This window comes from Cloeon dipterum, chromosome 4 (genome assembly GCF_949628265.1).
Source record: "Cloeon dipterum chromosome 4, ieCloDipt1.1, whole genome shotgun sequence".
In the NCBI taxonomy this organism is placed as follows: Eukaryota; Metazoa; Arthropoda; class Insecta; order Ephemeroptera; family Baetidae; genus Cloeon; species Cloeon dipterum.
Window position 1 is genome coordinate 5831761 of NC_088789.1, and position 128922 is coordinate 5960682.

At 40.4% G+C, this 128922-nt stretch overlaps 15 protein-coding genes across 25 annotated transcripts; 6 read left to right on the top strand and 9 right to left on the bottom strand.

Annotated features, from left to right (window-relative positions):
- The first annotated feature begins 12120 nt into the window (after positions 1–12120).
- On the top strand, positions 12121–16156 carry Hsc70-5 (Heat shock protein 70 cognate 5). The gene is made up of 9 exons (XM_065491588.1): positions 12121–12273; positions 12552–12670; positions 12733–12878; positions 13037–13469; positions 13532–13694; positions 13941–14471; positions 14951–15173; positions 15234–15562; positions 15749–16156. Exons 2-9 carry the CDS (start codon positions 12591–12593, stop codon positions 15833–15835), a joined length of 1992 nt encoding a protein of 663 aa, XP_065347660.1. The 5' UTR covers positions 12121–12273; positions 12552–12590; the 3' UTR covers positions 15836–16156.
- Positions 16157–16191: 35 nt separating this feature from the next.
- MED21 (mediator complex subunit 21) lies at positions 16192–17095 on the bottom strand. Its single transcript, XM_065491589.1, has 4 exons — positions 16955–17095; positions 16670–16769; positions 16496–16596; positions 16192–16440 (listed from the first exon to the last, which is right to left on the bottom strand). Exons 1-4 carry the CDS (start codon positions 16994–16996, stop codon positions 16273–16275), a joined length of 411 nt encoding a protein of 136 aa, XP_065347661.1. The 5' UTR covers positions 16997–17095; the 3' UTR covers positions 16192–16272.
- Positions 17096–17324: 229 nt separating this feature from the next.
- On the top strand, positions 17325–28152 carry LOC135944555 (DENN domain-containing protein 2B-like). Of its 5 annotated transcripts, XM_065491582.1 has the most exons (14): positions 17325–17555; positions 17860–18343; positions 19122–19646; positions 20194–20238; positions 21087–21248; positions 24771–24893; positions 25250–25324; positions 25747–25956; positions 26328–26555; positions 26845–27285; positions 27402–27644; positions 27699–27819; positions 27874–27978; positions 28038–28152. In XM_065491582.1, the coding sequence occupies exons 2-14, from the start codon at positions 17891–17893 to the stop codon at positions 28064–28066; spliced, it is 2760 nt and encodes a 919-aa protein (XP_065347654.1). In that variant the 5' UTR covers positions 17325–17555; positions 17860–17890; the 3' UTR covers positions 28067–28152. The 5 variants fall into 5 exon arrangements, with proteins under 5 accessions (XP_065347654.1, XP_065347656.1, XP_065347655.1 ...); XM_065491584.1 differs by lacking the exon at positions 25250–25324 and having other exon boundaries at positions 17326–17555; XM_065491583.1 differs by lacking the exon at positions 20194–20238 and having other exon boundaries at positions 17326–17555.
- On the bottom strand, positions 28013–33770 carry Cap-G (Chromosome associated protein G). Its single transcript, XM_065491581.1, has 14 exons — positions 33617–33770; positions 33382–33532; positions 33099–33302; positions 32892–33038; positions 32754–32841; positions 31875–32247; positions 31435–31629; positions 31247–31384; positions 30965–31196; positions 30461–30637; positions 30150–30401; positions 29006–29551; positions 28485–28652; positions 28013–28423 (listed from the first exon to the last, which is right to left on the bottom strand). The coding sequence occupies exons 2-14, from the start codon at positions 33523–33525 to the stop codon at positions 28175–28177; spliced, it is 2913 nt and encodes a 970-aa protein (XP_065347653.1). The 5' UTR covers positions 33526–33532; positions 33617–33770; the 3' UTR covers positions 28013–28174.
- Positions 33771–43029: 9259 nt separating this feature from the next.
- Positions 43030–80359, bottom strand: al (aristaless). 3 transcript variants are annotated; one of them, XM_065489209.1, is made up of 6 exons: positions 80230–80359; positions 50829–51036; positions 48170–48215; positions 45820–45976; positions 45037–45149; positions 43030–43569 (listed from the first exon to the last, which is right to left on the bottom strand). In XM_065489209.1, the coding sequence occupies exons 1-6, from the start codon at positions 80321–80323 to the stop codon at positions 43276–43278; spliced, it is 912 nt and encodes a 303-aa protein (XP_065345281.1). In that variant the 5' UTR covers positions 80324–80359; the 3' UTR covers positions 43030–43275. The 3 variants fall into 3 exon arrangements, with proteins under 3 accessions (XP_065345281.1, XP_065345282.1, XP_065345283.1); XM_065489210.1 differs by having other exon boundaries at positions 43031–43559; positions 45039–45149; XM_065489211.1 differs by lacking the exon at positions 80230–80359 and adding an exon at positions 59226–59381 and having other exon boundaries at positions 43032–43569.
- A 4411-nt stretch (positions 80360–84770) lies between these two features.
- On the top strand, positions 84771–87581 carry LOC135942918 (endoplasmic reticulum-Golgi intermediate compartment protein 3). Its single transcript, XM_065489266.1, has 10 exons — positions 84771–84985; positions 85060–85221; positions 85360–85479; positions 85534–85565; positions 85619–85725; positions 85782–85947; positions 86030–86087; positions 86143–86271; positions 87041–87245; positions 87306–87581. Exons 1-10 carry the CDS (start codon positions 84895–84897, stop codon positions 87427–87429), a joined length of 1194 nt encoding a protein of 397 aa, XP_065345338.1. The 5' UTR covers positions 84771–84894; the 3' UTR covers positions 87430–87581.
- On the bottom strand, positions 86362–86892 carry LOC135942921 (reactive oxygen species modulator 1). The gene is made up of 2 exons (XM_065489269.1): positions 86701–86892; positions 86362–86634 (listed from the first exon to the last, which is right to left on the bottom strand). The coding sequence occupies exons 1-2, from the start codon at positions 86826–86828 to the stop codon at positions 86526–86528; spliced, it is 237 nt and encodes a 78-aa protein (XP_065345341.1). The 5' UTR covers positions 86829–86892; the 3' UTR covers positions 86362–86525.
- A 602-nt stretch (positions 87582–88183) lies between the features above and the next one.
- On the top strand, positions 88184–91743 carry LOC135942916 (TBC1 domain family member 25-like). The gene is made up of 8 exons (XM_065489264.1): positions 88184–88384; positions 88443–88552; positions 88606–88729; positions 89068–89520; positions 90053–90183; positions 90238–90475; positions 90677–91177; positions 91357–91743. The coding sequence occupies exons 1-8, from the start codon at positions 88334–88336 to the stop codon at positions 91597–91599; spliced, it is 1851 nt and encodes a 616-aa protein (XP_065345336.1). The 5' UTR covers positions 88184–88333; the 3' UTR covers positions 91600–91743.
- A 40-nt stretch (positions 91744–91783) lies between these two features.
- LOC135942920 (transmembrane protein 14C) lies at positions 91784–92919 on the bottom strand. The gene is made up of 2 exons (XM_065489268.1): positions 92567–92919; positions 91784–91997 (listed from the first exon to the last, which is right to left on the bottom strand). The coding sequence occupies exons 1-2, from the start codon at positions 92833–92835 to the stop codon at positions 91943–91945; spliced, it is 324 nt and encodes a 107-aa protein (XP_065345340.1). The 5' UTR covers positions 92836–92919; the 3' UTR covers positions 91784–91942.
- Positions 92920–92930: 11 nt separating this feature from the next.
- okr (DNA repair and recombination protein RAD54-like okr) lies at positions 92931–96294 on the bottom strand. Its single transcript, XM_065489261.1, has 11 exons — positions 96071–96294; positions 95860–96000; positions 95609–95805; positions 95474–95543; positions 95221–95415; positions 94499–94995; positions 94063–94386; positions 93812–94010; positions 93546–93752; positions 93326–93489; positions 92931–93272 (listed from the first exon to the last, which is right to left on the bottom strand). Exons 1-11 carry the CDS (start codon positions 96071–96073, stop codon positions 93074–93076), a joined length of 2196 nt encoding a protein of 731 aa, XP_065345333.1. The 5' UTR covers positions 96074–96294; the 3' UTR covers positions 92931–93073.
- Positions 96295–96642: 348 nt separating this feature from the next.
- On the top strand, positions 96643–104308 carry LOC135942912 (uncharacterized). Of its 4 annotated transcripts, none has more exons than XM_065489259.1 (10): positions 96643–96824; positions 96888–97544; positions 97606–97932; positions 100193–101171; positions 101883–102211; positions 102339–102524; positions 102609–102655; positions 102923–103457; positions 103788–103882; positions 103947–104308. In XM_065489259.1, the coding sequence occupies exons 2-10, from the start codon at positions 96897–96899 to the stop codon at positions 104083–104085; spliced, it is 3285 nt and encodes a 1094-aa protein (XP_065345331.1). In that variant the 5' UTR covers positions 96643–96824; positions 96888–96896; the 3' UTR covers positions 104086–104308. The 4 variants fall into 4 exon arrangements, with proteins under 4 accessions (XP_065345331.1, XP_065345332.1, XP_065345328.1 ...); XM_065489260.1 differs by having other exon boundaries at positions 102612–102655; XM_065489256.1 differs by having other exon boundaries at positions 96645–96824; positions 102339–102655.
- Positions 104217–110483, bottom strand: LOC135942911 (transient-receptor-potential-like protein). 2 transcript variants are annotated; one of them, XM_065489255.1, is made up of 14 exons: positions 110406–110483; positions 109551–109621; positions 108824–109183; positions 108521–108663; positions 108260–108461; positions 108028–108201; positions 107738–107972; positions 106599–107265; positions 106350–106545; positions 105868–106261; positions 105596–105812; positions 105365–105542; positions 105119–105310; positions 104217–105058 (listed from the first exon to the last, which is right to left on the bottom strand). In XM_065489255.1, exons 2-14 carry the CDS (start codon positions 109587–109589, stop codon positions 104492–104494), a joined length of 3564 nt encoding a protein of 1187 aa, XP_065345327.1. In that variant the 5' UTR covers positions 109590–109621; positions 110406–110483; the 3' UTR covers positions 104217–104491. The 2 variants fall into 2 exon arrangements, with proteins under 2 accessions (XP_065345327.1, XP_065345326.1); XM_065489254.1 differs by having other exon boundaries at positions 110272–110412.
- Positions 109957–114242, bottom strand: LOC135942917 (N-acetylgalactosaminyltransferase 6-like). The gene is made up of 10 exons (XM_065489265.1): positions 114060–114242; positions 113602–113984; positions 113422–113548; positions 113052–113363; positions 112803–112991; positions 112200–112377; positions 111913–112144; positions 111335–111661; positions 111080–111226; positions 109957–110817 (listed from the first exon to the last, which is right to left on the bottom strand). Exons 2-10 carry the CDS (start codon positions 113740–113742, stop codon positions 110647–110649), a joined length of 1824 nt encoding a protein of 607 aa, XP_065345337.1. The 5' UTR covers positions 113743–113984; positions 114060–114242; the 3' UTR covers positions 109957–110646.
- A 602-nt stretch (positions 114243–114844) lies between these two features.
- Positions 114845–118289, bottom strand: LOC135942915 (sulfhydryl oxidase 2-like). The gene is made up of 5 exons (XM_065489263.1): positions 118143–118289; positions 117629–118059; positions 117317–117572; positions 116111–116789; positions 114845–115638 (listed from the first exon to the last, which is right to left on the bottom strand). Exons 2-5 carry the CDS (start codon positions 117933–117935, stop codon positions 114958–114960), a joined length of 1923 nt encoding a protein of 640 aa, XP_065345335.1. The 5' UTR covers positions 117936–118059; positions 118143–118289; the 3' UTR covers positions 114845–114957.
- A 67-nt stretch (positions 118290–118356) lies between these two features.
- Positions 118357–120451, top strand: Nelf-E (negative elongation factor E). Its single transcript, XM_065489267.1, has 6 exons — positions 118357–118571; positions 118689–118982; positions 119405–119616; positions 119671–119725; positions 120117–120228; positions 120287–120451. Exons 1-6 carry the CDS (start codon positions 118491–118493, stop codon positions 120361–120363), a joined length of 831 nt encoding a protein of 276 aa, XP_065345339.1. The 5' UTR covers positions 118357–118490; the 3' UTR covers positions 120364–120451.
- The last annotated feature ends 8471 nt before the right edge of the window (positions 120452–128922 follow it).

Below are 128922 nucleotides of genomic sequence, written 5' to 3' on the forward strand. Positions count from 1 at the left end.
TGCAAAGAAATACGCAAAATTGGCACCAAGATGACGCACTGCTGGGATTTCGTGAGCAAAAAAAAAGGAAAAAAGCTGGTTGAATGAACTACAAAAAGCAGAAAAACGTAGCTGAGAATGATTGGCATTGGCACGCAATTTAAGACTGACATCGGGATTAATATATTTGTTAGGATCATCTTTCTCAAACAAAACAATTTGCACACACTTTGTTCGAGTTGTTTGCTTTAAGGAGAGGCCACCATTTTTTGTTTTCATTCACAGGGCGCACACAAAAGAGTCGCAAGTCACCGCTCGGCTGTTAGAATAATGCTCTCCAGCCTAATTCCACTCGAGTGCGGTGTGTTGATTAAATAGAGAATAATAGCTGAAAGGCGGGTTATTATGGATTGGGACGGTCCGCGGGCCAATCTGCGCCGATTATTTCCTCACTGCTGGCTCTAATTGGCGCTGAAAACGCATGCGATCGTTACAAAACTGGCGCACACACGTCAACTGCCCTCGCGGCCACAGACGTGTCGAGTGAAAAGAATTATTTTCATAACATTTTTGACCCGGCCGGCACTGCCGCCGCCGCCGGTTTCGTTTCATTACTGCTTTGTTGACACCAGACGCAAAAATTGATCTCGACCCAATAGGAAATTTAGTCAGCCAATATGCGATTCCTAGAAGACGCGGAAAATAAAAGAGCCTAGCGCGGAAGCTATTTTTCAATCGCGCAAACAACACGTATGCCTTCGTCTGCCTTAACAAGCAAATCTCTTTTAAATGCGATTATCCGCCAGCTAATAAGTGAGCTTCCTCAGTGACAAGTTGATCTTTATTTATTCCGTGTATTTCTACAGAGGATGCACAATCGTTGCAAACCCATCTTTAAATGGAATCTTATTCTAATAGTTATTGCGCTTTCTGTTTATTCTCTGCAATTTTTAGAATAGCTTATTAAACCTTCGATGTAAACACGTGTGTATATAGTGTAAAACGAGATGTAAGGCACACACAGTGAAAGTGGGACCTTGAAATACGCGAAGAAAGTTTGCGGCAGACGAGACGCGAGATGCAGCAGCGTGGTCCAGAGCCAAAAGCAGTTTCCTGCAGCTTTAATGCCTTTTTAATTGGAGATTCGCACGCGCCGTACTGCGATTGTCTGTCTGCGTGCGCTAGAGAAATGTTTTGGAGAAATGCTGCCTACCTGGCTATGTAGACAAGAACCGTTTTGCGGTCGGACGGCAAAAAATTAGAAAATTCAAATTCGCGATTAGCATAATTGTTTGGGAAATTATAGATTGTTAGATGTCGTGTAGAAAGTTGATGCTTCTCTTCAAATAACTGCCCCTTCCTTCACTCTTAAAAGTGCGTGTCACTAATATTCCGCATTTTCCATCTTAAAAATGCATCGAACGGCCAAAATGCCTCTATCTGCAATAGGAGGGGGTTCACCGCTAGAGCCACCACTTGCAGAAGTTTTGGTAGATGGCAGAAGATTGTAATTTAAGCGCATAGCTCCGGATTTTGAGCGTGTTCCAAAACGCATCTCGGAATTACGTCGTGACCAAACGGAAAGTAAAAGCATCTATATAATTTTGCCGTTAGAAGATTAATCATAAAATCGAGTTTATTATCCTTTTCAAGACCGAAACGCGATCCTCGCGGCGCGCGAGGTGAGAAGTTCAGTGTCGATTAGAAATATTCAGGGATTTTTCCCTCTAACAAATCTGGATTAGAAAAAGACGCATCCACGACTCTCAAGGTATGCTGCTTGAGTGGTCTTTTCTAATTGATTGCTTTTAAAAACCGCAAAAAATGCCGAAATCACGGCTCTATATTTGCTGTAGCACATTGCGGAAACCCACCGCATATTACATCCGAACGGCCTTTCCTATAGGACAATAAATTGCGCAAAGCAATATAATCTCTATTTACAGGAGAGGTGGGACATAAAAAGGCGATTTCGCGGGCGTTTACATAATTAAGGTGCTTGTCCTTCTTGCACTCTCGGCGCGACGGCATTAATTATTATTATTCACGAGCGGCTAGTGATCGAGCAGCGGGGGAAGCAGGCGAATAGGCAGGGGCGATCTAGGGAAAAAAACACTCGTAAAACAAAAATAAAATTCAGGGTCTTAGATATCAATTAATTATTATGTAATTCATTGAGAAGGAGAAGACAAAAAAGCCTTGGAACGGCTTTTATTTAGAGGTTGCTCACTTTTTGGCAGTTCCTTTTTCATTGGCTGCCATCATCAACACTGCTGAGCTCATTTGCATGCTGGCTCTGGCGGGAGTCAGGAGACGAAATAATAATAATATAAAGATAAAATATATTCTATATCAAAAATACTTGGTGATTTCGGCAGACTTTTTTGAATTGGCATCTCACTTCATATTTCACTAATAAGATCTTGTTCTAATAACCCTCTCTATATACAAATAAAACCATGCTTCATATATATCATATACACACTTCATTGTTAATTTGTCATTAAACCTCTGAATGAACCAGAAACCAGAACTCTAGAGCACTTCTCTTAACTAGAAAGATTTGAATTGTTTTGTTTTTGTCAATACGAGTAGAATTATGCTCTGCTAAACCTATATAATAACAAAATATTATGGAAAAAATGATTTTCCTTATTATTGATGGGGTTTCAAAAGTATTTTACTCGTTTATCGCACAAATAATGTTTTGAACTGGAGCGTCCCGGCTACGAACATTGATGTACCTATTTTTGTAATAAATTAATTATAAAACTGAGAGCATTAAGTTCAATAGAAAACACGGGAGACTTAAGTTTTGAATCTAATTAATAATTAACCTCGATCTAATTAAATAATCGACGAGTCATCAAGAGTTGAAGCTTTTAAGCAATATAATATAAAAGAAAAAAGTTCAATTTGTCCGCTATTTTCTCCTGTAAATAACCGCTTTTTTAATGACTTAATATGAAAATTTCAATTCTATTGTAGATATTCCAATAAAGTCTTAAGTACTTGAGGAGATCATGTTTTCCTTCGAAATGTAATATGTGCAGCCTCCTTTTGCTGTATAGTGAGCTATTAATTATCCATAACAGAGATATAAATTTTCTCTTTCCTCATTTTTATCAATTATGTCAAAGGGAAAAGAGGAAAGAATTAGAATTAGTTAATTATCGAGAACACCTAGAAAATATGCTCAATGAACTAGAAAATCAGGTGATTTGTTTGACTCGCGAGTCCGTTTGCCGCACACAAATAAAAGCTCACTATTATTTGCTAATCGCTTTTTTATGGCGTCTCTTTGCGGTAAAAGGGAAACTTGACGTGCAGCTATCAGTCATTTCTAATAGCGCGTAGTGCTTACGGAATTTGGTTTAACTAGCCGCTGGAAAAAGGAGCTAGCGCTCTTGGACGAAGGCCGTCGCAGCTGTTTTGCTATGGCCAGATTGAAAAGGTCATGGCAAAATAGCACTGCAGTGTACCACGCACCTGCCAAAATCGATCTTTACCTCCAGGCCGACCACTCTAATAAATTTTCGATTTCCCCCTCTGATCACAGATTCATCCACATAAAAAACTGCTGGGAATTTCTCACCGATCTCAGCTGCTAAATTCAAGCTTTTTCACAACAAATACAGTTTTTCTTTAGAGTTTTAGAATTTAAAAATATTACATTTAATAGATCGAGTGAGCAGAAGTTATAAAAATGTGTTTAAATTGAAGCAAACTTTAAGAAAGATTAAGAAAAAAAATTATGTGGATAAGCGTGATTAAAATTATTTTAAATGTATATAGTTGGACATAAACATTAAATTTAACCATGCATTGCCAAAAAAGAGTGGATACAGTGTGACGCCGCCCATCATTTTATTATTTAGCTTTCTCGACTATTATTATAATCATTTCACCGCACTATCGAAACTATTCATCTCCGTGTATTTTATGATCGGGCCACGGTTGAGCGTCGTGCCTGTTCGACCTTTGCCTTGCCGCGTGTGCGTGTTTGTAATGTAGCATAAAACTCGAATGAATGAAGTGCTGAAACTGATTGCTCCTCACGCACCCTTGAGCTGCCTGTATTTGCAAACACACACTTTTTCGTCGCACACAAACTCATACGTGTCAACCACATCTTTCTATAAATTATGCAAAGATAGCGAACCGCTTTTCAAGGTGCATTATTCGCACTTTTGAATTTACAGGCGCACTCGAACGTAAAGTGGGGCAGTGCAAGCGAAAACCGCAAAAAGACAACGCAGCTTTTGAACGAGACCATTTTTAATCTGCTTAACAACTGAGCTGGCAAATCGAAAATTGGATCAGAAGCATGGCCATAATCGGCACAATTATTGGAAACATGTATGTCATTCTAATATAGATTGCCAAATTGAAATGTGCAAATATATGCATCTCTGATTTCGCGCATAAAGTCCAATTGGTAAAAAATCTTATTCAGGCGTTTCCAAATTTAATTTAAAATTGATGTTGAAGGTTTTACATCTAGGTCGTCAAACACTTAAATATTTAAGGTATAAATGCAATGGGGTTTTGTGAAACCTCTTTTTAACCATTAATTATTCAATAGAAAGTGATAAAATGCTGTAATAGTTAACAGTTTAACGACAAGGATTCTTGACTTGCAATGAGTGTGCATTGAATTTAAAATACTTCCAGATGATACGTTAAGTTGCTCTTGTTAAAGTAGGGGATATTTAATGTTAAAGTTAAAAGGCCACTTCTCCAACAGCAAGAAACCAAGCCGTATGGCTCGCATTTTGTTGATCATATATGCTTTACGTGCACTTTGAAATGCTTTCCGACTCGCTATTTGCTGTTTTGCACATTTCCAACAAACGTGAATTAATTTCATGGGACGAATGAAAGACCCTGATGCGGGGGCAGTAACATTAGGTGGTCATATTCTGGACTGGGTTCCAAATTCAAAATAATTTTTATTCCATTAATCCGAAATATGTACAGGTGTGATTTTGGAATACGTCGAAATATACAATTTATAAGTCACAAATAAAAACACTTCAATATCCCTCAATGAGGTACGTGCGCCCATGTTATTCATTCGCAATGTTATTGGGACGAGGAGTTTTCGCGAGTAATTCGTTACCCATCTAAAAAGAGGCGAACAAATAAAAAAATAAACAAAAAAGAGAAATAAAACCCCATATTTCAAGATTGCATGGTTATAAGTATTAATTTTGCTAAGCATTATTTATAATTTGAAAGCTAAAATTAATATTAAAATTGGGAAAGTAAATTATTGGCATTCAAAGCATTAAATTGAAAGAATTTTACTTTTGAAAGATTCAAACCCACAAATTCACGGTAGCGCTTTATTTCGTGGATATTTTCAATATTATTCGACAAACACTTATGATCTCTTTGCGAAGAATGCCTTGATGAGATGCTTTTCATCACTGCTTGGTGTTGATGTTCAAAAAGGAAAAGGTTAAAGGCACACTTGGAGTTGAATGCACGTGCCACCCAAACTGATAGTGCGGACATTTTGATAGATATTGCAACACCACAAGTGCATTAGTCATTTATCAGCGATCGGCGAACAAGGTGCTAATACGAGCCAAGTCAAGCGTGAAGGCGTCAAGAATCGCAAATTGAACGCACGAGTTAGAGCTACTCATCATCGTTACTTTGGACCTTTTCACGAGGAGATATGGAGTACAAAGTGAACAGAGCAAACGAACGTGTTAATGGGTGTTCTTCATATTCATAACTGACAAGGAAAAGGTTCCCAAGGTAAATCTGTTGCTATTTGTAACTCTGTTTCTACCTTCAAAGGTAGATAATCGTGGCTTGCCTGCGATTATACAATTGTATACAGCAGTTTCTAATTAGATAGCCTCCTGTGCGAATTTGATTAAATGGTTCGGCTTCGCAGCCGTTGAAATCGACAGCGAAATATTAACGCGAGAAATCGATGGGAACGGCCTTGGATCGGATTCTCTAATTGTAGCTGAAAAATAGGAAATAATTCGAAAAATCATAAAAGTATGAAATCGGAAATTTCAACGCTCGAAAAACCATTGCGGCCACGTGCAATAAATCCGAAGCATAAAATTGGTCAATTCTGCAGAGCCGAGAGAATTTCGTAGAGCTGGCAAAAAAGATTGATTGCGAAGGAAAAGGGTGGGCAGAAGGTCAAACGCAGTCGAGGATGCTTCCCGGTCCAGCAGCTTCTCCCCCGAACGGTTTCAATGTTGACCGCACAAAGGCCACACGCATTTTCCTCCGCTATAGAAAGGCATTAGGTAACTCGTGCGCGCCGCGCACACGTCACACGGGCGGGCGTTTGCATAATTAGTCAAAATATTGGAACGCTCGAGTGCAGCAGGGCCCATTAGGCAAATAGTGGAAGAGTTTGACATGATTTCCAGCTAATCTGGTGGTTTCTCGTCCCGCCAAGTGAGTGTTGTGTGTGCCAACTGAACACACTTGACACAAGGTCAGTGCAGGCCGTTTATCCGCCACCTGCGGAGAGGAAAGAAAGAAAAAATGAATTGGTGCGGGAACCGCACGCAGACCGAGTGCGGCACTGACTCACTCGCTCGCACTTTCCACCTCACGCTCATAGGTATTTTCCGGTGACAGCTTTCTTTCCCCTGAAAGGTGCCTCTCCCCTGCATATTATTTCGTCAAGGAAAGCGCAATTTTATTGTGCGATCTCAAGGTCGGTTAAATGGAGTATACCTGCCGGACGACATTCGCTCTGTTCGAACTTGAACCTTCAATTTTGTGTGTGAGTGTTATTTGCACTTCCCGAAACGAAAGCCGCTGCGCAAACCGCTGGGATGAGAAATTTATTTTAGCAGCGTCACCTTGGAGCTTACAGCTTACTGTGACATAATAGCCGTAGCCGCACGCACGTTGAATAATTCGCCAGAATCCGTTTTTCATTAACCTCATCGTCAATATACTTAATGAACACCGTCTGTCAATTTAAGGTCAGGCTCCTCATAAATATTGGAGGCTCATTTCGGCGCTTTATTTTAATGACTGAGCCTATAGCTATATACTGTGATATACTGTGTGGCTGCAGATATTTGTCAAATTATTGTTTATTGCTCAGCAGTCCATCGATTTCTAATTTTAATTTCAAGGAAAATTTCCGTTACTCTTTTGTTATTTAAATTGTGAGAAATCTTCAAGCCGCTGTGAGAGATAATGCTGTAGGTTTGGTGTGGGTGTTGGTGTGGGTGATGGTCTTGGCACCTCTGTAGCCTCACACGACAACGTGGCGAGCTAGTTTTTGCTACTGGTGCGGTTTTGGGACGATGTTGTCCATTTAATCTCTATTCTTTTACTTTTGATAAACTTTACTTTAACTGCGCTTTTTATTTCATTAAAAGTCAATTGCTAGTGTGAAGTTTTTGCATAAATAAAATCATCATTGGGGGTCGGAGTGCCTAACTATAAAATCACTGTACTTTTAACAACTTCTTCTTAAAATTCTTGTTGACTACCAGAGCGGGGTGAACAGACTGACAGATCCAGACACACATTGCAGCCCGAGGGCTCGTTCTAAAATGCCTTATAATATTTGCCTTCGCAGTACTTCTCTTCCTCTATTTCGTAATTCAATTATTTCTTATGAAATCGGTATGCCGAGCACATTAAATTTAGTATTTTAGTAGTGCAATGCGGTGTTGAAATGCATATTGGTCGATTTGATAAAAATATCCAGGCTGAATGATACGACAAAGCTTAGTCTATCCACAAATTTGGTTCATCTTATCTGACTCCACTTTTTATTGATTTATTTTTTCTGATCGTCAAGTCCAAGAATTTACGCATGATCAGTACAAGACAAAACCTTAATCTTCAGCATTATACTGTTTGTTTTCGTAACGAGCCACAAAAGTACTAAATTTCGACAGCCCATAAAAAGCGAGATGTCTTCAACAAGCGCAGTAAAGCAGTAAAGTTATTTCACAGCGAGAAGCAGTGATAATTGCATAATAGCCCTCGTTATTGCAGGGCAGAGAAAACGCGTGCAGGAGAAGTCAATGCGCAAACTGCAAATTAATTGCAATTAATTTTCAATATCACGATAACAAGGACCGCGTTTTCCGCACACGCGAGCTCCAAATTTTCGCAGAGAAAGAAGCACACGCCGAGGTCTCGTCGCTTTTGTTGTTTTCGCTTGAATCACGGCCATGCGTACACGTTTCATCTCTGTGTAAAAAGAAAAGTAAGCACACCTCAAATTGCATAATGATAATAAAGCAACTCGGCCTCTTCGCGCTGGGACGACGAGAGCAACGTGCCGTTTGCCCGTCCCAACTATGAGGGGAAAACCAAATCGATGTTAAATACAGCTATGTGTACAATTACTTTACCCGAGGAAACTGTATTTAATCGGGGCATCGGGGAATCTCACACGTAATTTATTTCTTAACTTTACACGTAACTTGCCCAGTGATGCATAACTGTAGTCTTAATTGCTGTCAATGCAGAGTGCAAAGTGCAACGGACTTATAAATCCGGATCCTGTGCTTAATTCACTAAACTGCATGTTTACTCAAATAAAAATGTTGTTTGACTTCTTTCAAAGGAGGTTGATGCACTCGAGGATTTCATGATATATTTCAGATGATATTATTAAATGCAGCTAACTCTGTGTGTGTAGTGAACTATATACAGATATGTTAATAGCTTACCGAGGTAGCACCAAATCAAAATTTGATCTGCAAACGAAAAAATGTCTGAAATATTTATTTTCCTATGGGAGTAGCCATTGTAAAACTAATTTGTACAATTTAAGGTTTGTTCAATTTTCCTCATTTTTTTAATCAATTTTGGTTATGAATCGTTAAGTTTCAAAATAAAGAATTCTGTCAACGCTGAATTTTGTTTTCTGAAAATTTACTTATTTTCCATCTCATTTTAAGAAACAGTTAATTAAGAAAAACCACAAACATAATATCAAATCAAAAACAAATAACAAATGAAGCGTATTCACGTGTTAAAAATAAACTGCAATTACCAAATACCACGGTGCTAGGTGATTTGTATACATTTTAATTGACAGACTGGGAAAGCGTCGTACATTTAAGTGATGCAAGCTCATGCGAATGCGAGCTTACTTTTAATTTTATCTCTCAAAACAAATGTAAATATGTTCTGCCGAGGGTAAATTAAAAAAAGGCAAATGAAAAATACCAATTAAACTTTAAATGTTGTAGATATTTTGTGCCTACATAAAATAAAACTGCAGCAAGAATAAACAAATTGTATCAATTTTGCGTCCTGCTTCAAAACCAGTAACATGAAAATGCCAAGATGTCGAACTAATGACGGATACACACGCCAGCGTTTCCCCTGATAATGGTACAATTTTTGCAGGATGATAAAACCCTCAAGTGACTTCATTAATATAACGACGGCTGATAGTTTGTCAATAGAATGGCGTTGGATGCGGAAAGGTTGCGGGTATTCAAGTATTTGTAATGAAGTCAAAAGGGTAGGTAAGAAATGCATTCGGGAAAGCGTCTAAGAATATATCAAGAGAGCCTTATCTGAATGAAATATTAAAAGATCATCGCTTTAGGGTTTCAGTTACGCTAACTTACTGCAAAAATTTCATTGCGAAAAGACAAATTGCAAAAGTACAAATTATTACATAACGAACAAAAAATTAGAGGAATAAAAATTATGTCTGTCAGTAGCAATCCTTTTGAATCACTTTTTGTTACAAAACGATTTAGGCCTTGCTAGGATCTAATTAAGGCCAATAAAAGTTTTAACACTCACTTTTTACAATGCACACAATAAAATTTTGCAGACGCTAATTTTTCTCTATTTCTCTATTTATAAAAAAATCAATTTCCCTCAGGATAATTTCCATTTGCTGAGATAGCCTTAGTTTTTTCATTAAAATGTGCCAAAATGAGTTATTTCTATTCACCGCTCTAAATGCGGTGATTTATGGGCTCATCTATTCTGCTATTTTAAATGCAAATCCCCGCATTTTGCCTTCGATTGAAAAATAGCAGGAGGATCCGACCTCCGACCCGATGCCATGGATTTTATTTTCTCGTCAATGCAAACATGAGCATGCGATGCGCCGGAGGCAAACCGGAATAAACTTGGAGCCAGCCTTGCATGTAGGCAGACCCGCACGACCACTGGCTCATGCAGGTTGCCGAAATTTAATTTTCACGCTTGATGCGAGCGGTAAATGTGCACATCGGACTAATGAATGCACTAATGCAGGGTTTTCCGCACGTCGAGGATGCAATTCGCTCAGCTGATTTATGTGGGTCACGGCTGCATGATTAGTGTGTGTGTGTGTGTGTGTGTGCTGCTCGTGACTCAGTTGCCGGCGAGATGAAGCGACTTGCAGCAGCACTACTTGCACACTCGCGATGCAAATTTGTATCGGAGCTAGCTAGGGGTGTGAAAAACAGCTGCTCGGTTGGTTTTTAGCACAAAGCCTTTACTCTCACGCGCTGTAAATGGATTTTGAATTTCATCCCACAGGCAAACTTTAATGGCTCTAATACAACTCGCGTAAAAATGGGATTCCCTTATTCCTTTCAAGACAGTTTATCGTAGCGGTGGATAGAAAAAAGGCATTAAAGAATTATTGAAAGTGGTTTTTAGTTGAAAGAGTACAAAACTCAGTTCTTTCCTGCACGCACCCAAATATTAGCTCGTTAAGCTCGTTTATTTTGGAATTTACTGGTGTGATTTAAGGAAAATGAATAAATATGCGATATAAAGAGAAAATAATATATTTAAAAAATAATAAACTCTAAATTCCAAAACGCGTAGATTATTGTTGAGCCTAATTAATTAACAAACGTACTAGTTATTATTTTTTGCCGGACAATTTATTTGTGTATAACTAAAAATTTACGGACGAAGTTTTCATTAAAATGCAATTTTTGCCCTTCGAAACACCTGCTGTGGTCTAGAAAATCGACTAAAAAACAATCTAAATAAGGCGCTCAAAAATTAAAGTTATAATAATCACAAGTGATTAATATAAGGAAAAACCGCGAAAAAAGTAAGTGAAGTCACTCTTCTTGCTGTTTCTCACGTCCCTGGAGCAGTCATAGAAATTATTATTGCCTGCGAGTAGATGAGCTCGAGATGAGATTTTCATTGCCATTTCACCTAAGAACAAGCGGCTTCGATTGTTTGCAGAGCGTGCGGTATGCGCCGTGCGTATTTTGCGAATCTCTCTCACGTTCGACCCGATTAACCGCAAAGAACGCGCGGCCTTAACCCTAGAAACGACTACGAGACATGCACAAAAAGTCTTAAAAATATTGCGCTCGGCTTTTTACGCCTCCCTCTTATTTCTAAACCGGCCCATATTGCGTACATGCAAATGATCGAGATGATAAATTTTATAGCTTAACCAGTGGCCTTGCAATTTCACTGTAATGATGCGCTTGATGTTGAGCCACAACGAGCAATTTTGGCTGAATCCACGCAAATTATCGATTTGAGGCGTGCATATACATAAATCAAAACCTCAGAACTTTCTAAGAGTTTTTATTGTGACAACTAGTGGAGTGAAATTGATTGTAATACTAAAGCGTGGGCATTAAAACGTCTCCTTTTCACAATCGCAGTGATGCTAAAAACGTAAGAAACTAATTTGGATTGCACTTAAATGAAGATGATTATTATTGTTGTTATTTAAATCACAAATTTCAATATGGATTTTTTGGTCAAAGACTGTGGGCTGTACGGAAATGCGAATAATTGTAAATAATATTTTGAAGAAAAAATATTTTTAAACTGATTTATAAATTTTAAACTTTTATTTCATTGCACATATAAAAATATTAGGAGGTTTTTATTGAAAATGCTCAAAGGAAATTTAATTAAAATAAAATTACCATGATTTTAAATCAGCTGAGAATAATAATTTTTTTTATTAAAACGACTTTGTTTTTGTTCCAAGTTTGTTCAAATGAAGGATGAAGGCGCCAGGCTTTTGGAACAGTCGCCCAGATATTATTCAAGTATGACTGACATTCAGAATTATTCACAATAGGTTTTTAGGTCCATTTCTATCTGATTTCAATTGGCTGCTCTTCTTCTCACGCACGTTCTCTTCAAGCTCCTTTAAATTTTCCCTCCAACATTGATTAAAGGGTTGAGTAGTTCTCGGCACGACTGCTTGAGTCTCAGCGCCACGATCTCGATTATTCCGAAGCACCGCCGTGCGTTTTCACGAGAAAAGGCAAAGATTGTGTGAATTACTCGTCGCAAAGTCACATTGTCGCTTCCACTACGTAAATTAAAGTAAGTACGATCCACATTCATTTAATTTTATCACTTTTTCTCATAACTGATTGAAGCAAAAAGCATTGAAATTTGCGGCGGCTTAGTACACGTGATAATTTAGGGTCCTCGATTCCACACACAAACTTCTCTTGTTGAAAGGGAAACTGATCAATAATTTTGATGCCTATTTCGTTTATTTTGTCCTGAAGATTTTCCAGTATAGCTGAAGTCTACGTACATATGACTGCAATCATTTTTTCCAATTCTCCGTATTAAATATAATTTCTAACTTGCAGACTTTTCGAGAAATTTGTTGGCTCTTGCATCATCTCACAATGAACAAGCTCCTGAGTGCAAATCTTATGTCCGGCGCCTCCCGGTCCTTCAGGCCCTCCTATGTACCATCCAGATTAAGGTGAGGCCATTGATTCACATTACAGCGATTTAAATCTTGTGTTATCGCGGCTCCTCTTTTAGCTCGGATAAGGTCAAAGGTGCGGTGATTGGCATTGACTTGGGCACCACCAACTCCTGCGTGTCAGTCATGGAGGGCAACGTCGCTAAGGTCATCGAAAATGCTGAGGGCAACAGGACGACACCTTCCACAGTGGCTTTCACAAAGGGTAAATTTCAGGACTGTTACGTAATGATTCATGAATTATTTTCATCGCTTAATTTTTAAATTTAACTCCCTGACTGTCCACGTCCAAGCAAATGGACACTTTTCTCTTCCACCTAGGAAAGTTTTCTTCAATTATTCATTTAAATACATTATTTTCAGACGGCGAGCGACTCGTTGGTGCTCCTGCTAAGCGTCAAGCAGTTACAAACCCTGGAAACACATTTTACGCTACCAAACGCCTGATTGGCCGCCGGTTTGAAGATGCTGAGGTCAAGAAGGATATGAACACGGTCTCTTATAAAATTGTGAAGGCGTCTAACGGCGACGCCTGGGTTGAGGGCACCGACGGCAAGAGGTACTCTCCCAGCCAGATCGGAGCCTTCACTCTGATGAAAATGAAGGAGACCGCTGAGAACTACCTGGGCCAGCCTGTTAAAAACGCCGTGGTCACCGTACCTGCCTACTTTAACGACTCGCAGCGCCAGGCCACCAAGGACGCTGGTCAGATTTCCGGTCTGAACGTGTTGAGGGTCATCAACGAGCCCACGGCGGCCGCACTTGCTTACGGAATGGACAAGACTGAGGATAAAATGTAATAACCAGAGTCAATAATATAAAATAGGGCTGGTTTGACGCATCTCTTTCTTTTTTCAGAATTGCAGTTTATGATTTAGGCGGTGGCACTTTTGATATTTCCATTTTGGAGATTCAGAAGGGTGTTTTTGAGGTGAAGTCGACCAATGGCGATACATTCCTTGGAGGAGAAGATTTTGACAATACTTTGGTTAAATTCTTAGCTGCAGAATTCAAGAAAGAGGTAATTACTTTTTTAATTTACTCTTTGATTAGTTGATTTGTTTGTATGGAAATACTTGAAAAATTATATAATATCCCAACTGACTCTTTCAGAGGTGCAAAAAATAAGTTGATTACTCTTGATTCATTTTTTTGGGGTTTTAAATATATTTCTTAATGAACTGAAGTAAAATTGACTTCATCTTTAAAGTTCAATTTCGCTGCCACACATAGGCAAAATAAAATGACACTTCAAAATTATTTGCAGCAAGGGTTAGACATCAGCAAAGACATAATGGCGATGCAGCGCGTTAGGGAAGCGGCAGAGAAGGCAAAGATTGAGCTGTCAAGCTCCCTGCAGACGGACATTAACCTTCCATACCTGACCATGGACCAGTCTGGGCCTAAGCATTTGAGCTTGAAGCTGACCAGGTCCAAGTTTGAGAACTTGGTCGAGGGGCTGGTGAAACGGACAGTTGCGCCTTGCAACAAGGCTCTGTCCGATGGCGAGGTCACCAAGAAGGACATTGGAGAGGTGCTGCTTGTTGGTGGCATGACTCGCATGCCCAAGGTGCAGAGCACCGTGCAGGAGATCTTCGGCCGCGTGCCCAGCCATGCTGTCAACCCTGACGAGGCCGTTGCCATGGGCGCTGCCATCCAGGGTGGAGTTCTCGCTGGAAACGTCACTGACGTCCTCCTCCTCGACGTGACCCCTCTCTCACTTGGCATTGAAACTCTTGGTGGTGTCTTCACCAAGCTCATCACAAGAAACACCACAATCCCCACCAAGAAAAGCCAGGTTTGCTTATAACAAATATCATTAAAATGAGAAATTTTATGGCTGATTTTGGATTTACTTTGTTTGCTCTGGGAGTTCTACAAATTTTAAATTTTATTAAACCTCTTCCATATTTTGTCATAGTACATGTGTGTGATATTGGTGATTCAAAGCTTGCGTGTTTCGCAGATCTATTTTGCAAGTTTTTTTATCCTATTATTAAAATCGTTCTCTTGTTCATTATTTTAAAGGTGTTGCATACTTTGAATGAGCAGTATGTACTTTACAGACAATAATATTTATGTAATGTAAAATAAATAATATTTTTTGTAAACCAATGAAGGTATTCAAAGCATAGAAAAAGTTATTTTTCATAGGGTTGCTGGGTTCTCTTGCTGACTTAATAATCACTTTAAGCTAGGGATTATCCTTGACCATGAGCCATCAATAACCCCAACTTAGTTCAACTGTCATTATAATATTGATTTTTCATTGGCTAGGTGTTCTCGACCGCAGCTGATGGACAGACTCAGGTGGAAATCAAGGTGATGCAGGGCGAGCGTGAGATGGCTACTGACAACAAACTGCTGGGTCAGTTCACGTTGGTTGGCCTCCCCCCGGCGCCCCGTGGCGTGCCCCAGATTGAAGTGACCTTTGACATTGATGCCAACGGCATTGTCCACGTCTCCGCCAGGGACAAGGGCACTGGCAAGGAGCAGCAGAGTAAGCAGGCTCTTCCTACTCTTATTTCCTGGTTATTGGTAACTTGAGTTGTGTCTGCAGTCGTGATCCAGTCATCTGGAGGCCTGAGCAAGGATGAGATTGAGAACATGGTGAAGCGCGCAGAGCAATTCGCCGAGGAGGACAAGAAACGCAAGGAGCGCGTGGAACAGGTGAACCAGGCCGAAGCCATCCTGCATGACACTGAGTCCAAGATGGAGGAGTACAAGGACCAGCTGCCCTCAGAGGAGGTTGCCAAACTTAAAGAGGAAATTGCCAAGGTGCGCGAAACACTCTCCAAGAAGGACGAGGTCGACCCTGAGGAGATAAGGAAACAAACCAGCGCCCTGCAGCAGGCGTCGCTCAAGCTTTTCGAAATGGCATACAAAAAGGTAAATCACTTGAAATAATTTTGTAGGAACATTTTTGTCTTTGGGTTAAGTTTTTATACAGTTGCACCGGTATGTAAATATTTTACTACTTGAGCGATATCATTGCAAATTTGTCTTTTTTTCTAATGCTTCATTTTTACATTGTTGAATTATTCTTGTTTAAATCTTATTATTTAATAATTTCAGATGGCTGCTGAGAGGGAAGGTAGCAGCGGAAGTAGCAGCAGCAGTTCAGAAGAACCTCAGGACAGCAAAAAGGAAGAGAAGAATTAATTTGGCTACATTAGTGTAGTGTTCCGAACAATGGGCGAGCAGATGATGAGGGCCACCGTTTTGTTTTTGCGTAGCTGGTGTCCCTGGAATCGAGATGCTTGAGTTTAGGCTAGTCCACATCACGGACTCAAGGAATCGATCATCATTATGGACTCAAATGCATTTCCTGTTACAATTATTTAACTCTTGTGAATGTTACTATTGCCATTTTTGTCCCATTGGTTGCAATATTTACGATCAATAGGAAGAGAAACAATTATTTTTATTTCCCTTCAAGTTTGTCCCTTCCTAGAAATAAACATCAAGAATATGAAAACCAAATACTGGGGCTTTTACTGAATGAAAACTGCGTAATATATATTATCCTCTTATAAATTAGATCATTTCATTTGCTCATTTATTCATAGATCATTGTTCATAAAGTCTTAAAACACAAGTCACTGTCCACTTGCTGGATCTAATGAAGCCATGTCCAGCTGGCACTGCACTATGTCAGCAAGGGCCGCCTGAATTTGTTCCAACAATCCTTCCCCTCTTCTGACCACTTCCTGCAGTCTCTCAGCGGCTTCTTGGTTCTCCTGTTCTAGTCTCCTCAAGCTTGCCACCTATCAAAAATATAGTATAAGATTTTCTTCACTCCATTGATAGCACAATTTGTACCTGCACTTCCACGGAGTTGTCGTCACTTGGCAAGGAATCAATAAGAACGTCTATATCTTTGGCACAACGAGCCACGAGGGTGGCAAAGAGACTGGCATAATCTAAACCAATGAAAGTAATAAATTGCGATTATTAAAGCAGTCCATAATTTTACTGTCAAACGCAAATCTATACCTTCGCCCTCTTGCTGCTGTGGCGTCTGCGAGCCACTGAATTTGCTTGGCGTTGCAGACTGTTGCAAAACGCCTATACTGTTGCAGAAATTTTCTGCTTGCTGAAAATTAATTTGGAAATCAACTTCAGGCTGTTCAAGCATCCATTTTTATTAATTTGTTGTAAATTATAAGAACACCGCACGTTTCAACTGCAGTGATATAATATTATATGCATTCTCCTTTATTAAGAAACGAATACTTAGAAAATATTGTGCAGATAATGAGGCCATAATATTAATTTTACCTGATTAACCATGTCCTGAAGCTGTGTTAACCGGTCTGCCATTTTTGTAGGGTTGATTCTAAATGTTTTTATTTACATACGTGGTGTGTTGGCGCACGCGTATTTCTATTTATGATTCTTTACATTGAATAAATATGAAAAGAATTTAGAGCTAGCAAGAAATTAGAGCATGTAAGGCGATTCCAAGTGCTTCATATAAAATATATGTCAATCAACTACTCAGTTTTTACTCATTCCGACTCCAAAATGCAAAGTTTGATCCAATAAATTGAATTCTTTCAAGTAGGAGCTTAATATTTCTTGTACTTCTTTCCGTAAACCCCATTCATTCCTGCTGCTATGTTATCCATTCGTCCTTCGTGTTGAAGATGTTCGTTTTCTGCTCAGGCAAATGCGCCACCTGTCGCTTCCTCTCGCAAACGGTCTCGTGTAATTATTTTGTTTAGTTTTTGTAGCAGTTAGTGTGAGAGAGAGAATCCGTAAACAATGGAGGCAGGAAACTGAAGCGACTGCAGACAGTGTTACGCGAGTTTCCCAGTGTGGTGTTAGTCTGAAAACTCATTTGCACGTGCCGAAGAAGCTGAGCCATGGAATATGAATGGTGCGTGACAAATCGTGTTGATATTTCCATCTCATTTCCAAGTGTTTCCCTTCTCATTGGGGGCACCACGGCGAGTGTCACGCACTTCTAGGCCGCTTAATTGGTGCGCCTTCAAGCCATCGTAATAGATATCTGAGCATAACGTGATGGAGGTTAAACTGTTATAAAATGTGAAATCACTCCATTGATATTTTATTGTCTCGTGTTGAAAGCTACTAGTTTTTTGTTAGTAAAATTTTTCCCGGTCAAGATCACTAACTTGTCATTATAGTTATTGTGAATTGAAATCTGAATCTCGCTTCAGATGCCGTTCTCAGCTGACGTTCCCGGCCAAAATGTCAGCTCCAGGCCGCGTGCAGAACATCAAAAAGCATTTTGAAAATGCGCCCGAGTCGCCGTACTACCAGGGCGGGCAGCTGTTGTCCAAGGCTGGCAACGGTCACCTGCCAGCCTCGGCGCAGACGGCCATCAAACGCAGTCCGGCGTTCCGCAACGACAAAGTCGTGCCCAAGAAGCAGCCGCTGCCAACGCCGAGGGCCGGCTTTCTCGGGTCCACCGCCGCTGCCAACAAGGCCAGACCGATCTACGGGACTGCCGAGCCATTTCGGCTGCCCGCAGTTAATGCTCCCCAGCTGCAGAAGAAGACTCCTCCGGGGCCGCAAAGGGTTGTCAAGGCGGGCTCCGAGAGCCCAACAAAGCTGAGTCCGACTCAAAGAGTCCATGTGCTTGGCATGACACCGGTGACGACAAAAAATCCCAGACCTAACGACCCTTCCAAACTCGTCAAGGTGAGTTCGTTTCTGTAAAATTTAATTCGTTTTGTCGTCATATATAAAAACTGCTTGCATTGCGAGTATCTGAACAATGTAGGGGGTTGAGATGCCAATGTCAATGTATCTAAGGAATTTGTATGCATTCTGTGCTGGTTTGCATAATTACCATCTTGCCTTTTATTGAACAGGTAATGTCTAGCGTTTCAACCAAAGACTCGGATTTTTTCACAGGATGGGCTTGTCCTCTGCGGGTAGTACTTTCCCATATTATTCATTCACGATCATAGCAGGGTATGTTTTCAATTCACGGAGAAGCGGAAGAAAGATTGAAACATGATTTGTTCCTAAAATAACTAATTAATAAAGATCATAATAACGCAAATTTAATACAAATCTAACAAAGAAACAATTGGATGACAGAATATCCATTTTAGATTATAAATAAATGTTTAAAGCGAACCATCCTGAAGCAATTATATGATTCTTTAATGTTATTTTTAAATTTTTTGGGTTAACAGCAATTAGAAATCCTTAATTTAACTTATTGGACTAAGAGTTCATCCGTTTGATAAATTTATAGAGGTAAATCCATAAGAATCTAATCGAGCCAGAAACCTACATTATTAAATAACACGTCAAGCAAACAACACTTGCACGCTAATTTATATTGAAAACGTTGATAGCTTTTCAATCTTCATTTCCTAGTCCATTTAAACTGGTTAGACATAAAATTAATTCAGATAATCAATGAATAATGCATCAGATAATTAAGAGTTGCTTTTCTGGCGTTCAGGTTTTCCCTGTGAAAGTTCCAAAGCCGACAACCACCCCAGCGCCGAAAATGACGACCTTCTCGGCGGCGCCGAAGGAAGACACAAAAGTGGCCGAAATCCTGAAGAGCCCTCTGCCGCAGGGTCCGCCGCCGCAGAAGCCACCGCGGACGTTCGCGCACAAGCTGCAATTCTTCCAACAGGCGCCTGAGCCAAAGGTTACAAAGCGGCCCCCTTCGCGTTCTGCGAGTGGCCCCCTGCGGCCGGCCACGGTGCGGCGGCCATCGGTGCCGCCGCCCTCGATGCCGGCCCGCTCAAAGACTGAGTCGCAGATCGTGCGCAGGAAGGACAGGCCCGGCAGGTCGCCGGTGCAGCAGTGTCCTGTGCCGCAGTATGCGCAGGCCGACAGGTCCGTGGAGCTGGCCAGGTCGCACTCGATGGAACATGTTTATGCCGTTCCCTTTGTCCCCAAGCCCGAGGACGGCGTTCCTGTCACAGACAAGGTCAGAAGGTCGCCCGGGAAAGATATGGATGGCCTCTATTACATGGTGAGTAGAGTAACGAGTTATAAATTACATAAGGTTGGTTTTAATCTCGTTTTATTACATTTTAGAAAAATAAGTACGCAAACAATTCTTATCAAACATTTCCTTTCCCGTTCCCCGGTCTAGATATTATTTCAGCTACTGACAATTTTAAATGAAAACAATTTTTCAAATTCTCAGCAAACTGTTTTCATTTATTTCCTTTCAACACAACAAAATCATTATGTCAAAGCATCCCTAATCCCTATAGACACCATTATTTTTATCGTTTGATAAAATGAGACTAAACTGCATCGATTCATCCGTTGATTATGTGTCTGGAAATTGAAGCCCACGCCGTGTTAATTTTGCTGAAAATTCATCATCGAATTTTTTTAAAAAAAAGTCGAACAATTCCTTATTATTGCTATTTTGTTCCCAGGGAGATAAATTTGAAAATCATTAAATATGATCTTATATATTTTTTGTTCATTCTCATCTCACTAATGTCTTCACACTTTTGAGATGATAATGACGGACATGACAATACTAACAACGATTATCGGCTTAGGCGCGGAAACGTCTTCGGGCAACAGCGATTTTTAAAATATTGGAGGTACTGTAAACAAATGAAAAATCTCTTCAACGCTTTTCGTTCTGTTTTTAGTTGTTGTCTTTATCTTTCTTTTTGCAGAGCTGCGTTCTGTATTTTTCTAATTTGTGCTTGATTCCAAACACGTAAAATGTTGAACGATGTGCTTAGTGCAAGCGGTAAAACGCTACATGAACGAATTTTTTGAAGCAAAAATATGTTTTCCAGCCACGTCCTTATCCAAGTCAGTTAGTCGCTGCTTTTTATTCGAAGCCGCGTGCTCTCGAATTCGATCCCGCGAACCTGATCACCCTTGTCAGTGCGTCACCTTCAACAAGATCTTTTCCCCCGGCTCGCTGTGTCAGCTATATCAGTTCAAAATGGGCAGACATAGAGGGAACTAGAAACACTATCTGCTTCACAAGCTGCGCTTTGAATCGGCTCTTGACGCAACTCAGATAACACTTGAAAAGTCTTGCTAACTCCTGTATTGACTTTGCCGTGAATACTTGAGATTCTTATCGGATTTTTTAATAACATTTATTAGTCTTATCACCATGAAATCTCTTACATTAAGTATTTTTGCCTCTTTTTGAGTGAGTAAAAATTAAAGTTAATATTCTTGGAAATCGTAAGAAACATTTTGGAGCGGATGGACTTCGCAAAAAGGAAATCTAAGGCTGGCAGAGTAATTAGATTCTGCATTCCACTCGTGCGGTTGTTAAAAATTCTGAGCAAGTGCGCAAGGTCACGGGGCAATGCTCCAGAGCCGATTCCCATGCTACTGACAATGCTGTGAATCAGAGCCTAGAAGAATATCAAAAAAGCTCGTTATCCGCGTGAAAGAAGGAAAATGATTTATTAATTTGCAGTCGACGCCGATCCAGTGGCCATCCAGGCCGACAAACTTGCCCGTGCAGAGCTTCAAACCTCAGCAGCGGGGCGCGAAGACGTCGCCGCCCTGCGCTAAAGTGATGCCCACCCTTAGGGAGAGCCCCAAAATGATAATCGAGCCACCATTTGACCAAGACAGGGTGAGTAACAATAATTATTATTCCTTCATTTTTTCAGTGAATAAAAATATACCCGATAAATCAACTGACGAGGTGAGTTATCCGCAGTGGATGTTGTCTTTCCACTGAAATAGATTTTCATAATTTAGTGACTAAAACCTATTCATCAATTGCTAAAGTTCAAAGTGTTCAAAGTCGCCAACCATATTCATATTGTAAACAAAATTTTAACAAAAATCGCTCCAGCCAATCGCCTTAAAATCATCAGATATGATATTTATTTTAAAAATCGTTTTTCGCTTTTTTCCCCATTTTGGTATTCAGCACATCAAAAGAAACCATTTTTAGGCTGAATGTACAGCAGCAAGATTGAGTCTTACGTATATCGAAAGTAAGCAATGGTGCCATCAAACGCCAAGGGGCTTGTGCAAAATATAGGTGAATTATTAGCAAAATAAAATTCCCGAGTTAATTTTTTAACATTAACAAATATCAAGCGGATGTTTGTTAATTTCATTTGTACGTTTATTCTATAAAGGTGTGCTGTGTGGTATTAACATAATTAATTGGGTTGTAATCCTGAATAAATAAATAATAATAAATCGCTTGTAAATTGTTAAGGTATTTGAAACGTTGAAGTCGTTTATATATTTTGAAATTTTATATTCACATGGTTGTCAAATTAAATTATAAGCTATAATTTATACCTTTTTATTCAGAGTCCTGACGATTAAATATTAGAAAAGTCCATGGCACCTGATCTTAATTCAAAACACCGCGAAATGCGAATGTTATGAAAGCCGTCACTGTTGGTTTCACACTTTAGGCCCGCAGCTATTGCAGTGAAACAAACCGAAAACGAGTTTTGCAGGTTTGTTCTTAGCTTGTAGCATTTCTCGTCAAGTCAGTGCGATTTCGATTGCTGTGGCTTCTCGTTCTCGATTCAGGTCTGATGTTGTCAGAAACAGTCATTTCTTACCGCATTGTTGTAGTAGTTCAAGTAAAAGCTTCCTTTCAGAACAATCTTATTAACAACTTACAATCAGTACATGAAGGATTACTTAGGAAAGAAAAACATATTCCTAATTGACTGGGTACCTCTATCAGCTTATCTATTTAAATAGCAAACTATTCTCCTCTGCTAGTAAACTGCTTTGAAAAAAATCGTCTGCTTTTGGTTTTAATTTAAAAGGGAAATTTTTATATACTTTTCAAGTTAATTGATTTAAAAAAATCCGTAGATTGGAGGAATAATTTTCATAAAAATGTATCCCAACCCGGGAAAGGAATAGGTTTTTAGGATTGTGTCTTCTCACCTAGCTGTTGCAACATTGAGTGATATAAAGCCTTTCCTTGGATATGATGATTTTTTTAAATAAATCAACCTGCAAAGTATACAAAATTTCCATTTTAAGCTGCTTTTCCTAGCGAAATAACGGCAGAGGGGGGAAATTCTTTTCCCCTCTTTGTATTTCATGATTCACTTTTGATCAATTCCTGTCAAACATTTTGTGAAATCTATTAATATCGGCTCAACTTCCTTGGAACCACATTTTCAATTCATGATTAGATAGAAATATAATCTGGGTATAAGTAATCGACCTTTTTAAGCTTACTTCAGTCTACAACAGAGGTTTTCACAGTTCTTTTTCCCCCGTAGATAAATGTGACTTCTTGCACGAGAAATCCAAATATTTTGCCTGCTTATCTGCTTTTTTGCCGCCCCGCGGACAAGAACAAGCGGCTTCCATTATTCGGATTCCCCACTTTCTCTGCCTGTCGGTCGGCAGGTCCAAAAGTGGCTTGTTAGTTGGCTGCGAGGCGCCGAGCAGTGAATTAATCAGTGTCCAGTCGGATCAGGATCAGCCCCACCGGCGGGGCCCTTGTGTGAAACCTTCGTGTGCAGCGGACGCAAGGGAGGCCGCCTTCATTGGTACTAATCACTTTACAATCGCAGTTTCACGCGCCGCCGAGAACGAGATTGCCAATTGTTTTGATTGTTTTATTGCGGTAACTCTGCTCTCACTGCAATCATTGACTAATTCGTTGATAAACGATAATTTATATTAATTGAGTGGCTTTGTTTAATGTGTAAGTAGTCCTTCATTGGCGTGATTTTTCGATATGAATTTAATTTTGCTGTCATTGCGATCATCCAAAAAAAGTGTTTGATAAATTCTGGGCAGTCAAAAATAAATCACACGGATAGATAGTTTGACAGCCGTGCAATTACTTGTTGCGTAATTAAATCCAAAAATGATTGGTTTGAAATTTCAAACCGACCATTTTAGTCCAAGCAGTTTCTTTTAAAATTTATTTAATCAGCCGTCACATCAAACGAAATGTGCTAAATGACATGATTTCCAAATCCTTCTCTCAAGAGTTGTCTGAATCGGGGCCTAGACTTTCGAAACTCCCTCCGTGTACTTACTGGCCCATTTGCATGCAGATTTAGCCTCTGAAATTTCGTTTCATTCTCACTGGTGACTGGGAGGCTTATCTGGGTTGCAAATATCTTACGTTAAGACGCTGTGTATTTTGTTAAATTTATGTCTCAAGCTTTGAATTTTATTTCAAACTTGCAGTTTGTGCTTTAAATTATATATTTTACTATGTGGGTTAGTGTTTTGAAGTAGCATTTGCGTGTGTCATATTTGGCATGGTTTCACTTCTCGCACGTTTTAATCGCACCTTGTCACTTTCCCATTTTTATCAGCGTTCCTTTACACTTATTGTTGGTCAGTCCAGATAAAAGTTCGAAAGAAAGTGCCTCCTCTAGCTGTTTCTCTTTCAGGGCTGGGCATGGGAATAAATCGGTTTTTCGCTGATCCGTGTTTGTTGCTAGTTTCTCCCGGGCTTTTGCAGCTATTGAATTTTGCTTTTTTAGCTCTCTTGCCAACTTTTATTAGGCGAAATTTTATTAAAATTTGTTTTAGACAATTTTTTTAGTTACGAAAAATCATTTAAAAATACGAAACGCTTTGAGCCCCAGATTTTCAGATACCGTTTAACCGTTTTAATGGTAAAACTGGTCAGTTTCGAGTACTTTATATTAAGTTTAATGAATCGCACGAAACTGGCGAAACCCCCCCCCCAAAAAAAAAAAAAAAAAAACTGCAAGTTTGGGAAACTCCCCGGGAGATTTCCAGCCTTGTGCTCTTTACATGTTGCCATTACCTACCGATCTTCCACCAAAACCGGAAATGTGTGGTGTAAATTCTTTCCGCGATTACAATCGGCTGCTGTATTAATCCATTTCACCGTTCTCTATTTTAAATCGAGTGACTTTGTCACTGAATAAACGACCCAGAAATAAACGCACGGAATGACGCCTGCGTTTTCATGTGTTTTTTGCCACGCGTGAAGGTTAACAATAGAACGCGTAATTATATACATACATTTACAAGAAAAGGCCTCTACTGCCTTTTTATTCTGTTCACTCGCGCGCAGGATGTGGCGCGACCGCAGTGTCTAAGAGATCCTCTCTCTCCTTTCCGCACGCACATTCACTCTCTCACGAAATAAATTTTGCGTGCTGTGCAGATCCAGATGCTGGTAAACGAAGCGTTCAATTCAGTCCAGCTGGTCACTCCGGACCCCTCGACGGACAGCGAGGACCCCTTGGACAGCGACTTCTCCTACATGGACAGGAGCAGCCCCTCCGAGGTAAATCCCCATCTTAAACATTTCATTTTATAGTATTTAATAAAAAGAGGCTAAGGCTAAACGTTCGTATCCTTAAGAATGGGAAAATTACATCACGTCACGTTTTTTGCCTTGCACCGCAATGAACATGGTTGGAATTGGATTCCAAAATTCAAAATTAGATCACAGTATGTGACGTTTATTTCAATATTTATCTAGAGACATAGCTGAGTATATGAATTTTTTTCATTGAATCCATTTTAGTCATTAAAACATAACATTAAAGTTTATCGTTTCTGCACTTTTTCAGAGAAAACATTTTCATGTTAAATCACCATCACTGTAAAAAGCGACCTGACACTCATGATTTTAAACAGGTTTCCTTGATAACTCAGAAATTAGGGCCTAAACCGACTGCAGGATCATTTAGAGGAGTCCTAAAAAGTTTTAAGGTATCTTTACGACGGAGAAGCTAATTTTGGATGGCGTATGGTGTTCAAACGTTATTTTTTGTCAATAAGATATGATTTTATATTTTAGCTCTTGAAATAAATTTAGACAGTGTGAAAGCGAAACATTTTATTTTATTTTTTCATTCATTGGTGATGGGTGAAATTTGGCCTCAGATATATATTTTTTTCAATTCACTACAGTCTACAAATTGACGCTCGCTATAAAATAACAAAAGCGCATTCCATTGAAATAAAGTAAGGACAATAATTGCGCATTTGAGTTGAGAATGACGCCCTTAGGCCTCGAATTACACACTCAAGCTAATTGAAGCGCGGCGACGGAGAAACACTGGTCGGCGATTGCATCGGTGACTCGATGTGTGTGAAACCTTTCTCAAGGGTCTGGGCACGTGCCATTTCAGGATGACACGGACGAGGAGGCTAAGCGGCTGGTGGAGAAACGCAAGGGCTACGTGAAACGGGCGAGCAGCTTCGCCTTCCCGCAGACCCGCCGCTTCTCGGCCGACCCCACCGCCAACCACCTGTTCGAGTGCGTCCTTCTCGTCGGACTCAACCTCGACCAAAACACCAAAGGCTACCAGCCTTATATCAAATCAAAATTCCCTGCAAACGTAAGTCTTCTTAGATAGTACTTTTATCTTTTGAAATAGTAAACTATTAGTCTGCCTCGTGAGTGTGATTAACTAAAGTACTTGTTATTTAGTGAGTCAAAGAATTTTTTATGATGATTTTGGTGAATCTGAGATATCAGTTTTACTGTTAAAAGCTTGTGCAATTAATCCTCGGGCGAGTCGTAAATGAATAATACAAATTTCTGGCGGTCAGGCATCTACTTTTGAAATCATTAATAATATCTATCACATTCAAACTTGCACAATATTTCTTATTTCAGCGTTAAACTCCAAATTTATTGCTGTAGAAGCTTGTAACAAATTTATTAGACAAGTGGAAATCTAAATTTCAATCTCATTCCTTTTGGCAGGCCCAAGTACCTGATGAAATAAAGCTGTTTGTGTTCCCTGACGCAAGCGACTGGCCACCGCATGAGGGCAGCGAGCACAAGAAACAATACTCAATAGTGCTGACTTCCGACAGCGGAGCCCGGAGCTACGGCTACTGCCAACGAATCGTCCCTGAAGGAATGGATCTGTGTCTTCCCTTAGCCTACTGTATTGTAACCAAACACAGAGCCAGCGGATTTTTTTACAAGGTAATTATTTCAATTCTCTCTTAGAATACCCAGACATAAACATAGTTGTTGTATTTAATTCTCATCAAATTGCATTTCATTAAATGTACTAGATCGATTTTTTTTTAAATAATAACATTCTGGTACAGCTCAAATTTTTTTTATTCATTTTATATTTTAAGAAAATAAATATTCTTTTATCTTACCTAAATTCCTCATTTTAAAATATTTTAATAATTTCCTTGGTAAAATTTTTCTTATTTTTTCTCATTTTAACCATACAGACACTATAAAATTTCATTGTAAACAGATCCTGGCTGAACTTGAATCTCGTCACGGACAAACGGAGGCCAGTCGAATCTCGCTACTCTCAGCGTTGCAGTACGAGCAGCTGCCACCACTAGGCAGTAGTCTCAGGATTCCCGGCCTGAGCGTGAGCAGACCCATGGACCAACGGCTGGAAGACACGGATCTGTCCACTCTCTATTCAAGTCTGCCAGACCGAATGATCCTGCGGGTGGTGGCGTCGGTGCTGCACGAGCGGCAGGTGGTGCTGCTTAGCGCCTCTCTCAGCAAGCTGACGGCGTGCGTGATGGGCCTGCAGGCAGCTCTCGAGCCCTTCCAGTGGCAGCACACCCTGGTCGCCGCCCTACCTGCCAACATGACTGAAATATGCAACGCGCCCACGCCGTACGTCATTGGACTGCTAAAAAGCAAATCAGGCCAAATCCCCGCATTCTCCATTGAAGAGGTACGCTTCAAAAATTGGTCGGGCTTTGTTAAAAATTGGGAAATCAGTTTAACATATTATCGCAGAAACATTATTAAGTGATTGCCAATGAGTTAAAACTTTGTAAATATTTTCAGGGGATGGCTATTGATTTGGACACCGGAAAAGCCATTAAGTGCTTGGGAGACGAGTGCAAAATCTTGCCAGTCAGACTGCAGAAGGCGCTCTTCAAGGTCCTGCAGCTGGCCTCGTCTACAGGAGAAAACGAGCCTACGAGGAACGTTCTTGTATCGGAGGCATTCATTCGCCTCTTTGTCGAAGCTTGCGGCCACTACCGCAACCATATTGTCATGCAGCAAGATGGCAAAACTGTGTTTGAGGTTAGATTATTCTGCTTAATGATTTATTTGGAATTAAATTTTCGTTGGTTGCAGAGAGAATCGTTTTCAAAAGCTGTGGAATCCAGAAGTCTTCAATTATTTTTAGAATGGTTTGCCGAGACGTCTTTATTTTGTACATTCATAGATGACAGAACTCGGAAATCTAGTTTCAATAGTATGGACCATTGTATGACTTCTATAGTAGAAGGTTTAATTATATAATTTTCAGGTATATTCGACGCACGGGTATTACAGAATTTCAAAGAGTCTGATGAAAACCTGGTTCAAATCATCAAAAATCGTAAGGCCATCAATAAGAAAGTTAAAACTTTGGGTAAGTTTAGCTAAATTAGAAAAGAAAGAAATAATTCTTAATAAACCTTTTATTTTCAGGTAACCGAATAAGAGATTTAGTGCATTGAATGAAGATAAAAGATAGTGATTTTAATTTTCTAAAGAAAATGTCCCATATTTAAGAAAATATATTAAGACATTTTGTAAAGTTCTATACATAAATATTTTATTGACATTTAGATCCTGAGGTGTCTATTCAAAAGAGGGGTAGAAATACTTTCATTGTCACTGTCCTCATCGTCAGATATATCCTTGGACCTGATTGGAGTGATCATGTTCTCTCTGTCTGGGATCAGGGTCCTCCTTTCCACCGCAGTCATTGGCGTGGAAGAGATATTTTCCGAGTCCTTAGCATCCTTGTTTCCACCGCTGAGGTTTAGCATGAACTTGAGCAGGTCCTTGTTCTTGCTGTTGGCCAGGTTGTTCTGCAAAATTGAAGCAGGTGTCAGCATGAATGCAAACAAAACACAATAGCTATCAACTCACCCTCTTGATCCTGCGAGCTGTCTCCAGCAGCGTTTCTCGAAGAGCGTTGTTCTCATATGAAATGGCCAGGTTAACGAGCAGCCGCAAGTACACTCCTTGCGACACCTCGCTGTCCTCAAACTCCAGCAGTTCCAACAGTCTCATGGCGATTTTGTCATGTAAGTTTTCCTACAGAAACATACCATAATTTAAAATGGACAGAAGAGTAGAAATTGTTGGGAGTAGGAAATCCAGGCAATGCCCAGAGATGGCTGGTACAGATAAATATAAATGGCTTGGAAAAAATTATTAGTAAATAAATGAAAGCGTTATTGAAAGAAAATAATATTCAAATGTAAAAACGATAAAAAAATTTGAGATGTGACTACAGAATTAACCAACTAAGAGACAAGAACAAAGAACATTCCACGAATAGAGCTTTTAAATTTAAAAAAACCCTCATAACTCATTATCATTTGGGGAAAATTGACTTTCTTAACAGGAAGCAACATTTTAAAATTTAGTTTAATTCAATTCCTTACGTCAGAGTATTTGTTGGTACCCTTCTTAGTTAGTTCAAGGATGAAGAAGCCAATATCTTTGACAGGGTCAAGCTCCTGCAGCTCACTAGAGTGGCTGCAGGTGAGTATCTCTTTGAGTCCAATAAAGAGCGCCTCAGCCAGCAATTGCGGCGCGTCGATCTTGTCAGCAGCATACAGGGTGAAGAACTGGCCCATCATCTTAATGAGGCGGCCATCGGACTGCGTCGCTGGCAAGAACCAGAGCAGGATGGTCTTGGCTAGCAGCTGGGCCGACTTAACGCGTTCTGCTAGCAGCAGCTGGCACGCGCCCACCACTGCCTGTCGCTTCACTTGGTCGTTCTGGTTGTCCATGTTGCTGATCACGCTCATCAGGTAACCATGCTGGTTCTGGCTGCTGCCACCACCGATGTTGCTCACCGTCTCCTCAACCTTCCAGTCCTCTTCAGTGATGCTCAGCTTCTCGCGACCGTGGCACACCAGAAGACTCACTATGCACTGCAGACACTTGACGCGCACGCTCTCATACGGCCGTATGTCGTTAATCAGCTGTGTGAAAATTTTGATTATTAACAAATTATCTTTGCAGATCAAAGCAAAATCATAGATTGGCTCACATTGTTAGCGCTTGCTTACAATTAGCGTGAACTTGCAATTTAAGATTCCGAGCGAGGTGGTCGAGTGCGGACTGATATGCGCCTACATTAATTGTAACTCTAGCATTGCAATGACGAATCCATTCTGCTTTTGACAGTCCAACTCGCTACTTGCTTGTTTACACCTTCCTAGCATGCGTAGATTAAATTCACGGGACGATAATTTCCAGCGTTTAAAGCCCATCTGGTTCTTTTCTGGGATTGGCTTCCTCCAATGAGGCCCTTACTCCCATGTTATTTGGTCGCGATTTTAATGAAACACAATGTTTTCGCGAGTTTTTTGCTACCTATCTCAAAAGAGATGAACCCTTAAAAAAATAGTAACGATTCCCGCTTAGTTTGAATTAATTTTGTGATTTTCATTGGTTCCTCGATTTAAATTTATATAAAGCGATTCATAATTGTTGCAGGGTCACGTTTTTCACTGGATGATTTGCATGCTAGTTTCTATTATCTCCTAAACCAAGGAAACACATTTTTCTTTTACTTACCAGTACATAGAACATTGGCAAATGCTTCTGGGCGATGGAATGTGACTGCATGCAGTAGAGGCCGAGGGCTTCCAGCGCGTTGACCATGATGTGCTCCTGGTCGATGGCGATGCATTTGCGCACAAAGCGCTCCATGATGTCTGCGAAGCTGAGCGACATTTGGAACACCTCCTTATTCTTTAGCAGCTCGCACAAAATGACCAGACACTTGTACTGCACATGTGGATCCTTTGTTTCCTCTCTTTCCGCGTCCTAAAATGATTATTCGTGAAATAAACCAACCATAAATTTGATTCAACAAAAAAGTTAACCTGGTCTTGTGTGTCCATCACGACTGGTCCGTTCAGTTCCTCCTCTTTTTCCTTGATCTGCGCTTTAATGGCGTCAATTTCAGTCTTGATTTGCTGCGCCTCGGCAAATTTCTCTTCGTCAATTGCCTTTTCCTTGGCAATGTGCAGAGTACAAGACTTCATCTTCAGGCGGGCAATCTGGAACACACATAATTATAATAAAAAATACAGGCTAGCAAATACATACAATTAGCCACAATTAGTAATACACAAAAACTTAAAAACTTTTCAATTTCTTGCTGAGGAAATAGTTACAAAGCTCATGCAATTTTTCCATTGATTTGTTAGTAGTTTAATTTTGGAGAACTATTGTATGTCACCAAGAGGATGAAAATAATCCAAAAATTAACAAATAAAAAATCTGCAGTTTTTCGAATTTCATTTTAAGAAAACCAACAAAATTGAAAACAAATACAGTGAAAACGGGTTGTAAGAAAGAGCAGTAAAACTTTAGATTGCACTGACCGCCACAGTGATGGTGCGCCTCTCTTCGTCAGACATAGTCTTGACCACCTCAACCACCGGCTGCAAGTAAGGGTTGTACAAGTCCTCAAGTAGTGAGAGCACTGTGTCCACACGGGAATATGGATCTGGGATGCCCACAGACAGCTGGCTTGTTATCTTGGATAACAGACGCCGGTCAGGCTGGTGGTCTTCGCTCCTCAGTATGTCTAGCATTATGTCTGCCATGGAGGCCCTGAAGAAATTTTTGTTTTAACAGATCTCTTAGGTTAAATATTAACCTACCTTCCAACTTCATCAGACATGTCATAAAAGGAGAAGAGGTCAAACAGAAAGACGAGGGTGCTAATACGGATCACTTTGTCTTCCTTCTGCTCATTGCCCACCAGGTCCTTGTCTTTAGGTATTTCTTGCTTGTAAAAACTAAACGCATTGATTAGCATTAAAATTTCATCATTCAGGGGGAATATTACCAATTAATGTAGTGCACATATTCAGAAAGGGAGCCAAGGATTTTTTCCAGAGCTTCTGTCTCTTCCTTTTCTTGGAAGTACTTGGCCAAGCAGGACCAGTACAAGGCAAGGTGCGGAGTCAGCTGATCTGGAGGCACATATTTTTCACCTTCTGGGATTTCCATGAATGCAATGAGCTCATCTGCGGACTTGTCCCTAGAATGGGGTGGAAGGTTTTAAATTTTCCTCATTAATGAGAATGAATTATGCCAAAATTAGAACATCAGTCATTCATTTACGAGCTGCGATCTTTTGTGAATTGATAAAAAAACTGTCAACAGCCCCTATAATTTTTTATTTTTTGCACATCTAAAAATATCAAACATAAATAAAAATTAAAAGACTGATGGAAATAGAATTCCACATGAACTAGTAATAATTGGTAATGGAGCACACTTTACTTCATTAGGAATGGCAAGGCCCCCCTGGGCACAGATGGTTTGAAATTGACGTCCAAATTCTTGACAAACTCAACAAGGTTGCCCTGCATCTGACCAAGCCACTTTGGCAGCAGGTACGTCTCTGCGACAGTGCGGACAGTCGCGCTTGAGTCCTTCAAGCCGCTCATGATGATTTTCTCGCGCATCGAGTAGGACAGAGCGTTCATCCTGCGCTTGTCGGCGATCAGCTTGAAGGCCAGGGCCCGCACAGCTTCGTTCACGTCCCTTGTGCGCTTGTAGATGGCTGGCAGCGTCACTGGCGTCACTCGAATCACCGAAATTATTGCTTTCCGCACCTCCACTGACGGGTCTTTTTCCAAGTGGTACATCAGCGCTGCAGCACATTAGTTTAAAATTAAAAATTGAATACATAATGATAGAAAAAGATTTGATCCTTGTTGCTTGAAAACTTTCTTAATTCTTTTGACGAGTTTCGGCGTCACATTGGTTTTTTCACTAGTCTGGGCTCACTTAAGCTTTGTCAAGGTCTTAGTCACTTGTTTTCCTGAAGTCTCGCCATTTCTCACATGCTTTCCATTGTAATTTACTGTGATACATTATTGTATTTATGACAAAGTGTGAGAATAAACATCAAATTAGCGCCCTATTTCATAATATATATTAATTAATATGAATGAAATTTATTAACTTAATTAATATAACAGCATGCATCCGTATTATATCATGAAATAGGGCACTACTGTGATGCCGACACTTGTCAGAAAAATAAGAAGGAAGTTTTAAGCAACAAGGATGAACTTCGTTTCTATTGTAATAACAGAAATCAACCTCGAGTGTTGACATCTTAACGAAAATAAATGCAGTTTATCTAATTCTCACTTTTGATTGCTTTACAGCCGGGGTTCGTGGGGTCTTGGAGCCACTGCAGAATGCTTGCGGCCAACACTCTGATATCCACGACTTTGTCCTGAGGATTTTTTTCTCAAATTATTCCTCAGACATAATAATTTAACTTACAATGATCCTCTCGGAGATCATAACGTACGAGATCTTGTCGCAGATGTCCTCATCCATACTGATATCTTTCTTTGCCATGGCATCCATCAGTTCTGCGAGGATTTTGCACGCGTTGTAGCGGAAGTTTTTGTCTGGCAGTCCTTGCACCTGATTTAACACATTTCAAATTTAAATAAATCGAGGAAAATGAATTTGAAGAACCCTTACTTTCCACATAAACGCGAAGAAGTCGGCAAGGAAGGGAGTTGTACAGTCTCGATCAGTGTTGGCATCTTCCTCTTCAAGCCTCTTCTCGAGGAAAGAGACAACCAGAGCAATGGTCTTCTTCACGAAAGGGCTGGCGTAAGCGCCCTTCAGTAGGCACAGAAACGGGCCTTGAAAGTAATTAGCAAATAGAGACTCTTCACTTTCCTAAAAATGGAATGTTAAAAGTAAGACACACTTCTCCAGGAAAAAATTGAAAATATGTAGTACAAAAGGTCTTCCTTACATGTTCTCGAAAAAATTCCTCCAATTCACTGTGCAATTTGTCATGCAAATAACTGCCAGACTCCTGATAATCTGTGAAAATTTCTGCAGGCTTGCGGGCATCGCTTCTCGCCTCAGCAATCGACCGCTTCTTGGCTCTTGGCATTCTGCTTCTGCAACGTCAATATGTATGTATGTATGCTAAATTTTTTCAGTATTACAATAATATACAATTTACAAATTAATTGATAACATACTGATTTGTTAGACGGTGACTTGATTTCTCTAGGTTTTACACTGTGGTTCTTAATAACAGCATCAACTGACAGGACTCCCACCAGACACTCGTTTCAAATTAATTCAAAATCTGTTAAATCATAACAACAAAAGCACAAACACTCTTGCAACAGCTGCGCATACGAGTGGTAGCAGACTTCCCAGTGTACCGCGAATTTTTAAATGGTGCCAACCAATGCCATAATAACGGTTTCAATTTGAAATTCGCGGGAGTAAGTAGACATTTCAATTTTTGTTCGTACCCCCTCTTATTTAATTTCCCCCACTATCTTACTATATTTCGCGCCAACTGATTTTTTTGTTGCTTGATAGAGTTTAGAGTGGGTTGGTTGAGTTGGTTCCGTTGGTTGCAATTTTCACGCGGTGACTCCCTTATTTATTTTTGCGTTTTAGTTTGCTCTTATTTTGTGCTCTTATGATTATTGTGAGAGATGGGTCAATGTTTGATGGGAAACTATATAATAATATATTGGAAATAAAGTATGAGACTCTGGTATCTGGAATTTTTTCTCGTAGATAATTTAATTTAATTTTAATTTTTTGCTTCATTATCGTTCAGTTAAATGATTTGGCAACTGCATAATACTTACATGTAAAATAAACCGAGAGAAAGATATTTTTTACGATATTTACATTATTTCTTGGCCTCTTGGCCTGACCTATTAGGCTTTAGCTGACCTGCGCGGCGGCTGCTTATTGTTCCTGGGGCCCAGCCCTAATCAAAATGCGTATGAAAAAATGAACGTGATGCAATCTTAAACTAATTTAGCACTATTTCGTCTGGTTTTCATCACATTTAGCCGTTTATACTATATTATATATATCTTAAAATAAAAACGATGAATACACATTGTGCAGAGAAGCGGTCGATCGCTTATTCTTAACTGAATTTTCACACAATATAAATGAGGCTAACATTTTAATTAAATATAGACAGGAACTATGTACCATCTTATAATACAAGCTTTAAATTTGTTATTTAATTAGATATTCTCAACACAGCGTTCTGCGCGTTTTGCTCTTTTCTGACGAGCACTGCGGTGCGCTTTTTGCTCTAGAAAGAATTTCTCATCAGAGGCATCCATCAAGATCTGATTTTGTGAATGAATTAAAGATCTCTATCTTGGAATGAGCAATTAATTATGCCACGCACGCCTCGCGTCGTTAATTAAAAGACACTTCTCTTAACGTGATTGGAAAATTGTGAAAGCAGTGAGAGGTCGCATTTTATAAGAGATAATTATGTGTGTATTATAATGCAAGATCGAGCGGCTCTCTTGAATGGCGAGACTTAATTGTCCGATCGCAAAAGGAAATACGGCAGCAATCTCAATCCTGTGCGTAGACTGTAGCGTTTCAAGGCATGTTCAGGGCAAATCGAGCAGAAAATGCGATGGAAAAATCTTCTGCTTTCATTCGACTTTGCAACAAGCAAATTTAAAGCGCTCTGCCGTTTTAAAAATTCGGCCGGCTGCGAAAGGTGGCGTTGCCTGCAACTTTGATCCATATCAGAAAAGGCGCTTCCTCTCAGGTTGCAGCTCGCAAAGGTCGGTCTCATTACCGCACAAACGGCCTTTGACGAGCGAGCGAGAGAGAAGCAGCAGGTGGCTAATGATTGAAATTACCCGAAACGATAACTCTCTCGCGGAAACCTCGACTCCCGATTTTTCCCGCTCAGCAAACAGTCCGCGCAAATCCAATTAAAATTAAAAATAAACTCTGTAATTTATTTTAAACTGCTTTCCGAGGAGTGGACTGCGGGCGATTTTCGGACATGTCAATGCCACCTGGCAGCTGCTGCTGCTGCTGCTTTGACGAGATAATTTACATAAAGTAATTGTGCCGCCCGCGAGCTGCGCGAATGGGAAATTAATTAGACGACTCTCAAAGGCCTTTTGCCGCGCCGATAATCAAATATTGACCAATGTATTATTTTATTTTTTGATTGATGCGCGCGGGGTAATTGATCTTATGCTAATGCAGCCCCCTGCAGCGCCCGGCTAATGAGCGGCAAACACAAACACACACACAGCACACGAATTATTAATTACCGAAAGAGAGGCGTCTTTAATGTGGCCGGTGCCAATTATCGCAGATTTATGAACCCCGCCCAGCGCAGATGATATGAAAAACGCAGAATGCAGCATCCAGCACGCGGATCTCCGTTCCCCATAATATAATAACGACGCCTCCTCCGCGCCGCGGCCGCGACCGGCCGAGAGAGCAGGGAAATAATATGAGATAAGCGGCCGCACTTAGGACCAATTTTCGTGACGACCGACACACACACTCACACACACACACACACACAGAAAGAAGCGTTGCTCCGGTAATTTTTCTAATTTTTCGTACGCACCGCCAACAATATACATAGCGGCATGTTGCAGCCCTGAAGCGGAATCGAAAATTGACCCAACACATTTTGTTGAAACGTTGAATGTCTTTGACATCCAGAAAGCATTTGGAGAGAACGAGATGCCTGGATTTTGAGAGGAAATAAAATTAAAACTGTTAAGTTTTCATACAATTTCCTGCATGTATGTTTCCTACATTTTATCAATGTAAATAATGCTGATGGTCACAAAATAAGTTTTGCTGATCATGTTTCAGAGAGGCATGAGTGGCGGGGTGTCACGAGATCTCGTTACTATTTTCACAATGTGCTATGTTCCTTAGATTGTGCTCAGAAATAAGTTCGGACTAGTCGATTGCTCTGAAACGTGTGAGATATTTTTTGTCACGTGTTGTGTATTTAATTTAATTCTAGCCGATCGTCCTTCTAATCTTCGGGTCCAACAAGAGTAAAATTTGTAAAAATCAGTTTTTAGTATAAATTCTAGAAATCCAGATGGGCCACCTGTATTCCTGTGTGGTGTGAACGGATTATTGAATGAGTTTGTGCGACGCTGCAATAATTATAGTTAAAGTGATGAATTTGCCGATCTTGAGGGTTTATTAAAATTTCAGAGAAGACAATATCAACACATAAACACACAACAGTCACATCACATTGTTTGACGAGCAAATATAAACGGACAAGACCCAATTACGAATTCACAAATAATCTGAATTCCTGTAATCACCGTGATGACTGGATCAGCCCGCTGGAGGAGGACATCATGCGACGACGGACCTGAAAGACGTTCGTCGCCATCGAGAGAGACGAATATAGACGTTACCATCCCTGATGCAGGCAACACGCGATGAAGAGGTGCCACACTTCGGCTGAAGTGGCCCGCGCCAACGAATTAAGTCAGCAATTTATGTTCGTGCCTGCTCGCACGTTCCGACATGGAACGTTGCTGATTCGTCCGGAACAGCTGCACTCAGCTTTTCCGTCCACGAGACTTGATGGACACAGCTCACTTTTTTACGTGCCGAGTTTTTATCCCGTCCGTACGGATGAGCCTTACCTAAAGAATGATTAAGGGATGATCTCAGCCGCGCGCAGTTTTGGACCTGCTATACTGAAGCCCAAAGGCCGGCGCGGCTGACAAACTTAAAAAGGGAAGTTTGACAGTGCTCAACGGCCTGAAGGACTGGAAGCCAATTTTTTCTACGCCACTTTCCGATTATTTTTTTGAAAATTTGACCAGTGGCTGGCGTTGCTTGCACATCTTAGCTAAGTTCCCGGCGGCTGGTGGCTGACCACGTGGCACAAAATTAGCCGGCACTAGGAATGATAGAATGCTTGATGCAGCCGCAGCGGAAAATGCAGTTGATGCCTCTCTGCGAACACATTTTCTCGCCTCTAATGGCTCCGATTTCGCAACTCCCAACGTATGCGGGAATTGTGGGAAACATTTTCTGTGGTTTCGGTGACTTTGGCACATTTGTCCCCCTGCTTGTTGAGATTGTCCAATCTTATTACTCTTCTTTAAAACCCTTTTCTCAGTCTTGCGCTTACCTTTAAACAAATGATTAGTTATAAAATTCGGTGCAACACCTTAAAAGAAGCGCATATCTCCGCTTCAGGACGACAACACGAGGTTGTGTGTGTCTCTGCTCTGCTGGCTGCAGCGACACACACACACTCGGGGCCGGCAATTCAATTTGATTGTTGAGCTAGGGCCTATAATTTAATATTTTTCTCCACCATTAGCGAGCGGCTCGCGGGGTATGTGAAGGAATGCACGCGAGAAGGAATAAATGAGAAGATCAGAGCGCTAACTGCTGGTTGTATGTATAGGCGCATAAGAGGAGCCGCGCGCACCGCACGATGGAGATGTAGCCATAAATCTATTGGTTATTGAGCGCCCGCGGCGGCGGCGGCGGCCCGGCTTAATTAAAAAAATCGAGATTGCCGCTCTCGTCTCATTATCATATTCCTCATAAGCGGGCCGAAAATGATTTGCAATAAAAAGCTGCTCCCCGCGCGTCCATCCCGTCCGCTCCCATATAGCTGCCGGTGCAGGGACACAGGGAGGAAGAGGAGAAACTAGAATAACGCGCACGCACGCACCTGATGCGCGCGCGGCTGGAAAATGAGACCATTCTCAGAGCCGCCGTTTTTGTGATAAAAACTGGAAACGTGTTGCACGCCGGATAGTCGCGAGCTTGATGCTTTATGCCGATGTGTGATGCTTTTATGCCTTTTATTAGTCCAATATCAGCGCGACTCCAATTTTTTTTCGATGAACCGCCGCCCGGGTACGTCATCACCAAACTCGATCCAATTTATACCGGACGCAAAACAAACTGTATATCAGCACACACAACAGCTCCGCAGAAAATTTTCTAGAGCTTTATTAATATACAATATTTTTTCATTTAATATCTAGTTGTTTACAAGTCTCTTAAGTGAGCATTAAAAAGAAAAAAATAGAGGTACAATTTTTTATTTTTCTTAATAATATTTGCTCGATATCAAACTGCATGCAAAGATAATTTAAAAATTTGAGGTCAAAATTAACATGAAAACGCTCAGATAGGAAATAAGAAAATTAAGTGCCTTATGATCTAGCTAGATTTTTACGTAATATATTATCACTCTATTGACCTGCTAACAAATTCTCATAATCAGAGTATTGCCACCATCGCAAATAAATTAAACTCTTTTATTCCCCGTCATAGAAAAATCATGCAGAAAATATTTCTGCTTGAAATCGAATTATCAAAATTATTGTATGTTTAGATATTTCAACAAGTATCTGATTATATTTTGAGCGAATTAATTTCCCTTTCATGAGCTTTAATTACAATCCAGTACACGTGCAGAGCATCATCGCGCAGAAAAACACGCTGCCTGCGCTAATTAATCGCCGCGGCAAATTCCGTTTCATCTTTAATGATAATAATTCTCGCGAAAAACACACACATGGAGGCAAGCAAACACGCTCGCACAGACATTTATCAATACCAATTTTCGCCGCGGTTCCAGCAGACTCTGTGCTTTTCCCACGGACGTAAATTAAATTAATGGAGAGAGCCAGGCGAACGCATGAATAACAGAGTCGTCAGCAGCGGCAGAATGAACCCTCGTCGGCCGGCCGCACGGTCGCGGGGAGCACCGGAGTTAATTTAATATTATATTTACCAATAACTGCTGGCGAGGAAGACTCAGGGTGAAAGATTTTAGTCTCTTCTACAAGAAGACTTTAAAACGGCTATGGAATCGTAAAAAATACATCAAAGAAAATAAGCTTAAAAAGCCATAATTAAATATTTCAGGAATAGGACAAAATAGATTTTTTTCTCAATTTTAAAACATAAGGTTACTCTGTTTTTGTTTAATTTGTTTAAGGGATGAAATAATCCTAAAATTTCCCGATTGGAAACAATCCTCATTAAAATCGAACATCATTCAACAAATTAAAATTTTTGTGTAATTGGTCACTTTTTTAGCGTATAATACAGAAAATGGCAAGTGAGCTAATTTTTCTTTTAAAGAAATTTCAAGCAAGAAAAAATATCAATATTTATCAATTGCAAAATGCAAAGACAAGGAGCTATAGGGAAGCAGCAGCATTACGATGGAAACCTTTATTGTATCACATCGTATTTTAGTGTTTGGCGTAAAATTAAATTCATTATTATTACTATTTAGCCGCAATTCGCTTATTAAGAAAGAAGTGAAAAGCTAAAAGAGTAAAAATATTTTGGCCTCGGCTATAGTATCCGATCCGCTTGGGCCTAATGACGACAGTCTAATTGTTTGCGGCTTGATTGCGTTTGCTCGGTGACTGCCTTTTCGACTCGTTTGCTTAATTTATTGTCCTTTTTCATTAGTCGGCCGGCCGCACGCTGCGCCGACAATTAAAAGTGGCGAGGGGCCCTCGTCTGTTGGCGCCGCTGTGACACACACACAACATACCTACATATAGGGGCCCGTCCGAGCCCAACGGAGCCGGCGGGGGGCCTGAGCGCTCTTTTTTTAATTATGCGCGCGCAAATGGCTGCTGCTGCTGTTTTTCATTAGGCCGTGACTCAGCAGCATCGAAAAGCGATTAAAGGGTCGAGAGCAGCTAATGTTTTTCAGGCTGAGCGCGGTAATTACAGCGCCGAAATCTAATTAGCTACCGGCGGCGAAGGCCCGACCCTGCGCGCCAGCCAGCGAAAGGGAAATGTCCATTTTTGGTCCGTTCTAATCTCGGCCGATAACGGGGTGTAATCCGCGAGCGGTGCGGTTATTAATTTTTAATCGACGCCACTCGAAATTAACCATCTTAATTGAGTCGGTGCTGGAAAAAAGTTCCCAGTCATAAACGGCCGCAGAGCGCAAATCCAATTAGTTTACAAAAGATGTTTCGATTTTTATCTACACTTCGATTAATAATTGGAAGGGGAGGAGAAATCGTTTTTTCTCAGAACAAGTTGCTGCGTAATTCAGGATCAAGGATCACACTCTTTAAAGTCGTTACATCCTACTGTAAAATTAAGGTTCAAAATATGTTGAAAATATCTTATTTTCAGCACATTTTGAACTCTTATAAGAGATATACGCTTCTTTTTATTGCAAAACGTTCTTCAGGAAATCAAACGGTGATTCAATTTTCAGGCATCAGCCAACTGAGTCGCTTTAACCACTCGACTTTGACGACTTAAATAAATTAAAATCAGAAGAAAGGAAAGTTCAGAATTTGTTTCTTTGCAAAAAAAAGACAAGACAGGAACGAAAACCCTTTCTGAACACTATCTCCATATTGCATGATTTTTTGCTAAAAATGAATGAATGAATGTGAAAAACAGTAGTTCCCAGCTTGGTTTTTTTCTGAAAATTTGTTCGATTTGAGCGGAACACTTGCAATGTAATAGCAATTTTTTTAAACGAGTTGCATCATGCTTTAAATTGTATTTTTAATTTGATTTTTTTTTAAAGTTTGTGCTGTGTTGCAGAACGCAGGCAAACATTAAAATTTTAAGCACTTGGTTTTTCAAACAGTGGGTTCGTAAAATATGGAAAAGACTTTAAGCTGCAAAAACTAAACCCTAAACATCTCGCATAAATCAACAGATTAGCCATTAGTTAAAATAATTAAAATAAACATTAAAAATGATATCTGTGGGAGAGTTCCTCTTCCTTCTCTCACGTGAATTACTAGTTCCTGAAATTTGACAATAATATGTCTTTTCTACACATCCGAAAGTGAAAAATCCCAAAGAAAGCCTAATACATTTTTTTACCATGCTGCAAGCAGTCAAGTTGTCAACGCTGTTGTCAACGAAATTTTTACTCTAAAATGATATTTTATCATTCTGCTACGACCTCTTAAGAGCTCTTCGACTACATGTGCCGCAGCAATGAAGCATACATAAGCATAATAATTGCTATTTGTTTTATGATGCAAAAGCTAACTTTCCCATATTCATCATCCAAAGCATTCTACGAATGACGAAAAAGAGGGAGACAAAGGGACGAGAATTCCTCAAGGTTAATTCTTTAATTTAGCGAGGCAAAATTTTACAACTCTATTCCGCGAGAAAGGCAATTGCGAAACGTGCGTTGCGAGTGTTGACGAGTTTCAAGCGGATTTGGAGGCGGCTAATTGAATTAAGAAAAGCCAAAAGCGGGCGGCCGCGAGTGAGTGCCGAGTGAGTGACGGATCCCATTAGCGCGTGGGGCGGGCCCAGGGTCAGGGGGTCCGTCCGTCCGTCCGTCGGTCCGTCCGTGGAAACGACGACGATAATTAAAACGAGTCAATTCGCGAGAAGCTGCTCAATATGCGAGCCCCATATTGCTCTGCTCGGTGGTGCGCGCAAAAACTGGCAGACTCGTCATCGGAATGCGGCGGCGGCGGCGGGTTTTAATTTTCGTGGAAACTCCAAAGTGGGCCGCGTTCCGAGGAAAGCGCGACGGCAAAAACGCACGCAGAAAAGTGCGCGCGGCTTATTATTTAATTACTCAGTCAGTCAGAGTCAGAAACGGACGGAGAAATATCAAAGCAGGGAGCAAACAAACACAAATCCTCTCTGTGTCGTAATTATACCATTTATTTAATATCGGAAACTGCGCCAACCTTGTCCTTTTAAAAAACGGCCTGTTTCGCATTATTGGCCACCGTAAATTTTGACGTAATAACACGGTTTTTATTATTTGAAACAAAATTAGTCAGAATTAATTTACTTTTAACTGTCATAATCAGTAATACTAACGTCATTTTGATCGCAGTATATTTATTAAAAGCAACTCAAAATATATGTCGCCAAATTATGTAACACCTTTGGGCGCATGTTAAGATCTATTCAGTTGGTAGAATAGGAAAACCAATTTACTGATCGTAAAAATTTATGTTAGCTTTAACCAAGAAATCATGAAATAATTTTTTTAAACGCGTTGAATCAATAACGAAAGAGAGAGCAGACAATAATTGACACAACTTTTAAACAAATTGATGATTTAATTTGAAGAAGTTGAATAGTTGTTCCTAGATTATTTTTAGATTAAAACTCTATCAAAACAGAATTATCTTGACTTTTAAAACTGTTAAGTTGTTGTCTAAAAGTTTTTTGCACAGTAATTACATCCGAATATTTGGTTAACTTCTCTATCACGATTACTGATTGTTTTTTAATTTGAAGATTTTTGAACAGGACTCTCTTTTAGAAATGACATTGTCATTTTGCAAGTTGTAAAGAATTGTAGCATGGCAAAGAAAATGTCAATTAACGTGTATTTTGCGCTAGGCCGCACGTAAACTATAGTGAAAAGCACTTTTGAAACTAATAGAAATGATAGACTTTCAGTTGTTCAAAAAATTTGTGACCTATACAAGCTAAAGTTGATTCCTACATATTTTCTAACAAGCTGCACTTATTATTCCGTGTCAAAGTTAGAAAAATAATTTAAAAGACTTGTGCCTGGCACTTTTATAATATTGCAATAAAAATTTGTAGATCTGACTGATTTTTTAGCCATTTATTTTTTATCTTGAATCAATCAAAGACTTCGTTTTTTGTTCATATCATCATTTTGCAAATTTATTTGGGCACAGCTGCATGCAAATAAAATGCAAGTAGTGGTATTAAAAATATACAACATATCATATGCATTGAGGCAAATGTCGCTGGGCTGCAGCGTAGGCTTGTTAAAATTTTCGGCAAAGCAGGTTGCGCGCACTCGAAATTTAACACTCTGGGCAAAGGAAGCACACTCTGGCGGACGGAAGGGCCGAGTCTTTGGTTAACTGCTGAGGTCCAGGTCGCGCAGTTTGAGCTCGTGTTCGCGCGCTTTGAGGCGCAGCGCCGCGATGCTGGATGAGCGCCGGTCCAGCTCCTCCTCGGGCGGCGGCGTCTCGCGGCTGCCGGCGCCGCTGCCGACGCCGCCACCGGCTCCGCTGCCGCCCGGAGGTCCCACCATCGGCGGCAGCATCGGCGGACCCCGGGAGAAGTGGTGGTGCGGCAGGTAAACGGGCAGCAGGGCAGCGGCCAGCGCCGACGACAGGAACCGGTGGTGGTGGTGCCCGCCTGCGAACAAACCAACACGCGCACAAGCACACAAAATTATGCAATTCATCGATTTGGATTTTGCATGCATAATCACTAATCAGCCACATATTTAAATATCGATAATTTTAAAAAGTAAAAAAGCATTATTGGATTTTGACTAAAATATTTCGAGACTGGAATGGATTTTTAAACCTTTAGAGGGAATCTAAAAAACATATTTTTTTAATCTATTATTAGCTACCACGTTTTTACTGCTTTTATAAATATTTAGCTTTTCTTCCTCCTCAAAAATGATAAGAAAAGGGCTTTGTGCCTGGAAATTTTTCATTGGTTGGAATATAAACAAACGCTAAACTTAAAATAAAAATTTTAATTTTAAATAGCATGTGGTTTCGTCGGAATTTTATTCACAGTGTCCCTAAAAAGTTAATTCATTTTGTTGGGCAAATAAAAGTTGTCCACTATTCACCAAATTCCTCATTCCTCAAACAAAGTAAAATTAATCAGAGATTTCAATGCTGGAAAAAACGCACGCATCCACACCGTACGCGCAGACTTAAAAATTGTCTTTAATGTTTAGCAAAACTGCAAAAGGACGACCTCCTTCGACCCCTTGGCTTTTGATAAAAAGGTGAAATAGCGGGGAAAACTCCAGCTCACTGTTTTTAATGTGTTTAATGAGCTCCCGATAAAAAATTACGACTTTCCTCACAGAAATGATAAACGCTTATTTTCTCATTTCCATACGCGTATAATTTGATGAAATTACAGCCGACTTCGATAAGAAAATGCAAAAGGGAGAGCCACGATATCAATGTTTTGTTCCAATTAGGTTCCAATCAAGCGCGGACAAAAGCATCTCCAGATACAATTTCTTTCCATGACGGCATGTGCACATTAGTCAAATTAGTCTCTCTCGAGAAATGAAAGATAATTTTCGGAGAGGTTGGGCCGCGCGCGCGTTCAGAACCCATTTCCGTAATCAAATTATAGTTCGTCTCAATTATATTTTAGATTACGCAACTGTCGAGGGCGCTTTTGTTTTGTAGTAATTTTGTCGGCGGCATCAGGCACACACTCTGCTCAGGTATACAAATGTGAAACGAATAGGATTTTTGTTGCACTCCGAACGCGGAAACAAACCAAAGGTGTGCATCTCAATTCAACAAGAAACTAGCCACATGATATTTTATTTGAGACACGCAAGACGCGAGAATCTTTGAAGTACCAAAGTGGTATAGAATGCTGCGAAATTTCACTGCTAACTAATTAAATTTTCAGAAATTATCAGAGATGGTCACAATGTCTTCAACCGTTTCAAAGGGAAAGGAGCAGAAAAGGCATACTCAATATAAATGGTCCACAAATATATAAAATTTGGATGACGTTCAATCGCATAGGGCAATTATCGCTTGTAGGGTGCAACAAGGACGCGCACACAATGCGCTCTGCGGTTCAAGTCACGAAATGCGATCGTTATTACATTAGGAAACTCACCTGTAGGAAGAAAAGGCGGCGACGCATCCTGCACAAAGGGTTTCCTCAGCAAGGGCGGCAGGAGGAGGCCCGGAGGGGGGAACGGCGCCGCCGGCATCGACGGTCCGGCCACTGCAACAATCAACGCACGTATTTTACTCCTCGTGTGTGTGTGTGTGCCTTTCCTAATTGGATTTGTGTTTTCGCCAAACAAGCAAACAACCACTCGCTGGCTGCGGCAGGGGATCGAAAGCTAATTAGAAGTGAAGAGGGTGCGCTTCGTTTTCCTCACAAAATATAAAACAATGTGCAAGTCACCGGCTGCTCATTAATTGCATCATTGTCTGAGGGTAGCTCAACGAATAGTTTGATTAATTAAGCTGGTAAATCGAATGTGGTTGATCTTTTTAGTCGTTAAAATATTCTTTCATCTCAACGTGCGGAAACAATGACCCGTTAAACGCACAAAATTTTGAATTTTTGCCTATCTCCCCACTTTTGATTCTTGAGGTGGAATAAAAGCGATGTCACAATTAGCACAATAGTTCTAAGAATTAACTGAAAAAATGATTCAGAGGCTTAGAATAATTTTGACACCGATCGCTCTCGCGATAAAAGTAGTAATTTGCTCGGAATAGGCATGAAATCGGCAAGAAAGCAACGAGCCGCTTGCGAGTATCACAACCGCAGATCGCTCGAGCGCCGCGGCAGACGTCATAATTGCAAAAAAAAATCGAGATAGTGCAGTTGTCACGGTGCCTTGGTGCGAAACTGTAAATAAAGAATGATAGCGACGACTCACCTTGCGTGGCGGCGGCCGATGAGGCGGCCGATGGGGTCGGCATTGAGGCCGGCAGAAGACCTGGGGAGCCGGACGGCGGGTAGGGGTTGTAAGGGTGCGCCTGGGGGCCCACCTTCTCCTGCTTGCGCCACTTAGCCCGCCGATTCTGGAACCACACCTGCCAACACACATACAAACAAACAATCAGCGATTTAATTTTATATCTTATAAAGAATTGTTTTACTCCAATCATACTGAATAAATAAAAATATCATTTCATAAAATGCTTTCATCAATATTTCATTTCGGCGAAAGCTATCCTCAGCCCCCAGACGGGACAGGGATTACATGAATTAGGGCGCTGCAACCAGTAGCCGAAACTAGAGCAGGACCTTTCTGTAGAATTATGGAAAATATACAGCTCAACACTACACACCAAGGAAGCCGCATTCAATGTCATCTGACAACAAATGATAATAATATAAAAATTGGTCCATTTTAAATTGCTACTCATTTTTCCTGATAATTTAATTTAAAATAAAATGCGTCTATTAATTAATACATAAGCTATTTTTTTTAATTTTACTGCATCTTAGTTGGTAAAATAATCCCTATGAAGGCAGATGCACTCGAGGCTTTTATGATTTTCAGGTGAAATTAGGAGCAGCTTCCTTGGTGTGCAGTACGCTGTTTATTTTTCCACAATTCTACAGTAATGTCTTTCTCTGCTAGTTTCGGCTACAGGTCGCATCCCTAATTCCTCTTATCAGAGTTATCCACAACCCTATACTAATAAGGGTAAGGAAGCTCAGGAATTAGGGCTGCAACCTGTAGCCGAAACTAGTTGAGCGCAGGACCCTTCCGTGGAAATATGGGGAAATGCACTGGATCTGTGTTCTTCAATACTTTCAGAATTTTATTATTATGCTTTTGTGTAATTTTGTGATAGTTGATCTTCAAAATATTAAATAATTAAGCAAGAATTTGGCAAACAGAACGAACGAAATAGGGAAAAATAATTATTTTTAAAATTTTTACTTGTAGAGCGTCTGACAAAATTGAGAGAATGTGCCAAACGTGAAAAATCGTTTCTTGCTACTATCATTACTTTAGTTGCGTGCAACAACGATTTGATCCCGCGGGAGGCCCCGGTCCAAATAGGCGCGAGAATGAAATTGCGCGGCGTGTTGGTTTCGTCGGCGGTATAAAATAATTGCGAGAGCTGCAGGCCGTGTGTGTCTCGGTGCTGCCGTATAATTACCGAGGCGTGTGTTAATTCAATTATGGCCGTGTTCGCGGAAAGGAGGGAAAAAGGAACTCTATGGGAGCCCCGCGAGAGAGTGGTGCGCCGGCTGCAGCTTTTAGCCTTTTGCTTTCGCGCGACGGCCGCCGCCAGAGAGAGGACGAACGGGGCGCGCGTAGAAGCGGCTTAAAAGCGTCAAAAAGCTATTAGCCTTATCACCGGTGACTGACTGCGCGCTGAGTGAGTGCTGAGCGAGCGAGCAAGCGAGCCAGCCGCACCAACGAATGCATGAGTGAGTGGTACCCACCTCGGCAAAAATGCCGACACAACTAGGATTTAGGCACCGCCGATGGGGTGTCTCGCCGTAACCAACTTTCGATTTTCAGGACCATAAATAAAAGGGGCAAATAGATATAAAAAAATAGTTTTGCCTCTTATGTGTCTGTCTCACTAAAACCTGATAAAGGGCATTGCACTCCAAAGTCTGGATTAGTAGAGGGATGTGCAAGCCAATCACGGATTATTTTTTCGGTGAAGAATTTTCATAGAATTTGACTTAATCAAAAATATTTTTTTTCTGTTAGCAGAAAAATCAAACTTTTTAATTTTCCTGGGTTGTGGCAAGTGCAATGCTTTTATGGCAACCCTCCTTACAGGCCCCAAGTTTAAAAATTTCCCTGACTTCCACCCTCTTACGGTGGACAAATGTTTGAACAATGTATTCGGTCTCACAATAAACGTGCTCACTGGTGTATACCAACCTTGAAGGCCTAGAAAATAAGCATTCGAAATTCATTTTTATATTGTTTCTTGTAAAAAAATGAGCTATTGTTACTCAAATATAAATCTGATTATGGCCAGTATTTTTCCAGTTTTAAGCCCATCATATAGATCAAATAAGATTTTATTGATCTTTTATAAAGACATTTAGCCAGCTAAATAAAACGTTTATCGAAAAAGCTTTTTAATAAACATTATTGAAATTTATTGCATGATAGCTCAATCACAGTCCGTTCATTTGGAGGGAGTAAGGATAAAAGAGGGATTCAATTCTTCATTTCGCACGCGTGCTCGGTGTTTCGACCTTTGAGCTGCGTGAGGGTGCAGTTTGAGAGGAAAGACACTCACCTGGATGCGGGCCTCGGTAAGGCCGATCTTCATCGCCAGCTCCTCTCTGCAACACACATAATGAAATTGTTAATTGGATCAGCGGCGATCAATCAAAAGATACGCGCGGGGAGGCTAATTCGAGTGACCTTGCGCGCGCGTCATCAGCGTTTTTCGGACGTGTATCAACACGCGGAGAGAAAGAGAGAGAGAGAGAAAACGAGCGCGGCGGTAATTTAAAAATTAATTAACCGCCGCGCTGCCTCATTACAATGCAAATTGAATTACGACCCCGCTGCAAGCATGTTGATTTTTTCCATCTCCGCGCTCACTCAACACGGCAATATATATGAATTTTCGTAGGCAGGCCCTGCTCTCCGCGTGCGTATCTTATCTGCTCTTTTCCTCCGTGCAGCAGGCTCAGACAAATTATTCCGCCGGTTAATTTGATTTTTATCGCCCATGTTAATGTGATACGCCGGTAATTAAAGGCAATCAGTGACAAAATAATAAAGCCGAACCGGTTATCCAATTAATATTTCCATAATATGCGAGCCCGGGCGTCTTTTTAATGAAATCCGCGCCGCCGAAAAGTGGACTGCTCTGCTGCTGCTGCTGCGTCTTTTTCCGCTATAAACACACGCACTGGAAATACAGGTCCGTGATTTTGCGGCTAATTGCACGCCGCCACGATGACAGGAAACTTCTCAAAGAAGCTCTCGTCTATACGCGCTCTCTGCTGCTGCAGTTGTAAAATTTATAAACACACGCAGGCGAGCGCGGCGCGGTAATTAGATTTTGTGTTAATTATTGCGCGGTTCGGCGTGAAAACGCCAACGGAGGCACCAGATTTACGTGTTTCCGCGCAGCACCGATTTGCATTTTTGCTTTGAAGATTTCATTGTTTCGTGGAAGTGTTGTTAGCGTCACATGTGGAAGATTTGTCTGGCGTGATAATAGGCTAGTATGTCAGCAGTGGAAAAATGTTCAAATATTTTTTTTCCAGAAAAATGGGTTGTAAAATAATATATATATATACATATATAAATAGACTTGCAGTCATTCATTACTTCAGTTATCTCTGCTGAGTGCTTGTGAGAGTCAATTAAATTTAAATTACTACAAGTATGATGCTTAAAGACAAGAAGATAATCTTTGTTATCAATTAATTGCGACCTCCAAGAACATATATACTTTAAATTATTAATCAGCCCGTGCTTTTCCTGTCCGCGCGTCGATGGTTTCCTATTAGTAAGGATTTATAGTCACAAAAAGCAGTTTATTGCACATCATGGCTGCGAACCTAGAAAAAATATCCGCACGAGCAGCCGTATAAAGTCTCCGAAAATTAAAAAAAACCTGATCCCTTTTTGCAGTAAAATACCGCCAAATATTGCGTGCTGATGAAATTATATTATACATGATTCACTTTTACTCGTTTCGAAATAAAATAACATCTTTCCCATAGATTCGGTGCTGAGACAAAGGTAGGCTGCTGCTGTGGTTTTCGCTTCTAGGAACCACAAAAGAGAAAAAGCATTTGGCCGCGGCTCTACTGGTCGCGCCAGTGGCGGATCTCGAGTCACTAGCTCGCCGATCGCGGAATTTCCTGCTTTTGGAGCATTTTGACTTCCTCCCGCGAGAGAGTGAGTCACGGCAACGGTCAGCAGAGGGAAATAAAAATCAGTCTGCTCCACGGGTTGACAGATTAACTGCGGCGCAAATTTGATAATGAAGTCATGAAATGTAGCAAATTACCGGCGGCCGAGAGCGGCCGAGTTAATAAAACGAGCACTTAAAAATGCGCGAGAGGCGACGAAAAGATCAAACGTTCCGCCACTGCACGGGACCTTCACTGCTGCTTCTTTGTATGAGACTTTTGGCAAAGCCACGCGAGAACAAAGAACTGCGGACAACACGCGCGCACACAAGCATTCGAGCGTCGCAGCCGCATGGATAATTATTGCAAATTAATTGAGAAATTACACAACAAAGTTGCACTTTTCTAAGTAAGACAGAAATTACTGCCGCGTTTTCTTTGAAATTTTATCTGGGCCGGTAATCGAATTAAAAGGGAAAATGAGCTGCAAATCGAGATAAAAAGCGTGACTTGTTGAGAGCCGGAGTGCTTAATTAATTTTAACACGATAAGCGAATTAATGGACACAAACAACTCCACGCGGCGCTCGAAAATATAAAACCTGCACTCTCAAGTAATTATTATTTTTCTTATCATCTCTGACGACAGCTTCAATTAAATTATTCTAAATCAACGACATCCACATCACGAACTTGTGTTCTAATCTATGTTTGTTTTCCATTAATAAGAAAAAAAAACATTTTACGCAAACAGAACACGAATTACAACCAAACGACAACAATCTAATTTGTTACCGAGTTTGCCTTAAAACATTTGGGTTGCTTCGGATCAACAGTATTAGGCGACGGACTTCAAATCATAATTATGTTTGTAACAACGAGCACGAAGCTTTACAAAGCATGTTTCAAAACTTTGTTTCGGTTTAAATTTACTAGAAAAATGTTAACGAGTTTATAAAGATTGTATAATTGTCGTCTTGAAACTTTTCATTTAAATTAGAAAATCAGTTACATTAATTTTGGCTTAAACCAATTTAAAATAAAAAATAGCCCTATTTGGAGTGCAGAAAGTGGTATTTACCTGGTGAAGACATCAGGGTAGTGGGTGCGTGCGAATGCTTTCTCGAGCTCCTCGAGCTGGAAGCTAGTGAAGGTGGTCCTGTAGCGGCGCTGCTTGCGCTTGGTGCTTGGAAAGTCGGCGCCGTGGTCGGCGCCGGCCTTGTCATCCGTGTCGTCCGTGTCGGAGCCGCCGCCGGCCGAGGCAGAGGGCCGCTCCACTCCCATCGAGCCTGCAGGTGACACACGGCCAGAGTGTGAGTTTTGATTAATCACGCGGCTAATGGAGGAGGCTGGCGTCGGCCACATTAGCTTATCGGCCAGCGCGCATATTATGAACCGCACCGGTCGGGGCCCTCTCTCAAACGGGCCACCTTCGAAATATATTACTTCATTTTTATGAGAATCAATCACGGTTCTTTGAAATTCAAAGTAGGGCTATTTGAGAAAGAATTAACGACGAATAAGAATTGAAGGCTAATGATCAAAATTATTTATTGTATCTACAGAGTGGCGTCGCCACTAATAATCAGGTTGTGATTTCAGCTCTTTCGGATTCTACTCCGAATGCAGGAAGCGTTTTGGCGACCAGGCCCGTGATGGAGGGGGACCCGAATCCATATAATAATATAAACTGGTCGCCGCCGCCGCCACCTTATCGGCCGCGCGGCCTTTCAATTCGCTTGTCTACAACCAGGGACAGCACTTTAACTCGATTAAATTGAAATTCCTAATACACATGTCACCCGGCGTGTACGCCGCGCTCTTTTTCGGAGCGATCCTTTTCCCGCCTCTCCAGTCTTCCTTGATCCTCCGGCCGAGCGAGCAGAAATATGCTAAAATTTTCTATATTTTATCTAGAGTGTTTTCGCGAAAGAAGACTTTTCTCTCCTCAAGATGAATAAAGGCGCAGCGTTCTGTATGTGTATCAATGTTTTTAAAATTTGATGGTCTAGAAAATTTTACTTTGCACAAATTTGATTACAACGAGCAAGCTGCCTTTAATTCTTCTAACAGTAATTTTTTTTAATTGACTATAAAAATCTACCATGACACTTCATTATATCAATATTCTTTTGCAAGAACGAGTTTCATACATTCTTGATTTTAATAATTATTTATTTAGTACAAAAACAGGTGGTTGGAACAGGGACAAAATAATGAAACCCACTTCAAAAGCGTTCAAAAAGTAATTTAGATGGAGATATGAAGAGGAAGAGCGAAAAATCACTCTGTGTACATTTTATTACTGGAAAATTGATAAAAAAAAGCGTCCTGGAAGCAATAAATCAATTTTATATTTCCCGGCTAACGTAATTAAAAATCAATTACGGCTCGCACCAACGCAGCAGTGTCATTATTCAAAATCAGGGCGCCAGCAGCACCTTCCTTAATATTCCCAGGCGGTCTAGGCCTGCTTTTACGTGACCAACCCGCAGCGGACGGACGAATTTCCGAGCGGGCCGAAAATCTGTTAGCTATTATTTCGCAATTAAGGGTAATTAAAACGCGAGGCAATGTCGACGGCGGCGGCGACGAGTGTGATAAGCGTGCACCTGCGCGCCGCGTGGAGCCGCTGAAATGTAATGTACAAAGGAGAGTCGGAGGAGTCGAGCGAACTATGCAGGCTGCCGCCAGATAAAATTTAATTTACAGGCAAGCAGACTCGCTATTAGCTAAACACACATTACGAGCGGGAAGACGCGCGCACTTCCGCCGCCTGCAAAAAGCGCCTCTTCCTCTCCTAATTGCTGTGACTGTTAATTAAATATTTTGATCGCCCTCAATTAGCGTTTCATCGGTGATGGCACAGGCAGATTAGAAAGCGATTAAAAGCACTTTAATTGAATGTGTCCCAGTGGATAGAAATAATGCTTTTCAAACTTGTTTAGTTTATTTCATGCAGTAATATTTTGACGACACTATATTTTGTATCAATTTGGAAAATTTTAATATAGACTGTGGATGTTGATAATGACACTTCAGGATTCGAATACAAAATTCAGACGAAACGCGAGAAAAATCTAAATATCTAATTTGGCTTGGGTACCTTAACATTTTAATTAGCAAGATCTATCGGTTAAAAGTACTGACAATGCAGTGGCGTTCTCAATGCACATTCATTGCTAACTTTTAAAAAAAGATTACCCATATTTGTGGTGTTTATGTTTTAAATTTGTATTATGTATTAAATTAAAAATAAAAATAAAAATATATTAAAATAGTGTACATAATATTGGTGCTATTTTTTATAAAGACTTTCCTTGTTTATATTTTTGTGTCCAGAAACCACCCTGACGCCTGGGCTATAATACTAAAATCTGTTTTGATGGTCTTGTCCCTGCGTCAAAACAATCTGGTCGTGCGATTTCTAATTTCTCACTATTCACCGAAAACAGAAAATGCCGATATTTCAAAGTTTGACCCTCAAAGTACCTCAAAAACTGGTTCATCTAAACATTTTCTAGACACGAAACACGCTTGGGGCGAAATTTTTTCCTATGCAAGAAAAACAAATTTAAGATGAAAACTATTTTGGGCATTGGAAATAAATTGGGAATAAATTCAATTATTCCTCAAATTTGAAAAATTCGAATATTAAAAAAATGAGAAAGTACAATAAATGGGCGACGGCCATTTAATATGACATCTTTTGATACCAAATTTAAGGTTCCTTTATTAGATACAATTTTTTAACTCAGGCGAGCCCGTTTCTAAAAATTTTGCATTGGTTTTCTGGGAGAGATACTTCGATTTTTCTCGCGAAATTTGGATAATATGACACCACTATATGACCCAAACAACACATAAAAAGTCAGAAAACCCGATTTGAAAATTGCAGACGATATCAAATCTCTCATGAAAACACCCAATTTGCATCCTTATCAACCAGTTGTTTCGATTGTACTTCAAATTTCCTTTATTGACGAGTGACAATGTTCTCAGTTCAGCTCTAGATTGGCTTATGCCATCAAGCTGATAATTGCTATCGGCTGGATTGATGTGTATACTCACGCCAGATCACGGGGATTAAACAACAAGTCGCACCGGGTCAGGGGTTCCTCCTTAATTCATTAAAAAAAATATGAATCAAAAATTACAGTGTGCGGAGCAGCTTTTGACGAGGTATGGACGGTTAGAAATAACAATCTATCGTGCTGGACCGCCTCCTTTAATTAAAGCTGCCACAGCAAAAGGCCAGAGAGAGGGAAAAGACCAATTCCGGCAGCAGCAATCTCATTATTACACGCGGCGGCGGCGGCAGCAGCAGCTTTATTTATTCTATTATTATTTTTTTAATTTCCCATTTTGAACACGGTGTTTTCCTAATAAGTAGTTAGCCGCTCCGTCACTAATTAGTGCGCGCGGTGCACCGCGTGTGTGCGCTCTAATGAGCTCAAATTAGGAGAATAAAATGTTCGAGAGCAGAGAGACTTGAATGAACGGTTCAATCGGACACCCGAGGAAAAAACTGTGGTCGAAAGACCAAAATTTTCTGACTCAAAGTGAATGTGAAGGGCCCCTGATGAAATAATTATGAATGAATCGAGTCTCGCACGCGGATGAATGAACATCGAGATGTTATTTTTCTCATCGAGCTACCTGATGGAAATTTCATTTCATATTTTATAGGTCCGTAAGTGGTGTGCGTGGTGGATTGTGTAATTTGTTGTGACAGCGGCGGCTATACAGTCCCGCCGCGACATTTCACTCTCCCTATTGACTCCTCACTGTGTCGCAATGCCATTCATAACTGATGATTTTGGTATCGAACAGACGAAGGAAAGAAACCAATACACGAAGGGTAAATCACACATTTTTTTTTTAAATTTGACTATAGTTGAAAAATTGAAAATTTATAGAATAGCTCTGTCTCCTCATGATTCAAGTAGAGCTTTACAGGCCAAAAATGAAGAAAGTTTTGCATTGTTGACTATAGCAAGTAGTTCATTGAGTTAATTTATTGCTATTTATATACATAGCAACAATTTATCTCTATTATGTGCGAAAATGTCAAGGACCAAGGAACAGTTAAATTTCAATTTCATTTAAACTTTGTCAAATTTCTAGAAAAATTAAACGGATTTTCCATTGATATTTTTGCTTTGCTTCAATTACTCTCGTTGTGGTCTATCCAATGGATTGCAAATTTGGAGGAAAAATTCGCTTTATTGTAAAAAATCATGATTTCCAATAAAGAGGCAAGTGTGCTCGCCGCTTGATTAGCATGCAAACTTTTGAACTGATTTTCTCAAAAATTTAAGCGGCAACCTGGGAAATTTTGAGCTTTTTCCTCATTTTTAGAATAGTATTTCAAGCAAAGGGGAAAAGGATTTTTCACAAAAATAAAGCTTTTACATTATTTTGTGTAATCCTTTTATATAGTTCATTATCAGAAGGGGCTTGTCTTTCTTCTTAGCCACATAAGTAAGTGAGACGTTCTAAAATAATGACAAAAGATTTTTAAAAAGCTATGAAAATTATGTAACTTTATTTTGAATTGTAACATACTTATTTAAAAAGTTTAAATATATCTTCTGTTGAGTGCATATTTGCTCGATCTTTTAATTGGCTGGCTCTGCGAGACGCCATTTTTAATGCAGACCGCAGAGGAGTACGAAATCAATGCCATCCAAGATAAAAAATTCATCTAGTTTTTGCTATTTATTTTAACTACTATAACGCATGAAATGGTTTTGAATGTGGTGTTCGTAAATATAGCAAAACTGGAAGGGTATATTTATTGAAAGGCGATAAGTAACGTTTAACTAGAAAAATCCGCCTATTACTGGCCGCCTAAATGAAATTTGCACGCGGATGGTAAGTGCGAAGGTGGAACTCACGTCACAGCGCCACATGCAGCGTAGGCGAAGGCCCCGCGTGCGTCGTCAGAATTAATACGGGCGTCGCGAAAATTGTTTTGGCCAGACTTATTTTCCGCTTGATTTGCTTGCTCGCCGGGGAAAATTCAGCATCTCATGTAAATGTGGTGTGAGCGCACACGCAGACGCGCGCGGCGGCAGAAGAAAAATTATAACTGCACCTTTTGCGGTATGGGAGTAATTGCATTTCGTTTTTGCTCTACCTGGAAACGATTATAATTGCTTTGCCAGAGAAAAATTGTACTAAAACTCTCCTAAAATTACAGATGAGCCAGCATTCAGGAATTCGTACATTACAAAGTTGTTTGGTTGTTTTTGAAATATTTTGCAAAAATCTGAATTTCTAGGAAGTTTTAGTAAGGGTGCCACTCTAAAAGGATAAAAAATGAAGTTAAATTAAAATTTTAATCACTCTCATCCTTCCATTAAATTCAAGAGGCTAAGATGGCTCTTGATGTTCGAAATTATGAAAAAAATCGTTTCTGTGACTATTCTCTACCTAACAACGAGTTAGTTAACCAAAATACCACTGAAATAGAAAATTTTAAAACAAAACAAAGAATCACTCTTTGTGTCTCAGGTGTTGACTAAATAAGTTTGGTTCTGTAAAACAACCAAAAAATATTTACTTAGCGCGTGAAAGGGACAAGCATGCACTCTAAAAGCAGTATTTTATGCTTTACGAGCGCGTCTCAGCGTATTTTGTAACCTTTTTATCAGTTTGCCTATTAATGGTAGACGACCTTCGTCAAGGAAAAGTAGTGTTCAAAAGTCTCCCGGAGACCACGAGATGGTACATGATCTTTATTTGAAAGGCCTCTCCACTGCTGGAAAGCCATTTCGAAAAAAATTCCTGCTCAAGCGAAACTGTGCGACAAAACGAGCAGTGCGGCGGGCGCTGTGGCTGCACGTCCGGTTGTGTACATTTTCGAGCGCGCGAGAGGAGCAAACGAGATTTTTCGCCTCGTAAATTTGACCAATTAATTACACACACGGTCAGAGAAACCTATTATTACGCTGCCAATCATAATTATATTGGCCGAATATCCAGCAGCCACCACCAGAGAAAAGGTTGCTCGCTCAGCAGATTTATGCTTGTCCAGTGAGCCTCGAGTGGTGAAAAGTTTATTTGGTATTTAATGAAATTTTTCATTAGCAACTACAGAACACAACACTCATATAAATAATGGGAAAACGACAGATATGGTGGTTCCTTTTTCCTGTCCGCAACATGTGAAACTACGTGACGACGGAAGAGGCACACGAGCAATGCATTTGTTCTCGTTTTGCGCTTTTCATGCTGGTGAGCGCGGCTTTTCCACAAAATTGAAATGACGTGCGTTCAATTAAAAATGCTCTCTAAAGAAATATCTTTTGCACTATTAATTAGAAAGATATGTTTCAACCAATGATGAACATCACTCGGTTAATTGTTAATGTATTCAATAATTTCCCATTTTTTAATATAGAAAGACATAAACAAGTAGAAATATTATTTTAATTTTTTCGGGATTTTTTCTGCCTCTCAAATGCGAAATATATTAGAATTATTTTATATAAAATTAAAAAAGTCACTCTCTTGACAATAATGTACCTATATTGAGTCTGGTTTGTAATACACAATTTTATTTCCTCAAAATTACAGACTCCACGTGCATTCCGAATGAAGATTATTTTACTAAAAGGTTAAGCAAAGAAAACTTTAACATTTTAAGACAAAGTAAGATACACACACAGGTTTAATTTTTAAATTTAAGAAAAACTGAATGGCTATCTACTCTGTTTGAAAAATTAATTCTGATTCAGAACTCTCAGCAGCTATTAATACTCATATGTGGTTATGAATTGAAAGAACATGTTATATGATTTTTCCTCCACTATTAGCTAACCGTCTAGAATTAATTTTCCACACTGTCTCAAGCCATCCAGTTTTCTTTAAATTTAAATTAACCAGCATACTATTGAAATTGAGGTCACCCGTAAATGAAACTTTCAAATACTCAATTCTGCTTTTAAAATATTAGGTATATCATTTAAAAAAATATAAATATTTCTGAAAAATATTATTGCTCACTTGCTAGTCCCCTTGACATGATAATTATGTGGATCACGATTTATTTTGTCAAGCGAGATTAACATCACATTTATAACTTTCCCTCGATCAACTTCCTTGTGCGCGTCCGCCGCGCGTTTTGGAGACGCGAATTAGGGGCACCTGTTGATTTACGACCGGCGAGCGGTGGAATTTACGGCCCATATAACAATTACGCGCGCCCATGCATTATTAATAGTGGAATACACACAACACCCAAACACTCATCGGCACAGCAGCGTTTTACAAGAATTTCGGCGTGAGGCTCGTATGTGCGAATGGGCCTTTCAATTATTTGCTCCCGCGGCTCGCGTGCTTTTTCGCTCAGACAGGCAATAAATAAGAGACAATAATTAAATGAGCAAACTATTCTGCTCTAGAACCAAAAAGTCAAACATGAAACTATCAACGAACATCGTGATAGTTAATCTATGGTGCTATTTTGAAATTGCCAAAATTATGATAGTTATTGTGTTCTAATTGGATCTTTATGTAAATTTTCGAAATGATTTTGACGAATTGTGAATTTAGCACTCGAATCAGACAAATAACATAATTAAAAACAAATCTAAAATCGTTCAATTCAATTATTATACATAGTGGGAATCATTTAAATAATTTATATTTGTTTATAATTGTTAAGCTTTGAATAAAATTAAATTACTCTAAGAGCTATGATTTATTTATTTTTCTAATTTCAATCGCAATCAGGCGAATAAGAGGGATTATGTAAAATATTATTTTACCAGCTTTTCCGCCACTTGTGGCTTTTTCCTTTAAAGCTTTTTTGGTCTCCAGCTTCAGAGCTTGGTGAATCACAGGTTTTTAAATTAACTGTAGAAAGAGAGAGGAAATTGAGGTCCCATTTTTGCTGATTTGGAAACAAGGAATTAGAAACACAATTTTTCTTTGTTTAAGACATGACCGTATCCGAAGAAAAATTAGACAAGTCATATTTCTCTTCAGGATTTTGATTCAAGGAAAATTTCTAAACAAAATAAAGTGAATCTCACTTCCTGGCACCTTAAAATCGACCGAGAATATCTAACAAACCGCCAAACTGTATCAACAAACAAAATACGTTATTATTAACTAAGAGCACAATTTCTAATTTATGTAATAATGGGGCGTGACGTTTTTTTCGCGGAAACCCCGCCTCAAACGACGTTTCCAGGATTTGGCAAGAGAAACGAAACTTCTCCGCAGCAAATTTCGAGCTGATCTATACCACGAAAAGCAGCAAATGCGGCAAAAGCGAAAATATAGTTTGATTCTTCCGAGTACGTAAGCGCGCGAGTCGAATTTCCTCACACCTGAACGCGCCGCGGCTAATTACACTTAATCACCTTCCGCGTACTCATTAGGTCGTAGAGACGGCCTTGGCCGCTCTTGAACTGGGGCCCGGACGGGGCCCGGGTCCGCGTGGGACCGTGGGACTGTCACTCACCTTCTTGCGGGTGCAAAAAGCAGCTGTCCGTCGTCGTTTTTTTGAAGCCGAGAGGAAGCGGGCGCAGCGAGAGGCAGAAACGGCGGCGGCGGCTGCTCTTGCACTCACGTCAGGTCGGCTGCACGACTCGCGCTGCGTCAGGGTCGGCGAGTACCTGCGCCGGACCCCAGAGGGCGTGGGCCCGCCCCTGAGCGCGGGGCGGGCGTTCTCCGGACCAATCGCCGCCGCCGCGCACCGATCGCAATTAAAGCCGGCCGCGGCGTGTTTGCTTAATTAATTACAACGCGCGGTTAATTGCACGCGGCGACGGCCTGCCGACGAGCCATAAATTGCAATCAGATGAAGTTGTGTCTTAATTGGACTTTATTATCCAAATAACCATTTTTATTATTGGTCCCGCTGACCGGGGGGTGCCAGCGCTTCTTTTTGGGCATAACTCCTGCTTATTATGCGCTGCCACCACAAATCTGACTTCTTCGTGCCTCCGCTCGTCAAGATTTTAGTGTCACTAAAATTTTAAAAATTGATTCTTTTAAATTAGAGTTTTAAAATATTTAATTTTACCACGTAGAATTTTCACTGTTAATTATTTGATTAACCGTCTAGAATTTATTTTCCACACAGGTGAGAGCCATCCAAATTTTTTAAATAATTAAACCTGTGTGCACATTTCTTTTTTTTGTGATAATATAGTCCATTTTTTTAAAATTTTTTGTTTTAATTTTGACAGTTGCAAAATATTTAAGTAATAAGATTATTGAAAGTAAGATGCGCTTATTTGCTTTTAGTCTGTTCTCCATGGGCCAACCCCTAATAGCGAACCACTCGTGAAAGACCTCATTGAAGAAGCCCGCAGTAAAGGACGAGCAGATAATTTTACTGCTCATTTCGTCGCGTAAAATTTACTCACGCAAGCTGGAGAAGGTATAAACCAGCAAGTAGCGAATCGGACTGCCAAAAGCAATCCTCCCAAATCCAAATGAACTCTTTACTTGCTATGCAAGACATTAAAAAATGTATAGGCGCATATATTATATCAGCCCGCACTCGACCTTTATATATATAAACATTCTCTCATAATAGCAAAAGTGCACGAAATATAAGGTTGGTATACCTACCTTGAGGTTTACTAGCCAAGAATTAAAAATATTTAGCATTACTGACTGTAGAAAGCAGTTCATTGAGTTTATTGTGTGTAAAATTTTGCAACAGACTATCTCTATACAATGTGCAATAATGAAATCAGGATTTAAAACAGTTAATTTTCACATTTTGCCGAATTTCTCGAAAAATTAATAGTGGTTTATATGATTTTTTTGCTTGATTTCGATCTCTCTCGTCGCTTAATCTAATAGTTTGCGAGCTGTGAGGCAAATTTACCTACTGGCGAAACAAATCATGATATTCAATAAGGAGACAGTATATATATAGCATTGCTTGCCTCTTGATTAGTCTTTAAAGCCAATTTTTTTTTATCAAAAATTGAAATGGCAACCTGGGAAATAATTAGCCTTTTCCTAATTTTGGCAATTAACCATTAATTAATTTTCCTAATTTTTAAATACTACACATTGCAACATTAGGTAGAAAAGGATTTTTCACAAATTTTCCGTGAAGCTTTATATTATTATGTACTTAAACGCCAAGCATGCACTTAACAATGCAAGCCAACAGGTTATTTTTGCGTGGTCAATATTATAACACATATATACTCATACAAATTATTAAAGGAAATATGTAAACTTTTCAATGTACTATTTTTGTGCGCAGGTAAAATGACAAAAATAGCGTCACAAAGAGAAACGATTTTGTTTTGCTTTATATAGATTATCCATGACCCTGTGTTTTACGTTATCGTGGCTTACAAAAGCCAAAAGCGTATAAGTTATACCCCAAAACTCACAGCGAGGTGCTTTGCAAGTACAAGTACAGTCGGATTGGCGGCTAAAAATGATAATAAGTGGCAACCGAAACACTTTTGATTCAATAGCCTAAAATAATTTCAATTCATGGGGAATCACAGTAAAATAAAACCAGCATGCTCTTTGTAAAGCAATTTTTGTCATTTTCTTGTGCTCAAAATTGACAAGCTAAAATTACCCGTGAGAAACGTTTACCAAAGCTATATATATACTTTATAACTTAGCACATATGTAATAGATTTTATATAATCTTTCAAGCTTTAGTTAACTATGATTATATATTTTATAAATGGAAATACATTTATTGAATTGAACCCTTCATCCTCTTTCCCTCTTAAAAAGGTAAAAAAGAAATGTAAAACAGAAACACAAATTTTAAATTACAAAAAAAAAAGTTTGGTGAGACAAGGAGAAAATTAAGGCATTCTAATCTCGCGCCAAACATCTTCAGATTCTGCGAATGTTTAAAGAAAGAATTTTGCCCAGCGTCGTCAATTATCCTGCTTTTTTATTTACAATTTCCCAAAGTGTTTTTGACCATGATCAAACACACGTACACGCATGCACAGCAGCAGCATTAGGCTGACGAGACGGAGGAATTTTTAATTGCATTTCGCGGCCATTAACGAGCCTCATTAAAATAATTAAGTTATTTAGACGCACCACGAGTTCTTCACAGAATTTGCAATTGAAGTTGGGCATTTAAGACGCGAATTCCGCGCGCGATGAAGACGGCAACAACGCCACTGCCACTCCGCGCCGCGGCGAATTAGTATTTTATTATTGTTCTCGCGTAAGCATTTTATTGCCTGGCTGCTCTCGCGCACTCGGTCACAATTATGTGTGTGTCTCTTTTTCGCGCACAAGCCCCAAGAGATCGTTATGCTCCTCTCGCGAGAGCTTATTAACCAGCCGCGCGAGTCTCTTTTCATTTTCTGCACTTTGCCACACATCTTTTGGTTTCCACACCGTTTGGTTTCCATCTGATGCATGCGCGGCGTAAAGTTCAACTCCTGGAATTCGGCTGCTATTTCTCAATTGCCTCTCGTTACACTTAATTATTATAAGGTTTCATTTTGCGCGTGCTGGAAATGATGACAATTAATCGACTTGAGCAGAGAGCTAACTACGTGTTAAGCCGTGATAAGCTCTGCGTGTCTCAGCTGCGGTAATGAGAGTGTAATTTTTGCCTATTGTTTATGTAATTTGCAGTCATGCAATATTAGTATCATTATGCTAAACTCACACAGTTTTCTCAAGTGCCAAAATTAAAGTCTTAATTACGGAGGATTGCCACAAGATAAAATTATTCGTCATGTTCGTTATCTTTTAACTGTTGCATTTGACAATTATTTAATGAAAAAAGATCTAAATATTTTGACAATAGAACATTTTCGCTTCGCAAAGATTTTATTGATACATTTTTAAAGTTTATGGGAGATAGAGCAAAAAATTTAAAGCATTCTTAGATTAATAAATCTCGAAATCACACAAATCAATAGATTGAACTGCATTGAATTGAAGTAAGATTTGACAGATTTTTGTAATGTTCCTACTGAATGTGAGAGTGTAAACAACGATATATATAAAACATGATATTGTTGAGATGTCTGAACGAAAAATTGCAAAATGTCCTAACGAACATGTCCTGAAAACAACGTCCCTACAGGTCCCCCCCCCAAAAAAAATGTCCTAAAATGAATAAGATCCTAAATAAAAAAAAATCGGAAAATGTCCTAAACATCACAAATAAAGCCCTTTGATATTTAAACATGAACTAAATTGGATATTGGAATGCATAAAATTAAAGTAAGGTTTACAGAATTTTTGCTGAAATCCGACACAAGCATCAGTTTTAAATTATGTATAGTTGTAGTTGTTGTTGACCTTATTGCCTAGGTTTCTTTGAATTTTAGGAATTTTCTCGCATTAAAGTGTGTAACAATAAAAAGATCTCGAGGAAAAATTTAAAATATAAATCACAAAAATAGCAATATATGGAGTGTAAAAAAGTGTTCAAAATAAAGGCATTATAGGACATTTTCCGTTACACTGTAACTAAATAATCTCAATTTGACATGGATAAAGCATGTCAACGACATTTGACAAGGTTTATCCTTGTCACGACAAGGATTAAACTAGTCAACGACCTGATGACAAGTTTTACCCTTGTCATGACAAGGATAAAACTAGTCAAAGTTCTGTGACATGTTTAAAACGTGTTGCGATGAGAGGTTTTAACCATGTCAAAGTTTCCTGATCAAATTGACATGGTTAAAACGTGTCAAAAACGTGATGATAAGTTTAAAACGTGTTGCAATGAGAGGTTTTATCCATGTCAAGATTTCTTGCTCAAAATGACATGCATAAAACTTGTCAAAGGTCGTTGACATGTTTAAACAGTGTTGCGATGAGAGGTTTTAACCATGTCAAAATTTCCTGGTCAAATTGACAAGGTTAAAACTTGTCAAAAACACGATGACATGTTTGAAACGTGTTGCAACGAGAGGTTTTATCCATGTCAAATTATCCTACTCAAAATGACAAGTTTAAAACTTGTCAAAACGCGATGACATGGTTAAGACTTGTTTCAACGACACGTTTTATCCATGTCAAAATTTCCTGCTCAAAATGACATGTATAAAACTTGTCAATGATATGACGCGGTTTAAACTTGTCAAAATGACATGTTCTATCCTGCTTCTAAAGCTTTTCTTTAATTAAAAATGATTAATTTAATTGATTGGATTGCTCAGAACTAATGAAGAAATTGGGGAAAGGAAATCAACTCTGTAACTACACATGACTCAACTTGTGGCACTATAGGGTTAGCGGGCTAGCAATCCAATTTAGAAAAGCATAGGATGAAAAGGAGGCAAAAGCATCAGTGGCGCTAGTATCGATATAGTAGGCGTAACATTGGAAGGGACAAAGTGAGGAAAACGGCAACCTCGCGTGAACTTCAAATCTCAGATGAAAGAGAAGCCCAACGGTCGACAGCGGAAAACCATGAAGAATTTGGCTGCGCGAGAATGTGCGGTGCTCGTTGTGAAAGCCGCGCGATGCTTGATTAAGATATAAGAGGTAGGACGTCAATGTTTCATAAATATGATTTATTTTGTAATTCGATATAATGCAAATAAATGTAATATTGTAATGTGGCGGCCAGCATGCACCATGGGCGATGGGTGGCGGGGCGGCCGCAGCGGTGTCGGCCACTAGCGGGGGCGGTGGGCCAGCGTTGGCGGCCAGCACTGGGTCGGGGGCTGCGAGCATTGGGGTGGCCGCAGCAGTGGCGGCCAGCGTGCGGCGGCCAGTACCGGGAGCGGTGGGGCAGCAGGCCGGCAAATGACGCTTCTCAATTTGACAAGTTTGTTCCTTGTCAAATTGACAAGTTTGTTCCTTGTCAAATTGACAATTTAAGTACAGGGAAGGCGGCCGCATTGGCAGCGGCCAGCGTGCAGCGGCGGCGGGTTGGCAGGCCAGTATGTATGTCGCGGCGGCCAGCGGCCAGCGTGCGGCGGCGGCGGGGCGGCTAGCAAGCATGCAGTGACTAGGATAAAGCTTGTCAATTTGACAAGCTTTTTCCTAGAGTCTAATTTACCCATTTTAAATAGGGTTAATGCGGGCGCTATGGAAGCGTAGGTCACAGCGGCCAGCGTGCGGCGGCCAGCGTGCGGCGGCCAGCGTGCGGCGGCCAGCGTGCGGCGGCCAGCGTACGGCGGCCAGCGTGCGGCGGCCAGCGTAGCAGTGACAAGGATAAAGCGTGTCAAATTGACAAGCCTAAGGCTGGTCAGCGACCATCTTTGACAAGGATAAAGCATGTCAAATTGACATTTACCGCTTGACATGCTTAAAGCATGTCAGCGACCGTCTTTGACAAGCCTAAGGCTGGTCAGCGACCATTTTTGACAAGGATAAAGCATGTCAAATTGACATTTACCGCTTGACATGCTTAAGGCATGTCAGCGACATGATGCTTTGACAAGCCTTAAGCTAGTCAAGAACTGTCGTTGACAAGTCTTAAGCTAGTCTAAAGCACAATGTCGCTGACAAGCTTTAAGCATGTCAAGCGGTAAATGTCAATTTGACATGCTTTATCCTTGTCAAATTGAGATTATTTAGTTACAGTGTAGGATTTTTTGGGTCAGAGCAAGATTGAGTACTGTCGGTCTGTGCCCTTATGGCACTGCCCATTTTTTTCAGTATATTATTATTATTTTGCCATGGCTTAGAACATATTTGTTAGGATATTATTTCAAATTTTCTTATAGGACAGTATATTTTAGGACATTTTCCGTTATAAGACAATGTGTGTTAGGACAAATTATACTGGCACCCGAGAGGAGAATAGGATAATTTTTGCCATGTCATATTTTCTTATGAGAAAATCGGACAAAGTAAGGAATAGTAATTCTTGCAAATAGTATTTCATAATCATAAATTTGCTTTATACATGGAATACAAATACTCTTAAGCTCTCATTTTTTTCGATTTGTGGACTCGATTAGTTTAACAGGATTTATAAAGATTAACAAAATTAAACGAGATCATGCAATGGTAAAAATGACGAACAGTCATTTAATGGAACTGTTTGTTTAAAACAGCAAAGTATATGGCCGAAGATAAAAAAACGTCGGTTATGGAAAAATAAGGTTGGTTTTAGGTTCATGGTTAACCATCGTGGGGGACATTCACTTCCTTATCAAATTTAAAAAAGAAAACGGTGGAGCATTTATCAAATTAATTGTTCAATAGATAAGAACGCAGCACTAATGGAAATTAATTTCTCGAGCTTTAAATTGTGATAGGAAAGTACAAAATTCAAACAGCAAACTATTGAAACAGAGGAAATGAAAAATTTGATTTTGTCATTAAATTTGGAGAGAAACTATCGTGCCCAAACTTAGATTTTTCAATTAATTGTACTGCTGTGCTTGGAAATGTTATCAGCGTAATGTGTTGTTGCAAAATGTGTTTGTGACGCTCGTGCAAAATTTATGGAAACTGCTCGTCGACAAATGTGAGTATTTGCACGGCCATCGACACGCCAATGAGACATATGCCTATATAGTCATAATAAAATCAAGCGACAGCGCTGCGCAGCAACATGGTATAGTTCCCACGTATACGCGGCGGCAAAATTTTCCCACAAGCCATTTCCGCTTTTCCAATTAGTGGAGCTTACTTTTCCCTGAATTGGCTCAGTAATTGGGTCGTGATTTGCATGAAACCAGAGGTATTTTGTCGTCACAGAAAATGTACACAGCGTTTCTCGCTTCTAATGAGCACGTTCGCATGTCCATAAGGCCGAGTTTGAAAACCAATTAAAATAAAATTAGTACAAAATTTATAAAGCATTTTAAACTCTCTTGATGTATACAAAACAAAATATCCACCCCAATTTTTACAGCACACCAGCAATGACAACTGAGAACTGGTGGCTTCCTCATTGTAGAGATCGTTATGTTTTTACTTGACACTCCTTCCATTGGTTATCATTTCCTTATGTGTAAAGACAAACAAACGTTCCATCTAGATATATTTTGCTTTTTATTCCTGTCCGAGGACCGGGAAGGGCGTGTAATAGCACGAATGCTGAAACCCGAGTCCCAAATAACACCGCGAACGGCGGATAACATGGGCGCACCAGGCCGCACAGGGACCCAGCCCACTGAAGGGCCACTTGCATCCGCACCGACGACTTTTTTAAACGCTAAGACATTCGTCCCGTGATGCCAAATCACGCATGTTGGAAAGGTGCAAACCAGCAAGTAGCGAGAATCGATTGAAAATGCCAATTTTGTGATGAAGAATATATTGATTTACTCAATTGTAAAAATAGTATTATTTCATTATTCCATGATATATTTGTTCACGCACTTTCTCGCGGTATTTGAATAGAATAGGGTAGGTAATTGATAGGGGCAGATTTGCAAGCTGCTAAATATAAAAAGATTTGCCGATCTCTATAAATTTTGTAAAAGGACAAATTTCACGTGTTGTACTCAGTATTGGTGTCTAATAAAATATTCACATGAAAATCATTTTTATCTGGGGCGTATATACAGGATGCTAAATATGCATGGAATTATCAAATTTAATTGATAAAATGGCTTGGAATGTTTTAGAATATGAAAGAGAAAAATACCTTCGTCCAAATTACAAACTCTTTTTAATATAATGTCATCTCTGGCCCTGTTCTAACTTAGCATTTTCCGGAGCATCTCTTCAGTAAAATTAACCTGGTGGAAGGATATTTGCGTGACAAATGAAACTGATTGATTTATATGAATGTTGAAATTGAATTGCCAGGAAATTGATCTTGTCGAGAGTGAAAATAAAAAGTCAGTCTGTGGGCGAGTGCGGTCTGCTAATCTCATTTGCCGAGCGGCTGCTTGTGAGAATGGTTTATCAGGTGGAAAAATCGAGCCGTGTCAGCAGCTTCCACAAGCGAGTGTCTGTTGTTGTACAAAGAAAAATTAAGAAACACGTCGGTTGCTGCAGCAGCGAAAACAACAACAGCAGGAAAATCATTGTAATCAGCTGACGATAATTATTAAAAATAATTCTCCGAGGCGGTTGTTTGAAATTGCTTTTGCCGCCGCCGCCGCTGCCGTTGAGAGCTGCCGTTGTGATATTACAATTTAATTTCTGTATTGTGCGCCGATAATGGCGTATCAAGTGGAGTATAAAAGACCTTTTTACGTTCCATTTGGCTGCCGATCATGCCGAGTCACCGCGTCAACAATAGCGCGTGAAATGAGTGCTTTCAGCGGCAACAATGGCCGTCGTATTGTCGAGAAACACGCCTGAAATCGAATTATCCGGTGTGGCGAGAAACCCTTTGCCTCCGCCGTGGCTAATTGCTGCTCAAATTCCACCAGCTCCTTTTTCCCGCAATCGATAGTTTACACGCAAATTCGCTGCCTAAGGGCAAAAAACGCACAATGGACGAGAACAACAAATCTAATTTCGACCAGACTGCTGAATTATGAGAAAAGCGGCGAATCATCTCTCTGCTCCAAGGGTTTAATCGCTTTTCGTCGCTTTTTGCTCTGTGCTGCTGCCGCATGAAAAACAATTACGGCCCATTGTGCGACTCCTAATTGGAAATCCTCGCTCCACTGTTTGAAATTACTTGCCCGTGCGGCACTCGTTTGCGTCTAATGTCTCTAAACAGGACACCCATTATCGCTTTCATTGTGTTTCGGGCTCAAAATGGAAACGGCTAGTCACTTCTAACACTTTGCTCACCTCCAGTAAATGGTATTCATCTGGAGTGAGAAAATCTGTTATCGAGGCTTCTCATCGACTGCTTCCAAACAATTTATGACTTGCTACAAGCAGATTTTGGGTCACGCAAAAATCAGTAAATTGATGGATTTTTTAAGTAAAGCTGCCTTTTTCTAAAATTTCTTGATAATAACGAAGACAGCAGCAATAACGCGCAGAGAAGTAAACGTTTTTAATGGCGAAACACTCTTTGGACTAAAATAAATAACAGAAATTGTCCAAGATGCTCCTGTCTAATTTTTTTAAAGACTCGAAGGAAAAAGACATGAAATAATTAAGGTATATGATGTGTACTAGTGGAATGAAGTGTATTTGGGTGACAAATTTTAGATATGATGTTTTGATACTCTGAAAATCACTCCTGAATTTTCAAAACTGTACAGTAAAAAGCTTGGCACAACTCCACCAGCTTTGTTAAATTTTAATAATAGTATATATACCAGCTATAATATTGGGATGACAGTCAAAATGTTACAAAATCGAAATAATAAAATTAAGGCACTATTATAGCAAATACCCAAACAAGTGACACGCATATATATATATATATATATATATATATATATATATGATGCATTTAAATAATAATAATAATATGACATTTTCCATCCCAGTGGTTTTTCTCCTGCAACAAGAATGTATTTTACTTTAAAGAGAAAATTCAATAGCTCGTAAATTACTGCTTGAAGAGCAGATTAAGTGCTTAAGAGCTGAAAATGTGCTCGCGGGCAGCCTGTGTATAATTATAATCAGGGGCCGCGCTCGCTGATTGAGAATCTATTTATGCGTGCAGGTCTCGAGAAACCCAAGAAAGAGCAGCAGCAGCAGAAGAGAATTTGAGCTCTAATTGAACTGTGATAAATGTTGCAGCTCTCGCGTGTGATTAATGATTCCATTTCGACGGCGGCAGCTTGTTTTTGTCTTTTTGTGCTCTGGCATGACTGCCCACATTTCATCGCACGCAATTTACATTAGCTTGTGTGCCTTAATGTATGGCTTTCTTATGCAAAACACCAGGTAAAATGGTTTCCTCAAATGTAAATATGCTAATCTGCGGAATTTTAATTAACTTTTTCTGATTAGCTCAATGAAAAAATTTATTTATTTGTTTATTTTTTTCGTACTCCATAGTCTCAAAAATCATTGAGCTTGTGTGGTTCAAATTTCGGTTTAAGTAAATATTTTGTGTCGATGGCAAATTCCGCTCTGCAATAATAATGATGGCGGAATTTTATGAAACCCTTTCTAACCATTTCAAACACATGAACACAGGTAACAGGATGTTTCTGGTTTATGATATTTTCCAAAAATCAACACATCGTATCATGATTACAAAATTTGAAATCGTTTTTGACATATTTTGTGAAAAAACGTGAAAACAAGGGACCCTGTTCATCTCCTATAACGTGTTTTGACATGATTTTTCCTATTCATTTTAAAATTCATATTCGATACGCTTCATCAAAACATATATGCATATAGCTCGTGTAAGATTTAAACTTTCCTGACATTTTAGGGAAAAAATCCACAAAAAAAGCATCTCACATCTGTTATCAAGCCAATTTTCAATTTATTGTAACGTTATAATAATTTGATGATTATAGAGCACGCACGGTGACATCTTTAATTGCACTTTTCATCAAGCTTATCTGCGTGGAAAAAGTAAATGGCAACGCGCGGACGTTTGTTGGAGCAGCCAACGAGACTCGAAAAGGCGTATACAACGCCAGTTTTTTAATTGATGCCAACGAGTCGTGGTAATTGGGCTGATGTATAGAGTCTTCCAATTTCGTGGAACGGCGGAAAACAATAAAACGACGCGCGGCTTGTGTGCATGCGTGTAAACATTGCAGTCGAAACCAGAGACAAACGGAAGCAAAAGAGAGTTTCTCATCGTTTTCCAGCTTGGAGCATTTCCAATAAATATAATAAATAAAAGCTGCGTTTGGCCCAATTAGCACACTAAAAATAGTTACATTATGAAGTTGATGGTTATTCAGTTGGGCAAACATCTCATTGATTTATTCTTTTTTGGAATCTTGCTGTTCTATTTAACATCTTACAATTTAGGTTATCGGTCTAGTTTTTATTCCTTTTTGAATTTTATTATCATGCATTCTATCAAATATTTAAATTTAGTTCAATTAAAATAGCAGCCATAGCAGCTATTTTTTCAATATCAATAACAAGAGTTTTCCCAAATTTAATTTTAACCGGACACACTGTAATGCAATTCAACCTTATTGAGTGCATTCACTATCATCTGTTAAACCAACAGATTGAGTGTAATTCATTACCTGAACTCGAGCAGCTATATCTCGAGTAGTGGTATTATACGTGTTAAAATAATAATACAAGTTATCAGTCAGCTAGAATGAATGGCTTTTCAAGCAAATTCTGTTTCAGTTTTAAGAAAACGCCATCAAAATTAACTAACTACAAGAAAAAATGGCTTTAGTCTGAATTCAACCTTTTCAAATTGCGTTTTGACAGCCTTGAAAAATCTCTGTGAGAACAATCAGTTTGTATCAAAATTTGTTTCGTGTGAGAACCTTTTGAGAAAAAACGCGAGATCCATTCATTCATTCTGCTTGGATTGGAAACAAGAGCAACACTCATCTAATTCCTGGTATTTTAGAGAGAGGATGCGGCTGCGATGCGGATATCTGGAGGCGTCGTGGGTGTGTTTTTAGCCGCGCAACGCAGCAATTTCGTGTCTCTTTCTATCTTTGTGTTCCTTTCCTTTCGCGTTATTTCCGTGCTGCTCGTCGATTAGCCCAAAGTGTGCAGGCAGGCAGGCATGGTTTTGCTGCAGCAAACGCAGCAATTTGGTTCTGGCTCTCTCGATGCTGCGCGTGTTTATTCGGGCAATAAAGCCCCGAGGACGCGACCCTTCATTATACTTGTGCACAGTGTGTGCGTCTGTGTCTTTCTTTTTCTCTTCGAGAGATGAAACCGCAAATCGACATGCCGCGTCGTTGTTATTAGCCGCGCGCCGGTGTAGTTTACATTCGCGGCCGGCTCCAGATAAATTGGAATAATAGCAATAATTTAATAAATTATCACCGCAAGTCGGTGTTTTGTTTCTCCTCCCCAGCTCCGACCAGCCTGCAGGGTCATTATGCTTTTTTCACCGTTTCCGTCCGCCACCAGATACGATTGCGTCTTGTAATTTTATTAGTGCGCCTTCTTCTCTCCCTTTTTCCGCTCAAGCCAACAATTTTCCTTTATGTGTTGTTTGCAACAATGTAAGTTTATGTTTCTAAAATTGTGCTCTGTGTGTTTCCTATCGTAATTTGCTGTCGATATATTTTTCTTTCAGTTAAGTATAAAAATTGAATTATATAAATTAATGGGGATTGATACAGTTGGCTTATTCACGAAGCGATCGATTCAGTTGAGACAATTACAGAATCCAAATAAAGTTCAAAATGTGATATTATGAATCCAACACTCAATTTGTTTTATTTCTACAAAGTAAATCATCATAAAATTTAAAATAAAGTAAATCACATTTACGGAAAATTATAGGGAATTTCTAGTTTTAGCTAAAATAAAACGAATAAACTCTTGCAAAATTTACCATGACTCTGATAGCTCTCCACACTACACAGCATAATAATACTACAGAACAGGAGAGCAAGTTCAAGTAAAATTTAGATCTAGCCTATTTCATTGAAAATTTAAAGCGTACCATTTTAATGGTAGATTTTGATTCCTCTTCACATTGAGTCAAATCACACATTCAAATTGATATATATGTAACACAAAAATATTCAAAGGAAAGAAAATATGACTGACAGAAACTGTTATTATGCTAGTTGTTGCCTGTACTCACTCACTGTCAATGTCAAATTTCATCTCAAGCCGCACGGTGTGTCAGTTTCATTTAGTGTATGTGTACTGTTCGCATATTCTTAACACAAATATTTAGTAAAATTGTTGAAAGTATTAATCATTATTTAATATTTGAATCACTTGAGCTAGTAACAATCCTTCCCCTTTCTCTATTTCGTTACAACGAATTTTGTCGAATTCCACGTGCACGCATGAAACAGTCCAATAAAAGTAAAAATCAACAGGTGCTCCAAGTGTGGCCTTTATACATTTTATATATCCTTCAATTTGTTGCTCAGCCCGTTTTCACCGGCTTTGAAGGGGAGTGAGAAGAGAATAAACGCCTGCATCATAAAATTCTATTGCCGTATTCTTTCTTATTGTTTCGCAATTTGCCTGTCGACAATGTTGAGTGCGGCGTTTAGAAATGCTTGGATGTGGCGCGCGCATAATTCATAATATGTATATTATATTGAATTATATTACTGTTTCCGCCACGATTTGCATGGCCTCGGGGCTAGCCAATTATTCTGCAAACGGTATTTACCATATGCATTTTGATTGCTCTTATATTTTAATACGATTTTTACCTTTGTTTATGCGCAGAAAGAAATAATTCACATTAGATTGGAAACTCTATTAAAATAATTTTAAGTTATTATGGTCAGCTTTCCCTCCAAGGTCAAAAGCGAATGCAGAAAGAACTGAAGATTTTCTCGGCGAAACCATGAATTTCAAGGAAACAGCCGAGCACGCCGAGTGGGAAGAACACACATACATATGTGCATATTTGGCAAAGCGTACTGTCAGAGCTGCGCGTTGTTGGACGTCTCTCTGTCTTTCTCCACGCGGCGGGGATAATTAATCAGCTCGAGAGCGTCAGCTTGCAAATGATTCCAATTTGTCGTCGCGCGAGCGATAGTTTCCAGCAAAAGATCCAGTGTAATTGCGTCTGGCACGTGAAACACCAAGAAGGATAGAAACTCCGACGATGCTCTAGCTCTCTCTCGCGCAACGCGCGATAGAGTCATTTGCATAAAATCGTGCCGCTGACAAATTGCTTTGTCTCAATGCCACGTGTGCTCTCCTCTCATCCTCTCGCTTCGGGTTAGGAATTGTCTCAAAACTCGAGAAGTGAAAGATTATTGACCACTTTAAAAACAGTTTTTTTCCTTTTCACATATTTTAAACTTTTTTAAATGTATATAGAGGTAAGATTTAAAATGTATAGTTGCAACAGTGATGCCTCTATATAGTTTATTTTAGGCGCCACAAGTAGAATTTTGCAAACGTGCTTCGTGCTCCTCATGATATCTGAATCTGATTTAGATATAATTTTGGTTCATAATGTTTAATGCTCACATAAAAAAAATGAACAAAAAATATTAGATGAAAAAAGAGGGAAAAACAGTCGGTTCAGTTTGTTGTGAAAAACAATATTTGTCAAAGTTTTTATTTGAATGCATAACTTGCGTACTCGTTAATACAATTAATTCAGTAACAAGTATTGTTCCGTTATTGATAGTGTAGTTATGCAAAACATAATATATCAAATTTCCGTTTAATTTTTCCCTCTCAAGAAGGCCATCAATTAAGTGCGAATGATTTATTTGAATTGGCTAATTTCTCTATTTCTACGTTGTCCAGTCTAATTGAAAACTGTTGCGTGAGAACATAAATTTATCACATATCCCTATAGCTGAAAAGCAGACAACACAATCAGCAGAAACAAATGTTCTGGCAATTACGACTGACGACGCGAGAGAGCAGATGCGCCACGCTACTTTCATAATTTCCAATTAAGCCATAAAGACAGGCAGAGTGACCCGCCGACCATCGGCCAGGGTTTTGCATTATTTTCCGGGGCGGATGGCTGTCGAAATTTACGATCAATGTCAGGTGTGCGTCCAGCAGCAGCAGCAGCCAATCGGCCCGGCGCGTGATAATTATTTTAAAGGAACAAAAAGGGGCCGAGTTTATAGCGCACGAAGTTAATTTGTTGTTTCACGGCCCACGGGTAGAGAGAAAAACGAAGGGGCTATTAGCCATTGTTTGCTCTTAATGATCTGGCAGGCCGCGCAATAAAACATGGAATAATCTTTTCTTCTTCATTTCGGATGCCTGCCAGCCAGAGCAACATGCATGTTCGCTCAGCTAAACACAACATAATAAATGAATGCGCGCCCGGCCGATAATTAATTAAATATATATTTGCCTCATCTCTGAAGTCAGAAGAGCGTGTGTGTTTTATCGGACCGCCTGCTCCAAGCACAATTCCCAAGCGACTCTGATTTAATTCGAATTAATTGAAATAATGAGCTGAATCCTTGTGTTTCGTTTATTCAATTTTATGGACGAGCCAGACAACATATATTCCATGCTCTCACCATGCTCGCGGCGAGATTCGCTCTTTTGTTACAGACGCGCGCTTTCAAAAATACATAAATAAAAACGCTTGCTGTCGATATATAAAATTTAATTGCGCAATTGTGGCCACAAGAGTGTCAGCGCCGACTCTTTTTTTAGGGGTACACTATAACTGAACGTGGACTAGAGATTTTATTGTTTTTTTTTAATACCTGTTTGTTTTTAAACCTATTAAAGTGGTTGTAGAAGAAGTAAATAATAGCATTGAAATTAATTAAAAATCAAGAGGTAAATAAACTAACACAAAAATAAAAAAAAATTGTAATGACTGTGAAATTTTCAATGGACGAGGGAAGCATATCTATGACGATGAAGAAATAAACTGACTTGTCCTCGTATGTTTAAAGGTGAGACTTTTTATTATTCTCGACGTATTATAAATTAGGTTACGTACTCCGTAACGGATATCGACACTTGCCACCTTCTAGGGTGCCCGGGGAACAAGAAAATGTCTCAACTTTAACCAACGAGGACAAGTCCGTTGATTTCTTGATCGTTAGAAATGTTTGCCACCTTGCAAAAAATTTCACTACAACTGATCAGTGCATGCCAGCACTTTTTCTCATGAGTGCAAAATACGGCTAAAGTGCAGTCCTCAATATTTCTGAAGAACAAAATAACTATGTTATTAGGAGGCATTTTCCATCCTAACTTTTAATTATTTTTGATGAATGCATTATATTATTTTAGGTATATGTGGATTAAAAGGATGGTAGAAGTTCTCTAAATGTCTTTGCTGTCCACAAATAATTCTCCTGGTTCCGCAGTTTCAGAGTTTATATTTTTAAAATTTCGTCAGAAGTGGAAAGAAGTGTCAGTTTCTTAATAACAATGTTTAGCTTTTTATCATTTGCCATTTTGTGACATTTAAATTACTTAGATATGAGCTGTCACTAACAATCAAGTGCATCAAGCATTTTGCAAAGCGAAACGCACGCGGCGGGTTAATAAAGATGTCACTCGTCACACTTCCTGCGCGTCGTGTCAGTTCTTTGAGCAATGAGCAAACCTCCCCTTTCTGCACTTCCAACACTCGTGAAATATATTAAGTACTCTGCACTGCACTTGCGATTGACAAGTATTTGAACGAGAGGAAACAACTTGTTTATCCAACAGTCGCAAAAAATAAATCAAATCTTAATCCGTCCAAAAAACCGTATAATTGGCCAGGAAAATCTGCAACACGGCGTGATTAAGATCGGGCAAATGATTTAATTTAGGGGATAATTGCTTTTAATGGGGTGAACGAAATGTTTAGAATAATTAGGTGCAATAATTTAGCTCCCTAATTACTCTAATACCTCCCTTCCTGTCTCTTGCTGCGAGGAAGAGATTTGATTAGTTAATTGCGTTTGCCCAGCTCGTACAATAATTTTCAGGTGATTTTTATCGCGGCAGCGCAATTTTCAATGCTTCAATAATTGCCGTGAGCTGCGGCGGGTGACGGACTAAAAAACGACGACAGCGGCAACAATGTATAATGTCCCGGGACCGTGCCTTTTCTTCCTCCAGCAAGCTCGAGTCCGCTGAACGAACGCTCTTGCTTACTTTTTGTCAACGCCGGTGGTTTTTGCTCACTCGCGAGTCGAGACCGCACCAGAAATCAAATAATAAAATGTGCGCTCCTCGTTCCCACTGATTGCACTCGAAATTTAATGACGCACACGCTGCCATCCTCAGCATCGTGGCACTGCGAAATTGCACTCTAATGTTTTACTCCTAAACACAATTTTAGTACGTTTTACTTGTAAGGCGTGAATATTAGTTTCCCTCATTGCCACACTATACTGACATTTAGGCGGAAATATTTTTGCCACACACGAGGAAAACTGGGCTTTCTTAGAAATTGTTTTCCACATATTTACTAATGAGATATATAATTTGGTTTATGGATAAATTCAAACTGTGCCCTTAATTTAGGTCAATTTTTAATAGCCATTTGGTTTTTCACACTTTTTCACTCGATTTTGTCAGACGATAAATTCTAATAAAGAATTTTCTTAAAATCTAATATCTTACATTGCACTTATCAATTCACTTAAAGTGCTAAAATTTCAATAAACCATTAATTAACATTTGAGGGATGAAATTTAAATCTTTTAAGTAAGTATTAATATATAAATTAACTCAGTTAAAAACCTTGTAAAAAGATTAGCTATGAGGAGGCTATTAAATTTAAAGATTTTAAACCTGTGTGTGTATTTCTTTCTTTGTCTTAAAACTAAAGGGTTGGTTTATTTTTAAATTCAATCTTCTGTGAGAGTGTTTTAAAATGCAATTCTGTTCCCTATCAAAAAGATTCACTTACCTATTTCAATTTGTATTTTAAGTAAATGTGATACAGAAAATTTGTTTTAAAATTTGTGAAATATTGGTTCATAAAATTTTCATCTTTGAAAGTCTGATTGACTCAAATTTATTTGCAGAAGGAACTTATATCCTAGGTGTATTTTGGGCCCGGGAAAAATTAAAAATACTTAAAAATTATAGATGATAAGGAGAGAGATAATAAAAAATCATGGGCATGTACAGCAAACAAAGCAAAATGCTCGAATCTCAATTTTGCTACCTTGTGCTGCAAAATCTTGGAGACTAAAAATACGCAGAAATTATGGGCCAGATTGTTCTATAGCAGTTCATAATAGGAAAATGAGAGAAAATCCCTTTGGATATCAATTCTGTATATCCCACAATTGGTTACAAACCAACCCGATTTAACCTCCGCATATTTTTCACGGCTCCACTTTGGATACCAACACAAATATTCTGAAGTAATTATTATTATTATATATATATATATATATATATATATATATATATATATATATATATATACACACACACATCAAAGATTTACTTTTTTCAGAGAGTAATTCCATTGTCCTTGATAGAGTAAGGTAACCTTTCAATAAGAATGATACCCTGACTTTTGACCATTTTCAGTCGTTTTAATAAAATTTAGATTTGACCATACCATATTTTAAAATTGAAAGCTAAAATGCTGGATACTTTAAATTTTTGCATGCAATAATTTTTTTCCATCACCTCAGAAAATTCAGTTTTAGAATTCATGCTTTTATTGCGGCTCTATAAGAGTATCCTTCTGCCGAGGTAAACCGTGAGAGGGTCAGCATAAATTTGATATGCATTCCCCGCAGCCATTACTCGCACCGCCAGGCTGTCATCAATTACACGGCAATTATTGTCTCTCTTATCTTTACAGTCCATTATTTTGAATGCAGTGCTGATAAAACGGCGGCGGCGGAGAAAATATACGCGTTTCGCCTATACCATCGAGTTCCTTTTCCGAGCACCGCTGCCGCTCTTTTAATTTTTAAAAATTTGTCCTTTACGTGGACTGTTTGATTTCTGACGCAAATCGTTTCCACAAAAGGCAAGGCGTACGGAAGCCGATTTCTACGTCAACGAAATAGTTCTAATTGCATGCTGGTATGTTATAATATTTTTTGTGCGTGCAGTGCTGCTGGCAAAGGGCGATAAGAAAACCTACGTAAAAGGCTGATGTGTCCCTTTGTCGTGTTCCCTGCACTCCACCTCGCGCTTATCGAAATTTAATTTTCTTTTTATCGCCACGCACGTTTCCTCGTAAAATAAAAATAAAAAAAAAAATTGAAGAAAGGGAAGAAAAGAAACTCACGTCAAACCATTCGAAAAATTTATTTAAAATCTATTTATGAGGAGCAAAATGGATTGCAAAAAAAATCAGTATGACGCGTTTTTTCTCAAAAACCTATTAAAAAGTCAATATTGCGGAGCAGTCGAAGCGTCGCAGCAGAGAAATGAAATAAACATTGTTTGTTAAATGTAATAATATATGCAATTTCAGGGCTGGTTACGCACATTGTTTGTAGTATAATAACAATAATAACTTTATCGCCGCCTATAATGAAATTAATCTCAAAATCTAAAGAGGAACAAACTAATCCACTTTATAAAGTATATATATATACGATGTGAAATACAAAAACCTGGATGGATTTGCATTTTATCTGGAGCTGTCATCAAGCCGTCGCGTTTTATTTAACAAAAACGCACTGTTTTGAACGGAATTCGATGCCTGTCGTCTCTAATTTGACGTTTTGACGAATACTCATAATTTAAATTGCCGCTGAGATAGTAAAATACGCACATTACAATGTCAATGGTTGGGATCTGATAAACAGGGTCGCGCCGGCGGAGACTTGAATGCCTGCTGAAAACCTCTTGCTTGCGGCCGCTCGTAATCGGCGCTCCTCATCATCCAACCCCCTAACACGCAAATTAGCTGGTCACGATACCAGACGGAAGTGTAACTCATTTCCTGCCCACGTGCATCGGCCGCGGCACAATTAGCGAAACAAACACTTAAAATACTGCTTTTTTGCGTTTGGTGGAATGAAGGGGTTTAAACGGAATAAAACGGCTTGTCAGACCGTGCACGAATAATTTTGCTTGTTATCACGTACGTCAAATTTAGCAGCATGTAAATTTTCAGCTTAATTATTCTTGATGAAAAAATAGTGGCATGCGTTTCTCAGCTTTACAAGTTAGTTAGCAGTGTTTCTAAATGTGCTAATTTGCTTGTTCATCAAAATATTTTCCTTTTGAATTTTTATTTCTATTTTATCTATTTTTAGATGATCGGTTAACCTCTTTTGAGATGAGTGACCTCCTGATAACGAGAAACTCACGGAGACTTGCGCCCCATAATATCATCAAGAACACATAACATGGGCCCATATATAGTACAGAAAATAAGGGCCATTCATGCACGCATGTTATTGCCTCACTGTGAGGTCTTTTAATTAGGAAGCTAGACATCATCATCCAAACAAAAGATAGTCAAATTAATACATTTATTTATTTTTTGCTCAGTTAGATTTTGCTGGAAATTTATAAAAAAATAAATAAATAAAAATGCCATTGCAAAAACAGATCAATTCAAAATATTATATTTGCTATAAATACTTGTTATAAAATCTTAACCGATATGATAAAATTAACTAAAACTCCAATTTAACCAGCAAAGGAACTTATTGAGTATAAGACTAGACCAAATATTTGTAAGATAGATATGTTGAATAATAGGAAATAGGGTGCGGCCACATGTTATTCGTTCGCGATGTTATTAGAATACATTAAGTATTCGCGAGTTGCTGTTCGCCCATCTCAAAAGATGAACCGATAAAAAATAAATAAAATAAAATTCAAATAAATAAAAATACTAAATATTTTTGCTACATTAGACGACCAGTATTTTAACAAATAAATTTTTCTCAAACCATCTAGAGATCTATTTTCCTATTTTACATATTAAAAAATATATATCTAAGACATACATTTTTAAATAGAACAAAATGTTGTAATCTTAAAAATATAAACAAAATAAAATTTCATTTAAAAATGTCTAACAGCGTTTTTACCCAAACTGTTTGAAATCTTAAGCTCAAACGAAGCTCAAGCTGTGCTAGGGGTTGGCAGGTGGTATGGGGATGAAAAGAGGGTATTATGGCGCTCTTTACCTTCAAGAGGGGGCTCGTGCACGATAAGCCGGCTGATGGAGAAGAGGCCCTTGGCGGGCCGCTGTTCCGAGGTCGGCTTGCTGCTCAGGTCCATTGGATCATTTCCCAGAAGCACGAAACGCCGACTGGCACGGATCCGTGGTGGCCGGGCCGCCGCCGCCACCGCGGCCCCCGCCCCGGCCGGCCCCATTGGTGCTCAGAGAACACGCCTCCGGGGTCCGCCTCCCGCTAATTAGCACCTCGTTATGGCGTGCCGAGAAATTTAATTGTGCTCTGGGTTTGTATGCTGTGTTTGCTTTGCCAATCTTGGAGAATTTGTGGTCCCTCATGCAGAGATCGCGCATCATTTGCTTAAGAATCGCCTGCCGGCCTGGGGCCTGCCCTGTGCACCAGATGTCCCGCGAACACAACTGTGAGCGCCGCACCCTTAGGGGATGTGAAAAGTAGATCATGCTTAAAGACTCATTGATCAAAATAGCGGACTTGTACGGTCAAAAATTTATTTTTGAATATTTTTTAAGTCCTACTGTTTAAATTGGTGATGATTATTTATAAGCTTGAAAGTATAATTGAATCGAACATCTAAAGCAGCCTTGTTTTAAGTTAAATAAACTCATAGTTCAAGGAAAGGTTGTCTCTATTGAAAAGTCTTTTAATGTTAATATTATATCGCTGTGACACGCCAGAAAATATTTTAATATAGGATTGAAATTGTGCGTGCTCTTGCAACGCGCTAGAAAAATTATCTGTATAGCAGAATGTTTCAGCGTTATACAAGGAATAATAATAATCCTTCAGCAAAGCACAGTTAATAGTTCGTTCGATAAAATTTTCCCACTTTAAAGTAAAAATTGGCTAGCATTCCGGCGACCAAATGAAAATATATCAGACAATCAAGGAATATCAAAGGGAGGTCAACCATTTTTAGGTTCTTCGCTTCATTCATCTGCAATTACGCCATTTTCAAGGAAACCCCAAATAAACGTGAACAAGCAGTTTTAAATTTAAACTAATATAAAATATTATTTTTTATTTCTTGTATAAGTTCTAATATATACTCAACAATAACGTTTTGTCCCAAGACTATACAAGTTTCATGGATTTTGTTTTTTCTAAAATAAATATTTTTCCTAGATTAATTCACCAAGAGTCTCTGGTATCAATGCAAATAACATAAAATTGTACTGTTCTGAAATGAAATTTTTAAAAATATTTTTCTCCTGTGCTAAATATTACTTTGAATATATTGCGAACATTTTAAAACCAGTATATATTTGACTTCGACTCTTAAATCGTTTTAATTTATGAAAACATTCGTCTGATAATTCCAAAAAGCGCCAACTGATGGGAATGGAAACAAGAAATGTTTTGGAGAGCTAGACAGATTTTAGAGTGATCTTATATATTTTATCTCTTATATTTTTTTGTAATAAAAAAGGGACACTTTTGGGAAGTTAAACATGTTCAAAGAGCTGAAATTCAACACAGATATATACGCAATTCCAAAAATGAATCCTCTCATTAACATGAATATTCAACAATCCAGCGATAAAAAATGCAATTTATTTTAGTGCAGTCGAAGGAAATGTTGGAATGCAAATTGATTTTTGCGTACCGTGCAAGGATCTTATCTTATTGAATTTTTTAATTTTACGATATTATGCACAACTCTCCTCGCTCCACATTCGTGTGTGACGACCGCAGGTATGCGCGGAGAGTTGAGTTGATTATCTGACGTGATCATTAAACTAAATCTTATTGGCAAATATTTTAGTTTCATTAAGTGACGTGCCAGTTTCGACAACGGCGTGAAAAGCTCGGAATGAACTGCTGAATATGCTAATTTTGTTTTTACAGCAGGTGCTAGTACGATTTAGTCGGAGTTTTATGACTGTGCGAATGTTTCAATCTTACCTCGTAACATGTTGATAAAGAATTTGACTTTATATAAATTATAATTTTTAACAAGGTGGAACTCGAAAAATGAATATGGAAAGAGAAAAAACTCTTGACAACATCTAATTAACGAATCCATGCAAGGATGAGATTTTACTTTTGACAGATGCCATAATTTACACGTCTAACCAAGCATTTTTTACTATTGGCATAATGATATACATATTATATCTGAGCCAATATCCACAAGTTTTATGATTATGACCCATTAAGACCGACCGTGAAAAACCAAAAGGCTTAAAAATAAAACGTGCAGAGTTAAAATTATATTTGGTAGTAAATGAAACGAAGTTTTTGAAATTAATAAATTATTTTGCGCATTTCAACTTGGACAAGTTACGGAAAAATCTTTATTAAATTTTTCCAGAAAATAATCGGACATTGAAATAACAAAAGTACGTAAATTTGGATATTGTAAGCTAAAATTAACTCGTGGTTTTAATCCATAAAAAATGTTATTCTTAAGAATAACAAAAGCGCTGACCCAGTGAATTGGAAGAAAGATATATTATATGCTGATCTTAAAAGTGGCCCACTAAAGACTCAGCAAGCCCCGCAGGCGAGTGGACCCGTGAGAATTCCCTTTAATCCCACCCCCGTGCTAATCCGTGTCATTTTGCAAAATCTTGCATTTATTTATTCATGTTTAATGTGCAAACAAGTTTCATTTGTACCAAAATTCTCCTTTCTGTGCTTGAGGGGATTATCGTAACGACCCTTGAGTCCTCGATCGACGTCCGCACAGACCGAGGAAGCGCGGTTGCACCCTCCTCTCACATGTACGAATCCCTTGAATGTGTGTAATCTCTAATTGTTTCATTTAAGTAATATGCCTTAGAAGAGTAATGCCAAGAAGGCTTTTCAGTGACCTCTCTATTTTTATTATTATTTTTTTTTGCTTTTTTTATCCCTGTCCGAGGACCGGGAAGGGCGCGCACTGCACTAGCACGAATGCTGAAACTCGGGTCCCAATAACACCTCGAACGGTGTTATTGTACGTTGAATTTTTTGGATATTCTTATTTTGTTTATGTACATACTGGTATAACTACCAGATTTGCAAAACTAAACAAGTAAACCGTTGTATCATCACATTACAATTTTCAGAGAGGTTTCGAAATTTTAATATCACAACGAAAGAACAATTTTTAAGGTCTAATAATTGGAAGTATCTGTGTCTGTCTACAAAAAATTGATAGTTTCAGTTGATTTTAAACTTTGAACTTCTAAAATATTTGGTTTTGTTTAATTTGGCAGCGTTCTGTTCTAAAAATATTACTACCAGATTAAAATGATGGGGTGCTTACATTTTTTTAAGGATTAGGCCAAACCATCCAAACCGGCTAATATTTTTGTTTTAAATAACCAACAAATTGAAATTAAGGAAACTTAAAATTTTCTATATTTACTGTGGTTTTGTTGAAAAATCAAAATATGAAAACATGATTTTTTTTCTCTAGAGAGTATACTATAGCTGGACATTGATTTTCTCTTGGAAGCAAAATAAAATGCCAATGTTTTTCTGCATGAAAACAATTATTTTTATCTAACAACAACTGTTTTATTTTTTGTCTCCTTATGATTCCAGAGTGAATTGGGCGTGATTTACTGGACAATTGCAAGTAAAGTAAATCATTCTCTTTGTGATGATTTTTTTTATCTTTGAAGCAGAGGGTAAACCGAAAGGGACGAATATTCTGACTCCTTTTCACTATTTTTGTTTCATAATAATGTTATCTAGCACGTAATCAATAGAAATTTAGAAACAAAAATTGTTTTTTTCAATTCCTAAAAACTGGCAACATTTTTTATTCAAGCAAAGATGGTGATATTATCCCGAAAGAGAAACAATCTCTGATAAACTTTTCATCCTCAGCGGCCCACCTTGGCCACCAAGGCCCATGGTGGGCCTTGACAGCCTTTCCATCCCGGGCATGTGCGAAGGCGCTGCTCTATACGGGTAGTGAAAACCTCTCGAAATAGTACGGCGGGAAGTGTTTTGTACTTAACTCTCATAAAAATATTATATTTGATCAATTCAGTTATTAAAAACATCAATGTTTCTAACGGTTTTTAATACCTGAATTCGATATTAAATTAATCAAAGGCGATCAAAGGGTAAAGTAGGAGCGGTTAGGGGGCTGGAGGTCACGGCAGATACGCATAATTTTGTCAATTTTAATTAAAATCTATAAATTAATGTTGCAACATTTTCATATTCAGACACTTGCGAATTATACATATGTATAAAATCGATAAAAATCCTACTCGTATATATATAATCATGTAATTTAAAAGGTAGTTGATTGTCTTTTCTACTATGCGTTTTAGCCAGGTTCTCGCGCATTTACGTGTGTAATTATTCAACTTGCTGACACTCGCTGAATTTCATCTGTTTTCTTTACCCCAGCATCTATCTCTTACAATTGAGAGGACACGACATCAGACTGCACCAAAATATAACCGCTGTATTCAAATTGGAGGCAAACCAGCCAATCTGATCATTTCAAAATAAGAATCCACCAATCCCCTTGCGCCATGCCCGTTTTCCAATATGGCTGTCGGTGTTGCTCTGGCTCTGACGCTTCGAGTTAGAGTTATCTGAATCTGTTGTGGTGTTGTGGTTAAGGGCTGTGACAGCCAGGTGTCAGCCGATCGGTGATTTCCATCGGTGTGCAGACGGCGGGAGGCTGTTCGGTAAAGTCGGACAATGGGGGCTGTTCTCGAGGGGCTGCGCTCGCTGGATGCCTACCCGAAGCCGGACGAAGAGCAGAGCGTCAAGACAGTCACCGGCGCAGTCGGTAAGCTGCCAAGTCCTCATAGGTTTCGCTTGTGAATACAAATTTTTGACTTAAATATCATAAATGAATTGCAGTTTCGGTGATAAGCCACATTATCATGCTCCTGCTGCTTTTGACCAATCTCACTGAGTACCTGTCCAACCCCGGCTTGTCTGAAGAGATTTTCGTCGACGTCTCCCGCGGCTCTAAACTTAACATCAACCTCGACATTGTTGTTCCCGGCATCTCATGCCAGTGTGAGTTCTGCTTCTGTTTTGTGCTGTCAGCAATTTTTAACTTTCGTAATTTGTGTTTTTGGCATTCCTTGCCTTTCTGATTGATTTTTTTAAATACATCGTTCAATAAACTTAATAATGTGTATGAAATATCCTTAGTTCTTGGGCTGGATGCCGTTGATACCTCAGGTGACCAGCATTTGCAAATTTCACACAACATATTTAAGCGACGCCTAAACGCACAGGGCCAACCAATTGAAGATCCTCAAAAAACAGAAAGTAAAGTTGTCAGATTGCTCTCGACAAGTTGGTTACAATTCTTTGATATTTCAGGTCTAGGAAGTTCCAAGGCTGATGAATTTAAGGTTTGCTTCTTACTTTATAAATTTGTCGGTAAATTGATGTTTAAACGTAACAGAAAGCAATCGAAAAGTTAGCAGAGAAAAAAGAAGAGGGCGGCGAGGAAAAGAAGGAGAAGGAGGTTAAGTGTGGCAGTTGTTATGGAGCCGAGTCCGAAGACTTAAAGTAAAATATTTTGGGCAAAAATTTGAAGCTGAGTAAAAAAACAAGGATCCTTCCAGGTGCTGCAACACTTGTGCTGATGTGAGAGAAGCTTACAGAAACAAGCAATGGTCTCTGCCTGAACCAGATAAGATCGAGCAATGCAAGAATGAAAACTTCTCTGAGCACCTAAAGACAGCTTTCACAGAGGGCTGTCAAATTTACGGGTACTTGGAGGTTAACAGGGTAAGTTTTCTCAATATTTCAATCCCGCTGTGCGCTTGGGAAAATTGCTTTTAAAGAGGGGATTTAAAATAAAATTTTCCAGGCTGGAGGAAGCTTCCACATTGCTCCTGGACAAAGTTTTTCCATCAACCATGTGCATGGTAAAAATATAAACATTAAGGATGTGGCAGAATTTAAACCTTAAATTTTCTTCAGTTCATGACGTGCAGCCCTTCTCGTCATCAAGCTTCAACATGTCTCACAACATTCGTCACTTATCTTTTGGACAGAGCATTGAAGGCAAGGGAAGCCCCCTTGATGGACATTACGAAATCGCCTCTGACGGTATAGTGTTTCTTGAATCCTAATTTATGATGAAAATCTTAGTCAATTTCACGTTGGGTATTTTGGGAGAATTATCTAGAAAACAGGCCATACTTTCAGTTCGTGTTTATTTTAGTTTAAATTAAACTTGAAAAATATAGGACTACAGACAGCATTGAAACCCAACAAAAGCGAATTCTGCTCATTAAGTGTCTATTAGAGTTGAGCCAAATGCACACTCGCTCTTGCACAGCAGCATCCAAGTCAAGGTTCGGTCAACATCTGATTCCGGAGCCAATGGCCATGAACGTGCCAAATGTGCCTCCACCCTGCAGCATCACCTTTCCAACGTTGTTGATAAGTTCCCTGCCTCTCATCCCGTACCTTTTGAAGTTCAAATATATATTTTAATACACCATGCCGGTCATTGGGATTAGTGTGTATACGTACCGGAGCGCCGAGAATCCGCCGAAAATAGCGCCGCTCGCCATTCCCACGCAAAAGCCCATGGTGAAACCCATTTTAACGCGGTCCCAGCAACTGGGGCCTGAGTGAAACGATCCCGCGGGCACTGGCATCGTGGTTAAACACGTAATATTACTGATATTACTCAAGCGTGTCGTTCCTTGACAAAAATAGCGGCCATATTGAATTTTCCAGTTTTGTTGGCACCACTGTGAAATATTAATTTGTCCCTTTTGGCGGCTAGGGAAAATTTGCGTGTCTATGCGTAGACTTGATAGATCATCTTACGAGAGATTTAATCTGTGTCATATTTTTATTTCCGCAGGCTCAACTATGTTTCATTATTACATCAAAATTGTGCCTACAACCTACAGTGCTCTTGACGGAAAAGTTTTCCACACAAACCAGTACGCAGTTACCAAGCACAAGAAAGTCGTGTCTCAGAGTCTCCTTGAGTCCTCAGGAATGCCAGGTATTTTCTTCAACTATGAACTCTCTCCGATGATGGTGCGCTACTCTGAAGTGAAAAGGTAAAGATTCCGGACGGTTGTTGGTTGGTAGATTTGTTAATAATTATTTGATTTTGGCAGGTCGTTTGGTCACTTTCTCACCAATGTGTGTGCTTCGATTGGAGGAGTGTACACAGTGGCCAGCATTGTCGACGCAATCATCTTCCGCTTGAGTCAAAAAGCAATCAAAGTTCAGCTGGGCTGAGTCAACTCCAAAAGCATCCTACTGACTTCCGTTTTGTGATTGAAGGGTCTCAAGCAGCGCCCACTTAATACATTAATGTTTTTGTGGCCTCATATTTTGTGTTAGCTGTGTCAATATGTGTGCTCTGTTTTGTATAAAATCCTCTAAAGTCACCTCATATGATTTTATTTCAGCTTTTATGCTTGATAATTTATTCCTTGAGATCTTTTCAAACGCAATTGAGAGGAAAATTGTAAATTGTGAACTTAGTTATTATAATTGCTCAAAGGTATATTATTATATTATATTCTGTTTTGATCAAGATTGAGGTTACTTACAATGAGGTAGCACAGCTTCTCCTTCGTAAGGGTTAGTTGTTCGTCCTTCATTTTGACAAATAATCAAAGCATGCTCTGGGGACCACTTAAATTTGTTTGCCGTATTTTTTTCTGGATTGAATTAATTTTTTTCGTTATTTCAAAATACTCCATTATGTTACTAAAAGAGCAATCTGAGATCTGATTGTTAAAAAGTATCTTTTCACAAAATTATTTTAAGTTAAAAATTCTTATTAATTTCACCAAATTTAATGCGGAATAAATAAGTATAAAATAAAACATTCATTAAAAAAGCACAGGAATATTTTTTCTAATCATTTCTATATATTTTAAAATAAAAAATGCTGTTTTAACGAAACAATTGGATCAACTGAATCTTGCAGCACTCCCTCGTATTTGCTCGTATTGGCGAAAATTGTTGGCATGTCCTGGGTGTGGCGACACTAGCGCCACCACTACCAGTTTGATTTTTCAGTCGGGTGTCGGGTCAGTCCTCTGCGTGTGAAGTGAAGATCTGGCTCCGCAGTGGTTTCTTCGGGTGTCATGAGCTAAATGAGGGTATTGGTGACATCGTGGCCTTCTTGCTGATGGCTGGGCTCTTCGACTATAGCAAGGAGGCCGTTCGGGTCAAGGCCAAGGTACTGCCCTTCATTGAATTTGAGACAAAAACATTTTCACCCACCTGATTTCAACTAGAAATGCGACGGCGACGCAGAGCCCGAGTGGAGGAAGTTCAGCGTGGACCCCCAAATCACCACCTACGATGTCCTGCGTTCCATCCTGGCGAAGGCGTTCGAACTGCGCAGGTGGACCATTCAATATTGTAGAAATTCATGGTTAAAACGGGTCAACTCTGTAGGGACTTTTCCGTCAGCTACAGAGTCATCGATGACTTGGGTCAAGAAACGTTTCTTCCCTTGCTCTCGGATTGGGACCTCGATGCTGCTTTCCTTGGTGCCTGCGATCCGTGCCTCAACCTTCTGGTGAATTTAAACTTTAAACTTTTATTCACATTGAATAGCTGCTGTGTTGATAATTTGTGTATGGGTTTTCGCTTTCACTTTTAGTGCACTACTTGACCATTATCTCTACTCGACCACAACCTCGTCGTTTTATCAGATCTGTTTAAAACTGTTGCAATATTAAGGAAAGTGTGTTAATAGCGAATCAAGCCTTGAATGGGTGGTGTAAATTTTGTAGACCTTTATATTTTGACAGAAAATCAAAATAAAATTTTCTTTAAACATGCTTACGTCAGAGAAAGAATAATAACATTATTCAGGATAATAATTCATTTTTAAAAGTCAAATTAAACTATCAGATTGACGTGACTGGCGCCGAGGAAGCATGGGAGCCCGAAGAGCCACCGGTGAGCGTGATTAAGAGTCTGAAACCGCTGCTGAGACTGGGCAAGCCCAAGGCGGCGCAGCTGCAGGGCCTGTTCAAGAGCCAGATGGAGCGTACCTTGGGCATGGTGCAGCGTGCCCTGAAGCCTGAGGAGGCACCCGACTACGACCCGGAGCCGCCTGAGGAGGCGCCGGTTGACGACGTTTGCTTCCGCAGCTTTCTCGATCCTCTTGGCACGCTTGAGGAGCCGAGAGCAATGCGTGCCGCTGTCTTTGCGTCTGGAGTTGAGCCTTCCTTGCGCAAGGTAGTCTGGAAGCACTTGCTCAATGTCTACCCTGAAGGTCTCAAGGGCAAGGAGCGGATAGAGTACATGCGCCAGCGTCAACAGCAGTACAATGCGCTCAAGGACGAATGGATGAAACAGGCGGTGAGAGCTAACATTTATTTGATTTTAATGTGTTATCAGTGTAAATCATACCAAACAGGATTTAAAACCAAAGAATTTTAATTCAACAAAAATGTAGTGATAAAAATCTATTAAATTTTTAAACCTATTTCAAAATTTAATTTTGGACAGTGCCTTGTGCACAAGATATATTAACCTTGGTCCGACCATAAAGTAAAAAATCAATTAGTTCTGAAGGTAAGACATTTCTAGATCCTCTAAACTTCATAGATGTTTTAAAGATTTTTTCAGTGAAATCTTTACTGAACACAAAAAGTATAAAATATAAATCATTGGAATATTAAAATCATCAAGGTTAAAGATTTTTGGATGAACAATAATTGCCACAATTTTTAAGTTTTCTTTTTCATGATTTACAAAGTGATTTGATATTACTTGATAGCTTGATACAATAAAAATCATTTTAACGTAGAGACACACTAATTTGCGTTTTTTTTTATTATCTCGTGTTTCTTTATTTTAAGATTATTTTGTGATAATTGGTGATATCTAGGAAACGCCTGAACTCGTGGCCATTACCACGATGGTTCGCAAAGACGTGCTACGCACAGACCGCCACTTGGTGTTCTATGCTGGTAACGATGACAATAAAAATGTGGCAGCCTTGTTCAACGTGCTCACGACGTAAGTCTTTCGTCAGAAGCAGAAGAAACTTGCTTTAGCAGAGAATCACCACAGGTACGCTGTGAACCACCCTTCCGTGAGCTATTGCCAGGGCATGAGCGACTTGGCCTCGCCCCTGCTGGTCACCATGCAGGATGAGCCGACGGCGTATGTCTGCTTTTGTGCCCTCATGCGCAGGCTGCACAACAACTTTTCCTTTGACGGCGCTGCCATGGGTCTCAAATTCCAGCACCTCTCCATCGCCCTCCGACACTACGACCCTGACTTCTACCTCTACCTGCAGCAGCAGCAGGTAGAAAAAGCTGTCATATTGGACTGCTGCTATTTTTTTTAAAATTTGATAAGTGAATGTTTTAGGGTTGCTTAGTTACAATTAAAATGGTTCAATATTTTTTCAATTTAATTTTTTTCTCATCATTGTCTCTGCTGATCATAGCTAAGACAGTGTTTTTCGAATTTCTATAAAATTAAATAACTTCAATTAAAATTTTAGGCTGGTGACCTGCTCTTCTGCTACCGCTGGCTCCTGTTGGAGCTGAAGCGCGAGTTTGCCTTTGAAGATGCACTGCGCATGCTGGAGGTGCTATGGGCCTCCCTAGAGCCGGACTGGCCACCCCCAGATGGCCTCCAGCTACAGGAGGCGGCACTGCGCCCGTCAACGGCCCCCAGCCGTCACACGGCCTACACAAGACTTTGCGCCTTGCGGAGGCAGCGCGGCCTCCCATCCAACAAAAGTCTTGATGAGCTTGGACAGAGGGCTCAGTTGACCACTGGCCGCCGGCCCTTCCTCAGCCTTGATGACTCAGACCTTGAAGCCGTCGTTGAGTGCACTTCGCCACGCAAGGTCGTCAGAAACCTCAAGGAATTCCAGGCGCTCGCGCCAACTGTCGTTGAACCGAAGAACGCAAAAGATGAAATTTTCGTCTGGGAAAATCCACTGCCGCCCTCTCCGGCGCAGCAAGCCGTTGAGGATGGACCATGGTGGGGGGACCAGGTGAGGCATGCTTTCTGGGAGGACTTTCTTTAATGATCCTCTTGCGATTGGAGGAAAATAATTAAATTTTAACTTACAAATAATAACGATGCAAGAATTTACAAGATTTCAAATTTATCAAGCTTGCATTGCAAAACCGAATAGTTATATATATTTTAAAAGAGAATAATAAATTGCAGGCAAACGACTTGAGCAGTCCAAAAGCACTTCCATCGCCAACTAGTCTGGGCGGCGGATCCGCGTTCTTGATCATGCTATGCGTGACGCTGCTGCGGCAACACAGGGACCGCATCATGAGCGCCCGGATGGACTACAACGAGCTGGCCATGCATTTGGACCGAATGGTCCGCAGACACAATGTCCGCTCGGTGTTGCGCGAGGCGAGGGCTCTCTACAGGGACTACCTGGCCCAGTACGGCTGAACTGTGATATGACCAACCATGATGATATACATGACTTTTTACTTTTGATTTGCGCGCACACTTCACACACTTGAATCTCTCTGGTCGTGCATTTGTAACCACCATTCCTTAATAAAACCAAAGACACCAACCTTTGCAAATGAATCGAGTGAATGTTGAATCTTTAAAATAATTAAGTGGTTAATGCATTTTTACAAAACTTTTATTTATCTGTAACAAAATAAAACATGAAATCATTGGCAATAAACTGTAAAGTTGAAGTGAAAATTTCCAATTTCAATGCATTTGAGCAATTTTGAATTGCCCTGTAGTTTGTGATGCATACTGGCATATCTTCATTTTCCTATTGCTGGACCAGGCCCAAGCCTCGCGCGCCATATCTCAAGACCATGGCCAAACTGGAAGCCAAAATAGAAAAACAATGAAAACGATTGGAGCAGCTGTACATGGGTGCAGTTTTTAATGTTTCCAGGAGGTTATAATGGTCTGCAATTTTGAAATATTTGATCATAAATGACTTAGGTGTGTTGGGGTCATTTAGGGGTCTCATAATAACCGTCAGGTTCTCTAGTTAAAACTAAGTGCCTTTCCCAGAAAATCAGTGACGTTTGTAGAAAAATTTTGGAGTTAAAAATTTAGTGAAAATGTTGAGACATCCCTGAGGTAAGGAGAGATCATAATTATATCAAACCTCTTCTGGAAACACTATTTTTATTCTTTAATTTATTCAGAATACCAATGATATAAGAGAGATATAATTGAGCTAACTTGCACAGGAATGACGCAAAAAAATTAACTTGATTAACTTTTGCGGGTAAACTAATTTAATACAAGCTGTATAAAAACTCAAAACAATAAGCAAGAACCCCAAGCCGGTTGGCGAGAGTAAATATTATGTAACCATTCAGCGATAGCAAAAAATAGTAAGACAGTAATTTAACAGCAGTTTTTGTATCTGATCACCTACCTGAGTGTAGCTACGAGGCCTGCCGGCATAAACTTGGCGTTTTGGAACAGGAATCTGTTCCCCATGACTCCCATAAGGAGCGAGCTGGCGCCAAGAGAGAGTGCGTAGTTGTTAGGGTTCTGACTGGTCTGGTAGGCGCCAAAGCACATGACCGAGCCGAATAGCAGACCTGCACCCAGGGAGGCTGTACTGCCCGCCTTAGCGTAGCCCAACACCCCTCCGGCCGCGATTGTTGCCGCATACGCAAAGCTGATGTAGTCGATGGCCATTGTGCAGAATAGTTGCAGAACGTAAACAACGTGAGTGTACTCTAGGCAGGGGTGTGCACAAAGGAGCTATAGGGAATATTTTCTATGCACTTAGCGGAGTTTATTGCGGAAAAATATTGCGTCTCTTTGAGACTAAACGTAAAAATCTATCTGCGTGAAGAAATTTACAAATTAAAATATAAATCACAGAATGCTGGAAACCCTCATATGATTCGAATTTTGGCGGGAGAGCGGCACTTCAAGGCACTACTTTTGGCTCATGTGACCTGTGGTGGAACACAAACGAGATTCCAGAGCTCCAGCACTGCTTCAAAGCAACGTCGACAAGCCCCTTCTTGTCTGCGCAGTGGTTCCACAGGGAGATATCAGAGGTGCAGTCTGAATCTTCAGGGGGACCCTTTGTCTGAATGTTGTTCACGCACCGCCGGCATTTGAATCTAATTTAAATTCAATTAAATATTCCGCCATCAAAGAAAATATTTTCAAATACTTGTCATGCGTGTCGCTGAGAGTATTTTTCTCTAGCTTGAAAAGATCCCTGAGCTCTGAGAGCGTGAAGTGGGCACACACATCTTCTTCTTGGTCCACCACCTTGGAGCTCAGGGCTTTTTTGTGCGCCTGTCGCTGGAAAATTTTCTCCTCAATAGTTCCGGTCTGTAAAATTTGAATTTCAGTAAAAACTGAACAAGGAACTATGGGCCGGGGCTTACACAGAGCAATCTGTAAATGTAACACTGCTTCTTCTGGCCATCACGCCAAACTCGCGCCATGGCCTGGTCATCGTTGGCCGGATTCCAGTCAGGGTCGAACATGACCAGGCGGTTTGCCCCAATCAGGTTCAGACCACACCCTCCGGCTTTACTGCTCAGCATGAAAATGAAATCAGGGCTGGCAGGCTCATTGAAGCGTTGAACGACCTTCCCGAAATAATATAATAGTCCAAGTCTGGATTTTTAACTTTAAAAGTACTGATTACCTTGGCTCTTTTCTTGATACTCATGGTGCCGTCCAACCTGACATACGGGTATTGGCGAGCCCTGCACAGCTTTTCAAAGAAGTCAAGTGTTTGCGTGTAGTTGGAGACCAAAACCACTTTGTCCTGTGAAGTGGAGCGAATGATGGCAAGCAGTGTGTCCAGAACCGACACTTTTCCTGACAACTCTGGAAGCACTTTCCTAAAAAGTTAAATGAAATTAGATGGAATCTAAACTCAATTCTATTTAGTACTTTGGATCATATTTATCAGGGAACAGGAGATGCGCTTTTTCAAAGCCTTCAGATCGCTCCATAATTTTCTCCATGATCAAGTCAGGGTGGTTGCAAAGTTTTTTTAGGCTTGTGATCGATGACAGGGCCGAGAGGGATGAGCCTTTTTTCTTGCTTCCTGTATCTCCTTCTTCGGCCGCCAAGACCGTTCTTTTCACTGCCTCCGACTTAACAAACTGCTCATACAGCTGCTCTTGAAGCGGTGCCATTTTGCAGCAGACAACATGCTCAACTTTTTTGGGTAGGTATTTTGAAAGCAATGCAGCTGTTCTTCTGATTAGACATCTAAAATTTAATACAGAATGTGAGATAACACCCTCATTTTATCAGGAATTAAGAATAGATTTTCTGGAAATTTCACTTGCGAGTATCACTCAATGAAAATTTTGGATATTACCTGTTCACGACGCCAATCAGCTTAGCCAGGCACTCTTTGCCCCTTTCCTTGTCCTTATCCGAGGCAGCTGCGTCCTGGCCCTTCAGGATAGGCGTCTCGTACATCTTCTTGAACTCCTGCGCAGTGCCAAGGATGCCAGCGTTGACAAAATGCACCAGGCTGAAGTACTCAAGCAGATCATTCTGAATGGGTGTGCCCGAGAGCAAGACCCTGCGTTTGGCCTTAAGGCCCATTAGCGACTGGTATGTCTGATTTTCACAGTTCTTCAGCCGGTGCCCCTCGTCGCACAGCACCAAACCCACCTCGCCCTTGTGCAGCACGTGTGCGTGCAGCCGGAATGTCTCATACGAGATGATGAGGATCGGGTTGGCTGGTCGACGTCCAAATGTGTTCATGAAACCCTCTAGTGACCTATCAATCTCCTGCTTTGAGCCTCCGTCGATCGCCAGCGGATTTACTCTACCACCCAGCCACTTGTTGATCTCGTTATACCAATTCTGAAATAAAAAATTTTTCATGGTAAATAAATGGAAATAAAAGATAAACTTTTCTATGTAAAATATTTATAATTTAAAATGAATTTATTTTGACCTGTACAGTAGCTTAGAAAAATATAACTAAACATAAATTGTATATCTGCTTAAAAAAATAAATAAAAATATGAAAAAGTAAGCAAATCTCCAGGAAGCAAATTTTTGCATGTTTATAATTTATTAAAATACCTTGACAAGGCTGCTTGGTGCCACAACAATGGCCTTTTCAATGATGGGTTTTGTGTCAGGCCCTTGTCGAAGAAGGGTCCACATCAAAGTGATGCACTGCAATGTTTTCCCCAGACCCATTTCGTCAGCCATGATGCAGCCAAAAGAACCTTCAATGCACACTCCAGTCACACAGTTGTACATAAACTGGACTCCCTGTATATTAAATGTTTTAAATTTTGTAGATATTAAACCTCAAGTGTTATCTATGTACTTCTCTCTGATGGGGTCTTAGAACGGCAGTGAGAACAGGATCAACAACCACATGAACCAGTATTTTGTCCCTTGAATCAATGATTATATTGAGCATTATTATACTGGAAGAAAAATAATAAACAATAAAACACACTGGTCAATTTTCAGCTTCTCGTTTGCGCTTATCTCAGGCGGATGGTAAAGCACAAGAGCGTTGGGCTCATCTGGGTCGTGCAGGGCCCTGCGCATGCCGCCCCGCCTCATTCCCAAGCACCGAGAGCCGTATCCTGGAGTGTAGTTCTCCATTGGCACCTTGAAGGGCCGGCTCAGGATGGCCTTAATCATTGCTTCCTGCAAATGGCTCGAATTAATATAGTGGCACTTTATTTTAGTTTTGCCTCTTACGTGATCAGACAAATTTTCAGGGGTTGGAAGGGTTGGCGGGGGCTGTATGGGTTTCAAAGGTTTTCTGCTCCTTTTGCCCCTGCCTTCGCCCTCTGTCAGCAAGGGCCGTTTGCCCAGCTGGCTTGGAGCCAGACTTCGCCTCTGGAAAATTATTGAATGAATGAAAATTGTCCAATAATCTGGATTTGAACTGGTAAAAACATTTACATACCATAATGCTAAGGATTGCTAGATATCATACGCTGTGGTAGCGGCGACTACCTGTATCTGCTCACAACGAAACTCGAATTTACGAGTTGCGGAAATCGCCGTACAATTCAATAGTCAAACATAAATTAAATTTCAACCCTTTGTTAAAAGTTTCTGCGTTACTGGTAATCGCCGCAACCATAGTGAGCTATATAGCTCGTCCGCTCCCGCCACCGCCAGCTTGTTTGGGAAATGTTTACATTGTTTACATTCTGCCACATGTTCGATCCCGCCCTGATCCCGCCGATATTCCAAGACGCATGCTCATGCACGCATGCTCGCTCGGTGCTCGGCTCCTTGGCAGTGACTGTGAATGTTGGAGCACTGTATTTTCTTGTAAGAAAATAGCAATTTTGACCTGGTTTTAAGAGCCTGGTTTTATTTTTTTCGAGTTTGTGATGTAACATTTAGTTTGACGCGTTTGACAGCCACTTTCAGTAATCAAGTCAATGTAATCGCTGCATAATGAACTATTTGATAGATTTTTGTAGCGCATAGTTCCAAGAAGGTTTGAAAGCATGGATTGCATTGTTCTCTCCTTTCAGTCGGTAGCGTTAGACTAAAGGCTGCGTATTTCCAGTGTTTTACTGCCGCATTTTTTTTAGAAATTTAAGCAAACATCTGCTAAACTTGTAAGATTGTGTTAATTAAGCAATCTGTTTGTGCAGCTGGATTTGACCCTAAAAAGCCCTTAGACAGTCTATGGTAGCAAAATTGTGCGTCACTAAAGTTAAAATGCTTTGCATGTTGTTGTCATTATATAAACTTTCACTTGTCAGGCTGCCGCCATGGACGCCCTAATACCCGGGATGCTAGATGTGTGCGACCCCGATCTGTCATCAATGATCGAACTGCCGGCACCACCTGAACTGAACATAAACACCTTTTGTCGGGCAACACCTGAAGACGACGTGACCAAAGAAAATGTCCGCCCGGCTGGCATGGAGTCGGGAAACATGACTCCCATGTTTATGCTTGATGGCAGCTACGAGCAGGATCAGGAGAAAAGAATCGACGGCCCGCCTGCTGTGTCTGCTGGCAGTGACAACCTGATCAAAAACAACGATTGCAACAAAGTCAACCCCCTGAATCTGGAAGGTAAAAATGTAGCCTATGAAGAGTGCCGAGAGGCCTCTACAGACGAAACCAGCTTTCATTCAGCATCAGGGGAAGATTTTCCTGTAGAAATGGTAGACATCGACGAGAATGAGAAACCGGCAGAGGTTGATGCCATTGAGGAAGCTGCTGCCCTGCTGAAGGTTGAGGAGGAAGCAGCATTAGGCGAATTTCAAGATGAGGCCGTTGAGAAAGATGGAATGTCTGTTGAAGGCATGGTACCACCTGAAGAGGAAAACGATGACGTGCCCGAAATCAATGAAGATGACCTTGGCATCAAAATTGAAGAGGACGTGAATGAAGTGAGTAGAAATGAGAAAGTAAAATTACTCGCTATACGTTTGCGATTTGACTCATTTGATTTTTTTTCTTGTCTTACAGTCTCCGAGGAAAAATCGCTCCACCAATTTGGGAAATATATACTTGAAGGCGAACAAAAGAAACCTACGGGGGCACACAAAATCGTATTCTGAGTCTGTTGAATCAACAGATGAGATGGATGATGTGAGATCGTCGCGTTCAAGCAGGACCAGCTTGCCCAGTATAACACGAGTATGTTGCCTCAAGTGTGGGGACAAATTCAAAGACGGCCCATCTCTGAGGGCGCACTTTCGCGTGAAACATCCTAAGTTCACGGAAGATGCCATCTCAATGTGCGGCAAGATCATGCAATATATTGATTGCCCTGACTGCAAGGATCGTTTCCAGGTAAATTCTTTTCATTGATTTTACTAAATTCCATTTTGTCTACCATAACATAAATACACGTTTGTCAGAAACAATGGCAAAATGTCAGATAATTTCATAAAGGTCAACTGGTCACACTGTCGTATTGTTATCTAATATTCTGAGTCCTACAGGTTTTTTATGATCATACAAGGTTTTAAGACTCAAACATGTTTAAAATTTAGTAAAAATAATTAAGTTAAAAATCCAACATTAGTCCCAGATAGACATCTGAGCAAGCTGATTCTTTTCTCGAGCCGCCAGCCGCCGACATTTTTTATCGGCTCTGCCAGCGGTGCGGCGCCAGCCAGCCACCTTTAATTTTCATATTTATCAATTTTTCATTTCACGTGCCCTAGACTAAAATTTTCGCGCCGTTCTGTTTCATGGATTTTTTTACTCTAAAAAGCCAATTACGATGTTTTTGTGCATTCAGAATTCGCAACACCGCATTTTTCCGATAACCCCACTGCATTGCATAAAAATGTTTTTAGTGTTTTTTTTTCTGCAATTTTGCGCATTTTTTCGAAACATTTATATAGATAATAAAAATTTCTCATGATTGATGACCAAAAAAAGGGATTTTAACAAATTCAGTAAAAAAGCCACTCATGGTTTCATCAAAAGGCTGAAAATAATACACCTCGCGCCTTCGTTCATCGTAATTTTCCAAAAGTTCAGCCTTTTATGGCGCGAAATATGACTTTTTCGGGGTTAAATTTAGGAAAATGCGGGGAACCCCAAAACTGGTGTTTTTTTCCATTTTTAAGCATTTCATAATTGGCGAATCCTGCAACGTGTTTTTCCAATATGAAAACCAGCTTCAACCTTGTAATATCTCTCTATGCTACTTCAGCATATTTTAAAATAAATTTTCGCAATTAATAATAGAATGGATATGTAATTAAGTTGATAAGAAGGCAATAATCAGATACCAAACTCAATACATGTGCAATGATTAATGAACAAACGTGGTGACCAGGTGTCGATAAAATAACACAACAAAGTAGCCGGAAGAGAATAATTTCTTTTGTAAATTTGAAACCGTGAGAAAAGGTCAAAACGATAGTTTCTTGGGATCATCCCTTTAGAAAAGTCTATTGTGTTAAGAACAGCGGGACATATATTATCCATACGTATTGTTCACTCATAAAAAAGGACATTGTCCGCATGTTAATCGCAAAGGACCCAAATTCGACACGTACATCTGGTTGTTAGTAGAACAACAATAACGGCAATGTAGATTGATGACCATGTGAGGGTGAGTGACCCGTGTGACAGGACGCTGTGCTTGGTGGTAGAGAGTTATTTGTTGTTTTTTATAGCACAAAACGCAACTTACAGCTTACCAGGGTTCTCCAATTTAGCAAATTAACCACTGTTTTTTGCGTATAATACCAGCTGGAAAATCCAGCGGTTTTAGGTTTTTCTGCATTTTTCCTGAAAACCCCAGAAAAGGTCATATTTCGCGTAAAAGAGTCAGAAGTTTTAGAAAATTACAATATGTTAAGATTGTCGGTATTTTGGTGAAACCAGTGTTTTTTTTACTGATTTTTAAAAATATATTTTGGTCATCCATAATGGTAATTTTTATCTTCAATAAAAATTCACGTGTGTCGGAAATATGCGCAAAATTGCAGAAAAACACGCAAAAATACAGTTTTTTTTTGCAATGCAGTGTGTTTTTCTGGAAAAATGAGGGTTTTTGCGATCTCAGTAGTTTACAGCTAAGTTTTGAGTTACGACTTTTGAGTTATGCAGTCTTAAATAGCACATGAGTGGCTGCAAACCAGCCGCCGATGTCTGGTTTGACGGCTTGGAGCCGGAATGCCAGCCGCCGATCAAATTGCAGGCAGCTCAGATGTCTAGTCGTAGACAAGCTATAAAATCGGAGCTATTAGAACTATCATGAATTTTCTTTGAAGAACATGATTTGCACCATCTGTATTTTTCCATTTTCAAGAAACACCCTTGCTAGTGTGAAAACTATAAATATAACTTGGGAGGTACATTTTGATATTTCACTACTAATGAAGCGTTTAAGGGCTCTGCCTTATGCACTAAATAATGGAAACAAACCAATGCAACCTGATGTGAAACACATTAATGAGTGTCAAATTGGTTGCACTTGCAAAACAAAGGATTGTTTGTTTGAAATATAATATCTAAATAGCTGATCAATTATTATATTTGATGAAAACGAACCCCAATTTTTTGTTTAAGATAAATAATTTTCTTCTAGGTCAAATCGGCCTTTCTGATGCATGCGTTCAAGATTCACTCGCATTCTAAATATCTATTCGACAAAGTCGACGTGTATGACGCTGAGCTGTTGTCCGACTTTTTGAAGACTCTGAAGGTGACGGTCAAATCAGAACCAAAAGATGCGTCGCCACCGAAGTCAAGCCCAGCAAAGGCGGATAGAGCGCAGATGCACACATGCACCTTTTGCACTAATGCCTACAATAGACGGGGCAATCTGTACAAGCACATTATGTCCAAGCATCGCAAGACGTTCAAAGAAATTCGGCAGTTTGCCAAAGCTGAGCCGGATACTGAATCTGAAGCGGATCCCGAATCTGAACCGGAAGATGTTCCTGAACAGTCGGATTCTGAATCTGAACCTGTTCTTAAACCTGAACCTGTTCCTGAACCGGAACCTGTTCGTAAACCTGCTCCTAAACTTTCTACAAAACCTGCTCCTAAACTTTCTCCTAAACTTTCTCCAAAATCTGTTCCTAAACTTTCTCCTAAACGTTCTCCAAAACCTGCTCCTAAACTTTCTCCTAAACGTTCTCCTAAGCTTTCTCCTAAGCCTTCTCCTCAGCCTTCCAGAACGTCAGTGGCTCCCAGACCAAAACCCAGACCAAAGAGTAAGCAAGTGCCGCAAGCACGAAAACCTTCTCCTGCTAAGTCTGTGAGCCCGCGTCCTGTGCAGTCTGAGCCAGTGCCAGTGCCTGTAACTGTGCCAGTCTTGCCAAAATCATTCAATTGTGAGTGGTGCCGAGATCGCATGAAGACCATGGATCAACTCAACAAGCACCTCAAATCCAAGCACCTCATGCCTGAGAACGTGAACTCAGATGGCTTCTTCCTACCAGAGTTTTACACCGCCTTAGAGTTGCATTTCGATGTGTACGAGAAGGAGGAGAATTGCTATGAGTGCGTCAGCTGCAAGGAGACATTTTTTGAGAAAGTCGGTCTGCTCGAACACTTTTCAGGTCAGTTTAGATAGCTATCAAATCTTTTACCTTGTGATTGCGCCCATTAATCCTCTGATACAAAACAATTTTAAATTCAAGTCACGTATATATCCATTTATATGAAGATTATGAGGAGGGTCGACTTTCATTTGGAATTCCATCATACTAAAATATTTCAGGGAATTGATGATGTTGATTGTAGCCTCGCATTTTTTAATTTCACTGCATAATATCAACGCTTTTAGTGCCCTGGGTAATGGTTGATCATCTCTTAAATTAATTATGGAATACATGTAATTTGAGGTCTCAGCCGCGTTATTTTACGCAGTCGCCGAATTTTGGGCCGCCGGCGGTGGCTGTTCTTTATTGTTGGTGGCTGGCACGTTTTGATAGTGCCCATTGGCAGTTTTCGATTTTTTCGACATTTTACTGGCAGCTGGCGTGGCCGACACCTGACACCGCTTGGCCAAATTCACGGTGGCTGACCACGGGACACAAAATTGGATATATATATTAGTTTTGGGACATTGGAGAGCATCAGAGATAAAATATTTAATGTTTGATGTCCATTTCATCAGATAGTTGCAAATTATTAATATTGTTAATTTTTATATTAACTGCTTTCCTGGGTAAATATTGACAATTTGGATGCTAATTACTTGTAGCCCACCTATAATTTGTAATATTTAAAGCTTTCAAATTCTTATTAACTAATTTATTCCATGGTAGGCGAGCATCTGAAGAGCCGAGTAGAGAACATGCAGATTAGACTGGAGTGTAGCATTTGCAGCCACAAGGAAATTGACGTAGGCAAGCTGATTGATCACATGTGGAATGAGCACGCAAACCAGAGGCTGGAAGAGGTGGTGATGCGTGTGCGCGACGTGAGAATTGGCCATCGCTGCGGCACTGAGTGTCGCTTCCTTTGGAATAAGCCAGTCATGTCAGTTGATGCGGCGCCAAGGGAAGCGGCGGCGGTAGCTCAGAAGCGGCCCACACGGGTCACACTTGAGCCACCCCAGCTGGAAAAGAGAAGACGAGTGGAGAAGACGCCTGAGGTAGGCTAAACTATTGTTTAACTTTGTTGGCCCGCAGTTTTTCAAGGCCTAAAATTTAAATAATGATTTCTATTGCTTTGATTGTGCCTTTTTGATATCAAAATAAAGTATCTACTATTATTATTAGGTTGATGCAATGGACTGCGACAATGACGGAGTTGATGATGAAAGGAGTGAGGTGGACAAATTGAAAGAGCAGAACTCACGTAATCTAAAGAACCGCGAAGAATTATCAAGATTGACCAATCAACAGAAGGAAGAGGAGCGGAGGCGCAAGAAGGAAGATTACTACCAAAGAATCAAGGCTCAGAAGGTACCAGAGAAAGCTAAGTCCACATCGCCTTCAAATTCTAAACAGCGGTGCCTTGTTTGCAACGTTCTGTGCGCTGATATCCAGAAGCATACTAAAGAAGAGCATGGTGAAAAAAGAAGCCCAAGGAAAAGGTAAATTGTTTTCATACCATGAATAACTTCTCTGGAAAAGGGCCTTATCTGTAAGCAAAGGATGATTCCAGTATCCTTTATATGGTGGTGCACTAAAAATCAGTTTAAACTTGGATTTTTTGTCAAGGCTGATTGTAAAGACACAATTCAGGTGCTCAAGTCTAATTCCTAGGAGTCTAAATCTATTATAATCCACCCCTGTCCCCCTTATCTTATTCACACAAACCCTACTTAAAAATAAAAACGCTTGATTAACGCACAATTCAGTTCTAGGACCTTGCAGAGCAATGTAAGGCTGATGGAGACTGCTAGTTCACCAGCCACCAATTCCAGAGCACGATCTCAGCCATCAAAGCCATCAGCGGTGCCGTCTCCCAAGAGTAAATCACCGGAGGCAATCGCGCGGTGCCGCAACTGCAGGGCCTCATTTCCAGACGTTGTGTCCATGATGCACCACCAATATTACTGTACAGGTCGGGACGGTTCCTTGCCGAAAGCACCTGCTGAGCCTGAAGTGAAGGTTCCTAAGAACGGCCAGTTTGTGCTGATGGACCAGGAACCTGCGTTTAAGTGCACCACGTGCAAGCTGTCCTACGAGACGGTCAGTGAATGGCAGGCGCACATTCAGGAGAATCACCTTGACGAACTTAACTGCGAGCTATGCAACACTCCATTCCAAGATGAACTAAGACTGGCTAAGCACCTAAACATGGCGCACAATGTCGGCTACCCTTGCGTTCCCTGCGGCTCCAGCTTCTCTAACAAGAAAGTATTCCTCAGACATGTTTCTCTCGAGCATAAGGTGAGTTTAATCAGAAGGGCGCAAGTGTCCTATACTATCAACTTAAAAGTTGTTCAAAACTTTGCTGACATTTTTTCTTGAATAATGGAAATTCCTGATTAAGTAGTAAATATTTTTTTAGAAATATCCTCTGAGGAGAACTTTATCCTGCATTTTATATTTTGAATGATATTGATAAATTTTTTCATTTTAATGCATTAGTCAATGGATATCACTAAACGGTCCTCTTCAAGCCGCAAAACGAAAATTTCTCAATGGTTAATAGAAATTAGTTTTCTGCATGACGTTTGCTAATTTCTAAAGCTGATATCAAATATTATTTGTTTCCAGATGAATCAGAATTGGTTCAACGGAATCTCACTTGCTGACGTGGATCAAATCATCAAAATATTTGGGGACCATGGTTTCAACAATGCAACACAGAGGCATGTTGAGTCATTATAACTTTATATACATTTTCACAGTATTGATTTGAACGTGTCATTTCAGATGCGCTCCTGCTGAAGCTGGAGGAGCGTTGAAGGATGAATCTCGGGGAATTCTGTACCAATGTGAGTTTTGCAACGAGTGCTTCACCAGCCGTCTAGAGGTCAATGATCACATAATGTATGCTCACGAAACCAATTAAGAGGACAACAGAAAGATCAGTGGCTTTTGTTGTTTAAAATAGTGGATCATCTAAGATTGATCCTTTTAATTTGACTATGGCCTTTTAATTTTCAAACGTAGCGTATTGAAGGATGCAAAATGATACAAATATTTTAGCCAATTTGAATACATTGTTTATTATGCAAACTGATATCATGTACACTGACCCTCATATTAATAAAAGCCATTCATCTAAAAACGAATGATGTCTGTCTTGATTTAAGATATTGCTGAGATCGTTTTCATAGGAAGCACAGTTTTGCCCATTCTGATTATCACAAACATCGCTGTGTGACGACTAGTATAGATATTGTACACTTTTTGGCACTATCGAGAATTCACAGGTTTGAATTAATAAGTGAAATATATATAAAAAGAATGACGTGTTACAGCCATCCAGACTTTGGCTGTCGTTTGATGGTTGCCACGCCCTCAACCTTCTGCCCTACCCTGAGACTGGCATTGTCAGGCGAGGGAGGCTCGCTCTTGCTGATTAGCTGCTCAGTGGAGCTGAAGCGGCCGCTCTGGTGCGGCATGATTGGAGTCGAGGCTGTAATTTCAAGCGAGGGCACCTGCATGACCCTTGGCTCAGGCTGCTTCTTCTGCTCTATTTGCGGCTCTGGTTGTTTCTTTGGCTCCTTTGGAGGCTCTGGCTGCATTTTCGCCTCCACTGAGGGCTGCTTGGGGGCGGCAGGTTTTGCCACCTTTGCAGGCTCCGCTGCGGGCTTGGAGACGTCAACGCGGGGAGGCGGCGGTGCCATCTTGGGCTGATCGGGCGTCGCGGCTGGAGGTGCGGGCGCTGGCGCTCTTTGCTCGAACTTCTGCGGACGCGGGATGACGATGGATGGCTCGTCCAATGGCTGCTTCTTCTTGATCACCTTTGGAGCGTCCCGAGGGGCAGCTGGAAGTGGTTCCTTGCTCTCTGTCGTTTGCTGTTTAGTCTCAGAGTGAACCTGCCGAATTCATATATTACAATATAATATGTTATTTACAACTTATTTTTTTGCTGAAACCTTAGCAATTGCGGGGGTGTTGGTTGAAAGCTGTGCCGCGGGTGTCTGCTGCTGCTGCTGTTGCTTCAATGCGTTGGTGGCCTGGAAGATAGGTGAGTTGGTGCGGCTTTTGCTTGCTTCGTTCACTGACAGCATCCTAGGATCGATTGAATTGACTGGTGACCTTGTGTTTCCAGTTTCTTCTCGGATTTCCTGATTTGCAAAATCGTTGTATCTCCCAAATTAATTAAAATCTGAGGGCCGCACCTTTAGAAGGGTGAGAATTCCATCCCTGGTAGGATCAACCATTGGCATGGGGGAAGGAGTTGGGGAGTGGCCTCTGCGAGATGGCTTCTCCTGCAGCTTCTTGGCCTCCTCCATGGCTCTCTGCAGGTACTGCTGATTTTTGAAGGACTCTCGGTTGCACGAGCGACCGATTTGGGACCTGGCATAGTTAATAGTCAAAATACGAACTGTATGATCAAGAAAAATACGCACGACTTGCACGCCTCGCGGACAATTTCTCCCCACTTGTGAGAGCTGGACTGCAGCACCGCCAGTTTGGCCAGCCTCCTGAATTTGGCCAGCTTGTCTTCGTCTTCAGGTGGAGGTTGCATCTGGAGTTCCTCGAAAGTTTCTTCACCAGCGACCGGTGATACATGGAAGTCCTTCATTAGCCTCCTCTCCCATACCTTCATTTTTTTGCCGAGAACGACTGAAACACCAAATGAATAATTCAAAGCACCACATAAATTAAAGGAAACCCCTACTCTTGTCCTTAGTGGCGGCGTCGGCGACATTCATGCCGTTGTTGGCCAGCGTCTCGAGAATCTCGCACTTCATGGAGGTGATCTCGGATTTGACCTCGTTGATATCGTCCTCTGTGACCGGGTTGTCGTCCTGCTTCCTCTGCATGGCAGACACGTAACGCCAGATAAGCGCGCGCATCACGGCTGTGTAGCGGAAGTCGCGCTCCTTCTCCACTTTCTCCTTCCTCCTTGACGACATGCGCCTCGTCTTGTCCTTCTCACGCACACCCAGCAGCTTCAGGAAGTGCTTGGGCGTCGGGATAATATTAAATGGCGGTGGCAGGGTGGCGCTTTCCTCAAAGTAGCTCATCCACAGCTTCGTTCGGGCAAACTTCCACTCGACGTCAGAGTGTTCCTGCAAAGAGTCGTTTATGAATTTATTAAATAGAGGGTAACAAGAATAATAGAGGTTATTAATAAAAAAAATCAGCAAAGAGACTGACCACGATAGCGGCGTAAGAATTGGACATCATGGCGATGAGGAGGTTCAGCAATACGATCACATTGATCACCGAGTAGGAACCAAACATGAGCAGGCCCCAGAACCGTGTGTAGGTTTTGATGCCGACAAGCTCAAAGTCATCCAGTCCGACCATACCAAAGGACGCCCAAAAGAGAGACTGGGACGACTCAAACAGACTGAAATGTCCAATTAAAAATCTTTAGCAGACTAATGGCTATGGTTTTCTTACTTTCCAAATCGGCGCCACTTCAGGCACGAGTCTCCGTGGTTGTTCCAGTCGGGGAGGCCGCCGGGCAGGCTGTAGCAGCGCTGCTTCTCGAGATCGGCAAAATACCAGAGCAGCTGGTTGAGGCCGCAGGCGAAGGCGAAGAGGACAAGACTGTAAATGAAGAAGAACTTGACAATGTCGATGACCATGCGTCCGAGCGAGATCTGCAGCGGCCCCAGGTGCGGATTGATGGAGAACAGGTGGACGAGCTTGAGGGCGCTGAAGACATTGGCCGCCGCGCATAAACCCTCAGAGATGAGTTGCGGGTCGAAGTCGTCCCAGTGCTCGCGAGGCACGAACGCTGACGCAGGGTTCTCAGCGATCTGGTTCTGCTGCTGGTACCAGGCGACGCCTCGAAGCATCATAACGGCCACGTACAGCGAATTGCGCGTGAAGTCGATGATGTTCCACATGTTTCGTAGGTAACTGCTGATGCCCTCGCGCACGATCTCCTTGGTCTCTTCCAGTATGAAGCCAAACACGTACATGCACACCAGCAGCTCAAGGTAAGTGGGCCCGTTTCCGCGTTGTCGCTTTAGTTCTTCCTGCAGATCCGCTTTCATGCTGTCCGTGCCCAGGTACTGCACGAACAGCACCTCTGCTCGTTGTGACACCAAAATTAACAGCACTGAAAGACAAATTTTAAGTCAGAAGTCTTTTCGTAGCAAATATTTGGAAGATTTAATGAAAGGGGGCTTTCTGGAAAATCGCGAGCAAGTTTAATATCTAAATACTTGAAAAACTAAAACCGAAAATTATTTGTTACACAATTCTCTATTTAAGAAGGCACAACATTTTGTTAAAGACACAAAGGTTTTTTTTAGTATCCGATAAAAAGTGACTTCTATAATTCAGAAAACAGCAAATTTTGCCAAAAAAATGATGAAAAAGGAAAGCAGTACTTCTATAAATTTCTCGTAAAAAAGAGGCTGAAAGCTATGGTTACATGACCTTACACGAAAACTGCTAATGGCAAACTATTATCAATTATATTTCTAATAAAAAATTTCATATACAATTTTTTTGTTAGCCTATGAATTTTGATAGCGTGTGTTTTTTTAAACACATGATGCACATGAATTCTATTTTTTTTAACTTACTCAAGAAGAACAAGTATGAAGAAGCGTGGATCAAGAACTTCATGAACGGTTTTCGAACAAATTTGCCAGTTTTGCAGTTGGGGGCCAGAATGTAGAGCATGCAATAGTAGGGGAAGAGGATTGCCACCTTGATTATCTCAAATAGCTTTTGAGTTGGTTGGAGGCGCCTGAAACCTGGCACGCCTTCGTACCAGATGGCGGCAAGAAGTTGCTGGATATTCGGGTGAGCCACAAACTGCACCAAAAATTCAATCAAGGGTTTGCGTGAAATGATGACGCGGGTATCTAACCGTCTTCTGCTTGTAGTTGATGGCTTGCTCGAGCCTCGCCAGTTTCATGTGCTCGCCGTCCTCGTAGGGCACCTCGCTCTCAGGGTCATGGTTCAGTATAATGGCCAACTCGCGTGAGCCTCTTGTATGGGATAGCAGGTTCACTGCGAATTTCTGGCACTGTCTCCTAAGCTCCTGCAAATTCCCCAAAATTTAGTTTCCTCCATTGCTGGATCAGTTGTCGGTGGCTCACCAGGTACTCGCCCTTGCACTCCTGCTCGGTGAAGGCCAGGTTGCGCAGCTCCCAGGATAGCTCAAACGCGGTGAGGATGGGGTCGTTAGACGACAGGGCGATCAGGGACGGGCTGGCCAGTGCCCTGTAAGCGTTCACCCTGGCAAGCGAGTGGCGCAGGGAGTCCTCCTTGGTCGAGTTCATACACTCATCGCAGCCACACCTTTCGAAATTCATTCATATTATTTAAATGTCCAAAATTGTCGCAAATTTTGTTAGTACTTGATGTCGTGAGGCATCGGCAGCGTGGCGCCTCGGTCCAGCAAGATCTTGATGATTTCAAAGTTGTCCTTGTGGGCGGCAAGGGTGAGCGGCGTTATGTCTGGAGGGAAAGTGGCAATGACTGGGTCCACCATCTCCCAACTCTGAATGGGAAAAATTTTCAAATAAGCTTTATAATTATACGAAATATAACAATTAAAAGTATGTACAGCAAATTTATTATTGCAAATAACTAAACCTGTCTGTACCATTTTCAATTTAAAAATTAAAATTCATTTTATTTTCAGATAAATAATAATTTACGTGAGGTTCTCCCTCCTTGTGGATAAGCTCCTCGTGCTGCAGTAGTAGCTCGACAGCCTCGACAAACTCGGCCTCGATAGCGTGCAACAGGGCGTCCTTAGTGGCAACCCCCATTACGATCAGCAGTTCGACCATGTCAAGGTTTTCGTTGTCAATGGCCATATGCAGAGCACCACGACCCAGCGAGTCCAAGCAGTCGATGTTGATGTGCTTTTTCTGGTAGGCCTTCTGCAGGGCGCGCCGGACGTTCGAGCAATCGCCTCGCTCCACGGACAGCAGGTACCGCTTCTCATCCAGTGTGAGCGGCTTAGGAAGCTTCGGCATCGCGATCGGTGGCATTTTCCGAGGGCCCATTCCTGCCTGATCCGAAAATTGAGAAATTTATTTTAACTTGTGTTTACAGGAATATTTATTTTCATATTTCATTGATGTGAAATTTTACTTGAAGACCACTTTAAAGGTTTGCAAAATGAGAAGCACAAAAGATAAAATTTGTGTTTTGATTATAATTTTGAAGAAAATATATTTAGGAAGGATAAACTTTTTGAACCAATCAAAGGCTATGAGTGACTGCTAGAAAGAAAATTGCTAACAAAAAGCCGAAAAAATGTTTTTGTTCTCTAAGCCAATTAAAATTTAAAGCAATAAAGGGATAGAAGAAAAATTACAATTATAAGCAACTAGAATAGATGCTGCTTATGAGTATTGCCAATTATAAGTAATTTACCCTTTCCAGGTCGACAGATTTCTTTTTTATATCTGCCATGGTTGAGGGCTTTCTCTGGTCTCCCGGCAGATCTGCAAAAAGAACGACGCGCTCGACCAATAAGTATAATTATTATTGGTTTACGCGAGATGTGTGGTGCGAAGCCCCGCAAGGGCTGCGTGCAGGCAGGCTGCAATCCCATTACAAACCTGCGTCACGTTCGGGGCTTCACCACGCGAGACACGTTCTAACAAGTGTCACGCTTGACAGGCGACAAGATTAATTCGTAATAAATTTTGGGGTACGTGTATATTAATTCGTGAGGTTGCACGTAACACAAGCTAAAAATAATCTATTTTTGTACTGATTATAGTCTACGCTTTATGTAATAGAACAGGTTATCACGTAACAGAAGCCAAAAAGAGAATTTTTGTAATGTTCTTAATACGGTTTATTTTGATTGACAATTAATAATAAATAACTGCTATCAAGTAGTCTCACAAAAAATACTGTGTCATAATCACTTGAACCAACACAGGTTAAACAACATTAATAAAACGCTCACGTCTCACTGCACAAAAATCACAAAAGATCGAAGCCGGAAATAAAACTTAATAAGAGGTGTTTCACACCAATTAACCTTTGGTATGCAAACTTAAAAACACGAAAAAGACGTGAGAAAATTTCCGTCAAGAGGCACGAGTGTGTGTATATAAAATGGAATTAAGTCGAGTTTGTTTACCCTGAGCAGAGGCTAGGCAAAGAGCAGGGTGGTGTGTTCAGGTTGCATACCAAGTTTCAGGCAGTCGGCTTGAAACCCTCCACAGTGCTAAAGAAGAGAGAGAAAAATACTCGGAATGTTGCTACGGTACTTACAGTGCACCGGGCACAAGAGAAAGAGACAGATTGAGTCGGCGGCGCGCTAACTAGCCTTTTAAAGAGGATCACGACCGCACTTGCCTGGCTTTTCGCCGATGACACGTGAGGACCTTTCTCGCATTTTTTTCATATTGTGCGTACATATGTATCAGAGGGCGCCTGCTTTTATAAATAAATATATACAAATTCCCGCTACGCGCGCGCATCACAGACAGTTTTAATGTGACCGACGCACAAGCTACTTCGGGCCGGCGTTGTCCCAGTTGGCCAGCGCCTTCAGGTCCGGCTTTTCGAATTCCCACTTTTGCGTCTCCACGCCATCTTCGCAGCCCGTCACAAACAACTCATGCGTGACGCGGTCGCAGTCCAGGCACAGACGGTTGCCCCCGTGAACCAATTGCTTCTTCTCCTGCATGGCAAGAAGTCAGTTTTTTTTTTAAATTTATCAACCATGAAATATAAGAATATAAACTGAATTTTTTGACAAAACAAGAACAACTTTTGAGCAAACAGGGCAGAATCATCTTAAAATTATGCTTTCATTTAAAGAAAAATTATGTGTTCACAAATAACAATTTCCTTGTTGAATAGGTCAGTTCAAGGAAACCAAAGCAGTACGAACATAATCGTAATGCATGCATGCATGCATAAGAACAAAAGCATGTACTTACAGGATAATAGCGCCAGAATTGATTGCCTTGCATACCGTGGCAGCCCCACAGTTTCACTGGAGATCTTTTTTCTGAGGCTGAAGGCACATCCCAGCACATCGACCTCCCCTTGGGTCTCACATCTTTGTGCCAAGAGAGCACAAACTCCTAGAACACAGCAAAGCCATCGTTAAATCTTAAATTTCCAACTATATGTTTGAAAATGCTCAGCAGTTTTCTATTTTAAAATTGTAGCACAGTAATAATTTTATTTACCTGCTCAGAGTTGCCAGATTGTCCACACTTGTCTAGAGTGACTGTCTCGTCCTTGTTGTGGTGCTTGGTATCAACGCAGTAGTCTGGGATAGCCAAGCTTCGGATTTTACCTGAGGCGAAATCAGGTGGTTCAATAGGTGGATACTTGAGCGGTAAGTCAAAGGCCACTTCAGTCATGAACCACTTGAAGGGCTTGCAGTTCAGTCTTTTGCGCACGGCTAACTGATCGGTCAGATCGCCGGGGTCGATCTTGCGGTACTGCGGCCGCCTCTTCAGCAAATACTCTTTGTACTCGTCCATCCACACTGTGGCCACTCGCATATAGTTCTGAAATTTATTCCAAATCAGCTATTGTTTGCCTTTCGATGATAAAAGATGGAGATAGAACCCAAACAAATAATTTGCTTTCATTATGACAATGCTAAAGAATTATTATCTTGGAAGGAAAAAGTGGGTCAAAACACATTTTTTCCTGCAGTTTTTCAACCTGAGTGATATCTTGTAAATTAATTTCCATGCAATTACTCAGTTTACTACATAATATTTCAAAGCTAATAAATTTATTTCCTTTAATCTACCTTGCCAACAAAATCAGTTCCACTGTGTGGGTTGGGGAATGGTGCAAACTTGCGGTAAACGTGTCCAATCCTGGAGCATGGAGCGTCAACCATTTGCCCGCCACACTGCCAAATCTTGAAAGATAGCTCATACTGCTCTCCTCCCCAGATCATGAGTCCTGGATCGTAGCCACCCAGCTCCCAAAAGAAGCGGGCGCTGATCGCGAACAGCCCTCCCGCCATCACTGGACTCCTGCAATGGTTGCATATTTTATTATATTCCTAAAGTGTGAGCTTGGACCTAGTACTTGAAAGGTTCTGTCGGATTTTTAAGATCCTCAGGCAACAAAGGCAGCCGCTTGTAGAAAAACTCCCAGTCAAACGCTCCACGAGCCCCCTCATCCTGGGCGCGGTACTGGAATGTGTCAAAGTCGAGCACATCGATGAACGGACACACGCAGGTTTTGTAGTCCAATGCAATGGGGTCTAACAAGAAAATAAAATACGTAAAATACAAAACGTCTTGTATCTCACTGGTCTGATTGAAATTGTGTAAATGCAACACGTTTGAGGAATGTGATTTAAAATTAGTCCTAACAACATGTTAAAAGCAAAAAACCATTAAAAATGCAAATAAGGAAGAATATGACTTTGAAGGTCTTTAAATAAATATAGCTTGTTTGAACTAATACTTAATCGATATTGGCTTTTATACTAAGACGCCTAATTTAAGGAAGAATAATAGAAGGCATTATCTTGACTTAAAAATAAACAACGTATTTAATTTAGATAATAACGTAATTACCATTTTCCTTCGCATTAAAAAACATTTCATTATATCTTTCCGTATTAAATATATGATTTTAAAGATCTTAAACGTGCCAGAATAAAGTATCTAAATTTGCACTTACCTAGCAAAGGGGGCAGCCAGTTCACATTACACTCTGTGTGCGAGTCTAGGAAGACCAAAACCTCTCCTTTGGCCTCACGGGCGCCGGCAAGACGAGCCAGAATCAAACCAGATCTTTCTGGCAGTCGGAGAACCTTGACGCGGGGCAAATGCTTGTCGATGTAATCCTCCAAAGGTTTTCGTAGGATGTCTGATCAGATAAAATTAAAAAAATTAAAACCCGAGTCAGTGTTAAAATTTTCAATTTAACCCTTGTTGCTGAAGTCGTCGACCAGAATCACTTCCCGGACTAACCCTGGCGGAGCTCTGTAGATGGCCGACATGGCCGTCCTGAGGAGGGTGGACAGGTGCTCGTTGTGGAAGGGAACGACGACGGACACGTCAGGCAGATGGGCCAAGTATTTTTTAGTCTTGCAGCCAGGATGTCTTATGTCTGGTAAAGACCGATTTAAGGACATCTTGTCACTGGCCAGCGCGTTGAAGCCATTCACCTTGTACAGCTCCTCCTTCTCGTGCTCATCCTCTGGCTTCAGGACAACGGACTGGCCTTGCTCGCCAGGTCCTGTACGAGTTCATTGTTTATGGTTAGATTTATGATAAAATTTACAAGAGTTTCTCACCTTTTCTGAGGCTATCTGCTTTAATTTGAGCATGGTCGTGCCAGTCAATCCGCCCACTCTTGGGCCTGCCCATCTCAGTTACAGAGTTTTCAAGATGCGCCCCTGCTTCCTTGGTGACGGCAAACACCTGTAAATACTCGATTATGGCAAATTAAAAATTTTAATCAGTTTGAATGCAACCTTTAGGGGGTCGCTCGGCAAGGACTGAGATCGAAGGTCCTCCGCAGGTCCCAGCAGCCTCAGGGTGATCATGGTGGATACGACGGCCAAAAGGGCCACAAGGAGCAGTTTGACAAAGGTCCGCACGTTCCTCCGCATCATCTTTTGGTAAAGATCACGCAGGTCTTTCGCAGTTGAAATCGGCCAATTCCTACTCGATCAAATCACGTCATATCACCACATGGGCATACAGACAGACACCGCAGCACCACGTCACTTGGGCGGACTCATGCCACTTTACGAATTCCCTGCACGTCGATCGTTTCCCTTGTTTCCAGCACGGTTTCCACGTTTGCGCCGCTCACGAAAAATTTGCTTCGGTTCCGCCGGTTGTTTAACGCAAACTGCGGGAGTTTTATCTTATCAATGAAATAATAGTATATGTATACAATTTTAATTTTCATGCAGCGACCACCTACCAGCCGATGGCAGCGCAGTATCGTTAAATTGAAACACTCAGCTAAATGTTGAACGTTTCTGTTCCAAATAACAGATAATAGCTGTGGCAAGCAATATTTTTTATTTCGCGTAGGCCGCGAGAGGAAGCAGGGGCAGGACATCTGACAAAACAGCAGGCACCTGCCAGATTTGATTGGCAAAGGGTAGGGTGCTGCCAACGTGACAAAAACAGAACAAGTCGAGTCATCGCTTGCGAGTAAGATTCTGATTCAAATTAAATCTGGTTTCTTAAAAATAAGAGAAACACCGTCAAGTCAGGAAATTTTCATTTAAAAGCGAATTGAGTTGATTGCATGATGTCTTCATTTCATTTTGCACACTTCAAGCAGCTTAGTCATTCAATTAGCGCTATTACACAAGATTACATCCAATTACAATCAAGCGCAAAAAATACATGAGCCATAAATATGGACTAACTTCCAAATTATTTGTTGTGTTGATTCTTTAAATTCACAACCATAGACATTCATGAGTATGTCAATTAAATAACAGTTCGTCTCTTTAAAAATACTGAACTGCAGCCGCAATGACATAAATGCTCTTGTCTCTATAGCTAGACGTAACGCATTTAATCACTTTAGTGATGACCATTGATAAATGAAAAAAAAAATAGAGGCGGCGATTATCATTGACGCATTCTTGAGATAAAAATATTCAATTCAACCTCCAAATCTTTAGCACAAATTAACCAACTTGGAATGATGTTTGTTCTTCATAAAAAGATCACAGAAAAATGCATAATCAGTGATGTGATGTACTACATGTGGTAGTGTCTTATTTTGGTCAGAAGCACCTAAATAAAATCAACAAATCAGCTAAAAGTGAAATTTCACCGCACACCAGAAAGGAAAACCAGCCTCAGTTTATGTTGAACTTCGTTCTGTGTCTCCGCCTGTAGATGAACTTGTAGTAGCTGAGTACGAGCACAACAGCTGACGCCAGGTAAAGGAGCACGCACAGCCCAATGTCAAAGTAGCTAAAGTCAGCGGCACCCTCCGTTTTTGACATGTCGACTTCAGGAGAAATCAATTTGTCCCCGTGCCTTAGGCTGATGCCACCAAGGTTAACCGGCTTGCATTGTTGCAAGTTGTTGCAAACGCCGGTCTTGCCGTAGCGGGCCTTCAAGTAGGCGAGCACCTGGGGCCGGTCCCACTGCCCGTCGCCAGCTGAGCAGGCGCTGCACGACTCGGCACTTGGGAATTGCATCTTGGGATGCGCTGGGTCCTCCGTTTTGTCGCCATGGAGCCGCTTGTTTACCACGTTGTGCGCCTCCCACAGCCAGAGGACAGCGTCATCGAGGCCGCGCACCGCCTCTAAATGTCGCGCTGCCGCCATCGTCTGGAAGTGCTTGGAACAGTCGGCGCACCCGAAGAAGTGGCGCACATACATCAGGATCGAGTGCAGCACCAGCTCGCTGCCCGGCGTCACCCGCCGTTTCGTCTGTGTCGCTGCGCCCACCGTCAGCGCGTGGAAAGTCGTCCATAGGCCGCAAGTGTAGCCGCGGTATTTGCTGCTGCTGCCGCGGCAACCGATCCACTCCTGACGCAAATATAAAATATTTTGTTAAAACTTGATCATGACAACTTAAAAAAAATTATTGCGAGCATGAAGGTAAAATAAATTGGAAATGTATACAAAATTTAGATTGACACACTCTGATATTAATTTTTGTCTTTGGCTAATAAATTACAAGATCTCATTGGGTTGTTTTAATTAAGTTATATTTAATTCAAGAGCTGTGAAAGAGTCCTTGAGCTAATTAAAAATTTAATAAATTGATTTCTAAGAATAAATTAACTTCAGCCGAGGGCTGGAGGAGGATGGTATAGGAGAGGAAGTTTGTCCAAATTGAAGACCGGAAAAGTGTTTACAGATAGCAACACTTGGAATATTGACAAAAATCTCTGTTGCTAAAATGCTGATCATTGAGCAGGAAATAAAAGAAAACAAGCAAGTCAGCGTGAAGCAGCGCTAAAATGATTAAGAATTTGTTTTTTGATTCCTATTTTACCTGGTTTTCTGGAATAACAAAGTTGAAAGTGCGCTCAAGCGTGTTGACCTGGACCAGGAAGTCCTCTCCCCTGATGGACTCGCCGGCCGCCTCGACCCAGTCTCTCAATCTCTCCAAAAACATGGTCCCTTGGGGTTTAGTGGGGAAGAAGCTGGCCATGGTGCGCAGGTACATCTTCAGAGCCTCCAAGGTCTCGCCAGCGATGACCTTGTGCATGGCAACCTCGTGCTTGAGGCTGTATCTGAGCGTGTTCTCAAGGTCAGCCCTGTAGACGGCGTCCGGCGGATCGAGCACGGCACCCTCGATCTGGTTCTGCGCCTGCTCAGGCCTGGACTCGCGCGGGATGTCCCTGAAGGCGGCCACGTCCTCGATAACGCCTTCCTGCGACAGGAAGGCATGCACTGAGGCCGCGTAACCTTCCCTGCTCTTGCTCGCCGGAATCAGGTGCACGACAGACAGGTCCCGCTTCAGCACAGCCAGGCTTGGGTAATTGGACACCTCTAGCAGTTTGGCCAGGGCCTCGTTATTGGTCGTGACCCTGCGGACTCGGATGTTGCGCACCTTGCCAAAGTCCAGAATCACCTCCCGGCCCATGGTTGAGCCAGCCTCCTCGAAAATCAGGATCATGTTTTGAACTGCGTCAGGGACTCTGGCCCAAATGTTTGTTATCTCGCTGTTCCTGAAATTGTTATCAATGTTTCAGAAAAAATTCCATTATCAGCTAATTGAGTTTAATGTGAGGATTATTGTTTCTTAAGGTGTTAATAATTCAACAAGCTGATAACACAACATATTTTACCCTCATAATATCAGATCGATATCTATCAAGAGCAATTTTTATTAGCGGATTATTTCTCTTGTCAATTATTATCAACAGTTCAATATGTGGGGCTGGCAGGAAAACTCTACCTTGTGGTTTCCATACCCCCAAACCACTACATTAATAAAATACCCTGAATATAATTTTGAGAGAACTTTTATAATTGGACAATAAACATTATTTCCAGCATTTGACCTTTAGTTACTGTTGATACATCATATCATATCAATACATTTATTTGTAAGGACTATAAAGTATGGAAAAATTACAGTTTTTTCTACCCCTAATTTTAAATGGGATTCTTATAAGAACTGGCGAGATGTGCAACCAGGCAGAAACTGTAACTCTATCATTATAATTCAAATTCAACAAGAGAAGTGTAATACCTGTAAGGGATAAGAGTGGGCCACTCTTGGTTGCCTCTGCCTTCCAGCTGCTCCTTTTCAATAAAATCGAGCAGCGCACTTTTGATGCTGCTGACCGTTTTCTCAGCGACCAACTCCTGGCCCAAGTCCCCTGCTTTACTCATCAGGGGATATACCCTGAGTGTCGGGTAGCTCATAACCTCCAGGTCTCTGCACAGTGGATTGTTGTCAGGGCTGGCGCAGTCCACCACGCCAATAGTCACGATTTCGTTCCAAGCTGAAAGAACAGAACAAATATTTATTTAATGCGAGGGGGGAATGCATTCCTCCTACGATGAACGCCAGCAGCAAATTCTTTCCACACGGGAGCGAATCTCTGGCAGAAGCCGCACCAACTGTTGTAGAACTCGACAAGCCAAATTTTCTGCTTCTCGTAGACGGCTGCACGGAACGTCAGGTTGCTGAGCAGTTCCATCTTGTCGTTGGCATCGTAGAGGCCAACAGGCTCGTTGCCGGCAGCCAGCTTACCCGCCCTGACAGAGGCAGCCGCCGCGAGCAACACCAGCGAGAAGACGATGAGGGCCTTCATCCTTCCTGACAGTGGTGCACACGACCACGTCCAGCAGCAATAAATATGCATAGCCCTGGCCAAGTGTTCACCGCATCTCGGGTGACACGTAGCTTGATTTCACAGGTGCATTCAAGCGGACAAGCACGGCCATCAGATGTTCTCACTGGCGCGAGGAGCTAGACCTGTCGCAAGCCTGCAGGCCAGAAACAAAAACAATGCGTCACTCTCACAATCAGGTGGCCGACGCCGCAACAGGCTTTATCGCCGTTTCCTCACCTCGATCTCTCATCTGCCTGGCTACAGTTCCTATTTCATCAGGAGACGAATCGTGCCAAGTGGACTCTCATCGTCGGTGCCGTCGATCTGTCAGTGTGAAGTGTCACAAAGGAAAAGGCTCCCTCCTTACGCACGTCGTCTCTACACGCACTGCTGCCAACTGGCAAGTGGGCGCGGTCACTCAACCACACCCCCAATGTTATTTGTTGATTTTAGATCGTGCAACCGCGTGCGACGAAGCGAGAACAACAACAATAACTTAACTCTTCACTTCTTGCCTTTAATTGTTGTCTGGTTTCTGTTCGTGCAGATATACTATACAATAGACTAACTAAATAAGGCTTTATAATGGTGTACTTACACTTTCCAACTAATTCGACTGAGGAGGAGCTCATGCTGCAAGCAAAATACCAGAAATTGCGGAAGAAGGTTAATATAGATTAAATGTTTCCATTCCATTCTTACTGCAAAATTTGAAAATTACTTCTATCTATTATAAATTAGTTCCATAGTCGCTCTACTGACCATTTTTTCATATCGATACAGAAAAAAGCGCTACAGGCACTGAAAGCCCCAAAGCCCGAGCCAGAGAGGACACCAGTGCTGAAGCGGCCGCTGGAGGCCAAGGACGCGAAGGAAAAGGCGAAAAAGCTGCTCAAGTCAGGCGCCATAGCTGCCATAACTAAGAGTCCGCGCAAGGCAGAACAGGCTGGCTTCAAGAGACCTATCAGAGCCATGGAAAGAAAACTCTCAGGCACAGACAGGGCCGTCAGCGGCTACCAGCCCTTCTCAGCTACACATCCCGAAGAAACAGAAACAGAAGCTAGACCTAGACCTAAAGTAATTAATTTTGTCAACTCTCAGTTATGGAGGGCTCACACTGTTCGACCAACTCTCACTTCTTAGTATAGGATAGGCAATATAATAGCATTGATACTTCCTATCAGACTGAGAAGCTTTGTTTTGTCTATTTTAGGCACACTGTTGTAACTACTGGTGTATCGCACTTCTGTAAAAATAATCAACTAATCAAATCCAGTTAATCCAGTGTGCAACAAGTAGTACCCCTTGCTATTAATACTGTTCAAAAAATTTATGAAATTTATGATGGCATCAATCGTGGTTGAAGTTTGGTACAAGCGACTATGATATTTTATAATTATGCAGGCTCTCCGCTGTATATGGTTATAGGTACTTTTTACTATATTATATATTTCTCTCTCACGTACAGCTATCTAATTGTGAAATGTCTTTGTTTGCAGAATTTATATGACAGTTTCGTATCAGCCCGTGATAGAGAGGAACGAGGGTTATCAGAAATTAAAGAGGGCGGAGGAACCAGACCAGAGCAGGCTAAACCAAGACAAGGAAACACTATTTACGTGCATGGCTTCAAAATAACAGAGGACATCCTGAAAACTGCTTTCCAGCCTTTTGGAAAAATTGTCAATGTGTCCATGGAGATCGAGAAACAGTAAAAATTTCAGCCTTTTAACATGAGAGCAATGTCTAATAAATTTAATTCCAGCCGTGGATTTATCACTTTTGAAAAAATGGAATCTGCCGACCGTGCTATTTCCCAGGTATTTTGATTAATATTGCTAAATGATGAACCTTTTCTAATAGTTTTCCATTACTGTTTTACTGTGTAATGTTGTATTGATTAATTGGCATTTGACGAAATCAACATGTAAATTATTCAGACAGAAGAGTAACATTACTTGACGTGATAATTTTAAACAAACTTTAAATGCCAATTAATCAATACAACGTTACAGTTGTAACCTGAGACATAATTTCTGGTCCCAGGAATTTTAATTGAAGTCATTTTTTGCAGTAATTTGATTAAACAGTTCATCCAATACATTTCCTTTTCAAACGCATTCACTAACTTCAACCTTACATTTTATGCTGTCATGATCTAGATTTGTCATAGTTTCAAATATTTAAACCTAGTCATTCAATTTATTTTAGATGGAAGGGAGCATGGTAAAGGGAATCCAGCTAAAAGTAACCTTGGCGAGGAGACAACCACGTATTGAGCCCATCAACGAAGCCTCTTCATCAGCCACATGGTCAACCATAGGTGAGGATGATTGCGAAAAACAGTTCCTATTTTTATCAAAATTAATTCAAAATCACAGCCGCCAGTCACTCTCAGAAGGGAAGCCATAAGGACGCAAGGCAGTTAGTGATATACGACCACGACCTGTTCCAGTAATTAACTTGTCTGAATGTATGTAAATACATATTAAAATGTAATTACTTTGGCTGATGTGTTAAATAAAGAGGTCTCCATTTTGTGCAAATTTTTTGAATTAGTTATTTAGCTAACACAGGATAACAATGTCGTGGCGAATAATGTCGGAATTTGTGGCTGAGAGAGCAAGAGAGAGCGGCGAGTATTGATTCGGCTTTGTGCTGTGTTGGGGTTGAGGGGGGATTTAGAAACATTTGCTCTACCAGGGTTATCGGTTCTCTCGCTGATCCAGAGAGCAACTTCCATCTTTTTGTTTCTGCTCGAATGGTCGCCGCGATGGGAAACCACTTACGTAGAAAAAGGCAATCTCGGTCCGCGCGCGCACACGTTATCCAAAAGAGAGACTTGTTGGGGTTGTGCTGCCGCTGCTTCAGCCGGCCTGGATAATAAAGTTTTGCACTAACACACATGGAGACAGACTTAATTGCAACTCAGGCGGAAAATTCATGTTTTTCTTGCTGCCTTTGTAAACCGACGAGATGTTCGCTCTATGTACTTTGGAAAAGTTGCTCCCCAACTGGGTACTTTTAATGCCGCACAGCCGATTCACCCCAGGGATCGATAGCGCGCGGGCAAAAAGTGCAGAAGAGCCCACGGAGTGAGCGCTGAATCAATTTGGCGCTCTTCCCGTTAATTGTCATATCGCAAAGTTGCTGTTCTTCTCTGCGGGCGGCCGATAAATAATGCTACGCTGCTCTGCGAAATGCTTTTAGCACTCTCCTTTTGCGCCGGCGAAGATGCATTAAAGGCTTACGGCCGCACGATTTCCTGGGTCAGCAACTTGCACACACGACTCGCTTGCTTCCTTTGCTTCCGCAGCAAACGACCCAGTCATTAACACGGTGATTTATCAAGAAATCACCTCCCGCAAGAATATCCCTTACCACACAATATGTTTTCCTTAGATCAATTGGTGCAAACTTATTAATAGAAATTCCCCTGGTTATTAAAAAAATCATTATATTCCTTAGGTGATAAATGTTAATTTTGAAAAAATGTGCTCAGAATTGAATCAATTCTTTCCAAATTGGAAAGAAAATCAGAAACACAAAAAATAATATAGAAATAATTCAGAAATGATTAGCTTTATTTAATCTCTAATTTTCTTATAAACTCTAATAAAATATTTTTATCGGAGCTGAAAAAATCAGTTTCCGCATTAATTAGACTAAAATTAATATAATATATCAGGAAGTAGAAAATTAAATTCAGTCGTTTTTCAAGGCAACAGGATCATTTTCCTAGGACAATATTATTAGAAGTAATACTATATCATAAAACAAATTGATATTTTATAATTATAAGGACCATGAGACACAAAATCATATGTTCTAAAAATATTTTCTTAGTGTAAACACCCCGCTGTGCATGCATTTCTCTTTTGTAGGACACCAATCCCTTTTGGTGCATTTTTTTAAGAAAGAAAATATATTTTCTCCGGCTGTTGTATCTTTTAATGCGTCTTCTTGTTGCTGTGTGTGTGACAAAATAAAGGAAACGTCACGTGCTGTTGTGGGTGTAAAACCACGTTGCTGCATGGGGTTGTTTTGGCTCGCTGCTGGAGACTTTTAGTGGCCATTACTGCCACTTTCGTATATCAAACATAAAAGTGTGCAGCCCGAGGACCACGGGGCGCCGTGTCTGCTGTCATGCACGGGGCTCAAAGGGAGGTTTTCGACAATTTTTGACTCTCAGAAAATCCCGCTGTTCAAGCATTTTCTGCAGCCTACGGAATCAGTTCGGCTTTTTTGAGCAAAAGCGCAGACCTGAATCAGGGGTTGCAGTGTCCGCCCCGGCGGCGTTCCCTTGCGAAATTCCTGATATGCGCGCATTTACCAAAGCCTCGGGGGACGCCCCATATTTCACCCCGAGCTCTCCGTATAATATATTGGAGATAGCGTGAAATATGGCCCCTCAGCTCTCGCCTCTCTCGCTCATATTCATATCTCTGCTCGCTAGCTTGCGAAAACCTTTTCCGTTTTTCTGCTGCCTTCATAGTATGAGCACCAAACAATTCCAATAGAAAAAAATGGAATTGGCAATTTTCTATTTGCTTAAATACGGTCAAGAAGTTTAAATCTGAAAGACATTGAGCAGAAATGCGAATAAAATTTATTTCCTAGTACGTATAGGAGACGTGTGATTTTATAGACGTTCGTCACCCAGGAAATTCAACATCTCGTTTTTCATTTGGATTGCTGTCACGTCCTTCACGGTTCTTGATTGGTCCAAAAATATTTAACACCTCATATATAAATTAAAAATTAACAAGAAACTAATTGTAATTCATTTACGTAATTTCATATTGGAACTGCGATTTTTTCAGCAAAATTAAATACACTTTTTTCAACAGTCATGTAGGCCATTTTATTTTTTAATTATTTTAGTAAGTATTATTATCAGTGTCATTCTCCAGATCTTTCGAGTTAAACTGCTTAAATAAAGTCAGGCTTCCTATTTTCTAGTGTTAATTTATAACATGGGTAGACTTCGTTAAGACTGCATGGCAATTGACTTAGACAAGGTTCTGGTGTCGGTACAAAGGACAAGACCAAATTCTTATTCAGAACAAAAGGCAGCTGGCGGGCGAGAGTGGGTGGGCGGGCGCGGGGATGCTGTCAGACGACGGGCGCGAATTGTTTTACATTAGCACAGAATTTAATATTCCGCGTGATTAATTAATCTCTTTACACCCTCCTCTCTTACACTCGGCAGCAGCAGTTGCGCGCCTCACTCTGCACTCGCACAACAAAAAGTTTGATTTATTTTTTATCATGCAAATTTGATGCAAACTAAAAAGAGCCGTTCCACCCTCGCTTTCTCTCTCTCTCGCTTCCAATATTTCACACAGGGTATGCAGCGGCATCGCTTTCTGCTCTCTCTCGCTCGTCAAATTTTTTTGACAGCTTTTTTGTCGCCCAGCAAAGAATGACACGTTGCTCCGCCGCCGCTGCTGATGCTGTGAAATGAAGGTCCGCTCTCTCTCCATAATATTCGTGGCAGGCAATGATGGACGAGGGAGAGCCAGCCGATCGTTCGCTATGTATGCGAATGCCGTACATATTTTGACAGATGCCGCGCCGACTTTTTATCTTATGCTGGCCAGTGAGTGTTCGAACTGCCCGCACGACTAAATTTGTCCGTGGACATGGCTGCTTTTTCCTGCACGTGGCGCTCAGGGAGGATGAATATTTACGAATCAAACGTTGAAAATTATAAAAAATGTCAGATCAATTTCAAATTTTGGAATAAATAAAACTCAACTCTGGTTGTTTTCAATTTGGTGTAATTTTTCCAAACATTATTTCTTTTGCGAGCCGGTTACTCGCTTCAATACAGACATTAATCAAACAAAAAGCATTCATATATTGGAGTGGACCGCTTATGTGTGTGTGTGCATTCGTTCAATCTCTCTCGAAAACACCATAAAAGCTGCTCTCGAGCGCGCGGCTGGCCCATTTCATGTTCGCCCGTAATACACATTTCTGATATTTGCTTTGGTAATTAAATTTTTACCCCCAATAAATTGAACTGCGGGACATCAAAGTAAATGGAAATAAAAGCAAGCGTTCGGTCGAGAGGGCCAACAAAGCCGGGCAATATTTTATATGTCTATTTGTGCTCCCAATATTAGGACCATAAAGGTATTCTCCCTGAACATACATAGTGAGCGAGCGCGCAGACACATCAAATTCATGGGTCTGCATGCTGTGTGTGTGTGTATGTTGTTTGCTGTGCTCGAGGGCTGTTCAGAGTCAATCTTGTTTCGTCCCTTTGTGTACACGCGTCTTTCCATGAAATAAAACGGACATTAAAAGTGTATTTTACGGCCGTGTGTGTCCATTTTTACGCCCGAAAGCGCGTTATTCCGTGAATCTCTGATGTTATTTCGGGGTGATCTTATATTTTGGCACAAAATCGGACTACTTTCTCCCTCAAAAATATATCCTGATTGTAATATCAACCACATGAATTTTCCTTTTAACTATATTAATATGAAATCAGGATTAAAGACACATTTCTTTAAATTTTGTGAGACTTAATCAAATAGGAATTAATATAAAAGTCAAATTTATTAATACGGAATGGCCCTCATTGGAACAAATTGTCATCCTTTTTGACCATCTCAGATATTTGGCTTGGGGACAACAAAAGTATATAAATGAAACCTTTTTAAATATAGGTAGACTCGGCCTGTTGAACTATGTTGATATCCTGTATGGTAGAGCCTTGGTTAAGGGCTGAGGATGCGCAAGGAGAATGTCTATTTTTAATGTAATATTTTACTAATTGCCAACAGCGTATTATACGACTATTTAAATTTTTCATAGAAGATATTGGCTTCTAATAGGACAGTAAATTTTAAATGTAACACGACAGGTAGAAGTCTCAGCCGCGAGATTTAAGTCGGCTGCTGGCGGGACCGACTTAGTTGAATTTTTTCCCCGGCGGCGGCTGGCTATTTTCACTGGCGGCTCGCGCGACTGACAATATTTTAAACGTGAAATTAAATAGCGCAGAAGTCATTTTTTCTCCTGCACTATTTAATTTTTGACCCTTTTCCACTGGCGGCTGGCGCTGCTTATCCAGCTTCACGTCGGCTGCCCACGTGACCCAAAATTTGCCGGCTGTTATGAATGATGTTTTTTTATCATAATTTGTCCTCAAGGTCAGAAAATCTGCAAATTATTAATTATATATAGCGGCTAGAAATATTTCAACAAATTCTATAGCTCCCTTTGTGTTAGTGCTAAACCAAAGTTCCTATTGGGGCGATTTTTTATCGACCCAACCAATTGTTCATAAAAAATGGGGGGACCCTCTGCAATAAAAGATGCGCTTTTTGACCCGATGCTGCAACGCAGGGGCTCGGTCGCTCTTTACAAATGAGGAATAGGGTTGACTTGTTGGAGGTCCTGAGGCGCGGAGAAGTTTATATCATAAAATAAAGACTCTTACTCAATTAAGCAGATTAATTACTGCAGCTCAGACTTCGAAAAAAAGCTGGGAAAATAAATATCATTAACCCTGTGCGCATTTCAAGTTTAGCGTGTCAACAAAATAGCAGCTTGTTCCGCAATCGAGACGAATTATATTCGCGACTGCTGCAACAGATGCTAAGAATTGCTGCTGATAAAATTAGCTGTTACATCACGCCCGAGCAGTTTCCCAGTCTAATCGCCGATACGTGCCGCAATTACTTCAGAATTATAACCAAACTTTCGAGCAACCCTCGACTTTTCACAATATGGTCGCCAATCGCGCGTTTTAAAAGGTCGTAACTCACTGCGAACAAACTTTCCACGTCATACACATAAAAAAGTTGCAAGCTCGGGATAAATAACGTGCTCGAATTTGGCGATGCGGTGTAATTCGAAAAGCAATTATTCCTAGCGTTTTACTGCAAATTGGCGGCACGTTGCAATAATTAGCGTCGATCCTGCCTTTATGTGCCTGCAATGGCTATGGCTTTCGGGCGTGTAATGTATTTCACGATCCAAGAACATTCCGTTTAATCGGTTCGCGCGGCGAGTGAGCTAACAAAAGTCGTCCGCCGAGAAAAGTAGCGAATGCGGAGAGAAGAGGGCGTCGTATAATCCGCAGCATTAGACACGGCCATCGGGACGGGGTGCTCGGCCGACTCGTCTCGCGGCAAATTGCGCGGAAGACGCCAACTCGCTTGTTGCCCTCGATCCCTCGGCAGATACGTCACTTGCCTCCTTGTTGGACACGCAACCGCACACGCCGCACACAACAAGTAATTTCCGCCAAAATTTCGGAATAATTGCGTGCAGGGCCATTGTAGAACATGGCAGGAAACACGAAAAATGAAGTCGGCACTCCATCACTCCGGTCTTTTCATTTTATATAGGAAATCGGAGCACAAAACTTCGCAGTTGCTCTTAATTAAAAGGCCATTCTTAATTATTTTAATGAAATTTTCATTTGAAAAAATTTAAATGATTTTTGGGTCACATCATAACAAACGTAAAGTGTCTTTCGCAGATCATAATTATAAATTAAAATAGGAGGGAATCAAATTAACTAAATTTCGTTTCATTGTCACTTCAATGAAACAATTTTCAAGATTTTACTTTCCAAAGATAAATTCTGTATTGGTAATTTTCAACCAAAAAATAAAATGTCCATTTGAATCTATTCTGAACGATTTAGTCATGTCAATCCTACTTATTAAAATGCAAAAAAGAATATAATAAAAATACAGATTTATTAAGTATACCTGGTGAGCAGTTATTCGCGAGATTGGAGGTCAATTGGACGCGATTTTTCAGCGTAGAAATTTTTAGGTGGCAGTTATATTTGCTTAAAGTACTTGTTAATAGAAGGTGAAATTCCAAATTTGAAGCTCGGGAATGGGGGCGTTCCCTATTTTTTCGGTATCTAAAAAATGCCCAAAACACGAATTGTGTTAATGAATTCTAAACTGCAACTCTTGACTGCATTGAGGTATCACCTTGAAATTTTCACTGCCCAACCTAGTTTTTGATCCTGAACAACTTTTACATTTACAAAAAATTCGCAGGTCGAAGGTCAAGGTCACCTTTTGCGACCTTTTTTTGAAAATTCAAAATTAAGGGATGATAGCCCCCTACGATTTTTTTGGGGTTCAGGGATGAAATGTAGCCCGTGAAATTCTGCACAAGCACACCAAGTTTCATAGGTGCAATCGCGATAATTTTGCTGCAATTCGAATTTGAAGTTTGAAAACCGGCTTGAGGCCGCTTGACCGCGCGTGGACTTTGAGCAGCGAGTTCACCTCTTATTCTTCAAATTGATTTTTTTCGCATTTCACTTCCTTAGAAACACCAATGGGGCCTAGGGTAGACCAAGGAAGGTCAAAATCGACCTTCAGGGTCTGTCCCTGACGTGACCCTGAGATCCGAAATATCGAAAATTTCCAATTTCATCGAACTTGGTGTCCTTTAATAGGTTTTCACCACCGTAGAGCTCAAATATACAGCCGAAACTGCCGAATGACAATCCTGAAACCGGTTCTTGAAATAATTGTGGTAGCAATTAATCCAGACGTGATGTGTGAAATGGGCAAAATTTTTAAATTTTTAATTTATGAAATGATACTTCTTATTTGCACATATGAAGTATAATATGTGCTGATGATAAAGGATCTTATGCTTAATACTATGAAAAAATGTTATTAAATGGAATAACAAATAATTCTAATTTTAAAAACTAAAAAAATTTGTTTCCTTACTTTTTTAAGTAAAAATTTTTAACATTTAGTTTATTTGTTATTGCTCTAAATAAATTTGTTAACTTTGTAAAAAAACGATCGGTTTTTTTTAAAACTCAATATAAATTTCGTGTGTACAAAACAGAAGAATCTTTTCATAAATTAAAAATTTAAAAATTTTGCCCATTTCACACATCACGTCTGGATTAATTGCTACCACAATTATTTCAAGAACCGGTTTCAGGATTGTCATTCGGCAGTTTCGGCTGTATATTTGAGCTCTACGGTGGTGAAAACCTATTAAAGGACACCAAGTTCGATGAAATTGGAAATTTTCGATATTTCGGATCTCAGGGTCACGTCAGGGACAGACCCTGAAGGTCGATTTTGACCTTCCTTGGTCTACCCTAGGCCCCATTGGTGTTTCTAAGCAAGTGAAATGCGAAAAAAATCAACTTTACGAACGCGAGGCGAACGCGAGGCGAACTCGCCGCTCTGATTGCACGCGCGGTCAAGCGGCCTCGAGCAGGTTTTCAAACTTCAAATTCGAATTGCAGCAAAATTATCGCGATTGCACCTATGAAACTTGGTGTGCTTGTGCAGAATTTCACGGGCTACATTTCATCCCTGAACTCCAAAAAAATCGTAGGGGGCTATCATCCCTTAATTTTGAATTTTCAAAAAAAGGTCGCAAAAGGTGACCTTGACCTTCGACCTGCGAATTTTTTGTAAATGTAAAAGTTGTTCAGGATCAAAAACTGGGTTGGGCAGTGAAAATTTCAAGGTGATACCTCAATGCAGTCAAGAGTTGCAGTTTAGAATTCATTAACACAATTCGTGTTTTGGGCATTTTTTAGATACCGAAAAAATAGGGAACGCCCCCATTCCCGAGCTTCAAATTTGGAATTTCACCTTCTATTAACAAGTACTTTAAGCAAATATAACTGCCACCTAAAAATTTCTACGCTGAAAAATCGCGTCCAATTGACCTCCAATCTCGCGAATAACTGCTCTGGTACTTTTGTTAGTTGAAATCAAATTTTCGGGCACGTTTGACGAGAAAATAATACGAGAAATGTGGCCATGGAGAGACTGAAAAAATGCGTGCCTGAGGGTTGGTTCACGAGCTGCCGCTGTGTTTTGTTTCGCGCAGGACAAACACGAAAAAGATTTGTCCGCGTTGTCGTCGGCAGCAGTGGACTGCTCTTTCGGAGCGTGAAGTGAAATTTGTTATTGGACGGGCGCCGTGAATAATAATGAAATCGACGCGGCGAAATGCACAATAGGGAAATATCGGACGCGTGCCC

Bases quoted from the DNA above. Each gene is read 5' to 3' on its own strand.
- Hsc70-5 (XM_065491588.1), top strand. From the start codon at position 12,591: ATGAACAAGCTCCTGAGTGCAAATCTTATGTCCGGCGCCTCCCGGTCC. The intron at 13,470-13,531 runs GTAATAACCAGA...TTCTTTTTTCAG, and splicing joins GACAAGACTGAGGATAAAAT to AATTGCAGTTTATGATTTAG. The intron at 13,695-13,940 runs GTAATTACTTTT...AATTATTTGCAG, and splicing joins CTGCAGAATTCAAGAAAGAG to CAAGGGTTAGACATCAGCAA.
- MED21 (XM_065491589.1), bottom strand. From the start codon at position 16,996: ATGGCAGACCGGTTAACACAGCTTCAGGACATGGTTAATCAG. The intron at 16,770-16,954 runs GTAAAATTAATA...ATTAATTTTCAG, and splicing joins TTCAGGACATGGTTAATCAG to CAAGCAGAAAATTTCTGCAA. The intron at 16,597-16,669 runs GTATAGATTTGC...TCATTGGTTTAG, and splicing joins ACAGCAGCAAGAGGGCGAAG to ATTATGCCAGTCTCTTTGCC.
- LOC135944555 (XM_065491582.1), top strand. From the start codon at position 17,891: ATGTCAGCTCCAGGCCGCGTGCAGAACATCAAAAAGCATTTTGAAAAT. The intron at 18,344-19,121 runs GTGAGTTCGTTT...TCTGGCGTTCAG, and splicing joins ACCCTTCCAAACTCGTCAAG to GTTTTCCCTGTGAAAGTTCC. The intron at 21,249-24,770 runs GTGAGTAACAAT...CGTGCTGTGCAG, and splicing joins CACCATTTGACCAAGACAGG to ATCCAGATGCTGGTAAACGA.
- Cap-G (XM_065491581.1), bottom strand. From the start codon at position 33,525: ATGCCAAGAGCCAAGAAGCGGTCGATTGCTGAGGCGAGAAGCGATGCC. The intron at 33,303-33,381 runs GTAAGGAAGACC...TTCCATTTTTAG, and splicing joins AGGAATTTTTTCGAGAACAT to GAAAGTGAAGAGTCTCTATT. The intron at 31,385-31,434 runs GTAATATTCCCC...CAATGCGTTTAG, and splicing joins TATGTGCACTACATTAATTG to TTTTTACAAGCAAGAAATAC.
- al (XM_065489209.1), bottom strand. From the start codon at position 80,323: ATGGACCTGAGCAGCAAGCCGACCTCGGAACAGCGGCCCGCCAAGGGC. The intron at 51,037-80,229 runs GTAAAGAGCGCC...TGTCACCTGCAG, and splicing joins GCACGAGCCCCCTCTTGAAG to GCTCGATGGGAGTGGAGCGG. The intron at 48,216-50,828 runs GTAAATACCACT...TGTGTGTTGCAG, and splicing joins TACCCTGATGTCTTCACCAG to AGAGGAGCTGGCGATGAAGA.
- LOC135942918 (XM_065489266.1), top strand. From the start codon at position 84,895: ATGGGGGCTGTTCTCGAGGGGCTGCGCTCGCTGGATGCCTACCCGAAG. The intron at 85,726-85,781 runs GTAAAATATTTT...GGATCCTTCCAG, and splicing joins GCCGAGTCCGAAGACTTAAA to GTGCTGCAACACTTGTGCTG. The intron at 85,948-86,029 runs GTAAGTTTTCTC...AAAATTTTCCAG, and splicing joins GGTACTTGGAGGTTAACAGG to GCTGGAGGAAGCTTCCACAT.
- LOC135942921 (XM_065489269.1), bottom strand. From the start codon at position 86,828: ATGCCAGTGCCCGCGGGATCGTTTCACTCAGGCCCCAGTTGCTGGGAC. The intron at 86,635-86,700 runs GTACGTATACAC...GAACTTCAAAAG, and splicing joins GGCGGATTCTCGGCGCTCCG to GTACGGGATGAGAGGCAGGG.
- LOC135942916 (XM_065489264.1), top strand. From the start codon at position 88,334: ATGGCTGGGCTCTTCGACTATAGCAAGGAGGCCGTTCGGGTCAAGGCC. The intron at 89,521-90,052 runs GTGAGAGCTAAC...GGTGATATCTAG, and splicing joins ACGAATGGATGAAACAGGCG to GAAACGCCTGAACTCGTGGC. The intron at 90,184-90,237 runs GTAAGTCTTTCG...GAATCACCACAG, and splicing joins TTGTTCAACGTGCTCACGAC to GTACGCTGTGAACCACCCTT.
- LOC135942920 (XM_065489268.1), bottom strand. From the start codon at position 92,835: ATGGCCATCGACTACATCAGCTTTGCGTATGCGGCAACAATCGCGGCC. The intron at 91,998-92,566 runs GTAGGTGATCAG...TTTGGCTTCCAG, and splicing joins GGCCTCGTAGCTACACTCAG to TTTGGCCATGGTCTTGAGAT.
- okr (XM_065489261.1), bottom strand. The intron at 95,806-95,859 runs GTAAGAGGCAAA...AGCCATTTGCAG, and splicing joins CTGAAAATTTGTCTGATCAC to GAAGCAATGATTAAGGCCAT. The intron at 94,011-94,062 runs GTACTAAATAGA...TTAACTTTTTAG, and splicing joins CCTGATAAATATGATCCAAA to GAAAGTGCTTCCAGAGTTGT.
- LOC135942912 (XM_065489256.1), top strand. From the start codon at position 96,897: ATGGACGCCCTAATACCCGGGATGCTAGATGTGTGCGACCCCGATCTG. The intron at 97,545-97,605 runs GTAAAATTACTC...CTTGTCTTACAG, and splicing joins AAGTGAGTAGAAATGAGAAA to TCTCCGAGGAAAAATCGCTC. The intron at 103,458-103,787 runs GTGAGTTTAATC...ATTTGTTTCCAG, and splicing joins ATGTTTCTCTCGAGCATAAG to ATGAATCAGAATTGGTTCAA.
- LOC135942911 (XM_065489255.1), bottom strand. From the start codon at position 109,589: ATGGCAGATATAAAAAAGAAATCTGTCGACCTGGAAAGG. The intron at 105,543-105,595 runs GTGCGTATTTTT...TAACTATGCCAG, and splicing joins GTCCGCGAGGCGTGCAAGTC to GTCCCAAATCGGTCGCTCGT. The intron at 105,311-105,364 runs GTGCGGCCCTCA...TTTGCAAATCAG, and splicing joins GAATTCTCACCCTTCTAAAG to GAAATCCGAGAAGAAACTGG.
- LOC135942917 (XM_065489265.1), bottom strand. From the start codon at position 113,742: ATGATGCGGAGGAACGTGCGGACCTTTGTCAAACTGCTCCTTGTGGCC. The intron at 112,992-113,051 runs GTTAAATTGAAA...TTATCTGATCAG, and splicing joins CGACGACTTCAGCAACAAGG to ACATCCTACGAAAACCTTTG. The intron at 111,227-111,334 runs GTAAATAAAATT...GCTGTGTTCTAG, and splicing joins AATCTGGCAACTCTGAGCAG to GAGTTTGTGCTCTCTTGGCA.
- LOC135942915 (XM_065489263.1), bottom strand. From the start codon at position 117,935: ATGCATATTTATTGCTGCTGGACGTGGTCGTGTGCACCACTGTCAGGA. The intron at 116,790-117,316 runs GTATTACACTTC...TAACAATTTCAG, and splicing joins CCCACTCTTATCCCTTACAG to GAACAGCGAGATAACAAACA. The intron at 115,639-116,110 runs GTAAAATAGGAA...TATTTGCGTCAG, and splicing joins TTGTTATTCCAGAAAACCAG to GAGTGGATCGGTTGCCGCGG.
- Nelf-E (XM_065489267.1), top strand. From the start codon at position 118,491: ATGGTGTACTTACACTTTCCAACTAATTCGACTGAGGAGGAGCTCATG. The intron at 118,572-118,688 runs GTTAATATAGAT...ATATCGATACAG, and splicing joins ACCAGAAATTGCGGAAGAAG to AAAAAAGCGCTACAGGCACT. The intron at 118,983-119,404 runs GTAATTAATTTT...CTTTGTTTGCAG, and splicing joins AAGCTAGACCTAGACCTAAA to AATTTATATGACAGTTTCGT.